The sequence below is a fragment of the Moschus berezovskii genome, chromosome 9 (genome assembly GCF_049115385.1).
Source record: "Moschus berezovskii isolate FMDL1 chromosome 9, NW_MosBer_1.0, whole genome shotgun sequence".
Classification (NCBI taxonomy): Eukaryota; Metazoa; Chordata; class Mammalia; order Artiodactyla; family Moschidae; genus Moschus; species Moschus berezovskii.
The window spans coordinates 78,211,878-78,356,056 of record NC_142468.1 but is presented as its reverse complement, the minus strand read 5'-3'; the positions used below and the strand labels follow the sequence as shown (position 1 = coordinate 78,356,056).

The 144,179-nt window shown below is 40.7% G+C and overlaps 4 protein-coding genes, 1 long non-coding RNA gene and 7 pseudogenes across 6 annotated transcripts; 7 read left to right on the top strand and 5 right to left on the bottom strand.

Moving 5' to 3' along the window:
• Positions 1–141: 141 nt before the first annotated feature.
• Positions 142–913, top strand: LOC129563375 (olfactory receptor 11H6-like; annotated as a pseudogene).
• A 13,484-nt stretch (positions 914–14,397) lies between these two features.
• LOC148776567 (olfactory receptor 4K14-like) lies at positions 14,398–15,354 on the bottom strand. The gene has a single exon (XM_088840328.1). The coding sequence runs from the start codon at positions 15,352–15,354 to the stop codon at positions 14,398–14,400; it is 957 nt and encodes a 318-aa protein (XP_088696454.1).
• Positions 15,355–23,807: 8,453 nt separating this feature from the next.
• Positions 23,808–24,782, top strand: LOC129562613 (olfactory receptor 11H12-like). Its single transcript, XM_055435931.2, has one exon. It carries the CDS (start codon positions 24,021–24,023, stop codon positions 24,780–24,782), a length of 762 nt encoding a protein of 253 aa, XP_055291906.2. The 5' UTR covers positions 23,808–24,020.
• Positions 24,783–43,880: 19,098 nt separating this feature from the next.
• LOC129563379 (olfactory receptor 11H6-like) lies at positions 43,881–44,529 on the top strand (annotated as a pseudogene).
• An 11,492-nt stretch (positions 44,530–56,021) lies between these two features.
• On the top strand, positions 56,022–57,083 carry LOC148776566 (olfactory receptor 11H6-like; annotated as a pseudogene).
• Positions 57,084–58,513: 1,430 nt separating this feature from the next.
• Positions 58,514–62,698, bottom strand: LOC148776565 (tropomodulin-2-like; annotated as a pseudogene).
• An 8,781-nt stretch (positions 62,699–71,479) lies between these two features.
• LOC148776564 (uncharacterized) lies at positions 71,480–82,377 on the top strand. 2 transcript variants are annotated; one of them, XR_016038240.1, is made up of 5 exons: positions 71,480–73,036; positions 73,481–73,565; positions 79,559–79,619; positions 81,664–81,710; positions 81,956–82,377. It is a non-coding gene; the product is annotated as an uncharacterized LOC148776564 (long non-coding RNA). The 2 variants fall into 2 exon arrangements; XR_016038239.1 differs by having other exon boundaries at positions 71,482–73,565.
• A 2,416-nt stretch (positions 82,378–84,793) lies between these two features.
• On the bottom strand, positions 84,794–94,810 carry LOC129563370 (protein 4.2-like; annotated as a pseudogene).
• Positions 94,811–97,483: 2,673 nt separating this feature from the next.
• Positions 97,484–101,075, bottom strand: LOC148776563 (uncharacterized). The gene is made up of 3 exons (XM_088840201.1): positions 98,591–101,075; positions 98,043–98,488; positions 97,484–97,781 (listed from the first exon to the last, which is right to left on the bottom strand). Exons 1-3 carry the CDS (start codon positions 100,640–100,642, stop codon positions 97,484–97,486), a joined length of 2,796 nt encoding a protein of 931 aa, XP_088696327.1. The 5' UTR covers positions 100,643–101,075.
• Positions 101,076–125,570: 24,495 nt separating this feature from the next.
• LOC148776562 (olfactory receptor 11G2-like) lies at positions 125,571–126,527 on the top strand (annotated as a pseudogene).
• LOC148776561 (GTP-binding protein 10 pseudogene) lies at positions 126,432–128,388 on the bottom strand (annotated as a pseudogene).
• A 10,089-nt stretch (positions 128,389–138,477) lies between these two features.
• On the top strand, positions 138,478–139,800 carry LOC129555062 (olfactory receptor 11H6-like). Its single transcript, XM_055424242.2, has 2 exons — positions 138,478–138,525; positions 138,829–139,800. Exons 1-2 carry the CDS (start codon positions 138,478–138,480, stop codon positions 139,798–139,800), a joined length of 1,020 nt encoding a protein of 339 aa, XP_055280217.2.
• The last annotated feature ends 4,379 nt before the right edge of the window (positions 139,801–144,179 follow it).

Genomic DNA, 144,179 nt, shown 5'->3' with positions numbered 1-144,179 from the left:
GGAAATAATCACTCTGACCCTGTGAATGAATTCATTCTCCTTGGATTCCCTTCTCACTCTTCTCTGTGATATGTGTTGACACTAAATGGAAATTTGTGCATTATCTGTGCAGTGTGGTGGGACCACCATCTCCACACCCCCATGTACATCCTTCTGGCCAATTTTTCCTTCCTGGAGATGTGGTATGTCACTTCTACTGTTCCCAATATGCTAGCCAACTTTCTGTCTGAGACCAAGACCATCTCCTTTTCTGGCTGCTTCCTCCAGTTCTACTTCTTCTTCTCCACAGGTGGTACTGAGACCTTCATATTGTCTGCCATGGCCTTTGACAGGTACTTTGCCATCTGCAGGCCCCTTCACTACCCCACTGTCATGACAGTGCAACGCTGCATCAGAATGGGAGCCTGCTGCTGGGTGTGTGGCTTTTTGTACTTCCTCTTGCCTATTCACCTAATCTCTCAGCTCCCATTTCATTGTCTCAATAAGACTGATCATTTCCTGTGTGACCCAGGACCCCTTATAAAGCTGTCCTGTGTGCCAGCCCCTGCCACTGAAATCATTTGTGCCACTTTTAACTCAGCCATCATTTTCTCTACCTTACTCTTCATTACCAGCTCCTACACCCTGGTTATCAGAGCTGTGCTTAGGGTACATCTAGCAGAAGGCCGGCATAAGGCTTTCTCTACATGTGGATCCCATCTGGCTGTGGTGTCCTTGTTTTATGGCTCCATCATGATTGTATATGTGAGCCCAACAGCAGGCAATTCAGCAGAGATTCAAAAATATGTGACTTTGTCCTATATTGTGTTAACGCTGTTATTCAACCCTTTGATCTATAGTCTCCAAAATAAGGAGATGAAGGAGGCACTGAGAAAATTATTTAAGATGGTGAGATTTAGTCAAAAACATGAAAGAAATCTCTGAGAACTGTGTTCATAATTGATATAATATATGGGAAATAAATAATTAAAAGATTGGTATTCAATTGTACTAATTAAATTAGGAAAATATGTTTTGGAGGAGGAGGAACATACTCAAGTCTAATTAGATGTCCATTAAATTACCTGTATCCATTTTTATTGTTAGAGAAAATTTTATATTAATAGTAAAACTTTTCAAATTCAAATAAAAATAATCAAAAGCAAAATGATCAGTCATCTTGCTGGCATTCAGATTGAATATTAGTTAATATTTGCTGCCAATATCACATACATACATACTGGTACATGCACTTTGTCCAATATTTTAAATTTATTACCAGTATTTGGTGAGTCAAAAGTTTTGTATGGTAAACATAAAACAACATTTAAATTTTATTTTCTATCTCAATATTTAAAATATAGCAAAATGCATTCACCTTCTTATGAAAAATTGATTTATCATAATTTTATTTCTTTACAACATCTCACCAAAATTTAGTTAAAATAATTTTACTATTTGGATCCAGGTGGTATTAATACTTTTTTCCATTGTATATTTACTTTTAAGAATTATTTTTGGAAAAAGCTCTCTTTAAAAAAAAGCCAAGCCTTTTCTTAATACATCATTTGTGTCTTCTGTAGGTTAAGGTTGGAAGATAATGACTAGTGACTCTCAGGTATATTTCCAATGACAAAATTGTTAGATTTCCTCTGCCAACTATCTCAACACTAGTACCTCATGTTCTCAACCAGAATTTTCCTTATACCATAAAGAGAACCTGGACCTGTTAGCTATCACTCCTTAATTTCCCCTCTCTCCAGTCCCTGGAAACAATTCATCTACTTTCTGTTTCTATGGATTTTTCTATTCTGGAAATTTCATATAAATGGAATCATACAATATGTGACCTTTTGTAACTGGCTTCTTTCACTAAACATAATGTTTACAAGGTTAATTTATGTTGTAGCATGTGTTCAGTTTAGTTCAGTTCAGTCGCTCAATCATGTCCAACTCTTTGAGACCCCATGGACTGCAGCACGCAAGGCCTCCTGTGCCGGGAGCCAGCAAGGGAAATCCTACCCGTGGCAAAGGTCAATTGGGGAAGAGGCCTGATGGGCAAAGGCTAATCAGGACTTGAGGAACCCCCTGGACTTACCCGAGCATCTACCCCAAAGAAAACCGGAGTCTGACTGCCTTACTATCTTACGCCTCTTACCAAGTCCTCTAATACTTACAGGGCCTTCCCCTCAACCACCTTTCTCTGAAAACATTAATTCAGAGCTGTAGTTAAAAAGTTCTCCTCGGCTTAATAGGAGTGTTCCAATCCAAGCCCCTCTGATAGCTTTCTAACTTGCCTGACAAGTTTGTCTGGGCTCTTACAACTACCAATGTGACTGTTTACAGCCTCCCAGCCATGAAAGGACAGAAAGCCTAATATTCTAAAATACAGGAATTTGTTGAAGAAGTTAAAATCATTAGAATAGTACTAAAAAAGATTTCATTGTTGAATCAATGCTTGCTGCAAAGTTTCCATATTTTCTATTGAATCCTTGGAAATATATTAATCACATATAGAGAAAATAAGTAGTAGCCTTTGATTTAACCATATCAGATCTTAAGTTAATAAATTCCTTTCTTGTAGCTCACTACACCCTTGCCTTACAGGAATGTAACCTTGTCATGTGTCTTTGGAGAATAGCGCCTGACTTTAGGAAAATCACCTTGAAAGAATATAAGCCTTTTCCTAGCTAACTAAACCTTTGTTAGGAGAGAGGGCCATAAACTGTTAGCAGGCCTCCTGGCCAGAAGATGATGTAAACCACCTAAAACTTTTGTATATCATGAGACATACCAAAATAAGCCCTGATCCTGATAAGGGTCAAGATTGCTGACCCCGCGTGATTCTGGCGTGACTCTATACCTCCCTTTCTCTATTTTTTATGTGCACAACTTAGGGTATAAAAGCAGCACTGGAAAATAAAGTTTGGTCTCACTGTAGCTTGGTCTCCCCATGTCATTTTTTCTCTCTTTCCATCCTTTTCTCTATTCTCCTTTTTCTGGTTGAGATCCTTGGAGTGCTGGGCCCTCTGCATTTACTTATCTGCCTGGGCTTCTAAGACCCACTCGAGGGGGTACCCTGGTGGGGTGCCTCCAGTGATTCGAGACGGCACCTGCGGCCTACATAAACAGAGCAAACCCCGTGCTGGGGTTTTATTGGTTTCCTGCATAAACCAAGGAATCATCAGCCCCTGTCTCTCTCTCTCCCTCTCTCTCTCTCTCTCGCTGATGCTGACGCCGTTCATCCCAAGGATACCCTGGGCCATATCGAGGCAGGTCCCCGATACTCCTGTCATCACCAACTCCCGGAGCTTGCTCAAAATCATGGTCATTGAGTCGGTAATGCCATCCAACCATCTCATCCTCTGTCGTCCCCTTCTCCTCCCACCTTCAAACTTTCCTAGTATCAGGGTCTTTGCAAATGAGTCAGTTCTTAGAATCAGATGCCCAAATTATTGGAGTTTCAGATTCAGCATCAGTCCTTTCAATGAATATTCAGAACTGATTTCCTTTAGGATGGACCTGGTTGGATCTCCTTGTAGTCCAAGGGACTCTTAAGAGTCTTCTCCAACACCACAGTTTAAAAGCATCAATTCTTCAGCCCACAGCTTTCTTTATAGTCCAACTCTCACATCCAAACATGACTACTGGAAAAGTAGTTTATTACTTTTTGTGGATGAATAAATTCCACAGTATGAATATACCATATTTTGTTTATCTAGTTAACTGTTGATGGCATTTGCTTGCGTTATTGGTCTATATGCATTATACATAGACAATTTATTTTGTGAATATATATTTTCACTTTTTTAGGGTATATCCTTGGGAGAGGAATTGCTGGGTCACATGTTATTTCTATGGGCTTCCCAGCTGACATTAGTGGTAAAGAACCCACCTGATAATGCAGCATACTCGAGACACATGAGTTCCATCCCTGGGTCAGGAAGATCCCTGGAAGAGGGCATAGCAACCAACAACCAGTGTTCTTGCCTGGAGAAGTCCATGGACAGAGGAGTTTGGTGGGCTACAGTTCATAGAGTCGCAGAGCTGGACAGGACTGTAGTGACTTAGCCCAGAACAGCACACAGTCTTGATTTTGCTGAATAGACTGTCTCATATCACATATTTTCAAGAGGAATCCATTTGATTATGTCCCTGAATCTATCATTTCTTGATCTAACTTTTAAAAATAAATCGTTGACATAATTTATGATTAAATGGGACTTCTCAGAGATACTTAAAACACTGATTTAGGATATGGAAAAAAAGAATGAAAAATAAATTGCTGATAAAAGGAAACAATAGAATAGGTAAATTGTATGGGGTAAGTGGGAAAATGTAATTAATGAAATTACTATAATGATTGTAGTAAATAATACATAATAATAAAGTTCTTTTCTTTCAGTTCAGTTCAGGTCAGTTTAGTTCAGTCGCCAAGTCGTGTCTGACTCTTTGCAACCGACCCCATGAATGACAGCACGCCAGGCCTCCCTGTCCATCACGAACTCCCGGAGTTCACTCAAACTCATGTCCATCGAGTCGGTGATGCCATACAGCCATCTCATTCTCTGTCGTCCCCTTCTCCTCCCACCCCCAATCCCTCCTAGCATCAGACTCTTTTCCAGTGAGTCAACTCATCACATGAGGTGGCCAAAGTATTGCAGTTTCAGCTTTAGCATCAGTCCTTCCAATGAACACCCAGGATTGATCTCCTTTAGAATGGACTGGTTGGATCTCCTTGCAGTCCAAGGGACTCTCAAGAGTCTTCTCCAGCACCACAGTTCAAAAGCATCAATACTTCGACGATCAGCTTTCTTCACAGTCCAACTCTCACATCCATACAAGACCATGGCAAAAACCATAGCCTTGACTAGATGGACCTTGGTTGGCAAAGTAATGTCTCTGCTTTTTAATATGCTGCCTAGGTTGGTCATAACTTTCCTTCCAAGGAGTAAGCGTCTTTTAATTTCCTGGCTTCAATCAGCATCTGCAGTAATTTTGGAGCCCCCAAAAATAAAGTCAGCCACTATTTCCACTGTTTCCCCATCTATTTCCCATGAAGTGATGGGACCAGATGCCATGATCTTCGTTTTCTGAATGTTGAGCTTCAAGCCAACCTTTTCACTCTCCTCTTTCACTTTCATCAAGAGGCTTTTGAGTTCCTCTTCACTTTCTGCCATAAGGGTGGTGTCATCTGGTATCTGAGGTTATTGATATTTCTCCCAGCAATCTTGATTCCAGCTTGTGCTTCTTCCAGCCCAGCGTTCCTCATGATGTACTCTGCATATAAGTTAAACAAGCAGGGTGACAATATACAACCTTGACGTACTCCTTTTCCTATTTGGAACCAGTCTGTTGTTCCATGTCCAGTTCTGACTGTTGCTTCCTGACCTGCATACAGGTTTCTCAAGAGGCAGTCAGGTGGTCTGGTATTCCCATCTCTTTCAGAATGTTCCACAGTTTATTGTGATCCACATAGTCAAAGGCTTTGGCATAGTCTTTTCTTTAAATACATTATAAAGAAAGAAAGTGTATAGAAAAAGGTTTAGGATGTCTAAACTATTGGTATTGTCAAAACTTTTGTTCACAATCTTTTCTTTGTTTCTGTTTCTATAGGTTGAACAATTTCCATATTGTCAAATATCACTGTGTGAACATCATTTTAGTCAATTGTCTTAACTGGCCATTTTTTTCACATTACTATACTTACAGATTTTTTTTTTTTGAATGTGGAATATATTTGTTGGTCGAGTTAAAATGTTATGATAGGGGCAATTTTGATGGTGACCAACTTGTAGCAAATAATGTGCTTATAAATGTGTGAGAGGAAGGAATTAGAGCAGCTGGTGTGTTATCCATTCACTCCTTTCACTATGAGGAAATTCCTGAGTAAAGGAAAGAAGACAGGGGAACCACCCTACATCCCTTATCAATGAGACTCCAAGTAAATCAACTAAACGTATTTTCTAGAAAAAAATAAAACAGACTTCAATCTCTTAAATTCCCTTATCAGAATGTTACTGATAAAGGACCACCTACTATAATACAAATCCAATATCCATCTAGAGGCATAGCTCTCTAGTAAATATTATGTAAGTTATACAGCTCTTAGGAATGTAAAAAAGAAATTTTCCAAGTGACCTGGACTCATCGGATTACATCTTAGTAAATAAATAATGCCACCTTGCTTATTTAACTTATATGCAGAGTGCGAACTAAGTCATTCAGTCATGTCCAACTCTTTGTGACCCCATGGACTGTAGCCCTCCAGTCTCCTCTGTCCATGAGATTTCCCAGGCAGGAATACTGGAGTGGGTTGCCATTTCCTTCTCCAGGGGATCATCAGAGTATATCACAGTAAGTGCCAGCCTGGGTGAATCACAAGCTGGATTCAAGATTGCCAGGAAAAATATCAACCACCTCAGATGTGCAGATAATACCAGTCTAATGTCATGCGACGAGTTGACTCACTGGAAAAGACTCTGATGCTGGGAGGGATTGGGGTGGGAGGAGAAAGTGACGACAGAGAATGAGATGGCTGGATGGTATCACCGACTCGATGGACAGGAGTTTGAGTGAACTCCGGGAGTTGGTGATAGACAGGGAGGCCTGGCGTGCTGTGATTCATGGGGTCGCAAAGAGTCGGACACGACTGAGCAACTGAACTGAACTGAACTGAATGTCAGGAAGTCCAGAGGAACTAAAAGGCTCTTCATGAAAGCGAAAGAGGAGAGTGAAAAAGCTGGCTTGAAACTCAGGATTCCAAACCTAAGATCATGGCATCCAGTCCCATCACTTCATAGCAAATAGAAGAGGAAATGTGGAGGCAGTGATAGATTTTATTTTCTTGGGCTCCAAAATCACTGCAGACAGTGACTGCAGCCATCAAATTAAAAGACACTTGCTCCTTGGAAGGAGAGCTATCACAAAACTAGACAGCGTATTAAAAAGCAGAAACATCATTTTGCCAACAAAGGTCAATATAGCCAAAGCTATAGTTCCAGTAGTCACGTATGGATGTGAGAGTTGGACCATAAAGAAGGCTGATCATCAAAGAATTGATGCTTTTGAATTGTGGTGCTGGAGAAGACTCTTGAGAGTCTCTTGGACATCAAGGAGATCAAACCAGTCAATCCTAAAGGAAATCAACCCTGAATATTCCTTGAAAGGACAGATGCTGAAGCTGAAGTTCCATACTTTGAACACTTGATTGAAATGACCCTGATGCAAGAGAAAGATTGGAGGCACAAGGAAAGGGGGGCAGCAGAAGATGAGATGGTTGGATGTCATCACCAACTCAATGGACCATGAATTTGAGCAAATTCTGGGAGATAGTGGAGGACAGGAGACTGGCATGCTACAGTCCATGGGGTCACCAAGAGTCAGATAGGACTTAGCAACTGGACAATGAAAAAAATTTTACTGTGAAATGGACAGTCTTATCTGCTAGTGAAACTGTTCCCAGTTCCATAGGAACACAAAAGACCAGATTTACTAGTCTATCTATATGTGGAATTTTAACAAAACAAAAAGCACAAAATTCATAGAAAAAGGGATCAGACTTGTGGTTACCATAAATAGAGTGTTAGCAAGAGAGGGATTTGGAGGTAGGTGGTCAAAAGATACAAAGTTCCAGTTAAAGATAAATAAGTACTAGGGTGAGTCTCTTGATGAGGGTGAAAGAGGAGAGTGAAAAAGTTGGCTTAAAACTCAAGATTCAATAAATGAAGATCATGGCATCTGGTTCCATCACCTCATGGCAAATAGATGGATAAACAATGGAAACAGTGACAGACTTTATTTTCTTGGGCTCCAAAATCACTGCAGATTGTGACTATAGCCATGAAATCAAAAGACGCTTGTTCCTTGGAAGAAAAGCTATGACAAACCTAGACAGCACATTAAAAAGCAGGGACATTACTTAGCCAACAAAATTCCATCTAGTCAAAGCTATGGTTTTTCCAGTAGTCATGTTTGGATGTGAGAGTTGGACCATAAAGAAAGCTGAGCACCAAAGAATTGATGCTTTTGAACCGTGGTGTTGGAGAAGACTCTTGAGAGTCCCTTGGACTGCAAGGAGATCAAATCAGTCAACGCTAAATGAAATCAGTCCTGAATATTCACTGAAGGACTGATGCTGAAGCTGAAACTCCAATCCTTTGGCCACCTGATTCGAAGAACTGACTCATTAGAAAAGACCTTTATGCTGGGAAAGATTGGAAACAGTGACAGACTATCTTCTTGGGCTTCAAAATCACTGCAGATAGTGACTGCAGCCATGATATTAAAAGATGCTTGCTTTTTGGAAGAAAAACTATGATAAATGTAGACAGAGTGTTAAAAAAACAGAGACACTGATTTGCCAACAAAAGTCTGGATAGTCAAAGCTATGTTTTTTCCAGTAGTCATGTATGGATGTAAGAGTTGGACCATAAAGAAGGCTGAGCACCAAAGAATTGATGCTTTTGAATTGTAGTGTTGGAGAAGACTCTTGAGAGTCCCTTGGACCTCAAGGAGATCAAACCAATCAATCCTAAAGGAAATCAACCCTGAATATTCCTTGGAAGGACTGATATTGAAGCTTAAGCTACAATACTTTGACCACCTGATGCAAAGAGCCAATTCATTGGAAAAGACTCTGATGCTAGGAAAGGCAGAAGGCAGGAGGAGAAGGGGACGACAGGATTAGATGGTTGGATGGCATCACTGACTCCATGGACATGAGTTTCAGCAAGCTCCAGGAATTGGTGATGGACAGGAAGCCTGGCGTGCTGCAGTCTATGGGGTCACAAGGAACTGGACGTGGCTGAGCGACTGAACAACAACAGCAAGTACTAGGGATGTAATGTAAAACATGATGACTATAGTAAACAATAGAAAGAAAAGGAAAGTGAAGTGGGTCAACAGTGTCCGACTCTGCGATCCTGTGGACTGCAGCCTACCAGGTTCCTCAGTCCATGGGATTTTCCAGGCAAGAATAGTAGAGTGGGTTGCCATTACAATGTTGTATAATATATAGGAAAACTGTTGAAAGAGTAAATCCTAAGTGTTCTTATCACAAGGAGAGATTTTCTTCCTTTTCTTTTGATTGAATCTGTTTTGATTCAATCAAATCAGATGATGATGAATGATATGATGAATGCTAATTAAACTTATTGTGATACTTATTTCATTGTATATGTAAATCAAATCATCATGCTGTACAACCTAAACTTCTGCAGTGATATATGTCAATTATTTCTCAATAGAACCAGAAAAATATTTTAATGGATTGAGGGGACTCCAACCAGACAGAAAGTTACCCTAAGAGTGCGTTAAAGGACCCAGAAATATTGGGAATTTTTTCCAAGTCTAGGATATCAAGACTAGCCTTGAAAGAAGGTTAGACCTGCCCATTGCTCTGATTTACTGGTTCATCTGTTAAAAGTATCCTCCACTGGAAGAAAAGTGAAGGTGATGAGAAATTGACTTTATACTGGGTAAGGTTGGAATGAGGTCCACAAGCCAGTTCACAGACTTACAAATGTCCTTGCAATTGGCTACAGATTTCCATGCTTTCACATTACAACCTGCTTCTCCTTTCCCTCCATATTATAACATTGGCAAACAATGGGAAAGAGGCTTGGTGGAGAAAAAGGAAAATATATATATTAGCAAGCTATATAGAAAACTATAAAACTTTACTGAGAGAAATTCAAGAAGACATAAATTAATAGAGAGATATGCCAAAATCATAGATTGTAAAAGTAATTATTATATAATTGACAATAAATCTACCCATTCAAAATAATCCCAATCAAAATTCCAGCAGTAGTTTTTGTGTGAATTGAAAAGTGGATCACAAATTTATGTGGAAATGTATTAAGCAAAGACTGCCAAAAAAAGTTGAAAGAGAAATAAATTGAGAAGATTTACCTTACCAGATATCAAGACTTATTAAATAGCTATGATAATTAGAGAATGTGGAAGTGGTCAATAGGTACAAAAGACAGATGGCACAAAATAGAGAATCCATAAAGCAATCCACACATATACTCACACTTAAAATAACAAAAATATATACACTATGAAAACAGTGTTTAAATATTTAGTAGTGCTAGGGGACTGGAATGCAAAAGTAGGAAGTCAAGAAACACCTGGAGTAACTGGCAAATTTGGCCTTGGAGCACGGAATGAAGCAGGGCAAAGGCTAATAGAGTTTTGTCAAGAGAATGCACTGGTCATAGCAAACACCCTCTTCCAACAACACAAGAGAAGACTCTACACATGGACATCACCAGATGGTCAACACCGAAATCAGATTGATTATATTCTTTGCAACCAAAGATGGAGAAGCTGTATACAGTTAGCGAAAACAAGACCAGGAGCTGACCGTGGCTCAGATCATGAACTCCTTATTGCGAAGTTCAGACTTAAATTGAAGAAAGTCGGGAAAACCACTAGACCATTCAGATATGACCTCAATCAAATCCCTTATGATTATGCAGTGGAAGTGAGAAATAGATTTAAGGGACTAGATCTGATTGACAGAGTGCCTGATGAACTCTGGACGGAGGTTCGTGACATTGTACAGGAGACAGGGACCAAGACCATCCCCATGGAAAAGAAATGCACAAGAGCGAAATGGCTGTCTGAGGAGGCCTTACAAATAGCTGTAAAAAGAAGAGAGGCGAAAAGCAAAGGAGAAAAGGAAAGATATAAGCATCTGAATGCAGAGTTCCAAAGAATAGCAAGGAGAGATAAGAAAGACTTCCTCAGTGATCAATGCAAAGAAATAGAGGAAAACAACAGAATAGGAAAAACAAGAGAGCTCTTCAAGAAAATTAGAGATTCCAAGGGAACATTTCATGCAAAGATGGGCTTGATAAAGGACAGAAATGGTATGGACCTAACAGAAGCAGAAGATATTAAGAAGAGGTGGCAGGAATACACAGAAGAACTGTACAAAAAAGATCTTCACGACCAAGATAGTCACGATAATGTGATCACTGACCTAGAGCCAGACATCTTGGAATGTGAAGTCAAGTGGGCCTTAGAAAGCATCACTAGGAACAAAGCTAGTGGAGGTGATGGAATTCCAGTTGAGCTATTTCAAGTCTTGAAAGATGATGCTGTGAAAGTGCTGCACTCAATATGCCAGCAGATTTGGAAAACTCAGCAGTGGCCACAGGACTGGAAGAGGTCAGTCTTCATTCCAATCCCAAAGAAAGGCAATGCCAAAGAATGCTCAAACTACTGCACAATTGCACTCATCTCACACGCTAGTAAAGTCATGCTCAAAATTCTCCAAGCCAGGCTTCAGCAGTATGTAAACCGTGAACTCCCAGATGTTCAAGCAGGTTTTAGAAAAGGCAGAGGCACCAGAGATCAAATTGCCAACATCCGCTGGATCATGGAGAAAGCAAGAGAGTTTCAGAAAAACATCTATTTCTGCTTCATTGACTATGCCAAAGCCTTTGACTGTGTGGATCACAATAAACTGTGGAACATTCTGAAAGAGATGGGAATCCCAGACCACCTGACCTGCCTCTTGAGAAACCTGTATGCAGGTCAGGAAGCAACAGTTAGAACTGGACATGGAACAACAGACTGGTTCCAAATAGGAAAAGGTGTACGTCAAGGTTGTATATTGTCACCTTGCTTATTTAACTTATATGCAGAGTACATCATGAGGAACGCTGGGCTGGAAGAAGCACAAGCTGGAATCAAGATTGCTGGGAGAAATATCAATAACCTCAGATATGCAGATGACACTACCCTTATGGCAGAAAGTGAAGAGGAACTCAAAAGCCTCTTGATGAAAGTGAAAGAGGAGAGTGAAAAGGTTGGCTTGAAGCTCAACATTCAGAAAACAAAGATCATGGCATCTGGTCCCATCACTTCATGGGAAATAGATGGAAAAACAGTGGAAACAGTGTCAGACTTTGTTTTTTTGGGCTCCAAAATCACTGCAGATGCTGATTGCAGCCATGAAATTAAAAGACGCTTGCTCCTTGGAAGGAAAGTTATGACCAACCTTGATAGTATATTAAAAAGCAGAGACATTACTTTGCCAACCAAGGTCTGTCTAGTCAAGGCAATGGTTTTTCCCGTGGTCATGTATGGATGTGAGAGTTGGACTGTGAAGAAAGCTGATCGCCGAAGAATCGATGCTTTTGAACTGTGGTGTTGGAGAAGACTCTTGAGAGTCCCTTATACTGCAAGGAGATCCAACCAGTCCATTCTAAAGGAGATCAATCCTGGATGTTCATTGGAAGGACTGATGCTGAAGCTGAAACTGCAATACTTTGGCCACCTCATGCGACGAGTTGACTCATTGGAAAAGACTCTGATGCTGGGAAAGGTTGGGGGCGGGAGGAGAAGGGGACGACGGAGAATGAGATGGCTGGATGGCATCACCGACTCTGTGGACATGAGTTTGAGTGTACTCCGGGAGTTGGTGATGGACAGGGAGGCCTGGCGTGCTGTGATTCATGGGGTCGCGGAGAGTCGGACACGACTGAGCGACTGAACTGAACTGAACTGAACTGAGTGCTATTGTACTCTGTGTTAATCCTAAAAGAGGGAAGGCTCACTCTCCTATGGAGAAGATGATAAAAATAAGACTAATACAGGGATAAGACTACGTACATAACAGGAATGGACTTAAAGGTTTTTATTTGCTTGTTTTTCTACCAAAATGAAAAAATCTAGGTCAAATGGATTTTCATGTTGAAAAATGAAATTTGACTTCTTTTTCTTACAGAGACGTTAAGCTCAAGATGATTGTAGATCTTAAAAGTGAAAGTTAAGATTATTAGTAAAGCTTCTAAAAAATAAAGTAGAATGTTTTCATAACTTTGAAATAAGCAAAAAAATAATTAACTCTAAAAAAATAGACACATTAAATATAAAATTCTGTTCAATAAAAAAATGAGACTAGAAAAATAAGTCACATAATTAGGAGAAAATACTAGGAATGCATATAACTCATAAAATGTGTATTTTAAATCTTTAAAGTGATAGATTCCAAGTAGAAAAATGGGCAAGACTCTTAAAAAGTCATTTTGTTTTCTTTGCAGTAAGTGGTTTTCTGTTGTACTGTGTAGTGTCATTTAATAAGTAAACAATCTTGGAAATCAAATTAATTTTTGAATCCTTAAGTGAAGAAAAATAAAGCTGTTATCTTAAGGAACTTTAACTCATGTTTCTGAGTCTAATTTTCTTACTTGCAATTTGGGACTAATTAATGCATTTAAAATAATACATATAATGGCATAGAGTAAGCATTCAAGGATGATAAGTACATTATTTTTATTCTGCCTTATTTTTTTGTATTTTGGTCCCATATTAAGAAAAATAAAAACCACATATGTGTCATATTTTTATTTTAGGGCCTATATTGTTGATTCTTACAACTAAATTTCAATTCACTCAATTTATATTTCTGCAAGAAAGAGGGAAAATTTTGTTTATAATTTGAAATTTTTAGGAATTTGTTTTTAAGGACTGAAGACTGTATTAAATATACCATGATCTACATGTTATGGGTGTTTGAATGGAAAAATTGGCCTGTATATTTACATTAAAATATATTTGTTAAATGATGATTTAGTGTACTAAATTTAGTGAACTAGTGTACTAAATTTCAAGAATAACCAAGTAAGGCATAGCCCCTGCCCTTAAGGAACTTACAATTGAGGAGTTTTACACAAACAGTTAATAATAATTTAAAGCATCAATATTAGTCCTTGCAACTAAGAGAACCAAAAAAAATCATTAGGCTTTACATTTTTTTTTCACTTTTATCGAGTTAATGGATGCCAAACACAGAATAACTTCCACTGTTATTCTAACCTCCTCTGTTATTCCTTATGTATTGTACCGCTGTTATTTCATTCTCTTTCTATTCTCTCCCATATAGCTTTTCTTTAGTATTTGGGTAAAAAGATCCGTTAAATAATAATTCAGTTGCCTCTTGACAAGAGGTTAATGAAAGGCTTGAGGGAAAGAGTGAATATTGCAGAAACATTTTCCAAATGGAGTCAGGAGAAAATTCAAGGGAAGTTTATTCAGATGCTATCTATCAGGATGGAGGTGTGACTTGGCTGAATGAATTTAAGCTTCTCATTTAAAGAGTTAAACTTTAAATGAGAGTTTAAACTATCATTTAAAGAGTTAAAGCTCAGTTAAATGCATAGGAAGACTGATTAGACAATCCCCTCACAAAGAGGGATTATTAGTGTTTGAATTTTAGATAAATATTTCATGGTGTTCTACTGGTTGACTAATAAGTTGTTGAAATTCCATGCATTATATTAACCCTATTTCTGGACTTGGAGACAGACACAACATGTAGATATAAATTGAATGCCTAGAATTTTCAACCTCTTTTATGAGGTCAATATGTTGTCAATTTGAAGTGCTTCCAGTGAGATTTTAGGCATTCATATTCCTCTTGGAATGTAGGTAGTAGCTTCTGAATCTCTTCAGAGCATTTTTTATCTCTTTATTCCTCAGGGTATAAATGGTTGGATTTAGGAGAGGTGTAATAACAGAGTAAAACACAGCAAGAAATTTGTCCACCCAGGTGATGCTGAGTGGCCACACATAGATGAAGATGCAGGGCCCAAAGAAGAGCAACACCACTGTGATGTGGGCAGTGCAGGTAGAGAGTGCCCTCGATGTACCAGCTTTAGAGCTTTGGCGAACAGTAAGAAGGATATATGTGTAGGATATCAACAAAACTATAAAGCAGGTCATGGCCAGAACCCCACTGTCAGCATTCATTAATATTCCCAAGTTATAAGAGTCTATGCAGGCAAGCTTGATTACCAGTGGTATGTCACAGAAGAAACTGTCGATTTCCCTGGGTCCACAGAAAGGCAATTGCACAATCACTGCCATTTGACTCATGGCATGCACAAAGCCAATGGTCCAGGAAGTCACCACAAGCCCAATGCACTTTTGCAGGTTCATTATGGTTGAATAGTGGAGTGGCTTGCAGATGGCCACATAGCGGTCATAGGCCATTACCACCAATAGCACCATCTCACCCCCTCCAACAAAATGCACAAAGAGGATCTGGCACATGCAGCCTCCAAAGGAAATAGTCTTGTTCTCTCTGACAAAGTCTATAATCATCTTAGGAGTGGTCACTGAGCAAAGCCACATATCAACAAAGGAAAGGTTGGCCAACAAAAAGTACATGGGGGAATGCAGATGGGAGTCAGTGATGATTAAGACCATGATGGCAATATTTCCAGATACAATGATCAAATATAGCATAAAAAATATCAGTAAGAGTAAGACTTGCTTATTCCATGACTGGCAAAGTCCCAGAAGCATGAATTCTGACACTACCGACAGATTTCTTTCATCCATTTTACTCAGCATGTCCTCTAAAATAACGTAGAGAGAAAGATAGATTGTCAGTTAGTAGGATGGAAAAGGGTACTTATTTTCTAGACTTTGGTTAAAATTTATCCACTGACATTTAAATTTCGTTGAAATTTAGCATCTACATCTGAAAGTGAAAAGTATAATTGAGAAGATAAATATTGGTAAAATACTCAGGGTAGTGTGCCCAAAAGAGAAGTAAAATGCCTAAAACTGGCTTTCCAAGATCGGATTTTTATGAATGATTGAGAGGGTTCTTTCACAATGAGGAAGTGAGAAAGGTGGACAGCAAAAAGAAAGGCTGAGCAGAGATTATTGGGCCACCTAGAATCTAGCTTCAGTCTGCTTCTCCAGTGAAAAGAATCTGGATGGATGACCAACAAAAACCATTATAAGTTAATAACTAAAATATAAGTAGTCTACTTAGGAAGATGATGGAGAACAGATAGTGAAATCCAGAATAAATGACATGGCACAAAATTACAGTTTCTCTGTGTTAAGCATAATGATTTCTTCAAGCCACAGATGAACTTAAACTAAATTTTTAGTTTATTACTCTAAAATATGGGCTTCCCAGGTGGCTCAGTAAAGAATCTACCTGCAATGCAGGAGACCCAGGTTCCATCCCTGAGTCTGGACGATCCGCTGGAGAAGGGAATGGAAAGCCACTCCGGCATTCTTGCTGCAGAATTCCATGGACAGAGAAGCCGAGCGGCTACAGTCCATGGGGTCGCACAACTAACACTTCCACTTCACTTTTCAAGTATATGTTTGAACAAGCTTTTTTAGGAGAGAAACTGTACAGAAGGCCATATAAAAACATCATGGCATGACCATTCAAATGCAAAATAAGCACATAATTTACCATTAGTTAGGATCACAATTAAATGCAATTCATTTAGTAAACTGAATCTATTAGGAAAAAAATGTCAGGGGAGTGTTATGTGAGAAAGGGATGGACCAAAGTTTCCACTTTGGTGGCAACCCATTAAATCATTCTGATTTAATGACCTCTGAACAGAGGTTTTTTTATAACTCAGGTTTATCAATAGAAAATATTTACCTTCTACTATGCCAATGGGTTCTTTGAAATATTGACATAAAATTTTTAAATGTATCTTTTCTAAAGTGAAAATAAGCTACAGACATGTGTAAGCAAAGTACGTCTTTGTTAGTACTGACTGATGTGAAGTTAAAACTTTAGAGATCACTTCTTAATAAATAATGACATTGCTTATATTCATCCTGAAGTAAATTGAGAATTCCTCTCAAGCTGGCTGGTTGAAAGGTAGTTATAGCTCTCTCTTTCCATTTTATTTATTTCCCTTGACTTCATTTTACTTTTAGGCTGTTACACCTCCTTTTTAAATTTTTTTTTATTAAAATATAATTGATTTACAACGCTGTACTAGTTTTAGGTGTACAGCCAAGTGATTCAGTTGTATACACACATGCTCACACACACATATTTTTCAGATTCTTTCTCTTATAGGTAATTACAAATATTGAATATAGTTCCCTGTCATTACTAGCTATCTAGTTATATATAATAGTGCAAACATGTTAATCCCAAGCTCCTAAGTATCCCATCCCACCCCTTTCCCTTTTTATAACCATAAATTTGTTTTCTATGTCTACGGGTCTATTTCTCTTTTGTATATAAGCTCATTTGTACGTATGTTGCATCTTCTTTTATCCTTTGAAATCTCAAGGGTGGTACCAAGGAGAGCAGGTGAGCAAAAATGAAAACCATTACCTCATCATGAGCACTTGTTTTCCCTTCCCTTATACTGAGAACTATGAAGCATAGATAAAGAATGGAAAGAAAGAAGAATTTCTTAAAGGAATTATGTAAGTCACATATTTGCTGTGAAAATGGGAACATGTGATAATAGTTTCACAACTAACAAATAAATATAACTTCCATAATATTTATTTAATTTCTAAAGAAAAATATTCTGATATTATATCCAAAAGAAGGCCTATGTCTCCTTAGAAATTTGAATAATTTGACCTTTACCTTGAACTTAAATTTCGTCAAGGTAAATCTTTCCAAAACTGGTTTTCAATAATTAGTTTTGTACCGGTTGGAATAAGAGACATGGAAGATAGATAATAACAAAAGTAGAATTTCAACTGTGTTTGAGAGAGAAATTTGCTAAAAGATGAATATGTACATTGCAAAGGAACAATTTATCAATAAGAAATCATATTTTTCATCAGTTTTGAAATTGCTAATATTTCACAAGGTTAGTAGAGATATTATTCGATCAATATCAGTCCAGCATTTGGGATAATTCATAGAATAACCGTGGACTTTTTAAAATAGTCAGATCTAGTCTGAACCCTGTTACTTATTGACCTTATGCCTTCGAGCTAAATTTATTTGTTTCCATTTCCTCATCTGTAAAAAAAAGAACACTCAATCTAATAGACTGGTAGTCAAGTCAGAAAATATACCAAAAGCAATTAAAATTTTGATAGTGCATGTTTAATAAATATTAGTTATTTCCCTTCTTCATTCATTAAAATGCAACCTAAAGCTCTACAGTTTCCAGAACTTACTGGCAAAAATCTTAGTGAATGGCCAACCACCTTCTGTAACCAAAATACATGGGATAACCTTTCTTTGTGGGCTTCCCTGGTAGCTCAGCTGGCAAAGAATCTGCCTGCAATGCAGGAGACCCCAGTTTGACCCTAAAATACCTACTGCTTATATTTTCTCTAAAGTAATAAGTAGATGCTTAGCAACCCTATAGGATGTAGATGCAAGTGAATTATCAGACTTGCTTCTTGCTTTCCACGAGCTTAACAACCTTTTTACCTTTCAATTCTGCTTTTATCCAGGAGGCATTTACGATTTTAAAAAGACTGACAAAAGGTAGTTACACATTCTTTTAAAGCACCTTTGAAATTCTGTAACTTAAGGTGGATTTTCACAAAAGGAGGTAGTGAAATTGAAAATTTTGAATTTTTCAGTAGGGATTAGTGAAAGTGAAGAATGAGGGAAAGGAGATAAACTGAGTTACTCTTTTTGAGTATTAAAATATAACAACATATTTTTCATCCTAGTCTGGATCCAATGTCCTTCCATTAATTTTTTCATGATAGTAATCCTAAAGCTGTGAGATTCTCAACATTTATAGTATTACAAAGAGAAACTTGGACTCAGAGAATTTAATAGATTGCCTGATATAAACACTGGATGAGGTACACAGGGAGATATTCCAAGTTCCTTCTTCTAACTAAATTTGCCTTCCTTTTCTCTCAAGTTACAAATTTTAATCCTGTTGATCCCATAATAAATGAGTTTTATATCACTTCTCACTGGATACATAACTTTTTTCACTTCTATCTCTATGCTAAAATTTGTCTTAGTATGCAATACTCTCTCTGGTATAAAACACTTATTTTCTTAAATGGTAAGAGCCATTTAGCCAGGATAGCTGGAAGTTGCTCATAATCAGGTAGCTGTCAAAGCCCTCTGATCTCCCAAAGCAGACTTGAGAGCATCTCTGAGACACAGCATCATGATGATATGTACATTTGTTAAAGAAACCGCAGAGATTTCAGTAGGAATAGAATACAAGGAGAAAACCCATGAATGATCTCTTTAAAGTTCAGAAGTTAAACGAGCCATACTCAGTTCCAAGCATAACAGGCATGTGTGAGACAGAAACGGATATACTTTTCAAGTTCTTCTAAAAAAGATAGTCCCAGAGAATATGAAATAACTTACCATACACAATTCTCTCTAAGACCAGATTACTTTTCACTCTTCTCTTCTGATATATGCTTGAGATAATCTCCATTGTTGGGTAGAGACAGTATCTATGAAAGAACTTCCCCTCAGCCTGACACATATTCACCACTGCAAGGAATCCCTTGAGTGAAATTTTCCTATTCTCTGTTTTGGACAGAACAAGAATCACGAGAATAATTTGCACTGGACATCTCTTGGGAACTTCTCTGTTAAGAGCAATAAATTTTGCATATTCTGAGAATCAAAAGAGGGAGACAAGAAAATTCACATATAAAGCAGCTAAGCATTAACCATAAGTGAAGTTTCAGATTATTTTTCATTTAACATATAAGTACTAGGCAGATGTCTTCTGCGATTGTAGTCTCTAACTAAATCTAAATCATTAGATACAGTTAAGGTTTTATTAATAGTTCCAGTTCCAAGAAAAATCATATCTTGACCACTATGATATATGACTACCAACAGAAAACCTTGATATGGATGGCATGCTCTGATGCATGCCTAATGTTTTCTAAATAGACAGGTAATGTTGGTCACCTGACTAATTAGTTTCAACATTATTTATGATTACTTCAGGTCCTGATAATTATGCACTGGATGTCAAGTTATTAAAATATCTTCAAAAGAACACTGATATTAGCATAAAATACATTTAATTTGATCTTTTAGGTATTTTTAATAATTTTATTGTGGTGTAATTAATATATAACAAACAGCACATACTTAAAGTGTGCAATTTGATAAAATTTGACATATGTGTTCAACAATGAACGTCATCACAATCAAGATAGTGAACATATCCATCAGTCTTTATGTTCCTTGATAATCCCTCTTTAATAGAAAAGATACACGCATCCTGATATTCATTGCACAATTATTTAAGTAGCCAAGATACAGAAACAATTTAAGTATGCATCAATATATGAATGGATAAAGAAGATGTGACATTTCTATATATAAATATAGATATATACACAATGGAATATTACTCAGTCAATGAAATAATTAAATTCTGCCATTTGCAACAACATGGATGAACTGAAATGTATTATATGTAATGAAATAAGTCATACAGAGGCAAATACTGTGTGTTGTCACTTATATGTGATCTCAAGCCATTTCTTCAATGAACTTCCTAAGAAGTCTCTCAATATAAGTTGTAACCTACACACATCTCTCTTTCCCTCTGAATTTCTTTCCCATCTGTGAATATAATGTAATATTTTCAGACACCTTGGTGTTGCCTTTTTTTACTTTGGTGCACCAGGTGTTGATTTTACAAATAATTGTGGTTGTTGTTTAGTCACTAAGTCATGTCTTACTGTAGCCTGCCAGGCTCCTCTGTCTATGGGATTTCCCAGACAACAATACTGGAGTGGGTTTCCTTCTCCAAGGGATCTTCCTGACCCAGCGATCAAATCCGTGTCGCCTGCATTAGCAGGCGAATTCTTTACTACTGAGCCACCAGGGAAGCCAATACAAATAATAAAACTCAGATAACATAAAACAAGAGTTCCATATATTCAACAAATATTTAATGTGGATAAGTAAATACAATATATTTTTATCATCTTGATTTCGTTCAAACTTGAATAATACCTCTTGTCTACGTCTTAAAGTGATCTGGGAGGAGAGAAAAGATATGTATACAAACAAGCAAACATAAAGCAGCTTATGAAAAGCATAAAAAGAAAGATACGCAAATGGTGAAATAAAAATTCAGAGGTGGAAAAGGTGCTTCCATTAGGGGAATAAGGAGAATTATTATGGGAAAATGTCATTTGAACTAGACCTTGAAGGATAGATGGGGCTTTGCAGGTACTGCTGTTTAGTCACTCAGTCGTATCCAACTCTTTGCGACCCCATGCCAGGCTTCCTTGTCCTTCACCATCTCCTTGAGTTTGCTCAAACTCATGTCCATTGAATCAGCGATGCCATCCAACCATCTTGTCCTGTGTTGTCCACTTTTCCTGACCTCAATCTTTCCCAGCCAGCATCAGGGTCTTTTCTAATGAGTTGGCTGTCCACATCAGGTGACCAAAGTATTGGAGTTTCAGCTTCAACATCAGTCCTTCTAATGAATATTCAGGTTTGCTTTCCTTTAGGATTGACTGGTTTGATCTCTGTGCAGTCCAAGGGACTCTCAACAGTCTTCTCCAACACCACAGCTCAAAAGCATCAGTTTGCAGGTATAGAGGGAAGTAATGAGAATTCCATATAGAGAAAATGGCCGCAAAGAATCAAATATGAAAAACTGAAAGCTGCCTCAGAGAATGAAATGCTGTCCAAAATTATTCTGAAAGAAAGAGTAGGAAAAGGTAAGAAAGAAAGTCACTTGAAGTCTATTTGTAGAGAACTGGGAAATTTTTGAATAAGGAAACCACTGGTGGATTTTAAGCAGGCAAATGATAAAATCAAGACTGCTTTAGGGAACCAAGGTCTGTCTAGTCAAGGCTATGGTTTTTCCAGTGGTCATGTATGGATGTGAGAGTTGGACTGTGAAGAAAGTTGATCACCGAAGAATTGATGCTTTTGAACTGTGGTGCTGGAGAAGACTCTTGAGAGTCCCTTGGACTGCAATGAGATCCAACCAGTCCATTCTAAAGGAGCTCAATCCTGGGTGTTCATTGGAAGGACTGATGCTAAAGCTGAAACTCCAATACTTTGGCCGCCTCATGCGACGAGTTGACTCACTGGAAAAGACTCTGATGCTGGGAAGGATTGGGGGCGGGAGAAGGGGATGACAGAGAATGAGATGGCTGGATGGCATCACCGACTCGATGGACATGAGTTTGAGTGAACTCCGGGAGTTGGTGATGGACAGGGAGGCCTGGCGTGCTGTGATTCATGGGGTCGAGGAGAGTTGGACACGACTGAGCGACTGAACTGAACTGAATATAACCAAGAGATAATAAAGTCTAAGTAATCTTTTTCCTCTTTAGTCTTTTAGTGTAAAGAGTTTACTTTTATGTGTTAATTGGGAAGTCACACGTTCCTCTGAAGTATTTTAGTCAATAAGCTTAAATCTTGATACTTCTCGCTCTTTTCTCTCATATCTAAAGACTTTTACCATAATGCCCTTCTAAAAGATACTTCTAAATTCTCCAGATTTTTATCATCAGTGTCCTACAGTTTCTATATATCAACATTTGCCTCATTGGGGTCTCTGCGCATCCCCTCTCTATTCTGCAAAACATGCACAATGATATTTGAAATATTCCTATCAGAACTTTGGCTGACACATTGTATCATTTTTTGCTCCACAAACTGTGTTTTCTGGAAACTTTTGGAATCCATATTTCAGGTGGGCAAGTTATTTGTAAATAATGGGGTCTCAGAGCAGTTGCTACTTCCCTTTACTGATCCCTCAGAGAATGTGCACTAGTTTAACTTTATAAAGAAGCTTTGGCTTGGAAGAGAACTTCCCTAAAGCCACAGAGGCCACGTCTCAAGAGAATCTGTGATAAAGAAAGTGAAATCTTAATTTTGTGAAGCAATAAACTCTTTATCCAGCTAGAGACAGAAGGATATGATTTATTAAAAGGGTCCTTAGAGATCTGGTCAACATCAAAACCACAGGTCTTTCTTTCGAGAATAGCAGAGTCCTGACACCATTAGTCCAATCCCCTTTTATCCCCATCTCCTTACATTGATTTCTTAATGCTTTTGATTTGGAGTGACTTTAAAAGGATTTAGATTACTAAAAGATGCACAAACTTCTATGAAGTCATTATGAAAGACTTCTCAGAACACTGGTGTGGAAAATAAGTGGAAGAAAATTACTTTTGAAAATGTTGTGTTTGTGCTGAAAATATAAGACTTCATAACTTTTAGGACTCACATCCCTGCATATTGCCACACACACACAAAAAAACATTTCAAGAAGTTCAGATACCTGGCATCATTTCCATGAGAATATAGAGTAAAAAGAAATTTGCTTACAACAAAAGAAAGCATGTGCCTTCTCTTGAATTGTGGAAACGTTTTACTTTAAACTAGCTTATAAGTAAAATCAATCCCAAAAACTTGTGAAAAATAAATACTACAAAATATAGTCCCATACCTAGCTTTTTTTTTCTCCAAAATTTTAAGTAAAAGACTAAGTGCAAACTGAAAGCCACTGATTTCTAGAGAATCACTGTAACATTACAAAGGCTAATGTCGGTGAGTAACATTATGCTCATATTTTTTATGTTGCAGAAAAGCAGAGGTAGTGCCTTTAAAATGGTTACTACCAACTTACTGTAAAATATATCCATTTATTTTTCACATTTTACTGATATGATAAGGAATATATTCAACTGAGATGTAAATTGTAAAACCTCTGCTGAGTATTTCACCATAAGATAGGTTTAGTTAAAAAAAAAAAAAAACTAGTACATTTATGGGGTTAACTTTGTGTTACATGCTGTATAGAAACTGTCACAGATCATCTCTGTCCCCAAAATAACAAGTTGACAAAATGTGTTTAAAGTTCTCTAGTTCTATCAAACTAAGGGAGAAATTCAGAAGCAGGCAAAAGTTTGTTTCTGTGCCACCAGTTACCTACTATGCCCAGAACTCAGAGTATATAGCCAAGAACAAGCAGACTATATTCTCTTCCCAACTGATGAATTTAGGGAAATATCTTCTCCTCGTTCTCAAACAAGAACACATTTGAAACTAATTCTAAATGATAAATATATGTCTGTTGACGTTGCAGGTTACCGACCCAATGAACATCTCTGAGCCAGATTCCCGCTTTGTCTTTGTAAGAGAATTTATACTCCTAGGTTTTTCTTGTGAATGGAAGATTCAGAGCCTCCTCTTCTCACTCTTCCTTACAATGTATGCTCTGACCATAACAGGGAATGGGGCCATTATTTGTGCTTGATGGTGTGACCAGCGACTCCACATCCCCATGTACATATTCCTGGGGAATTTCTCCTTTCTAGAGATCTGGTATGTCTCTTCTACAGTCCCCAAGATGTTGGTCAACTTCCTCTCAGATAAAAATACCATCTCCTTTGTTGGATGTTTCCTACAATTTTATTTCTTTTTTTCCTTGGGAATGACTGAATGCTTACTTTTGGCTGTCATGGCTTTTGATCGGTACCTTGCTATCTGCCGTCCCTTGCACTACCCTAATATCATGAATGGGCATCTCTGTACCAAACTGGTCCTTATCTGCTGGGTCTGTGGGTTTCTGTGGTTCCTGATCCCCATTGTTCTCATTTCTCAGATGTCCTTCTGCGGACCAAACATTATTGACCATGTTGTGTGTGACCCAGGGCCACTGTTTGCATTAGCATGTGTCTCTGCCCCCAAAACCCAATTGCTTTGCTACAGTCTAAGCTCAATAGTTATCTTTGGTAACTTCCTCTTCATCCTGGGGTCCTATTCTCTTGTCCTGACAGCTGTGTTGCGTATGCCTTCAGCTACTGGGAGACAGAAAGCCTTCTCCACCTGTGGGTCTCATTTGGCTGTGGTATCCCTGTTCTATGGCTCTCTCATGGTCATGTATGTGAGCCCAGGACTTGGACATTCTGCTGGGATGCAGAAAGTTGCAACTTTGTTCTATGCTATGGTGACCCCACTCTTCAATCCTTTTATCTATAGCTTCCGGAATAAGGAGATAAAAGCAGCCTTGAGGAAACTTCTCGGGAGTTTCAACATAATGTAAGACATACTAGATGATCCATCCATTGTCAGGTCAGTATAGTCTAACATGAAACAACCAGAATTATATTGTTATCTAAGCTTCAAATGTGGGTCTAGTGATATTAACTTATATCAGCCTGTGAAATAAAACATTTATGAGGCCACTTACAATCATAAAATGCTGAGATTTTATAGATAAATGATAGTGTCGGGTTCCTCCTTGGCATTTAGCCTGTATGTTAAATAAGGAATGTACACCACACTTAGGTGTTTTTGAAGAGTTAATATGACTCACCTGTGGTCAAAATTCCTATCTTCTATTTGATAATTTAGGTTAATAGTTCCAGAATCAATAAAATTGTAATTATGTCATTTTGCTTGTTTAGTTGGCTAGTTGTAAAGTAAAAAAGGAATCATTACTATATTATTTTCCAATTGTAGTTCTTATCATATTTGACTTTATTATTCTTAGTAAATAAACACTTAAAAGCAATTATCCAAAATTTCTGTAGAGAACCTATGTTCGCCTATATATACTGCTTTATCTAAAATGGATGACCAACAAGAACCCGCTGTATAGCACACGGAAACCTGCTCAACGTTATGTGGCAGCCTGAATGGGAGGGGAGTTTGGGGGAGAATAGATACGTCTGTATATATGGCTGTGTCCTTTCTCTGTCCACCTAAAACTATCACACCATTGTTAATCAGCTGTGTGTGCATGTGTGTTAATTCACTTCAGTCATGTCAGACTCTGTGACCCTATGGACTGTAGCCCGCCAGGTTCCTCTGTCCCTGGGATTCTACAGGCCAGAATACTGGAGTGGGTTGCCAGTGCCCTCCTCCAGCGGTTCTTCCCAAGCCAGGAACTAAACCCACATCTCTTTCATCTCCTGCATTGGCAGGGTGTTTCCTTACCACTAGCAATATACCCCAGTACAAATTAAAAAAAAAATTTTTTTTAATTCTGTCAAACAGTACTGGTCAATGCTAGCCTAATGCCATCCAGACATACGCTGTTTTCTTTACACATTACCTCTTTCTGAAGCCTTAAAGGGCAGGCTCTAATGCCTAAATAGCAGCATCAATCAAAGTATTCAGAAATGCAGTATTCTGAATACTAATATTTTCATCAAAGTGTCACCAAAAGATTGATCCTGTAATGGGGTTTTAGGTTAACAGAACATCTCCACCTAGAAACTGGAGAGGGAAACAGTCTTGGGGATACACTACTGAAGATCAAAGAAATGAATCTCAGTTCAAGGTTATTTGTTACTAAAACAGTGTTAAAATAACATTGAGGGACAATTTTAAAGAAAAGCATCCAGAATTCAATCCCTGCAATAAAGTTATTTTCATTTGTATTTATGCGTCATTTAATATAATGTCAAATTTGTTCCATATTATCACAAGTCTTTATAATTATTTTTAGAAACTATAATATTCCATTCAAATATATTTCATGGATTGTTTATGTAGTGAAGTAACTATTCTCCTAGAAGGAAAATTGTTCTTCCAAGTCCCTTGTAGCTGACTTGTGAAGGATATAAAAAGGAACTTTCAGAACATATATTAGAGAAAAATATATGCTACCACTAAAGCTGAAGCTGCAATACTTTGGCCACCTCATGCAACAAGTTGACTCACTGGAAAAGACTCTGATGCTGGGAAAGGTTGGGGGCGGGAGGAGAAGGGGACGACCGAGAATGAGATGGCTGGATGGCATCACCGACTCTGTGGACATGAGTTTGAGTGAACTCCGGGAGTTGGTGATGGACAGGGAAGCCTGGCGTGCTGTGATTCATGGGGTCGCGGAGAGTCGGACACGACTGAGCGACTGAACTGAACTGAACTGAACTGAACTGAAGTAATAATGACTGCTTAAGAATTAGTACTCAGGGAATCAGACTCCTGTTCCATCCACTTCCAATCTTTTTCTTGAATATTATTTCCATTATTTTATTGTAAAAAAAGTACCTTAATAAAACCTTTATAAAGATTTGCCATGGACATACATTGAAAACCTAATTTAGGACTCATTCAGTTCAGTTCAGTTCAGTTCAGTTGCTCAGTCGTGTCTGACTCTCCGCGACCCCATGAATCAGCAGGCCAGGCCTCCCTGTCCATCACCAACTCCCGGAGTTCACTCAAACTCATGTCCACAGAGTCGGTGATGCCATCCAGCCATCTCATTCTCGGTCGTCCCCTTCTCCTCCCGCCCCCAACCTTTCCCAGAATCAGAGTCTTTTCCAGTGAGTCAACTCGTTGCATGAGGTGACCAAAGTATTGCAGTTTCAGCTTTAGCATCAGTCCTTCCAATGAATACCCAGGATTGATCTCCTTTAGAATGGACTGGCTGGATCTCCTTGCAGTACAAGGGACTCTCAAGAGTCTCATTACTTAATCTCAAAAAAACTGCCCCAGAAAATCCAGGATGTAAGAATATTTTGTTTATGTAACAATTTTCCCTGTTTTATTCCTGGGAAAGAGATGATGACTCAGTTCAAAACATAGGAATTCATTTGTGAGTTTTGAAGAGGACATTCCAGGTAAGAAAACTGTTTTTGATGTGAGGAGTGCTCAAGCCCCTAAATCTTTCTTACTTATCACAACTCTGCCATATAATCTCTTGCTTGTCTAGTCCACTGAGGATGCTTTCTAACTCTATGCCTTTTTCCAGGCTATGTGACTTTTAAATTTCCTGAAATCAAGTAAGAAATGGGTTCAAGAAGAAGTAGTTGAGGCAGGAAATATTTCCACCCTACCCTGGTTAATATGTTAACCAATTAAAATCATATTAATAAGTTAATATGTTTCTGCAGCCACTGGATTTCAATGACCTCTTCTTATAACCCCAAACATAATGAATGTATTCTCATTAGCTCAATTTTATAGATTAAAAAGTAAAAAAGAAAGGTGAAATAATTTGCAAAAGCTTGCAGTCACTGTGCCAAAGTGTTTTGTAAATGTTAAAGAGCTTTACTAATGGAAGAGTTTCATAAAATTAAGTGACAACAAGGAACTCAAACCAGTCAATCCTAAAGGAAATCATTCCTGAATATGTATTGGAAACACTGATGCTGAAGCTGAAGCTCCAATACTTTGGGTACCTGATGCAGAGCCAACTCCTTGGAGAAGACCCTGGTGCTGGGAAAGATTGAAGGCAGGAGGAGAAGGGGACAACAGAGGACGAGATGGTTGGATGGCATCACATCACCAACTAATGGACATGAGTTTGAGCAAACTCTAGGAAATAGTGAAGGACAGTGCAGCCTGGCGCGCTGCAGTCCACGGGGTCACAAAGAACCGGACACAACCGAGTGAGCGACAAAGTGACGTCAGTCACATAATGTCACGTGTCATGTGCTGGTCTGAGCAGCTTCATTTATTCACTAACACATGTGAAGAACCTAAGACAGCGCTGACACAAAACAAGTGGCTCAAATGTGAACTATTGTTCTATTCAAAGCAGTCAACAAGCCCTGTCGTGGTGAATGTGCACATCTAAAACTTGTTAAACTAATAAATTCACTTTTCTTTTTTCTTGTAATATTATTTTCCCACATCCTACTTGCCCTTATTTTTCCTGGAATCTTGAACATTAATAATGCATGATTTTATAAATAAACTTTGCAAAGGAGTTAGCAGCATTGAGGGAGATTCAGAGTTTGGTCAGCTTTTTCAGTTCAGTCAGTTCAGTCGCTCAATAGTGTCCGACTCTCCGCGACCCCATGAATCACAGCACTCCAGGCCTCCCTGTCCATCACCAACTCCCGGAGTTCACTCACACTCACGTCCATCGAGTCGGTGATGCCATCCAGCCATCTCATTCTCTGTTGTCCCCTTCTCCTCCCAACCCCAATCCTTCCCACCATCAGAGTCTTTTCCAGTGAGTCAACTCATCTCATGAGGTGGCCAAAGTATTGGAGTTTCAGCTTTAGCATCAGTCCTTCCAATGAACACCCAGGATTGATCTCCTTTAGGGTTTAAAGGCTGCTAATAAATATGATGACTCAAATTAAAGGTAAAAATATATATATACTGACTTTTTCTTTTTATTTCCTCTGAGGAAACCACTAACCATCACAATTATTTTTAAACATCACCTTTCTGTGTTCTTTTGAAAGCTTAAGTACTGAGAAACAGACAAAAACAACACTATCTTCTTACTGTTATTTCTAGTGCTCTTTCTCCCTCCATCTCTCTGTCTTTTTCTGTCTTTGGGATACAGTTTGGCCTTGAAAAAATGTCAGATACAAATTATAATGTTATCCTGTGCAAAGGTTGTAAAGCAGTAAAAACCCATGAATGTACGTGGAAAAAATAAACTTTTGTTTCCCTGACCCTCAACAAACAAAATCACCTCATACAGTACTTGAAAAAAAAAATTATTGATACAAGTGGTAAAAGAAATATTTCAAGATATCCATATTCAAATTTATGAGATTCTTACTCCAAAAACACGCCCCCCCAAAAAAAAAAGTCCAAAAAGAATTTCAGTCAAGTCAAGCATGATGTGAATCAAGGGAGCCTTCTCTTTGGGACACTAAGTTACCAAAACCCAACCCTGGTTCTGATTTCATGACTTCCTCACAGAAGTATCTCAATAGCCCATATCCTCTGGGTAAGGAGATACACCATTCAGGTAGAAATCTACCATTCTGTTTCTTCTTCCTTCCTCCTCTACACTCCCAATCTAGAGTTTGAAGGTCAAGCTCTCTCCAGAAAAGCCATGGGCCCATCTTTAATCTTCCTAATATAAAGGGACTCAGCATTAAGACTAGTGAAAGGACTCAGTGGAAAGAGATGGACATGGTGAAGACAGTGGGCTGTACTTACGATAAGGAAGAACATAGACTCTCCTGGCAAACAAAGAAGCATCTCATTATTTCAGACATCAGGAGGTATGACACGAAAGCAGTGAGAACTGAAACCCCCAAACCAGATTGGAAAAGAGAAATCGTGAAACAGAAAAGGCTATTAAGAGGAAAAGAGAAAGAAAACCTTGTAAGTTGGAGAAGTTAAGAGGTCAACAAAGCACTCTACTCTTCGCCCTGACACTTCCCACCTTCAGTTGAAAAGGGTGTCACACTTATGGATGAGAGGAAGGAAAGATCACAGAGGAAATGAAGATGAGAAAGAGGGACTTCCCTGGTGGTCCAGTGGTGAAGAATCCACCTTCCAAGGCAGGGGATGCAGGTTCGATCCCTGGTCAGGGAACTAAGATCCCATATGCCACGGGGCAGCTAAGCTCATGCTCTGCAACTACTGAGTCTGCACGCTCTAGAGCCCGGGTGCCACAGCAAGAGAGAAGCCTGCACACCACAACTAGCACACGCACCATAACAAAGATCCAATGAGGCCCCCCAAAATAGAAGGGACGAGAAAAAGGCCTTCCTGAGAACTGTCAACCCTTTCTCCCCTGATCTTCATTTCCTCTGTTCAAAGGTTAAAAATTGTTCCAGTGCCAGGTAAGCTTTGTGGACAGTGTGGAAGAGTAAGTAGTGAAAACAAACAAGGGTGAAAGCAAAAATGGAGAATCTCTCCTACATAGAGACCCTGGACCTCTCCAGGGGAGGCCCGAAGCCTCAAGATAGGCAGGGGCTGGGCAGAGCTCAAGGGGAACATTTGAGTTAAAACTTGCCACATTTAACTGGCCAAATGAGGAACCATCATTTGTGGACAATCTAAGTGATGCCAACAAGGCTAATTCCCTAAGGACAAAGGGCATTCCACAGTCCAGAACTCTTCTGTATTCCTTGGATCCCTATTTCAAGGTCATTGTGTGTTCCTAGTCTGAGATCTATTCCAGGCTCTGAAATCTCGTAGGTACTAGAAAAGAGAGGGAAGTCCAAGAAAAAAAGGGCATGCAACTTGACATATAGAGGACTATAGGGGTGAGCTCAAGAAACAGTCTTTCTAGAATGCAAGGAATAGCCATGGAGACAGAAGGACTCAGCATGGAGTATGTTGAGTGACACAATGAGGCTGGTGGTTTTGCAAGGTCAAGTTACCTGGACAAATATCCCCAGGCCCTTCTCCTCATGCTTCCTCTGAACTTTTCATTGAAGTCTGAGACACATACAACTGTGTTGCTTGAGGAAAGGCAGTTTAGTGCTTCCAGACTCAGCCTTTTTGTGATCACCCAAGCATGTTGTCTTCATGGGGAACTGAAGGGAAGGTGTTTCTTTCAATACAAAATCCTCCTTGGCCCAAAGTCACGAATTACTGAAAAAGCTAAATCCCTCTTAGGAGGGTGTCTTCACTGTGGTAACTGACATCTGGTCTCTCAGGGCACCAGTCTGGTCGCCTGTCTCTTTTTATCTTTCTTGGACTGGGATGAGCGACGTGCGATTACCACTTATTTCTACTGCTTCCAGCTTTGCATACTTGACCTTGGGAAGAACCAAATTCAAACTGTAGAGGACAGGGATTTCCTGAGCTATTGCTCCCTGAAACACCTCCGACTTCATGCCAATGGCTTGCAGTCACTTCCTTCCAGGCTCCTGAGTGCTCTACCCCAGCTTCAGAGGCTCACTCTATCAAAGAATAAATGGCCCAGAAGGCTCCCAGTGGGCCAGTTCAGCTCAGCCTGAGGGTGCTAGATCTGTCCCACAATAAGCTCTGGGGTCCCCTCCTTTCTCCCTCAACTCCAGGAGCTCTGGCTGAGTGGTAACAATCATTCCAATTTACCCAACAAGAACCTGGAGGGACTGAGGTGGCTGAAGAGACCCTAAACCTGAGGTGGAACTAAACTGAGGTACTGAACCCAGGCTGACTCTCCTCCCTTCTTGCCCTCACCTCACTCAACCTCCTGAGTGGATCTTAGGCAGCTCCAGGGTTCCCAGAAGCTGAGCCATCTGCAACTGGATTCTCCTGAGATGTTGGAGACCTATTTTCCTTGGCATCATAGCACTGCTCAGCTTGGAGGACTGGGCAGAAGTTTGCAGTGAGTTTATAGAGACCCCTTCCTGTTCCTGGAGAATCTCACATCGCTGCATCCAGATGACACCATCCACCCTGCGTCACCTCACTCTGAGAGGCTGCAGCCCCTTCATCTTCTCTAGCCATTCATCTAGGGATTCCTCCCACAGCTTCTGCTCCTGGAGCACTTGCACTTCTGGTCTGATCTGCGATGCCCAGGCTGCAAGTGTTGGAGCTGGGAGACCTGGATGTGCTATGCCCCAAGTTCAGTGAAGCTGGAGATGCTACTTGAGGAGCTGCCTCTAAAGTTACAGGTGCTGGCACTGAGCAACCTGAACCTCAGAAATACTCCGTCTCCCACTTCAGAGGCTTGGGCCTCTCTTAGAGGCTGCTGCTTAGCTCCATTCTACTGCCTACCTAGGACAACTTGACCTCCTAAAAAAGTTAAAATAGGCAAATATGGACAACATCTTAAAAATATGCAAATATAGGATCAATTCCCCAAAAATTTTTAAAGAAAGAAAAATTTAAAAGATTATCAGAAAATTGCATGATGTTATAAGTGTTCCCAACGAGGAAGATAGTTTAAGTACATTGATTAAAATGGAATATCATGAGCCCATTAAAAATCATGCTTGAAGGATATGTACTTTTATGGGGAAAGACTTGTAACATAATATTAACATATATGCACTACTCTATACAAAGATAACTAATAAAGATCTACTATATAGCACAGGGGGGCCTCTCCGATGGTTCAGCAGTAAACAATCTGCCTGAAATTTTCTGCAGGATAAACAGGAGATGTGGGTTTGATCCCTGGGTCAGGAAGATCCCCTGGAGGAGGGCATGGCAACCCACTCCAGTCTCCTTGCCTGGAAAATCCCATGGACAAAGGAGCCTGGTGGGTTACAGTCTATGGGGCCTCAGAATTGGACACGACTGAAACAGCTGAGCACAGCACAGCATATAGCACAGGGAACTCTACTCGATATTCTGCATTAACCTATATGAGAGAAGAATCTAAAAAATAGTGGACACATGTATATATATAACTGATTCATGTTGCTGTACACCTGAAACCAACATTCTACTCTAATTTAAAAATGTTTTAAAAATTTACCAATTGCATGTACTATAATCCAATTTTGAAAAAGTTGCATATTTACCTAACATAGGAAATGTGTAGAAGAGAGAAGATTGGACTTCCCAGGTAGCTCAGTTGGTAAAGAATCCCCCTGCAATGCTGGAGACCCAGGTTCAATCCCTGAGTCAGAAAGATCCCCTGGAGAAGGAAATATCAACCCACTCCAGTATTCTTGGGTGGAAAATCCCATGGAGGGAAGAGCCTGCTGGGCTACAGTCCATGGGGTCACAAGAGTCAGACACAATTTAGTGAGTAAACCACCACAAGAAGAGAGAAGATTAGAAATGTAAATTTGAAATGGACCCAGAAATGGAATTGTGAATAATTTAAACTTCTTATATATTTCTGTTTTATTCATTTTTTCTTAAAATAAGTAGGTATTAATGAAATTAAAAGACACTTACTCCTTGGAAGGAAAGTCATGACCAACCTAGATAGCATATTAAAAAGCAGAGACATTACTTTGCCAACAAAGGTCCGTCTAGTCAAGGCTATGGTTTTTCCAGTGGTCATGTATGGATGTGAGAGTTGGACTGTGAAGAAAGCTGAATGCCGAAGAATTGATGCTTTTGAACTGTTGTGTTGGAGAAGACTCTTGAGAGTCCCTTGGACTGAAAGGAGATCCAACGAGTCCATTGGAAGGACTGATGCTAAAGCTGAAACTCCAATACTTTGGCCACCCCATGCGAGGAGCTGACTCACTGGAAAAGACTCTAATGCTAGGAGGGATTGGGGGCAGGAGGAGAAGGGGACGACAGAGAAAATAGATGGCTGGATGGCATCACCGACTCGATGGACATGAGTTTGAGTGAACTCTGGGAGTTGGTGATGGACAGGGAGGCCTGGCGTGCTGTGATTCATGGGGTCGCAAAGAACTGGACATGACTGAGTGACTGAACTGAACTGAACTTCCTAATAATAAAAATAAAATAAAATCTCTTTCAAAAGTGAAACCATTTAATACAGACTAAATTAAGTAATCTATACTTTATGGTGACACAATAGGAGTTTTAGAGAAAGCATGAATGCTGAAATCTAGGTAAATGGAGGAAACCGTGAAAAGCCATTACAAACAACCTATTTCAAAGACCATTTGTCATATAAAGGAGCCAAAGATGGCTTCCACATATTGGCCCATAGGTTATTTACTTCTTCACAGGAAACTGTATTTTACTAGCTCGAAGACTCACACAGGACAAAATTGTTACTCATCCAGCAGTTTCATTCGTGGTCCAGATATGCCAGTTTTTAGCCATTTAGAGCCTGCCTACTTGGCACATTCCAGAAAACTGTGCCCAATACCTGCTGGCTACAGGTAAATGTTCCAAATTACTGCCTTTCAGAAATCTTTGGCACAGAGTCCTCACCCTCACCAGGCTGACATCACTTAGACAAGTAAGCCTTCTCTCTGTTCTCCCTCTTTCTCCTAGAAGTTCCTTAGCTCTCCTGCCCTTGTTAGTGGCCCCCAAGTCTATAAGCCTCTGGAAGGTCTCTTGCTCTGAGGGATTTCCTGAAAGCTAATCTTGAGAGTCCCTTGGACTGTAAGGACATTCAACCAGTCCATTCTAAAGGAGATCAGTCCTAGGTGTTCATTGGAAGGACTGATGCTAAAGCTGAAACTCCAATACTTTGGCCAACTCATGTGAAGACTTGACTCACTGGAAAAGACTCTGATGCTGGGAGGGATTGGGGGCAGGAGGAGAAGGGGACAACAGAGAATGAGATGGCTGGGTGGCACCACAGACTCGATGGACATGAGTTTGAGTGAACTCCGGGAGTTGGTGATGGACAGGGAGGCCTGGCATTGCAAAGAGTCGGACACGTCTGAGCGACTGAACTGAACTGAACTGAATCTGTAAAAGCAGTGTCATCAGACAAAATTATGTGTACTACTGCCACCTTGAGGCCATATCTTTTTCCTTGTCCAGCCCTGAAGTCCCTTGAGCACCCTACTCCCAACTTGCAGAACTAACTTTATCCAAACCAAGGAGCCACTCAATTTTCGCTCAAAGAGTGAAAGAGTTCCACACACATTTTTTCAGTGTGTGTGTGAAAAATTGGCATTGTAAAAAGATAATGCCAGTTTTTTCAATTAATAGGATTAGACTATTTGTAGTCCCAGTATATAACTCCAGGACTTTGCTGGCCAAGCTGCAGTCCAGAATTCCCTTTTTGTCCCTGTTGTCTGCTGTCAACTAATGACCATTAGAATATACCATTCATTTTCATCAATGTTAATGTGAAAAGCCCAAGTTCTCATTAATCTTAACATTTCACATGATTTCTTTTTTCTTTTTTTGATACATCTTAAATGCATATAACCAAATTTCAGTAGTAAGAGAAATTTGCTTCTGATGCTTGCTGCTAAGTCACTTCAGTCATGTCTGACTCTGTGCGACCCCATAGACAGCAGCCCACCAGGCTCCGCCGTCCCTGGGATTCTCCAGGCAAGAGCACTGGAGTGGGTTGCCATTTCCTTCTCCAGTGCATGAAAGTGAAAAGTGAAAGTAAGTCTCTCAGTCGTTTCCGACTCTTAACGACCCCATGGTCTGCAGCCCACCAGGCTCCTCCGTCCATGGGACTTTCCAGGCAAGAGCACTGGAGTGGGTTGCCATTGCCTTCTCCGCTTCTGATGCTTAAACCTGCTCTAACCACTTTCTCAGCCTTTATCTGGTGAAATCCATGATAGAAAGCAATCTTCTGAAACGGCTTATTCATCACTGGCTAAGAATCCTTTTCAAAGTTATTCGCCACATTTAGTTACAATGTGTCTCTCTATGTGCTGTGCTTAGTCGCTCAGTCATGTCCGACTCTTTCTGACCCCATGGCCTGCAGCCCACCAGGCTCCTCTGTCCATGGGATTCTTCAGGAAAAAATACTGGAGTGGGTTGCCATGCCCTCCTCCAGGGGATCTTCCCAACCCAGGGATCTAACCCAGGTCTTCCACATTGCAGGTGGATTCTTTATCAGCTGAGCCACCAGGGAAGACTGAGAATACTGGAGTGGGTAGCCTATCCTTTCTCCAGGGGATCTTCCCAACCTAGGAATGAAACCAGGGTCTCCTGCATTGCAGGTGGATTCTTTACTAGCTGAGCTACCAGGTAAGCCTGTATCTCCCTGTAACTTCTATTAAAAACTATTATTTTAAATTCTGTATTGGGGGGATTAAATGAGACAAATGCAATTGCTCTGTTAAACAATCATCCTCCTTTTGTTCTGAGGTTCTTTTGTTCTTTTTACTTCAATTTAAAATTCTAAATACTTCCAGTGTTATTTCTTTTAGATACTTGTAAGCCCCTTTCCAAATTCACTGATCTTTGCCCATGTTCTTCTTAAACTGTGAGATACAGGACTTATGAAGGGTTCTATCTCTGATATCTACAGATAGAATCAAACAGGATTAAATCTTTGCCTTCATTTAAATATCTAGTCACATTAGTAATTATGGCAATCATAATGCTGATTTATTTTTTAAGTTGTGCTTGTATTAGTTTTTAAAGACTGAGGGCTAGAAATAGCTATAACATGGACTGCAGCTTTAAAAGTCCTGTGCTAATCATAGTTCTTTTGAAGTATTTTTGAAAACAATACATCTTTAATATTTATTTAATTAAACATTTAGTAGTGAAAACTGGATGAAAATAAAGAAATGAACAAACTGAAAAATCTTTCTTTACTTTTTTTGCTTTCCTTCAGTTCAGTTCAGTTCAGTCGCTCAGTCGTGTCCGACTCTTTGCAATCCTATGAAGCACAGCACGCCAGGCCTCCCTGTCCATCACCAACTCCCAGAGTTCACTCAAACTCATGTCCATCAAGTCGGTGATGCCATCCAGCCATCTCATTCTCTGTCATCCCCTTCTCCTCCTGCCCCCAATCCCTCCCAGCATCACAGTCTTTTCCAGTGAGTCAACTCGTCGCATGAGGTGGCCAAAGTATTGGAGCTTCAGCTTTAGTATCAGTCCTTCCAATGAACACCCAGGACTGATCTCCTTTAGAATGGACTGGTTGGATCTCCTTGCAGCACAAGGGACTCTCAAGAGTCTTCTCCAACACCATAGTTCAAAAGCATCAATTCTTCGGCGATCAGCTTTCTTCACAGTCCAACTCTCACATCCATACATGACCACTAGAAAAACCATAGCCTTGACTAGATGGACCTTGGTTGGCAAAGTAATGTCTCTGCTTTTTAATATGCTATCTAGGTTGGTCATAACTTTCTTTCCAAGGAATAAGCGTCTTTTAATTTCCTGGCTGCAATCAGCATCTGCAGTGATTTTGGAGCCCAAAAAAACAAAATCTGCCACTGTTTCCACTGTTTCCCCATCTATTTCCCATGAAGTGATGGAACCAGATGCCATGATCTTAGTTTTCTGAATGTTGAGCTTTCCTTATTTTCTGTCAAAGGCTGTGGACTTTCTCTTTTCCTAAATGATCCTGCCCTGGGACTTCCCTGGTGGTCCAGTGGTTGAGACTTTGCCTTTCCACGCAGGGGTTGTGGGCTCAATCCCTGATCTTGGAGCTAAGATCCCACATTCCTTGCAGCCAAAAAATATTAACAACAGCAAAAGCAATATTGTAACAAATCCAATTAAACTTTAAAAATGGTAGACACCAAAAAAAAAAAAAAAAAGTCTTTAAAATCAGAATGATCCTACTCATCTGCCAACCTCTCTTTCTGTACCCTGATGCCATGTGTTCTTTTGACCAAGCACTTCCTTTTGAAATTTCAATATTTTCTTTTCCATATGCTATTTAATCTCAGAGAGGAAAGTTGTTTAGATCACATCCAAACTTAAAGACATTCCTTAACCCTAATAATCTTGCAAATTATTTGTCACATTTTTCTTTAAAAAAAAAAAATTTGTCAAACACCAGTTGCCTCCCTCTGTCATCATGCACTTATTCATTTGGACAGTTCATACACTAGTTTTCACTGGTGCTATTCTGACTCTGAAGTCTCAAAGGTTAGTTTTAACCTCTTACTTGATTAACAGAGATATTTTCCAGTTCTTCTCCAAGTTTATATTACTTGTATTTTGCATTTCATATCACATTACATTATTAATTCTTTTGTCCTTCTTGAAAACCTCTTTACTATCGACTTATATGACTAGGAAAATATAATATTTAAGAAAATAAATTAGTGACTTTGCACATTTGCATCACAATGTCATGACACACTCCCAAGTTCCCTAGTTCATTTGAATTTCAACATTCAAAGAACAGTTGTAAAGTCAGTCTTTGTTGAGAAAGAAAAGATTTTTATAAATTATTTTGCCATAATTTCAGACATTGGAGTTTTTACTTTGATTTAAATGTTTATGTTTCTCTGGCTGAAGTGAGATTGAAAGGACAAATTCACAAAACAAATGGAGCTACAGTTTATAGTCAAGAATGAATGGATCAGTTGTTACAAATCCAGAAATCTCAACATCACCGTAGTAAATGTGGGGCTGGTACATACATAGAATTGTGGAAAGAAAGGAACAAATAGATAAAGGCTTTGAAGGTTTTGTTTTTAATTCTTTGCAACAACTAACCTGTCTGCATATCTTTTGGCTTCATAGGAGTCTTTGCTCTTAGATTTTCTTTCCTAAACCCAGTATCATCTCTAACGTGGGAAAACAAAGCTGCATTACTGTAATAATGCATGCAGAGGCTTCTGGTTATATTTAATATTCTCATCCAAGGCTTAAGGCCAAATTATTTTTCACTGTAGACCCAGGCTTCATCATCCTTCCCTTTTCCTCTAGAGGTTGGACCAAATTAGACCTCACTTGAAATACTTTCTGAGGTCTGGCCAAAACTTTCTCATTGTTATCCCCAGATGAGGCCACAGGGAGTTCAATAATCCAGGATGGTCAGAGACAATCTTGGCATATTATTAAAAACTGTGTGGGGAACAGGAGCTCATGGTTAAGAGCTGACTACATACACAGAGTGCCCTGGATCACCTTCCCTCCAAGGTGGGCTGCCCGGAACATATCAGCCATAATTCAGAATGTGTTTGTTAACATATTCTTCTTTAGAGGCAGGAATGGAATTGGTTCTTCCCAAACCAGAAAGACCACAGCGCCCTTTACAACTGCATATAACCACCTTTTCAAGTTGCTTAAGCAATATGGTCACTGTATGTGCTTCAAATAATTGCGATGTTTGATGATGTTACCTCCAGTACTCATCCCCTTTTAGAAGCCATCAGATATTCGGATGCCGGCCCCACTGTCTGGCTTGGCTGCACATTTTCTTCCGCTGAAATGAGAGAACCAGGAGACTGAGACGGACAGCATATTCCGGGAGAGAGAAACCTAAACCTGAACTCTGCTCTCCGCCAGAGTCTGTAATTCTCACACGGGATCTTCAGGTAATAGACAGCTCAAATTTCTTTGTGATGCCTTTTTCACTTTCCTCTAACCCTATGTTGTAGTTTCTCCACATGGAAATGTAAATTAGAATAGCTTCCTCATTATGGAAACTGGTTAGATTCTCAATTATGTAACATTGCCTCTGGTATTAGAACTGGTCTGATTAAATGCTAGATTTTATGAGTTTCATCTATAAAATATAGGTAAACATATTTAAACAAAATAATATCTTTCTTAAATGAATATGTTATCTATATCACAAAACCACATGGGCCAAGAATAAACTGTGAATGACAACTTTATTTTATATCTTATTACATATTCAAGTCAGATATACCAGATTTCCTGACCCTGAGTATGATACAGAAGAAAAATCAGGGAGTAAGAGCAGTTTCCTATTAAAGTAACTTGAACAGCCACATTTTCTTTAGGCCGCTCTTTTGATTTTAGGCAGGAGAAATCAAAAACAGTTCACTTACCTATTTAAAAATAAGAAAAAAATTTTAAAAATCATTCATTTAAACTATGGACAATTAGACACAGAAACAGATTGAGAGAATAGATAAAGAAAACTGTCTGCGCGCGTGCACACACACCCTTAGAGCACGATTTTCACTTCGCAACAAGAAGAAAACATCCAGAGCACAAAGCAGAGCAGATAAAAGGAACATGAAGACAGTGTGATTGATGGAGTGAGGTAGCTTTGAGAGGATTGTCCTGAGTGGGCTCCTCCCATGGATCTCCTGCTTATGAAGATTGAGGTTTTTCCCCATACAAAAGGTGTTGCTTTGCTTTTGTGTTTTTAACAAACTGGAGAAACCAGTCTTTACATTTTTTTAAACAGTTTCCCTGTCTAAAGGAATGGTTTTCCTGTTTAGTTACTATTAGGGCAAGACATTGACTGAAATGACAAATGTTGAATGAGCATCCCTAATATGCCTTGCCTTGTGGGCTATAGTCTATGGGGTTGCAAACAATCGGACACGACTGAGAGACTAAACAACAAAAAATATGTCTTGAACACTGTCCTAGATTCTGGGAATACATCAGTGAGCAAAATGATGTCCTCTTACATTCAAGCGATTGAGATAGAAAATACATGCTAAGTATTATAATACAATGCCAGATAGTGATATGTGTTTTGTAGAAAACCAAAGCAGAACTGGGAAACAGAATAGTAAAGATGGGCTAAATCAAGGAAGGTTTTCCGGGTGGTAAAGAATCTGCCAAGGCAGGAGATGCAAGAGACACTGTTTGATCCCTGGGTCAGGAATATCCCCTGAAGTAGGACATGGCAACCCACTCCAGTATTCTTGCCTGGAAGATTCCACAGACAGAGGAGCCTGGTGGGCTACAATCCATGGTGTCACAAAGAATCAGATGTGATTGAGCCTTCACACACGTAAATTTAAGAAAGGCCTCTCTGAGTCTCTGATTTTTCCAGATACCTGAACAAAGGAACAAGTTAAAGCATATGAATATTGCAAAGAGGAATAAAGGACATTCCAGACCTTGATACTGGCCACACGTGGCATGGGCAAGTATCAGTGTGTCTGGAGTGGGGTCAGCAGAGGGAAAGGTGCTAAGAAATGAGGGTCTGGAGTTAGGTCTCGTTGGCCTTACAGATTGTGGGAAGAGCTTAAGACTCTCTTGTAAGTATGTTTGAAAGATTGAGAGCAAGTAGTTGACGTGATCAGATTTTTTCAAAACTATATTTTGAACAGGAGGCCTAGAGGACTTGTTGATGGTTTGGATGTGGAATATTGAGAAGGGTGGTAAGGATGTGGCCAAAGTCTGTGACCTGAGCAACTGAATAAATGGAGGTGATATGGCAAAGAACTAAGGATCAGCCAGTTTGTGGTGAGAAAAATCAAGTTTTGTCATGAGCTTCTTGTTTTGGTTACCTTCAATAGCAAATGGAGTAAGAAATTGGGTAGATAAATCCAGGTTGCAGAAGAGACTTCACAGACTTCACAGTTAGGTAGAGAAAATATGGCTTCATTTTACATGAGTAGTTTTTATGTCAAAGGGCTATCTGTCACATCACTTACAGAGAGAGCATAATTACAAAAGGAAAAATACCAAGGACTAGGTCCTAAAAAAACATTTATAGGTCAAGGCAACCAGAAGGAACTCTAACATAGAAGTCTCGAATAAAAGAAATAGAGAATAATGAGAATGAATAGTCCATGAACAGTTCTCCAATTAATGTAATTCAAAACTCAAAAGTGCTTTAATGACATATACCACTGTAGTTATTTCTGTTCTATGTGGCAAAATATATATTGAGAGTACCATCGGGTACTTTCCCAGCATATGATAAATTTCAACTGCAACTGAAGCTTGTTTCCTCTACTTAAGATTCAGTTCAATTCAGTTCAGTCGCTCAGTAGTGTCCGACTCTTTGCGACCCCATGAGTCATGGCACACCAGGCCTCCCTGTCCATTACCAACTCCTGGAGTTCACTCAAACTCATGTCCATCGAGTCGGTGATGCCATCCACCATCTCATTCTCGGTTGTCCCCTTCTCCTCCCGCCCCCAACCTTTCCCAGCATCAGAGTCTTTTCCAGTGAGTCAACTCGTCGCATGAGGTGGCCAAAGTATTGCAGTTTCAGCTTCAGCATCAGTCCTTCCAATGAACACCCAGGACTGATCTCCTTTAGAATGGACTGGTTGGATCTCCTTGTAGTCCAAGGGACTCTCAAGAGTCTTCTCCAACACCACAGTTCAAAAGCATCAATTCTTCGGCGATCAGCTTTCTTCACAGTCCAACTCTCACATCCATACATGACCACTAGAAAAACCATAGCCTTGACTAGACGGACCTTGGTTGGCAAAGGAATGTCTCTGCTTTTTAATATGCTATCTAGGTTGGTCAAAACTTTCCTTCCAAGGGGTAAGCGTCTTTTAATTTCCTGGCTGCAATCAGCATCCACAGTGATTTTGGAGCCCCAAAAAATAAAGTCTGCCACTGTTTACACTGTTACCCCTTCTATTTCCCATTAAGTGATGGGACTAGATGACATGATCTTAGTTTTCTGAATGTTGAGCTTCAAGCCAACTTTTCCACTCTCTTCTTTCACTTTCATCGAGAGGCTTTTTAGGTCCCCTTCACTTTCTGCCATAAGGGTGGTGTCATCTGCATATCTGAGGTTATTGATATTTCTCCCGGCAATCTTGATTCCAGTTTTTGCTTCTTCCAGTCCGGCGTTCCTCATGATGTACTCTGCATATAAGTTAAATAAGCAGGGTGACAATATACAACCTTATCATACTCCTTTTCCTATTTGGAACCAGTCTGTTGTTCCATGTCCAGTTCTAACTGTTGCTTCCTGACCTTAAATTTCAGTTAAAAGAGAATTATATTAGTTTGCAGTGTGACCCTCCTTCATGCATACCAATTTCATTTTTAAATGTTTATTTTGGCTGAAAATACGTGAAGCTTACTCTTCTTCTGCAAATTTTTTTATTACAGAGAGGACCAAGTTAAAAGTAAAGAGTATTTTGAGAATTGTGCATATATCACTAAACCCTGAGAGAAATTAACAATGCAAACTGTGGAATTTTTTTCATGGAGATTTTTTAAAATCAGAGAGAATGCAGATACCACAGTTGGGCTTGCTGTAAGCATTTTCCTTACTTCTATATCCAAAATTTCCAATAGTACAGAAACTCGATCTAAAGTATACATATTATTATTAAATTTACAGTAATAAACTCTTAATTTACAACTATGAATTCTTACAATGTTTTCTTCCATTTACATACATCATGAACTATTATTATTATTTAAAACTCCATGTTTGTGCATGCTAAGTCACTTCAGTCACGTCCGACTCTTTGTGACCCTATAGACTATAACCCGCCAGGCTTTTCTTTCCATGGGAATTCTCCAGGCAAGAATACTGGAGTGGGTTGCCATGCCATCTTCCAGGGGATCTTCTTGACATATTACATCTCCTGCATTGGCAGCCGGGTTCTTTACCACTAGAACCACCTGACTCAATGGACATGACTTTGAGCAAACTTAGAGATAGTGAAGGACAGGGAAGCCTGGCATGCTGCAGTACACGGGGTCACAAAGAGTTGTACACGACTTAGCAACTGAACAACAATGAAAACTCCATGTGTCCTTATATAGGTTTGGCCCAGATGGTTGTTTCTGAACCAGGTTGAAAGCCTCTGAATGGCAAGGACTATCTATTTCGGTTTATGTAGTGCTGAGGACATTACACAGAGGCAGATGTTCAATGGACCATGATGGGCATGGTAATCATGAAGATAAAGCTATAATAAGCAAACGACCTCCAAATTCCCTGTTTCTTCCCAGTATCACACAGGGGCAAAGAATGCTGGAAATCTTTAAGCAATCTAAAATGATGCTGCTTATTGAATTGTAAAGAAGTTCAGATAACATCTTAATGAGAAAACTTATGTAAAATCATTTGTATCGTCATAATGCCTTGTTGTTACAGTTTTCTGGAGAAAAAAAAAAAATGAAAAACCCAGAAGGAAATAATCACTCTGACCCTGTGAGTGAATTCATTCTTCTTGGATTCCCTTGTACCTGGGAGGTTCAGATCTTCCTCTTCTCACTCTTCTCGGTGATCTATGCATTGACACTAACTGGAAATTTGTGCATTATCTGTGCAGTGTGGTGGGACCACCATCTCCACACCCCCATGTACATCCTCCTGGCCAATTTTTCCATCCTGGAGATGTGGTATGTCACTTCTACTGTCCCCAATATGCTAGCCAACTTTCTCTCTGAGACCAAGACCATCTCCTTCTCTGGCTGCTTCCTCCAATTCTACTTCTTCTTCTCCATGGGCACCACTGAGACCTTCATATTGTCTGCCATGGCCTTTGACAGGTATCTTGCCATCTGCAGGCCCCTTCACTACCCCACTGTCATGACAGTGCAACGCTGCATCAGAACGGGAGCCTGCTGCTGGATGTGTGGCTTTTCCTGTTTTCTCCTCCCAGTTTATCTCATCTCCCAGCTTCCTTTTTGTGGTCCCAATACTATCGATCACTTCCTATGTGACCCAGGACCCCTTATGAAGTTGTCTTGCATGCCAACTCCTGGCACTGAGATTATCTGTGCCACCTTTAACTCAGTCCTAATTTTTTCCACTTTCCTGTTCATTATCAGCTCCTACACCCTGGTGATCAGAGCTGTGCTTAGGGTCCCCTCAGCAGAAGGCCGGCATAAGGCTTTCTCTACCTGTGGTTCCCATCTGGCTGTGGTGTCCCTGTTCTATGGCTCCATCATGGTGATGTATGTGAGCCCAACGGCAAGTATTCCAGCAGGGATTCAGAAATTTGTGACCTTATTTTATTCTGTGATGACTCCACTTTTCAATCCCCTGATCTACAGCCTCCGGAATAAGGAAATGAAGGAGGCCCTGAGAAAACTGTTTAGGAATGTGATATTTGGTCAAATAAAGCCTCTCAAGAACTAGAATCTATATATATGTAGGACATATAGGAATATAAACATATCAGAGGTGAATGGTTTTAATAAATTTGAGAGAAAAGTGTTTCCTATATTCCCCAGAATATTTTAGGTTGCATTTCAGTGAAGCAAATAACAAATAAGATGGCACCAGAATTTAAATAAATCATTTGTACTAGGCTGTATTGTATTAGTGTTCCTGTGTGTACCGTATGGAAACTGGAAAATGCCAGACATTCTCTTGTATTTTTCCAGGAAAAAAGCATATATAACCCAGATGTCAACTGCTCAGTTTCTAAGTCAACTTCTGAATTTGCAAATTTATGTTTAAACAACAGTTGGAACCAGACATGGAACAACAGAATGGTTCCAAATTGGAAAAGGAGTATGTCAAGGCATATATTGTCACCCTGTTTATTAAACTTATATGCAGAGTACATCATGCAAAATGCCAGGCTAGATGAATCACAAGCCGAAATCAAGATTGCCAGGAGAAATATCAATAACCTCAGATATGCAGATGACACCACCCTTAAGCAGAAAGTGAAGAACTAAAGAGCCTCTTGATGAAAGATGAGAGTGAAAAAGCTGGCTTAAAACCCAACTTTCAAAAAACTAGGATCATGGCATCCGGTCCTATCACTTCATGGCAAATAGATGGGGAGACCATGGAAACAGTGACAGACTTTATTTTCTTGGGCTCCAAAATCACTGTGGATGGTGACTGCAACCAGGAAATCAAAAGACTCTTGCTCCTTGGAAGAAAAGCTATGACAAACCTAGACAGCACATTAAAAAGCAGGGACATTACTTTGCCAACAAAGTTCCATCTAGTCAAAGCTATGGTTTTTCCAGTGGTCATATATGGATGTGAGTGTTGGACCATAAAGAACGCTGAGGACCAAAAACTGATGGTTTTGAATTGTGGTGTTGGAGAAGACTCTTGAGAGTCTCTTGGACTACAAGGAGATCAAACCAGTCGATCCTAAAGGACATCAGTCCTGAATATTCATTGGAAGGACTGATTCTGAAGCTGAAACTCCAATCCTTTGGCCACCTGATGCGAAGAACTGACTCATTGGAAAAGACCCCAATGCTGGGAAAGATTGAAGGCAGGAGAAGAAGGGAATGACAGAGGATGGTATGACTGGATGGCATTACTAATTCAATGGACATGAGTTTGAGTAAACTCTGGGAGTTGGTGATGAGCAGGGAAGCCTGGCATGCTGCAGTCCATGGGGTTGCCAAGAGTCAGACATGACTGACTGACTGAACTGAACTGAACCCAGATGTCAACTGCTCAGTTTCTATCTTTTGCAAATTTAAGTAGATTTGTCTCTGACCCCTAACTGTATAGTGATTAGATGTCTAGAGTCCCCATCACTATTTCCCTACGCACACGCACCATACAACCACTATTTTCCTAGATACACACTACGCAAGAGGTTCATGTGTGCTTCTCTCTTCTCACTCCTAGTCTGCCTGTTATCTTGTTTTGATCACATCAATCTGAGTGTGAGACTCATCCCCATCAACATTTTATCCAAAATCAAACTCATTTAAGCTTTTTTGGGGTTAATAAGCCTGACTACAGGATGGAGTTAAGAAGTAAGAGGAAGGATCTTCGTGCTAACTCACAGTCAAGTTCCCATATTATACCTGCTGCTATCTCTGTCTCTTCCTTCCTCATCCTCTCCCCATCACCCACAAGAGTGACCAGAACATCTTTCCTTTCATATTCAGAATAATTTTGTCTATATGTAGGCTCTTTGGAGTTTGAGCTTCTTCCCCATATAAGCTTGTCAAAAGACTTTTTCTTCGCAAAGTCAATTATTGAACACCATCTGGTGAAAATAACTTTCTCCAACTCCTTAGTTTTGAGATTGTTTTAAAATCATATAACTTGATATATTACATCTTTATTTTAGTACCCCTGGGAGCACTCAATACAAAATCATAAATGTACTTAAACAGAATACAAGTGAGACCTGGAAACAAGATTCCCTGGAAAAAATTAATAAGGCCACAATAATTCATATTTTAAGTACTTTAAGATTTTTTAAAGTGCTTTTCCCCTGTGTATATAAGAATGAAGATTAATCATGCAGCAAGGACAGTGTGTGAAAGTTGAGGACAGAAATAAGATAGTTTAGCCAATGTCTGAAATGAGGTACATTGCTGCTGCTGCTGCTGCTGCTAAGTCACTTCAGTCGTGTCCGACTCTGTGTGACCCCATAGACGGAAGCCCACCAGGCTCCCCCATCCCTGGGATTCTCCAGGCAAGAACACTGGAGTGGGCTGCCATTTCCTTCTCCAATGTGTGAAAGTGAAAAGTGAAAGTGAAGTCGCTCAGTCGTGTCCGACCCTTAGCGACCCCACGGACTGCGACCTACCAGGCTCCTCCATCCATGGGATTTTCCAGGCAAGAGTACTGGAGTGGCTTACTCTGCAGTTAATTTTCAAAATGGCCTGGAATTGTCACATTGTATCTTAGTAAATAAATTTCATTCTTAGTGACACAATCTTATCTACTAGTAAAATTGTAGCCAGTTCCATAGAAGCACAAAAAGACCAGATTCACTAATATATCTTCATTTTAGCTATGCAAGGGAGGTAAAATCAGGATCTAAGTGAGGTGATAATATGACTTAGTTTAAAGTTTGGGTGCAGGGCCTCAGGTTAGTCTCTGAAGCCCTTTGCATAAATTATAAAATCACAAAGCAGCAGCCCCTTAGCTACAAGTCTTGACCAGAGGTGTTTTTAGGCACCCCTTCCTCAGGGGATCTCCCACACATATCAGGGTGCACACTTCTACTCCCTGGGCACAGGCTGAGTGACAACCCCCACTCCCGCTCTCAGACAAGCTCCCTTATGCCAGGAACAACCTGAAAAGCCTTACAGTACCCCTTAGTAGTGGAGAGAAGAAGTAAGCCACATGAAGCCTTCCCCACCTTCTCTCATTAAAAGTACTGGAAAAAGGGAAGGCAAGGGTTTAACCCTCCAATTCTCCCAAAAGAAAGAGGAAGAAGATAGGGATTAAAACATAGCACATCATACTCATCAATTAGCTCTTGAATTAAAACTCAGAAATTTACTCTCATCCCAAAACTTATTTTTCTGCCTATTTTTCTTTATCAAACACTAAAAAATATTTGATGTGAATTTTCATAAAAATAATTTCAAAAATGATTAAAATCAGAAAAAATTCTTTTAAAATGGTGGCCTCCTGCCAAGTAAATATACAAAAGATAATAATCAAGAGGAAAATACAATAAAAGAAAATGTCTTTCATAATATCAAAAAAATGCAGTACAACTCTAAATAAATACATCAAAAATCAGTAAAGTGTATAAAAAGAAAACTGCAAATACTTGGCTCTAAACAGGGAAAAAATGAATAGGTAGAGATAGCTACCATTTTTCTGGACGTAACAAGTAAATGTTGTAAATCTGTTGTTTTATTCCACATAATTTTATTAGTTTAATGAAAATAAAATAATGATAGTAGCATCAAAATCATACATATCCAAATGTTCAGTAATTGGAGAACAAGTGAATTATAATACAGTTAAATTATAGGATATCATATAGATATGTTATGTTAACAATATAAAGCTAAATTTAAATTTTTATTCCAAAATAGAGTGGACTTACATAATTGTTTCCAAACATATTTTGTAATTAAGAAATTAAAAGAAGGAATTTTATAGAAAATTTTATAGTTGCATTCTTTTAACAAAATTATAGGAGATTGCACTCATCCCACACACTGGTAAAGTCATGCTCAAAATTCTCCAAGCCAGGCTTCAGCAATATGTGAACCGTGAACTTCCAGATGTTCAACCTGGTTTTAGAAAAGGCAGAGGAACCAGAGATCAAATTGCCAACATCTGATGGATCATGGAGAAAGCAAGAGAGTTCCAGTAAAACATCTAAATCTGCTTCATTGACTATGCCAAAGCCTTTGACTGTGTGGATCACAATAAACTGTGGGAACATTCTGAAAGAGATGGGAATACCGGACCACCTGACCTGCTCCTTGAGAAACCTGTATGCAGGTCAGGAAGCAACAGTTAGAACTGCACATGGAACAACAGACTGGTTCCAAATAGGAAAAGGAGTGCGTCAAGGTTGTATATTGTCACCCTGCTTATTCAACTTATATGCAGAGTACATCATGAGGAACCCTGGGCTGGAAGAAGCCCAGGCTGGAATCAAGATTGCCGGGAGAAATATCAATAACCTCAGATATGCATAAGACACCACCCTCATGGCAGAAAGTGAAGAAGAACTAAAAAGCCTCTTGATGAATGTGAAAGAGGAGAGTGAAAAGGTTGGCTTGAAGCTCAACATTCAGAAAACAAAGATCATGGCATCTGGTCCCATCACTTCATGGGAAATAGATGGGGAAACAGTGGAAACAGTGTCAGACTTTATTTTTGGGGGCTCCAAAATCACTGCAAATGCTGATTGCAGCCATGAAATTAAAAGACGCTTATTCCTTGGAAGGAACGTTATGACCAATCTAGATAGCATATTAAAAAGCAGAGACATTACTTTGCCAACAAAGGTCCGTCTAGCCACTCCAGTACTCTTGCCTAGAAAATCCCATGGATAGAGGAGCCTGGTAGGCTGCAGTCCGTGGGGTCGCTAAGGGTCGGACACGACTGAGCGACTTCACTTTCACACATTGGAGAAGGAAATGGCAGCCCACTCCAGTGTTCTTGCCTGGAGAATCCCAGGGATGGGGGAGCCTGGTGGGCTTCCGTCTATGGGGTCACACAGAGTCGGACACGACTGAAGTGACTTAGCAGCAGCAGCAGCAGTCAAGGCTATGGTTTTTCCTGTGGTCATGTATGGATGTGAGAGTTGGACTGTGAAGAAAGCCGATCGCCGAAGAATTGATGCTTTTAAACTGTGGTGCTGAAGAAGACTCTTGAGAGTCCCTTGGACTGCAAGGAGATCCAACCAGTCCATTCTAAAGGAGATCAGTCCTGGGTGTTCATTGGAAGGACTGATGCTAAAACTGAAACTCCAATACTTTGGCCACCTCATGAGACGAGTTGACTCACTGGAAAAGAGTCTGATGCTAGGAAGGATTGGGGGTGGGAGGAGAAGGGGACGACAGAGAATGAGATGGCTGGATGGCATCACCGACTCGATGGACATGAGTTTGAGTGAACTCCGGGAGTTGGTGATGGACAGGGAGGCCTGGCATGCTGTGATTCATGGGGTCACAAAGAGTCGGACACGACTGAGCATCTGAACTGAACTGAACTGAACTGATAGGAGATTTTGTTCTGCTTCCTGAAGTGTTTTACAAATTTATTATGATAAGCTTGCTGTTAATTTTTCTTACCAAAATCTTTTTAAAGTTAATTCAAAAGTCTCAAGTTAACAATGTTAAAGAAGGCTTATTCTTTATGTCTAAATTGACAACATCCATTGGATCATAGAAAAAGCAAGAGAATTCCAGAACAATGTCTACATCTGCTTAATTGACTACTCTAAAGCCTTTCACTGTGTGGATCACAGCAAACTTTGGAAAATTCTTCAAGAGATGGGAATACCAGACCACCTTACCTGCCTCCTGAGAAACCTGTATGCAGGTCAAGAAGCAACAGTTAGAACCAAACATGGAACAAAGGACTGGTTCAAAATTGGGAAAGGAGTATGTCAAGGCTGTATATTGTCACCCTGCTTATTTAATTTATATGCAGAGTACATAATATGAAATATTGGGCTGGATGAAGCATAAGCTGAAATCGAGATTGCCGGGAGAAATATCAATAACCTCAGATATGCAGATGACACCACTCTTCTAGCAGAAAGCGAAGAGGAACTAAAAAGCCTCTTGATGAAAGTAAAAGAGAAGAGTGAAAAGACTGGCTTGAAGCTCAACATTCAAAAATCTAAGATCATGGCATCCAGTCCCATCACTTCATGGCAAATATATAAGGAAACAATGGAAACAGTGACAGACTTTATTTTCTTGGGCTCCAAAATCAATGCAGATGGTAACTGTAGCCATGAAATCAAAAGACACTCGTTCCTTGGAAGAAAAGCTATGACAAACCTAGACAACATATTAGAAAGCAGAGACATTACTTTGCCAACAAAGGCCTATCTAGTCAAAGCTACGTTTTTTTTCCAGCAGTCATGTATGGATGTGAAAGTTGGACTATAAAGAAAGCTGATCACCGAAGAATTGATGCTTTTGAACTGTGTTGTTGGAGAAGACTCTTGAGAGTCCCTTGGACTGCAAGGAGATCCAACCAGTCCATCCTAAAGAAAATCAGTCCTGAATATTCATTGGAAGGACTGGTGTTGAAGCTGAAGCTCCAGTACTTTGGCCACCTGGTGTGAAGAGTCAACTCATTGGAAAAGACCCTGATGCTGGGAAAGATTGAAGGCAGGAGGAAAAGGGACGACAGAGGATGAGATGGTTGAATGGCATCACTGACTCGGTGGATATGAGTTTAAGCAAGCTCCAGGAGTTTGTGATGAACAGGAAAGCCTGGCATGCTGCAGTCCAAGAAGTCCCAAAGAGTCAGGCATGACTGAGGGACTGAACTGAACTGAATTCTTCCCTCAGAATGAAATGGGGGAAATCTTGCTTGTGGAACTGAAGCTGAGCCAACAAACTAAGACTTTGATCCAGAGTTAATACATTGCTGGCTGAAGCAGCCACTGATAAACCTTTAGCAGCAAAAGCTGGAAAGAATTTCGATGATAGACTCTATCTCCAAAACTAAAACTGGTTCAAAACCAGTATACTGAATGCATACTTGATACTTCAAGAACAAAATAAAGCCTACGTAAAACACACAAATACACAACTTGTTAAGTCTTGTATTTCCTATAAATGTTCTTAGAAATTTTACTTGCTACCTAGAGCTCACTTAAGACACAATTGCTGCAGGCATAGTCTTGGGGACGTCAACAGTGTCCTCTTAATAGCATCAGTGTTATAGACTCATCACATAAGTACCCCAACTATGACCAAAATTTCCTCCTGGTTTTGTGCTCTTTCCTCAAACCAGTTCTCTTTTCTGTCATCTACAGTTTCTCTTCTGCATCTCAGTTCCTCAAGCTTTCTCATACGAAGTCTTCCTGGAGAATATCTGAAACTGTCAATAAATTACATATGCACCAATAAATAAATTGTTAAGACCATTATAGTATGTGCGCATGCATGCTAAGTTGCTTCAGTCATGTCTGACTCTTTGTGACCCTATGGACTATAGCCTGCCAAGTTCCTCTGTCCATGGGGATTCTCCAGGCAAGAATACTGGAACGGATGTCCATGTCCTCTTCCAGGGGACCTTCCCCACCAAGGGATCAAACACAAATCTGTTACGTCTCCTGCTTTGGCAGGCAGGTTCTTTACCACTAGCATCACTTGGGAAGTTCCCAGTAGGTATACGTGATAGAATATTTTACCAGTATTCAGTTCAGTTCAGTTGCTCTGCTTTATATTTTCATATTTGACTATCTTTCTTAGTTTTATTTTCTAAATTAGTCACATAATTTTCTGACATAGTGTAAATGTCTAGTAACAAGTCAAAAAGCAAATACCTACAGTGGTATGAAACTTAATTAAAATTTTTACATGCAAAAGGTGTCAGTGATATTATTTCTGGGATGAGAGTGCACTAGAAGAGGTATTTTCAGAGAGATTTAGTCCCGTGAGTCTCAGGCTTTTGAAGCTGTCTTCCTGAGACAATATTCTCAGAGTTGTATCAGCCCTATGTATAGGGAAGTGGCACGATTTGTGTATTTCAACAAGCTTTGCTTCGTTAATAGTTGTGTCTAGCTTTTCGCATATTCTTCCAGGCCTCTCTATCTATATCCAGGAATTCTTCCTAATTTTCCTCTTGAATTTCAAGCCATACCACAATGTGCCTGAGATTGTCTTTAACAGATTCAGCACAAATAAATATTATTGATTCTGAAACTACTAACAACAGTTTATAGGATCAATGCGAGTTAATAATTATAAACTGTTTAGAACAACATTTCATTTGGCTTTAAAGAAAAAGGAGAAAAAAGTGTTAAGAATCATAAGTGATTTATAAAGAAAAAATATAGAAAATATCAACAGAATTGAGAGACTTTGTGCTGACATTGGAATAAACATTTCCTAATTCATTCAAAAGGCTGCTGCTGCTGTTGCTAAGTCCCTTCAGTTGTGTCCGACTCCTAGCCACCCCATGGATTGCAGCCTACCAGGCTCCTCCATCCATGGGATTTTCCAGGCAAGAGTACTGGAGTCGGCTGCCATTACCTTCTCTTATTCGAAAGGCTAGTCCTATCCAAATACCAAAGCCAGGAAAAGATTTGACAAGATAAGAAAACTACAGACCAATATCCTCATGAATCTAGACACAAAATTCTCAACAAATACTAGAAAACTGAATTCAGTAGCATATTAAAAGGCTTATACACATGACTAAGCAGAATTTATCCCATGAATTCAAGGAGAGTTCAACTTACGAAAATTAATTAATATACTACATTAGCAGATGCAAGATGTGCTTCCTTAGCAACTTTCAAGTATGTAATATAGTTTAACTATAGCCACCATGCTGTACAGTTGAATTTATTCACGTTATAGCTGGAAGTTTGCACCCTTTGACCAACCTCCCCCCATTTCCTTCATTCCCCAGTTCCCAGCAATCACCATTCTCTCACTTTGGCCAAGAAGTTCATTGAATTTTTCCATAACACCTTACAGAAAAAACTGAAAAAAAAATTTTGGCCTCAAATACTTCTATGAGTTTGAGTTGTCAACTCTTTTTACTCTAAAAAAATGCAACTTAAATATCTCTAACAAGCTACACAAGAACAGATATCTGATGGACAAGAAGAATGGTTTCTTCTTCTTCAAAGTTGGTATCAGGAACCCACTGGTAAAGTTTCCTATTGTAGCTATTATGACAATTCCAATTATTACTTAATTATTCCCCAGGAAACTTCAACTATACATGAATACTAGGGAATAAAAATAAATAAATAAAATCGATTTCCACATCTTCACTATTCTTTGGAGAATACTAGGACTTGGCGTTTGATTATATATAAGTGAAAATTCAAAATTGTCTCCGCTTTTAAACAAATCTAATAGATCATTAAGAGAGAAAACCCCAAATCCCCAAAGATTATGTTGCAGGGAAGTATGCATATATATTTCCATCATCTATGCTTTTGTCTTAACCACAAACATGTGCCTTGAAACTCAAGAAAAAATATCTCACAGGGTTCACCCTTTGCAACCCTTAAAAGATTACAGACTGGATCATCCAGTTTCTTGGAAGTCCCTCACATGCCTTTTGCTCCATGGAGTAATATTTAATCTTCCATCCCTGAACTCTTCTCAGCATTCAGCCAAAAAGTGAGTGGAAACCATATCACGTGAGCCACATGTGCTCCATCGTTTTCAAAAATAATTTAATAGGAAGCATTTTCTTCTTTGAGAAAACTAAATTTTTCATGAGGGCAAAATGCTAACCCCCCCAAAAAAAACCTAAATAATATATGTTCCTTCTTGTTTACTTAAATCCTAGAATCTTAAGCTCTAAGTTTCACTTCTTTCTTTCTCTAAAGGGTGAATAAGAGATATAAGCAAAGAGGCTTAAGATTTCAAATGAAGATGCAGTTGTTGTTGTTCATATTAACTCATAAATTGTTGGAGAAGAATTTATTTGGATGATTTCTGTTGTTTGGTAGTAGAGGAAATACAGCAAGTATTTCATCTCAGAGATTTATTCTTTTCCAAGCTCATATATTGTTTCTCACTTCCATTAGATTAATGAGCCCTGGTTTAACATGTATTAATTCTTTTTGAAGTAACAATTTTTCACATGTATGAGTCTTTGCTGTACATACAAGATTTATTCTAAATCTGTCATTGTACAATTACTGTCCCCAGGAAATATTCCAAAACAAAAAGGTAAGTATCAGTAATGATTTAAAATGAATCCTTTTTCAATGACTTTTCTGTACGTAAAATAAATTAACAGAGGTGGCTGATACTAGGATCCTGAGTAAAAAGGATTTAGAAATTTCTTAAAGACAGAGAGATAATCCATTCAAATACATAAATATCTTTCAAACAAGTTATTAGAAGATGTGTTTCCTAAGAAGCCTTGTGTAAATAGTGAGTTCTTTCTTTAAAAGTATTAACAGACTATTTTAGATAGCACCGTCACATATTTAGCTGGCTTAATTTACTACATCCAGATTTATACAATCCAAAGGGCATTGAGGATCTATAAATAGTCCTTTCAGTTTAGGTGCCATCTCAGTCATCAAATAAGAGTCAGTCTTCTATGTGGTCTGACTTAGGAATCCAGATATTACCTTCTTACACAGAAATATATCAAAGGCCTCCCTGGCTCAAAGTCTTGGATTCCCACCTCGAAAAAGAATCCTTGATTTATTAAATATTCTTTGTAAAATGCAAAAATATTTCCAATAGTGGAAAACAAATCAAAATTTTGCAAAAAATATATTAAAAGTTTATAGTAATCTCTTGATTATAAGCTCTAGAAGCTCAAGATCTGTCATGTCTGCAGCTGTTCCTCCAGCACTTAAAAGCCTACCTGACACAATGAACATGTTAATAGATATTTTTGAGGCTGAGTGCGACAAGTTGACTCACTGGAAAAGACTCTGATGCTAGGAGGGATTGGGGGTGGGAGGAGATGGGGACGACAGAGAATGAGATGGCTGGATGGCATCACCGACTCGATGGACATGAGTTTGAGTGAACTCCGTGAGTTGGTGATGGACAGGGAGGCCTGGCGTGCTGTGATTCATGGGGTCGCAAAGAGTCAGACACGACTGAGCGACTGAACTGAACTGAACTGAATATTCTATTACAATGGAATATTACTGATACAATAATATATGTGGTATATATATGTGTGTGTGTGTGTATACTACATCTTCTTTATCCATTCATCTGTTGATGAACACTTGACTTGCTTCCATATCTGCCATTTGCAACAATGTGAATGGACCTAGAGAACATTCTGCTTAGTGAAATCAGTCAAAGAAATACAAACACTGTGTGATATCACTTATATATAGAATCTAAGTTGACCATGGATACCAAACACAGGCACATTAGAAAAACGTCATATGCATAGACATGTAATATCATTACTATAGGTAAACAGATGAAAGAACACACTAACATAGGTAATTTATCAGAATTACATACATTCCTAGTATCTAGTTAAGTTTAGAAAAGTAAAAATGTTTCCCTGTTTCGTGTTTTCCCTCTTCTCTTACTGTGAATTTTTAAAGTAATATATGTTCAGTGCTGAGCCATGAAAGCCACAGTTTTGTTGCTAAAATTTTGTTTGCAATTTTATGAAATGCAAGGTAAAGAAATTTTTTTTTTTTCAGGAAGAATCAGCGCACTCCATTAAAGCACAAACCACTGTCATCTCCAGGTCTTCCAGACTAATGAATGTGTCCAGCAGAGAAACCACCCACTCTGTTACCCACTTTATCCTCCTGGGCTTTCCCTCAAGCCCAGAAATGCAGCTCCTCTACTTCGGGCTCTTCTCAGCAGCCTATATCCTGACCCTGATGGGAAACACAGCCATTGTCAGTGCTGTGCAGTGGGATCAGCGCCTTCACACCCCCATGTACATCTTCTTGGGGAACTTCTCTTTCCTGGAAATATGTTATGTCACCACAACCGTCCCTAATATGTTGGCCAACTTCTTGTCCTCAAGCAAGTCCATCTCCTTTGTGAGTTGTTTTGCACAGTTCTACTTGTTCTTCTCTTTTGGGTGTGACGAGGGCTTCTACCTTTGCATCATGGCCTTTGACAGGTATCTTGCCATCTGCCGCCCTCTGCATTACCCACGCATCATGACTAAAGAGCTCTACACTGGCCTCGTCATCTTGGGTGGTCTGGGGGGTTTATTCTCTTCGCAACCCCAGTTGTTCTCGTTTCACGGTTGCCCTTTTGCAACCCAAATATCACCGACCACTTTATATGTGATCCTGTCCCATTGATGATGCTGTCTTGTTCTGAAGACACCACCACACAACTCATTTACTCTACTTTTAATGTTATTTTCATGATCGGCACATTTCTCTTCATCCTTTGCTCCTATGCACTGGTGATTCTGAATGTGGTAAGGATGCCCTCAGCAGCCAGCAAACGCAAGGCTTTTTCCACTTGTGCTTCTCATCTGGCTGTGGTAATTCTGTTTTTTGGCTCTGTTATGGTGATTAATGTTAGTCCTGGATCAGGACACCCAGTGAAAATGCAAAAATTCATTACCTTATTTTATTCTGTGATAACACCTTTATGCAATCCTCTAATATATAGCCTCAGGAACAAGAAGATGAAGGCTGCCCTAATGAAAGTCTTGGGATTGGACATGTTAATAAAATACAAATGAGAGCTACATTTTATCTCTCAGATGTAACTCACCTTAATAAGTCATGTGTAAAATAGATGGCTAGTGAGAACACACTGTATAGTGTGGGAAGTTCAGCTCAGTGTTCTGTGTTGATCTAGATGGGAAGGATGGAGGGTGAGATGGGAGAGAGTTCCAAGAAGGAGGGAACACATGTACATGTGGCTGATTTACTTCATTATACAGCAGAAACTAATACAACATTGTAAGCAGCTGTAGTCCAATTAAAAAACAAAAACAAATAAACAGTAAGCCTACAAAAATGACGTGATGTATTTGTCTCCAAATTCATTGTTTTATTAAGCTACTGTACTGAGGGCCAATTATCACCTTACTACCACTCACCACAAAATGCAGTAGTCTTATTTAAGAAAAAATATGTTTTAACAAGTGAATTCAACTTTGAAGTTGTGTGCTCACTCAGTTGTGTCTAACTCTTTGTGACTTCGTGAACTGTAGCCCACCAGCCTCCTCTGTTCATGGAATTTTTCAGGCAAGAATATTAGAGTGGGTTGTCATTTCCTCCTGACCCAGGGATTCAACCCATGTCTCTGGTGTCTCCTGCATTTGGCAGGTGGATTCTTTACTACTCCACCACCTGGGAAGCCCCCAAAGTTACTATCAAGTAAGTGCGATTTGTTATATCTAAACCTATCAGTCCCTTTATACATAATTTGGTTTCTAAAAAGAAGATAAAAGTCTACTTTGCATTACTACGCTGAAGCAACTAATAATACACATGTAATAGAGATCATAGGTTGACTTGGGGATTAATACTGTAAGCTGGTGATTTTCCACTGAGATATATTGACTGATAGAAAAGATCTGAGTTCGAAGGAGTTCCTCTTGCCAGAGTGTAGCATTTGTCTTCACTTCAAGGAAACAGACAAATAACTTTAGTTAGACATTAATGATTTTTAATGCAATGGCAAATGGGATTATTTTCTTAATTTCTCTTTCAGATACTTCACTCTTAGTATATAGAAATGCCACGATCTTTACCTGTGACTTACTGAATTCCTTTGTTAGTTCTAACAGATTTTTGGTGAAGTCTTTAGGGTTGTTTTCTTATAGCATCATGTCATCTGCAAATAGTGACAGTTTCCTTCTTTCTTTCTGATTTGGGTGACTATTTTTTTCCTTGCTCAGTCACTCTGGCTAGGATGTCCTGTGCTATATTGAATTAGTGGTGAGAGTGGTATCCTTGTTTTATTTCTCATCAGAGAGGAAAATCTTTCAGCTTTTCACTGTTGAGTATGATGTTAGCTTTGGGTTTGGCATATATGGGTTATTATGTTGAGGTGTGCTTCCTCTATATCACTTGGTTGAGAATTTTTACCATAAATGGATATTGAATTCTGTCAAATGTTTTTAATGAGCCTGTTGAGACTATCAACTGCTGCTAAGTCACTTCAGTCATGTCCGACTCTGTGCGACCCCATAGACGGCAGCCTACCTGGCGCCCCTGTCCCTGGGATTCTCCAGGCAAGAACACTGGAGTGGGTTGCCATTTCCTTCTCCAATGTGTGAAAGTGAAAAGTGAAAGTGAAGTCGCTCAGTCATGTCCGACTCATAGCGATCCCATGGACTGCAGCCTACCAGGCTCCTCCATCCGTGGGATTTTCTAGGCAAGAGTACTGGAGTGGCTTGCCATTGCCTTCTCCATGAGACTATCAACAGATGAATGTAAAAAGAAGCTATGTTGTATATACACAATGGAATTTACTCAGCCATAAAAAAGAATGAAATTCTGTCATTTATAGCAAAATGGATGGACCAAAAGAATATCATGCTTAATGAAATAAGTTAGAGAAAAACAAATGCAACATGCCATCAATTATAGGTGAAACTGAAAAATAATACAGAAGTATATAGCAAAACAGAAACAGATTCACAGATCCAGTGGGTAACAGTGAAGAAAGGGAAGGGGAAAGGTCAAGTTTGTGATATGGGATTAAGAGTATGTATAAAATAGATAAGCAAAAAGGATGTACTGTATATATAGTACAGGAAATTAGAGCCATTAGCTGGTAATAACTTTAATAAAGTACAATCTGTAAAAATTGTAACATGAAACTAATATAATATTATAAATAAAATTCAATTTTATTTATAATATTAAATATTTTTGAATCTTAGTGACTCAAAAAACTGAATCACTAGGCTAACTCATGAAACTAATATTAAAAATAAATTATACTTTAATTTAAAAAGTAAGAATTGTATAAAAAGAGATGTTCCATATGATATGTCATCAAGGAACTGCAAATTAAAAGAACTATGAGATACCACTACACACCTATTCAGTTCAGTTCAGTTCAGTTGCTCAGTCGTGTCCGACTCTTTGTGACCCCATGAATCACAGCACGCCAGGCCTCCCTATTCATCATCAACTCCCGGAAATCACTCAAACTCAAGTCCATCGAGTCGGTGATGCCATCCAGCCATCTCATTCTCTGTTGTCCCCGTCTCCTCCTACCCCCAATCCCTCCCAGCATCAGACTCTTTCCCAGTGAGTCAACTCGTCGCATGAGGTGGCCAAAGTATTGGAGTTTCAGCTTTAGCATCAGTCCTTCCAATGAACACCCAGGATTGATCTCCTTTAGAATGGACTGGTTGGATCTCCTTGCAGTCCAAGGGACTCTCAAGAGTCTTCTCCAGCACCACAGTTCAAAAGCATCAATTCTTCGGCGATCAGCTTTCTTCACAGTCCAACTCTCACATCCATACATGACCACACCTATTAGAATGTCCAAAATTTGGAACACTGACAACACCAAATGCTGACAAGAATGTGGAACAACAAGAACTCTAATTCATTGCAAGTATGAATGAAACATGGTCCAGCCACTTTGGAAAGAATTGGCAGCTTGTTGCAAAACTAAACACGCTCTTACCATACAACCCAGCAAGTGTGCTCCTTAGTAATTACACAAAAGAGCTGAAACATATGCCCACAAAAACCTGCACACAGATGTTTTTAGCATTTTTATTCAAAAGTGACAAAGTTTGAAAGCAACCAAAATGGACACGATTGAAGCGACTTAGCAGCAGGAGCAGCAGTAGCAGCAAAATACAAAGAGTTACCTCAAAGGTAGGTGCAATTGATACTCTCAAAAGGAAGGTACACACACAGTTTGTTACAACGTATTTGGAGGGATCAGGGAAGGATAATAGCAGGGTGGTAAAAACCAAATCTCATTTCAAAAGATGATAAATTACTGCTGTAAGACAGTTACTAAACGACACAGGATATGCGCTGAGCATCTTCTCTCCCCTCTTCTAGATTACAGAAGGGAACATAAAAGATTTCAGAGCCACATACATTATCCCAGAAAAGACAGGGTGAAAGGGAAGGCTCCAAGTGTCTTGAGCAGTACCGCTTAAAGAGACCTGACCCGTAATCAAGCCTGTGATGCTTCCAGAGCTATTCTTACCTAAATAGAGTATCTGGGAAAGCTGGCTCCACTGCAGGTGTGCCATTTCATTCTAATTGTTTCTCGGTCCTAGTTTCTACCCAGCAGCCAAATTCAGAAACCCAGTCAGGATCTAATTTTCTTCAGGAATTCTTAGTTATTATAATTAATGGCTCCTGAATCCTGAAAGAATGTTCAGGGAGGTTTTTTCGCTTGTTTATTTTTGTTTTGTTTTGCCATTGCACTGAAATAATTTGTCTTACTTGGCAATGGATAAGCTCAGAATTATTCTGGTACACTAAGGTTACGTGGTTATAGTACTCTCGGAGTTTTACTGTCTGGGGCCAGATACCTACAAAATTAAGCATAATAGAAGACAGTGAGTTCACCAGAGATGTCACTGAGCCTCTTTCCACGCCAGCAGTTTTTAGACGATAACACAGAGAAGGGTAGAAGCGAAAGGAAAGAGAAAAATGCAAGAACACTTGAAGAATAATAGAAAAATGTAGTTTCTAACCTTGGAGTTGAAAAAGTGTTGAAACTTCTGAGGAAAACAAAAACTTTCTCAGAAAGGCTGACTTTCCCATGACTTGGAGAGATGGGTGTGTGTGTGCGCGCGCAGGCGCGCATGTGTTAGTCGCTCAGTCACGTCCAACTCTTTGCAACCCCATGGACTGTAGCCCACCTAGCTCCTTTTTTTTTTTTTAACCATTAAAAAACATAGCTCTATTAGGTCATTTCATATGTAACTCACCAAAGTATCAGACATAATCATACTTAAACCCAAGTACAAAAGCACAGTTGGGAGTCAAACATAAGTGAACTGGAAATTTCCATGTCACTGTGTCCACTTTCTGGTGTAGATTAACAACAGAGGGTGATTACGCATAAGTAAGTAAAGCAGAAGTAAATACACAAAGGAAAGCAAACAAAAATCAAAGGCTGCTTGGGAAAAAAAATTTCTCTTGAAAGAATGCTACGATTAAAACACTGTAAAGATGATGTGGATTCCTATGACCATGTAATAATATACTTCTGATGAAGGGCTCACACCAAAGGCCAGTGGAATGGTTATCTGTGAGATGTTATATCTGAAGTGGAGAAATGAATGGTTATCCTGCTCTTGTAATTACTAACAGCACATATTATGCCTGCATTACCCAGGTCATTATTCTTTGTGATGGCAGCTGCCACTCTTGTTCGTGGTCCTTGCTTGGTAAACTGATATCCAAACTTGAGGATCCTGGAATTCTCTTCCAGCATCTGGGCAATTTCCATCTCCACAGCTGTTCCCAACTGCTGTCTCTGGTTGTCGATCTTGATCTCGATCAAGGTGTCATTTTCCTTTAGTGCCTCTACCAGGGCCAGGATCCCAGCACCAGTGATGAAATTGGATTCTATGTTTAGACTTTTCAAGGTCTTGTTTACTTTTAGCATATCTGCAAAGGCAATTGCCACAGGGTCATTGCTGCGGCTTGCGGCCAGACTGAACTTTTTCACGTGAGTGTTGGTCTCCAGAGCCTTTGCAAATTCATTCACGGTTGGGATTGGAATGTTCTTAATATTGTTGAGGTTGACTTCTTGCAAGTTGGGATCATTGGCTTTCATCTGCTATAGACTTACTTCCACATTTGTGGGATTGGGTGGTTCCTCAAATACTGGCTTGACCTTTTCACCTTTGACCACATTTCTCACAGGCCCTTTGCCACCTTTTGTGTTGGTTGTTTCTTCATCAAACTTGGGATTGTTGAGCAAATTGTGTACTCCAAGAACAGCTGCAAGTTCATAGAGTTCAGTGTCGGAGGCGCTGGCCAAAGCTTCTTCCAGTTCTGGGTCCAGGGTCACCTTTTCTTCTTTATGAGTTTCCACTGGCTTTTCTTTGGGGATAAAGACTCTCCCTTTCTTTTCTCCAGTGAAGGGCACAAAGTCTTCCCTGTCTTTCTGTTCCAAAGCCTCCTTCTCCAGGTACATAAGGAGATGCTCGCGGTCAAACGGGCCTGTGGCTGCTTTCTGTGTCTGGTCTTTCTGGCGAAATCCAGCTGGCAGCAGTGCACTCTCGGGATCTATGTCATCAAGAACATTTTCCAACTGTTTCAGTTCCTCTTCTGAGAGTTTGCCAAGAAGCTCATCTTCATCAATGTTCTTGTATTTCTCCAGCTCTTTTTGAAAAGGGAGTGCCATGGTTTCTTATATGCCTTTCTCATGGGCCATGAACATTTAACTGGGCCAGCTTCCTGAGACTTCAGAATACCGTGCGTGCGCCCATCCTGGAGCGGGCGGTGCGGGCCGTCAGTGCGTCTGCCCAGAAGAGCGGGGCCGGCGAGCAGGGCGGCGCCATGGCCCCTGCGAGCACGGCGATCAACAGGCGGCTCCCGGCCGGGCGCGGCGCCGGGACCTAGCTGCTTGAGTGTCCAAGGGATTCTCCAGGCAAGAATACTGGAGTGGATTGCCATTCTCTTCTCCAGAGGATCATCCTAACCCAGGTATTGAACCCTGGTTTCCTGCATTGCAGACAGATTTTTTTACCATTTGAGCTACAGGGAAGTCCTGGAGAGATATGGCTTCATGGAAGAACAGATTCTGCGCTACAGCTCATTTTAGACTAAAAGAAAAAGAATATCAGACGGATTTGGAAATATACAAGCTATTGTAATACCAAGACATTCATATTAAAGCAGCTAGATAGCCATTAAAATGGCAAAATTAACAGATTTTTTTATGCAAACAGATCAATGAGTAGGACATGAAAAGGTTTTGAAACGCAGGATGAAATCCCAGATGCTCCAGGGGTACTCCAAAGTATAACCTTGGAATGTCCTTGAGTTAGCACTGAAAGCAGAGTAGAACTGATGGGTGGGTGGTAGAGGGAAACAAGTTACTCGAGGTAAAACTAATCTGGATAATATTTGCTCTAAATATCTCCCAGCATGTGTTTGAGCGGTATGGGCGGAGCGAGCATGCTCTTAAAAGCCTGTGGCTTCAGTTGATTTGGATAAGAAATGATGAGGCTTATCCTGCCACCTTGTGACTCTGGGCCAATGTGCAGACAGCTTGGAGAAAAGAGGCCAGTGCTGAAGGGATCAGAGTGCCGAACGGAAGAACACATCCTTTTCTCTCCTCCCTACAGAAAGCACTTTGGCCAAGATTGTACATCAATATCAGCCTCGGATGACAACATAATTACTTCATTAGATAAAAATGAATCAGTCTGAAATTCTGCCCTTGAGTAGATTTTTGCCCCTAGGACTGTGGTCTGATCAGGGTGGCTGGCTAGACTGTGAAATCCTTGAGGGCAAAGATTAATTAATCTTGTCTCTCAGGAGCTAACATTAAGTGTTTCTTTATTAAATCGAGCTGTTGATCAAGTATAGTGCTTTCAGTTCAGTTCAGTTCAGTCGCTCAGTCGTGTCCGACTCTTTGTGACCCCATGAATCACAGCACGTCAGGCCTCCCTGTCCATCACCAAATCCCGGAGTTCACTCAAACTCATGTCCATAGTGCTTTAGGTGACATTATTTAAGAAATCAGCTAAAAAAAAAAATGATGTTATAATGTTGACCAGAGCAAAGAGGGAAAACATTACAGTTAAACATTAGCTAGAAGCCATACTCAGATTAGGTATAATTTTCACTAGGGCTATCCTAATCTCTTGAAAGATAAAACACCTAGCTGAATTATGGCAAAATCTATTCTCTTCATGTCTGTAAGTTTCTGTTTTATCACTTGAAAAGAATAATGTCTCCCTCACATTTTGCATGTAAAATCTGCTGGCACAGTGCCTGGCCTGGGATAGACTTGTGAGGAGGGCCCGGGAACCTGAAGGTTATGTTAAACTCCAGGTGATTCTTATACACGTTGAAGTGTGAAGGCTATGGACCGTTCCAGTAGCATCAATTCCTCTGCTGAATGACCTGTAGATGGAAGAGAAGATGAAATTTTAATACCTCAGTACTGGGAGAGAAAAATGGACCAGCAGTTTACTCTAGTGGGTGATTAGGAAGGTATTTGGGATTTATTACAGTGAATTTTAACTGTCACTTGAAGAAGCACAAATGAGGCAAGGGGCACTTCACAAGCCTTGAAATAACTGGTGACATCCAGTATGGAGCTGGTTTTTAAATCCAGAACTTGTCTGGAGATGTCAGTTCAGTTCAGTTCACTCGCTCAGTCGTGTCCAACTATTTGCAACCCCATGACTGCAGTATGCCAGGCCTCCCTGTCCATCACCAACTCCCGGAGTTTAATCAGACTCATGCCCATTGAGTCTGTGATGCCATTCAGCCATCTTATCCTCTGTCACCCCCTTCTCCTCCTGCCCCCAATCCCTCCCAGCATCAGGGTCTTTTCAAATGAGTCAACTCTTCCCATCAGGTGGCCAAAGGATTGCAGTTTCAGCTTCAGCATCAGTCCTTCCAATGAATATTCAGGACTGATTTCCTTTAGGATGGACTGGTTGGACTTCCTTGCAGTCCAAGGGACTCTCAAGAGTCTTCTCCAACAACACAGTTCAAAAGCATCAATTCTTTGTCACTCAGCTTTCTTTATAGTCCAACTCACATCCATACATGAATACTGAAAAAACCATAGCCTTGACTAGACAGACCTTGGTTGGCAAAGTAATGTCTCTGCTTTTTAATATGCTATCTACGTTGGTCATAGCTTTTCTTCCAAGAAGCAAGCGTCTTTTAATTTCATGGCTGCAGTTACCATCTGCAGTGATTTTGGAGCCCCCAAAAATAAAGTCTGTCACTGTTTCCATTGTTTCCCCATTTATTTGCCTTGAAGTGATGGGACTAGATGTCATGATCTTAGTTTTCTGAATGTTGAGTTTTAAGCCAACTTTTTCACTCTCCTCTTTCACTTTCATCAAGTCTTTATTAGTTCTTCTTCATTTTCTGCCATAAGGGTGGTGTCATCTGGATATCTTAGGTTATTGATATTTCTCCTTGCAATCTTGATTCCAGCTGTGCTTCTTCCAGCCCAGTGTTTCTCATGATGTACTCTGCGTATAAGTTAAGTAAGCAGGGTGACAATATACAGCTTTGATATACTCCTTTCCTTATTTGGAAACTGTAACTAATTTATAATGTTACCAAGAAATAGGAGTGCAGATTTCACAGAACTCTTATCATTATTGGATACTGTACTTTTAAAAATATTTACTCATTATTCTGGAAAAAAAGGGTACCAAGCTGTTTTATTTCTTTTGATTACTAGGTAAGTGGAACGTATATCTCTCAGTTAAGTTTCTTGATAGGAGCTGGATATCAGATTTAGATTTAGAGTAGTTTCTAATTTCTCACCTTTTCAGGTTTGCTGAGTTATACAACTCCAGAAGCCACCGTTTAAAAAGAAATCAGATCATATGAATAGTGTCATATGAACAGTTGCAGAGTGTAATGGTCTATTTTACAGTTGCCCTTCAGTATCTCTGCGAGACTGATTCCAGGACCCCCTGCAAATACCAGAGTCTTCAGATGCTCAAGTCCCTTATGTAATATGGTGTAGTATTTGCCTATAACCTAGACTTCAAATCTTACCTAGATTACCTATGGACTTTTCTGGTGGCTCAGTGGTAAAGAATCTGCCTGCAGTGCTGGAGATGCATGTGCAATCCCTGGGTTGGGAAGATCCCCTGGAGAAGGCAATGGCAACCCACTCCAGTATTTTTGCCTGGGAAATCCCATGGACAAAGGATCTGCTGGGCTATATCCCATGGGGTTGCGAAAGAGTTGGATACAACTTAGTGACTGAACAATAACAGATTACTTAATAATACCTAATACAATGGAACTTCTGTGTAAATAGTTGCTGGTGCAAGGCAAATGCAAGCTTTGTGAAATTTTTCTTTTTTGAATATTTTCAATCCATGGTTGGTTGAATCCACAGGTTCCACATCTCAGGAACCTGAAGACCAACCGACAGAAGGTTTACTGTACTTACATCTTTTCAGGTTATAACAGGGTTATTCTTCTTTATAGAAACAATGGCAAATACCTAAAACCATGCATTTATGCTTTCATTTTAGAGTCTTGGCCTTTTCCTTATCCTCCATTACTTCAGTTGCAGTTAAGATTGATGGAGTTCATTTAGGGCAAGCTAGTCATTTGTCTGGTCCTATTTTCATACTAAAGTGGAACCCGAAAAACTACAGTAAAAAGACACATAACATAGAAGTAATCGTTCAGGTAAGTTAGTAATTTTGAACTTGATATGTAAATGCTTAGTAGCCACATTGAACTTTGATTTTTTTTTCTTAGTCAGTTGATTAAGATGAAACTAAGTAAAAAATTTTGAATACACTGGATTTAATATCTTCTGAACATATCCACTCAGGAGCAATTCTGCTGTTAGACTGAAAACTGGGCAGAGAACATGAGTGTGCAACTACCAGCTACAGTTCCCTCTCTTTTAATCCCAGGGAATCATTCTTGTGCTTTCTTCCAACTTTGACCAGAATTTCCCCGATATATCTAAAGAGAATAAGTCAGAAAACATGTATTTATGTGTCCACACCTTTGACTGCTGTACTCACGGGTAGGATGTGGAAGGAGGGGATGCTCTCCTTAATGTCTTTCACATTAGAAGTTGGCTTATTTTAAAATGACTTGAAGATATAAGTACACAGAGTAAAAAAAATTATTTTTACTATTTTGAAAGCCTAGGATAGAGAATTTTCAAGGCATCAAAGAGATCTTTTTGGGGAGGAGTGGGCATTGATAGGGTGTGCAGTGACTGCCTGCCTATCCCTTTTGTGATTCAGCTTGTGGGGCATTTAATTCAGCAGACCTGCCAGAGTAGAAAGTGATCATCATTACCAAAATAGAGCAGTTTTATCAATACACTGAAACGCGTTAGGTGATAGACTGTGCTGAAACATTAGTTTCTTGAAAAAAAACCTGTCAATCTCTACCACACTATGGTTTGATGACAGTTTGAAGCTGATCTTTTAATGTTAAGTCTTAGTTTGAAGATTGCCAAGTAATCCTTCAGAAAACACATGTAATTAGTCTCATCTTTTTTATATGTGTGTCTCAGAGAAGGATTTTGAGCAGGAAGGAGCTATTTACTGAGCTTCTTTTTCTAAGACACTTAGGATTTTTTTTATTTTTACTAAATCCATGTAGCAATGTTCCATGATGTAAGTTTTATCCCCAGTTCATAGATGAGGAAACAGGAGAAGGCACTTTGCAGTGCCACCCATCTGCTTAGAAGGAAGAAGAAACTCATGGGTAGGATGTGGAAGGAGGGCATGCTCTCCTTAATGTCTTTCATATTAGAAGTTGGCTTATTTTAAAATGACTTGAAGATATAAGTACACATAGAATAAATTGTTCCCTATCTTTACAGTCACAGGGAAGAAGTGAGAGCAACCACAGGAGACCTGCTCCTTGTAGGAAGGTAGAACTCCCAAATCTTTGGATTGCTTGTTTTATAAGGAAGAAACCATAGTTCACTTTCCTCAAAACATTCCTGCCTGCTTAGTTGAATCCTTAGTAAAAATGTGAAATAACATATATTTTTATATGTTTCATATTTCTTACATTTTTGAGATGTAATTTATATTTAAAACCCATCTGTTTAAGAGTACAGTTTGGTGCGTTTTGACTTGCACATCCTTGAAACCATTCCTACAATCAATACCATCTGTCTCCCTCGAAAGTCTTCTTATGTCCTTTCGCAACTGCTTTCCTTCTACCCCCATTTAAGGCAACCACTGATCTGTTTTCTGTCTATATGAATATAATTCTAAGAAATTAGTCTACTGAATACTAAAATAGGGAACCTAGTCCCCTTATTCATCAATGAGAAAATTCTGTCCTTTTACATATAGATTTACATATAGATTTACATATAGTTTACATATAGATAAGTTTATGTATAAGTTTATATAGTTGACATATAGATATTTGTATTTACAAATATAGTTTACATATAGATAAGTCTGAGAGAAAACTTCATGGGAGAAGACACTGATTTATTTTATTTTATCTATGCATGTATTTATTGAATATCTGTTCATTTCCAGGCAACCTAGTACCAACTAGACCTTTCAATCAGTTCTCAGTGTGCTTCCTGAAGTAGTAGCATCAACATCACCTGGAAACGCATTAGAAGTCCCATCTCAAACCTATGAATCAGACACTCTGGAAATGGAAGCTAATCCTATCTTTTGACAATCCTTCCAGGTGATTCTGATGTGCACTAAAGTTTGAAAACCAGAATGTAAGATTATTGTGCCTGCTTTGCCAATTTAAAGAGTAAACTCTAGAAATCTCTCTCAAAGAGAATCCCTGCATTAAAATAAGAACTTAAAAAAAAGAAACTCAAGAATATGTAATTCAGAGTAAGAACATTTGAGAAATAAAAGTTTGATAAACACCAGTGCAAGTTCTTTTTGCTAGTTTAAAGCTTTTCACAATAGGGAATTTTTTAAATAAATGCAAGAGATAATACTATAATGAATTCCCAACTTTAATGAATCACCCAACTTTAAAGATTATCAACTCATGAACAGTCTTGTTTCATGTATACCCCATCTACTTCTTCGTGTACCACAATGTTATTTCATCTGTGTAAATATTAATATGCTAGTATGTATCACTAAAAGATAACTATTTTTAAAAAGTAATGATAATACCATATCACACCTGAAAAATTAACACTTATACCTTAATTTCAAACTATTTAGCTAATGTTCCAGTTTTCCCATTTTGTCATTTATATTGCATTTGTTTGGTTCAAATCAGAATTCAGACAAGGCTCAAATATTGCATTTAGCTGATTTGTCTTTTCAGTTTCTTAATCTGTAGGTTACCTTTCCATCCTCCTTCCTTTTTCCCCCTTGCAATTTGTTTACTTTGGAAACTGGACCTTTTATCCTCTAGTGTTTCTGTATTCTGGACTTTTGCCGTTTGTATCCATGTGGTATTATGTAGTATGATTCTCCGTCCCCTCTAGTTTCTATAACTGGTAGTTATATTTAAGGTTTGATCATATTTGAGTCTGTTTTTTGGCAGGAATACTTCCTTTGGTGTTTTATGCTTTTATCAGGAGTCTATAATATCTGGTTGTCTCTCTTTTAACAATATCAAAATTGATCACTGTATGTAGATATTGTTGACCCTACACAGTGGTGTGCTGGTAAATGTTTAACTACTAACTTGGGGCATGTTTGAAGGGAGGAAGTTGATTTATCCCAATTTCCATAGTATAAATATTCCTCCTGTAGCTGGTTTTAAGCTACCAACACATTAGCTGGTCTGCAATGTTCCTAAACATGTAGCAATTGGCCCTTGTCAGACAAGTCAGTGCCAGCACAGTGCTGGCTTATCCTCCATTCATTATGAAGTACCCAACCAGCTTTTCACTGCGGGAATTCTAGCACCTACTGAGAGTCTGAGACTAACACATTATTTCATTGGAGTTATAAAATGGTGATATTCAAATTGCCACTCTTACTTGTATGAGTATTAATTAGAAGATTCCCATAAAGAAAAAATTTGCCTCACCTATTTGATCCCCAGATACAGAGTTCATATGGGAAAGGCAGGATAGTCTTCATTCATCCTCCACCTTCCCTTTTCTAAACCTGCTTTCAGAATAATGAGTTCTCTACCATCTGCCAAAGGTCACCAAATGAGTCTTTTAGTATCATTATGAAGTCATAGTTTAAAAAACGTGGTTGGTATGTTTCACTCCATTGCATTTATTTATTTATTTATTTTTGATGCTCAGTCATCCCATCTTTGGCTGGTAGGAGCCTCTTTAAGTTGGCCACTAAGTCCTCTGATACAATCCTAATAGTCCTTGTTACATTTTCTTGCTTTCTGGTACAAAGATGTTCCAAGCCCTCATGCATTTCTTACTCAAAAATTAAAATAAATAAATAAATTTAAAAAAAAAAGAATTGGAATCAGCTATTTCTCTAAAGACCATTGGTTTCTGGTAGTGGGGAATTTTATTTTGAGACCAAATCTGTGCACTAGCCCAGCTAGCTCATTACTGTTTTTATGTCTTTTCAATAAACAAAGGGAAATACAGATTTTTTTTAAGACAACTTTGTGATATACACTGATATTTTCAATTCAAATATAGAATTACAAAGTTTAAAAGAAGTTTTATTTGAAGTGCTCATATGTTCACCTGCAACTACCACAACATTGTTAATCAGCTATACCCCAGTACAAAATAAAAAGTTTAAAGTGAAAAAAAAATAAAGTACGAAGATAACTCTGGGGAAAAAATCAAGTTCTTATAGGAAGACTCAAAAGTAAATGAAAAAAGGTGTCACTTATTCTGAGATAATGGACGAGAATCATTGGAAACTTAATCCTGGACCGTTGCACATATTTGCACGTGAGGGCTGCTTTCCTATCGTGCTTATTACTAGGATTCTGCTGGAAGAAGTAGGAGTGCTCACCACATATTTTCAGCTCGAGAGGATATTCATCTCAGATTTGATCCCCTGGCATCATTTATTCTCTTTACTGACCATTGTACTGTGGTGAGTAAATTCAACTTAGTAGTATATATGTTTTTACTAGACTTGGTAGGTCTAATGTCATAAATAATATACTCATGTGATGAGAAAGCAGAACCTTATCAAATTAAAAGTTTAGTTGTTTGTCTAGAAGAATACAATGGCTTTAAATTGATTTGAATTAAAAGAAGAGGAGACACGGACATGTAGTACCTGTTCTGGAACCTGGTTCTAAGTAATGACATAAAACAAGGATCACTAAGGGAATTATAGGAACTGTGCTAAATTAGGATATTTCAAAAATATTTCTTCCCACATAAATAATACATGCTTAATACAGAAAAATTGGAAAATTTAGAAATAAAGTATAATGAACCCCACATCATTCTTTTATCACACTAACCATTAGGACCATTGTATTTCTCCTTAGAATACTATTTGTTTATTTTTCTCTTATTTACATTTGGATATAAGTTTTTCCTATAAAATGAATATACTTTTCATTCTCTTTTTCCATTTGATTTCTTCTACTGAGGAATTTGTTTTGATAATTTTCTTACATCAGATTTCTTTTATAAATGATGCTTATTGGCTGTATTATATTGTCAGAGATATACCTTAATTTATTTGACCACTTCCCTATTGTTGAGCATTTGTTTCCAATCTTTCCCTCTACTGTAAACATATTGCTTGTTTCTGCATTTAATAGTTTTTTTGGAAATTTCTAGAAATGAATTGTTGGATCAAAGAATGGACACATTATTCTACATGCTTCATTTATTTATTATATAATTTATATAATTACACAGGTTTTAAAATTATTTATTGTATTTGTTGTTTTTGGTCTCTTCTCCCTCACAAAAAGATAAGTCCCATGAGGGCAAGAATGTCTTTTTGGTATGCCTAACACAAATAGACCCTCAAATAAGTATTTCTTGAATGAATAATTTTTTTTGTTGTTTTTTTAGTTTTTAATACACTGTCAAACTGTCTTTCAGAGAATCTTTGGCAATTTACAGTCTAGTTTCCTCAGATCTCCCTCTCCTGGGTATTAACATAAAATGCACTACAATGTTGAGAAGAAAATTTAAGCCCCTTTCATTTCACCTTCCAAAGATAGCTTAATATCCTCTTATATCCTCACAGACTTAATGTGCATTACTTATTATTTTAATATACTTTTATTTCCTGTGTGATTGAACATTAAAAAATACGCCTAATGGGCATTTGCATCTCATTTTTACAAATCATTTATTATTTTTTCTTTTTTTGGTGATTTTTAATAGTCACCTAGATCAGGCTTTGAAAACTTTGGAGTACTTATGCTGCTGCTGCTGCTGCTAAGTCACTTCAGTCGTGTCCGACTCTGTGTGACCCCATAGACGGCAGCCTACCAGGCTCCCCTGTCCCTGGGATTCTCCAGGCAAGAACACTGGAGTGGGTTGCCATTTCCTTCTCCAATGTGTGAAAGTGAAAAGTGAAAGTGAAGTCGCTCAGTCGTGTCCGACTCATAGCGATCCCATGGACTGCAGCCTACCAGCCTCCTCCATCCATGGGATTTTCTAGGCAAGAGTACTGGAGTACTTATGAATCACCTGGAAATGTGAATAAGAGGCTGATTCTGATTAGTAGAGCTGAAATGGGGCCTGAGACTCTGCATTCCTAAGAGGCTCAAGGTGATTCCAGAGATGACCTGGGGCCCGTCCTTGGAGAACAAGAACCTAGACTACATGTCTCTTTACTATGAATTCATCTTCAAGTGAGTGATTTCCTGGTGGAGAAAGCATAAGGAAATGCAGTCTCTGTTCATTCAGCTTGTAGTGTACTGCATACTGGGTTTTTTCTTTTTCCACTTTTATACTTTTTAAAAGAACTTTTTATTTTATATTGGTGTGTAGTTGATTAACGGTGTTGTGATAGTTTCAAGTGTACAGCAGAGTGATTGAGTTATACATTTACATGTATCTATTCTTTTTCAAATTCTTTTTCCATATAGGTTGTTACATAATATTGAGCAGAGTTCCCTGTGCTATACAGTAGGTCTTTGTTGATTATCCACTTTAAATATAGCAGTATGTACATGTCCATCCCAAACTACCTACCTATCCCTTCTCCCCTTCTGCCCTCCCCCTGTAACTGTAAGTTTGTAACACTCTTTTAAGACTTTAAATAAAACAGCACAAAGTATGCTTAACCTAGTACACTGAAAGTGGACTATTTTAATTTGATTTTATGTAACTGTATGAGATTATTTAGTTTCAATGTTGGTCCAGGTATCCAAATCTTAAAAGTCAAATGCTGTGGCAACTTATAATTATCTTCTTTGCTGCATCAGATTTTCAATTCTCTTTGACTGTATATTTTTCTTAGATAGTCATTTCTCCTAATGATGTCATTTCCATTTGTGTTAAAGGGGCTGTTTATAAAAACTGAAGATGTAGCCATATGTCTGTTCCATGTTAATCTCTCTTTGTCTGCAGGCCTGGGTCATATCTGTGATGATTGCGCTGATGCAGCTCATTGTTCGCATTATTTTTCGGTATCGAGCATATGCAGAGCATAACGGTTAGTCACCATGGGTTCCTTTTATTCTTAGAAGACCTTACTTTTATGCATCCCATAATCTCCTGACTAAACAAATACCAGTGCAGACTGTCTTTGCCTGAACTCTGTGAGGTGCATCCTTCAAACTATCGTGTTCACTTCAAACCCCCTTTTCCGTACCATTTTCTCCAACCATTCCAGGTCATAATGAACTTTTGTGTCTCTGAATGCCAAGAGTCCTTCCTAAGGATTAATTCTGTACTTAACCAGCCAATCACCTTGTTTTCATCACCACTTCAAATGTATATATTTTCTCCTCAATCAGACTCAAGTTCCTCAATATAGGAGTCCTTGTTTAGTACTTCTTTTCTGTTTTCTACAGCACCCAGCTCTGAGTTTGTGTATTACAGACAATAAACATTGACACTTGTTGAAGTAAATGTTCCTTATTCCTTCCTGGCTTGGATGAAATCCCAGGAACTGATTGTGGGGAAGGGGAGGACTGTAGTAAAGATTCAACCATAAGATGGTTAACTGCATAGGTAGTATTCATATCCTACTGAATGTTTTCCTGCTTATATATATATTTTTAAATTCGGTGAAAAAGTTCAAAAAGCATTATTGCACAAAATGTAAATAAATAAATATCTGAGGGAGGCCTCAGCCTCATGTGGGACTACCAGTATTTTTGTACAGTTATTTAAAATTCACAACGTATTTTTACTTACATTATCTTAATCTTACAACAATCCTGTGAGGTAGGTATTATTGTTTCCCATTTAAAGACTAGAAAACTGAGGATTGCAGAGTTAATGTAGGTTATCTAGTGTCTTACAACTAATAAGAGTCTGACTCCAGGTCAGTTCTTTTCTGTAAACAACACTTCTCAATCTGACTACACCTTAGAATGCCCTGGGGAACTTTTAAAATCGCAGTGTCTACACAGTACTTTCAGTGCTTACACAGAATGTCTGCGGGTAGGACCTAAGCATCAGTATTTTTTAAAGCTCCTCAGATGATCCCAGCGTGTGGTAGGGCTGAGAAGCATGGCTCTGTCCAGAGCAGTATTTCTCAGTCCTGCTGCCTAGAATCCCCTGGGTTGCTGCCTCAAGTCCCCTCTTTCCCAGGCCAACTAAATCAGAATCTCTGGAGGGTGAGACTTGGGCATGAGTCTTTTCTAAAAGTTCCCCCAGGTTATTCTAATGAATGGTCCAAGTAGAGAATCATTCCTTAAAATGTAGAGCATAGCTGCCTCTCAGGCTAAAGAATGCTATATTTAAAATAAATAAACAATGATGATGGATGGATACGTGGATCCGTCCCCTGAGGAGTACCAGGCGAGAGAGGAACTATATATATATATATAGTTTTAAAAAATTCATTGGAGTACATTTGATTTATACTGTTGTGTTTCAGGTACACAGCACAGTGATTCAGGTAAACGCATGCATGTGTCCATTCTCTCTCAGGCTCTCTCCTCATGGAGGTCATCACAGAACATTGAGCAGAGTTCCCTGTGCTGTACAGTTGTTGCTGTTCAGTCACTCACTCCTGTCCACTCTCTGTGACCCTGTGGATTGTCACACGCCAGACTTCCCTCTCCATCACCAGCTCCTGGAGCTTGCTCAAACTCATGTCCATTGAGTTGGTGAAGCCATCCAACCGTCTCATCCTCTGTGGTCCCCTTCTCCTCCTGCCTTCAATCTTTCCCAGTATCAGGGTCTTTTCCAGTGAGTTGGCTCTTCACATCAGGTGGCCAGTATTGGGGCTTCATCTTCAGCATTAGTCCTTCCGATGAATATTCAGGACTGATTTCCTTCAGGATTGACTGGCTTGAACTCCTTGCTGTCCAAGGGCCTCTCAGGAGTCTTCTCCAGGACCACAGTTTGAAGGCATCAGTTCTTCAGCGTTCAGCGTTTGTTATTGTCCAGCTCTCACATCTGTACATGACTACTGGAAAAACTATAGCTTTGACTACAGACATTGGTTGGCAAAGTAATGTCTCTGTTTTTTAATATGCTGTCTAGTTTGGTCATGGAGAAGGAAATGGCAACCCACTCCAGCGTTCTTGCCTGGAGAATCTATGGGGTCGCACAGAGTCGGACACTTAGCGGCAGCAGCAGCAGCAGCAGGTTGGTCATAGCTTTTCTTCCAAGGAAAAAGCGTCTTTTAATTTCATGGCTGCGGTCACCATTCACAGTGATTTTAGAGTCCAAGAAAATAAAGTCTTGTCACTGTTTCCGTTGTTTCCCCACCTATTTGCCATGAAGTGATGGGATCGGGGGTCATGATCTTAGTTGAGTTTTAAGCTAACTGTTTCACTCTCCTCTTTCACCTTCATCAAGAGGCTCTTTAGTTCTTTGCTTTCTGCCGTAAGTTTGGTGTCATCTGCATATCTGAGATTATTGATATTTCTCCCTGCAATCTCGATTCTAACTTGTGCTTCTTCCAGCTCGGCATTTTGCATGATGTACTTTGCATAGAAGTTAGATAAGCAGGGTGACAATAGACAACCTTCATGTACTGTTCTCCCAATTTGGAACCAAAACTGCTGTACAGTAGATCCTTGTTGATGATCTGTCTTATACATAGTGTGTTGGAATAGGAAATGGCAACCCAGTCTGGTATTCTTGCCTCGAAAATTCCAGATGGATGGAAGAACCTGGTGGGCTATAGTCTGTGGGGTCACAAAGAGTCAGACATGGCTGAGCACACACGCATGCACACATTTAGCTTGTTTCCATGTCTTAGCTATTGTAAATAGTGTTGCAGTGCACCCAGAACACTGGGTGACCTTTGACTTACTTTGATATAACTTTTGGAAGTTTCTACATTCGGATACTAAGTCTCATGGAAACCAAAGACTTGATCATTTTTTGAGCACAGAATATTTATGTGTGTGTGTGTGTGTATGTGTGTGTGTGTCTTGCAACTACACCATTGCTTTGAACTTCTCTGTAATTCTAAGTGAAATGGCTTACCAGAATTCCTGCCAACTTCTGATTTAAAGTCAAGTCATCCATATTACAAATGATTTGCTGTAGATGTAGTAGATAGCCATTGGAAGTCTTCTAGAAAGTATTTTAAAGAACCTGAACTTTGAATGTGTTTACTAGAGTTTTCAAATTTATTCTGTTTAGGACTGCCGGGATTTATAAATTTGACGTCATTTTCCTTTCATGTCTTGAGCAAACTAAATCTCTCCTACTATTCTGTGTTGTTGCTGACCCTGTATACAGGGCTGGGTAAGTCATTTAGGAAACCTGAAAGTTGTGGAGAATTCTGCCCAAGAATGTACTGAGAATTTTCACATTAGCCATTTAGGCTCTGAGGAGCACGATGCCTGGCACGTGGCTTCTCCATTTCCTGGGGCGTGATCTGGGGGATACAGATGTCCTAACTTAAAGCACATTCAGTCAACACCATGCTAACTCAAGGGTGCCGAGAGGACCGTGAGAATTAGTATTTGGGTAGAAACTTAATAGAAGACAGGAGTTCCGTTTAAATGTCGTCTCCTCAGAGCAGCCTTTGATCATATGAAAGTTTTGTCCTCTAGTTCACCACACTTTATTTCTGTCATTACTTTGTCAGAATTTGTGATTATCTTCTGTGTATGTCTTCTCTCCCCTCATTAGAATATCGACTGATGTCTTATCTATCCTGTTCCTCTCTATGTGCAGCAGTAAGCACAATGCCTATTATGGAGTTGAATGACTCTTTACTACCATGTGACTCCTAAACACTCAGCTCAAAAGAGAGAGAAGCCGAGATAAGCAGTGAGTTCAGGCATCTGAGCTCTTCTCATATTAATTATTACACTCAATACGGACAAAAATCACTTGTCATTTATGGAAACGGAAAGTCCTGTGAGTCTCTTTTTAAAACTTTTTACAAATGTTCTTTACTAAGAGTCATTTAGGAGTTAATATATCTTTAGTCTATATTTTATACGTTTAGTCCATCTTTGGACTTTTATTTCCTCATTAGTTACTCTCACCAGAGAACATAAAGTAGTTAAATAAAATATGACCCTTTACAATTTTGTATAACAAGCTATGGCAGATTCCCTTTTGGAGGTCGGTTTCCTTGTTAGAAGATGGGTTGAGGCTGTTTCAGACACTTGTTTTCCACTAGGACCAAAGCAAGTGATTTGTTTCCTGACTGTAAAGGGAAACATTAGAAGAGGAGAAGTTGTTTCATTTTTAAAGGTTAAAACTTAAACTAAGATGTATCTAATGGAGTATATATAATATATATCTGAGAAAATTACCTGTGACTTTTTAAAGTTGAACTCTACTCTTACCAGCAAATGATAGTATTGCATTTTGAGAAGGGAAATCCGACTGTCTCTTAATCACTCCTGACAATATAGTAGTTCCAGAAGCCTGCACATTGAGAAGGAGCAGTAAATAATCACAGGGAGTAGAGAAAAGTCATTCTGGCATTGCAGCTGAAAATTTAAAGAAGTGAGTTAAGCTCAGTTCAGTTCAGTTCAGTCGCTCAGTCGTGTCCGACTCTCCGCGAACCCATGAATCACAGCACGCCAGGCCTCCCTGTCCATCACCAACTCCCGGAGTTCACTCAAACTCATGTCCGCAGAGTCGGTGATGCCATCCAGCCATCTCATTCTCTGTCGTCCCCTTCTCCTCCCGCCCCCAACCTTTCCCAGCATCAGAGTCTTTTCCAGTGAGTCAACTCGTCGCATGAGGTGGCCAAAGTATTGCAGTTTCAGCTTTAGCATCAGTACTTCCAATGAACACCCAGGATTGATCTCCTTTAGCATGGACTGGTTGGATCTCCTTGCAGTCCAAGGGACTCTCAAGAGTCTTCTCCAACACCACAGTTCAAAAGCATTAATTCTTCAGCGATCAGCTTTCTTCACAGAAGGGTTAAAGAGTATTGTAGTGAGTACCTGTACTTCCGTCTAGATTCACCTGTTGTTCACTTTTTTTCCTGTATTGGTTTATTTCTCTGTAATTAGATGTGCCTTTTTAAAAACTGAAATAGATGTGCTGTTTTTATCCCTGAAGCATTTGTAAGTTGCAGACATAAGTGACATTTTCCCCTGAATATTTCAGCATGTATTTCCTAAGAACAAACAGTTTTAGTATTACATTTCAGAAATTTACATTGAATATGTGTTTGTGTGTGTTAGTCGCTTAGTCATGTTCTGCTCTTTGCAACCCCATGGACTGTAGCCTGCCAGGCGCCTCTGTCCATGGAATTCTCCAGGCAAGAATACTGGAGTGGTTTGCCATTCCCTGATGATAAAGGGAATATCCCAAATTGTCTCTAAAACGTCTTCTATAGCATTTTTGTTTGTTTGTTTAATTCAGGGTTCTGTCAAGGGGTCATACTGCATTTGGTTGTCTTCTCTTTGGCATCTTGAAACTAAAGCAGTCCCTGTCCTTTTTTAGCTTTTTTTGTTATTGACATTTAAAAATTTTGTAAATTTTCTTGACATTTTTAAAGAATCCAAGTCAGTTGCATTGTAAAATATCCAGTAATCTGGATTCGTGTGGTTGTTTTCTCATAATTATATTTGGGTTAAACATTTTTGGCAAGAATATCACTTAGTTGAGTGTTTCATGCTTTTCATTGCATCATATCGGAAAGGCACATGGTATTAGTTTGTCCTCTTTTTGGTGGTACAGCACTAACTTGATTGCTTGATTAAAGTGGTGCCTCCTTTAATGGCATTCAGGGATGAACCCTGCCTATATCGGTTATTAAACTTATGGTTTCAGATCCTAAAATTTTTAACTGAATTAATAATATCCCATCCTACTGGCCAAGGGAGTTCCCCCCACCCTCAACTTCTTAGTAAAACAGGGTATGTATGTGTTCCATAAATACCAGTTGAATTGGTTATTTATTGGTTGCCCAGAATAAGGAACTGATGCATTTCTGGGAATTATTTCCTCACTCGTTGCATTCTTAGTTGTATCCTGCAGACCACCTAGTTGAGCTTTGTTCCTTCTTGGTTAATGGTTATTTTTTCTTTCTCCCTTTAGTGTGGATGATTTGGCTCTGAGAATTTACCCACCTGTGTGCCCTTTGACTGTGTGAAACAATGTAAGTACTAGCTTTGAGGGAATAGCTGCAGACCTAATTGGTAGAATTTCAGGAATCACTGGTATTTTCTTAAACTGTGGGGAATATGTTTATTTGTTACACTTGGATGCAAGTACAATAGTAATGTCACAATGTGTTTGTGCCTGATAAATAGTTGTTGAATTTGAATTCTGATAGCAATGAGCTCTGATAGTACTCTCTCTTCCATAACCACTTGGGTAATCGTTTAGAAAAAAACCCAAAGACCTTAGAGGGGCTTCCTAGGTGGTGAAGAACGCACCTGCCAATGTGGGAGACGTAAGAGACATGGTTTGATCCCTGGGTCAGCAGGATCCTTTGGAAGAGGGCATGGCAACCCACTCAAGGATTCTTGCCTGGAGAATCCCATGGATGGAGAAGCCTGGTGGGCCACAGTCTATAGGTTCGCAAAGAGTCAGACACAGCTGAAGTGACTTAGTATGCACGCACCCAAAGACCTTAGATAACCATGCCTTGAGAGAAATTAGTACAGTGCTTTAGGATTCTTTCACCGTGAAGTTACAAGTTTCTCATTTCCAGTATTGGCCAAAATAGGTGAATAGTCTAATAGAGAATACTCTAATTTAAAATATTAGAATATGTTTAATATCTAATTCTATATCTATTCTCTATTCTAATATCGACATATTATGTGATTTAACCGTGAGTGGTCATGAAGGGTTAAGCTCTTTATAAAAATCTGATTTTATTGTTTTCTTTGAACTCCTAGGTCCTGTGCTAGAGTTCTGTTCTCTTATTTTTTATAAACTTTAAGTTATTATGTCTCATAGGAAAGAAAAATAAATTGTGGATAGCTTATATTTTACCATCAGATGTATCAGTTCTAATAATATTTGGTAAATTTGTGGAAATTATTAATAGAGTCATCAAATGTATCTTCACAATGTGGAAACACCTTGGAGTAGAATTAGGATCCTTTTGGACATTAACTTTTTTTCCACATTCACTTTTTAAAAATTGACTTCTGAAGAAATAAACATGCTCAGTAATACGCCATGTCAGTTACCTAAAAGCAGTTTTAAGGAATGCGTGGTATGTTGGTAGGATGCATACATCCTCATGTTACCTTGTTATTGGTATTCTTAAAATTTTAAGTTTTTTAAAAAATCCCAGTTGTTTCTGCTGTATATATCCTGAACTATCAGCAGTTAGGACAAATTTAGGTTATATTTTTCCTTTTTTTGTTTTCTTTAAAAAAATTTTAAATATAAAAAAGCTTATAAAGATACTATGGCAGCAGTATTAATAAGATTTTGCTAAATAGAAAAGAGTCCATGATCTGGCCACCTAATCAACATTTTTATTTTTGACTGTTTCCTCCAAGGGTTTTTTTTTTTATGACTTATTGAGTATTAAAATATTGTAATATTTTAACTCTCCTCCTTCCTTTTTTCTCACTTTCACTTTTAAAAAATTGACTTCTTGTCCCACCTCTGCTGATAGTTCAGGATATGTATAGCAGAAACAACTGTTTTTGTTTTTTTTAACTTACAGAATTTTAAGAATACCAGTGACAAAATAACGTGAGGATGTATGAATGCTACCAATGTGCATTCCTTAAAATTGTTTCTAGGGTAACTGACATGGTGAAATGCTAAAGATGTTTATTTCTTCAGTCCGTTTTTAAAAAGTGAATGTGAAAAAAAAGGGGAAGAGAGCTAAAGTATTAAATATTTTAATATTCAAGTAAAATATTTTTAGCTCTACTCCCCCCCCCCCCCCCCGCTTTTTCCTCCTTTCCTTTTATTTCCCCTAAGTATCTGTTTTGTTTGGCTGTGCTGAGTTTTAGCTATTCCCCGAGGTATCTTTGGTCTTTGTTGTGGCATGCAGGATCTTTTAGTTGTGGCCTGGGGGGTCTACTTCCCTGACCAGGGGTTGAACCCAGGCCCCCTGCACTGGGAGCTCAGAGACCCAGCCACTGGACCTCCAGGGAAGTCCCCTATCCTTTCCTTTTTGTGATAGGGCTCAGAGTGAGTAACTTCTCTTGTTTTCTTTTTTTTTCTAGTCTGCAAAACTTGTATCCATTTTAAAGAAGGCACTCGAAATAACAAAGTGAGTATGAAGATTTATCCTGAAATAGCTTTTTGAGAATAAGCCTGAACAGCCATTCTCAACTCCCAAACCCCCATCTCGAAGCGTCGAGAGTGAATGTGGTATTTTCTCTCAGCTTTGCTTATGGAGCAGCTGAGACCCTTGCCCTCTTTTACTGTAGTTTTCCCTGTGTCCCCTTTTGAGGATAGGTCTTTCGCTTGACAGTGTAATAAATTTAACTTCTCCTTTCCCCATTGCATTTGCAGATTAAGTCATGTGACCCCACAGCCAGAAGATAATTGGATTCCTTTACTCATTAATGCTGTTGATGATTGCATGAACAGAATCAAAGAACTCACTGAGAATGAAGTTGAATCATGAATTTTAATCATGGTTCATTTGAACTCTCTTCTCTTTCTGTTACAGCCAAGCTCTGATGTCTGCTTTGAGAATAGAGCTAGGATGCTTTCTGGATTAGAAGGGAGTATCTGTACTTACTAAGAGACACAATTACCAAAGTTTGGTGATTAGGCCAAACTGGCAATTATTTATAAACCATATGAGTATATTTTTCTGTGCTAGATACAAAAGACAATTACATGAGTTTTTGTGATTGAGTTGCCTCTCAGAGATCCCTGGGGAAGCTGCAGTATTCCCTATTCAATAAAATGTGTCATTGTCAAAGGTATATTTTAGCATGTTGCTGAATATTATTCTTACCAGCAAGTTCTTTTGAATGTTCTTCCAGTTTGTTCCATTACTGTATTGTTATTGAAGGGCTTCCCCAATGGCTCAGCAGTAAAGAATCTGCCTGCAATGCAGGAGACACAGGAGACAAGGTTCACTCCCTGGGTTGGGAAGATCTACTGGAGAAGGAAATGGCAGCCCACTCCAGTATTCATGCCTGAAAAATTCCATGGACAGAAGAGCCTCACAGTTGAGCACACAAGAGAGAGTTCTGTTGGTGTTGAGCTTGTGAAAATTATTAAGTGTGTTAGTCGCTCAGTCATGTCTGACTCTTTGTGACCCTGTAGACTGTAGCCTGCCAGGCTCCTCTGTCTTAGCGATTTTCTAGGCAAGAATACTGGAGTGATTTGCCATTTCCTTTTCCAGGGGATCTTCCCAACCCAGAGATCAAACCCGAGTCTCCTACGTCTCCTGCATTGGCAGGCAGTTTCTTTACTGCTAGTGCCACCTGCGAAGCTGGAAAATCAATAAAGTGAAACCTTATTTAAAATGGAGTCGAGAGGCCAGAAGGAGGAGCTCTCACACAGTATTACTCTAGGTAAATAACAGGAAGGATTGTCGGTTATAGACAGGACTGGTGTACATTTTATCTCCTTCAGGAAACTGACCCTAGCTACTAAGCTAATGAGAACCCCTCATCACCCTGAACTCTCGCTTTCCTCCATGAAATTTTGTTCCAAACAACTGCTCCCAACTTCCTCCCTTTGCTTCCTTCCTTTGTGGAACTTGGCTGTGGTTTTTACTGTCGCTGGCTTGACCCTAATTGCAGTTGTTTGTTGTTCCCGAATAAACCCGTTTTGCTGGTAAAATAACTGGCTGTTTCATATTTTAGGTCAACAAGCTCAGTTGTTAGGTGTGTTCACTGTATTGAACAGACTTATTTTCCTTATACATATTTATATTGTTCTCTGTTTTGTATTGCCTGTCCCCAAATGTAAGTACAAAATTTTTATAAATCAAAAAATTTTGAATGTATAAGATTATAGAGTTTATGTAGTATTAAGGGCCTCTTCAGTTAATCCTTTTGCAAAACCATCACCGGTTAATTATATTTTTGCATCAGTCTGGAAGATCATGTATTGGAAAGCAAGGTAAACCTGGAAAGTAACATCTTAGAAAGCAGGGTATACAGTGCTATACCTGACAAGGCCTCATGCCTGTCCTACAGGTCTCCGCACTTCTTCTGGGCGTCCTTTGTCTTGTGTAGATGTTCTTCATCACATCAGCCCATCTGACATCCCCATGGTCTCTCTAGGTGCACTCAGCAACAGTCGCTGTCCTGTGTTTTATTCCCACCACCCCTTCTTTTTTGTAATGTTCACTAATTTGTTATATTTTTTAGATTCCACATGTAAGTGATATCATACAGTGTTTATCTTTCTCTGTCTGACTTATTTCACTTAGCATAGTAGCCTGCAAGACCAGCATCCGTTCTTTTGAGAGAATACTGTGTACTTGAGGCTGAAATTCTTTGAGTCAGGAGTTTTACTTTACTTTAATAAAGTGCCATTCTGTACTTGTTCACAAGTATTCCAAGGAAAAGGAACTAAAACTGAGAGTATCAAAGCAAAAAAATGGAAACAATGAAACAAATGTTAACTTTGTACAAAAGGAGTCCAGTTTTTTTTATAGGTCCTATTTTCTTTATACTTAATAACTGCATATTTCTCTACTGGACCAAATTCATGTTTTTAACATGACACTTAATTGTGGAATATTTACGTTTTTATAATATTCAACTCTAATAAGGACTTATCCATAGCTAAATACTGAAGATCATTCTCCACTCAGGTCTTATGCTGTGTATTTTATAACTTTCTTTAGTCATCTTTGGATCTTTAAGGATAATGGTCAGGGATGGCATTGACCAGTATAATCAGGATTGTCTAAAAATCATATTTTTATTTAATATTGTCCCATTTCATCAGAAATACAAGAGTGCTTTAAATGTTAGGTTATTTTCCTTACCTATAAATTAATGTATGTATTGATGAATTAGTAAATGGTTATGAAAAACCCTGAACTCAAAAAAAATCTTAATTATCTGAATACCTTTATAAAGGCTTTTTAAAAAAATTCCTCGAGCCCAATAGTTTCTATTTTAAGACAACTAGTCTTCATAGATGCCTTGAGCTGGGGTGACAGAAATGAGTGTTTTTTCTGTTGATTTCTGAGACTATAAGTTTTTTTGAGGCGGGGAATCTGGTTTTGTTCTTGGTCCTTTCCTGCTTAACCTGAGCAGAGAATCATTTGTCTGATAAGCAAAGTTTCTCTTCCCAGCATGCTTGGTTTTAGATTGTAGATTGAGGAGGTGGTTGGGGAACGTGATGCGGGAGCTGGAAGTTTAAGCTGGAGGCTCAGGGGCTACCACCGTGACAGTTCGGAAGTTGGTTAGGTTCTGGAACATGTTGCAGTCCATTTCCACAGTGAGCCTCTGGTGCCCCACCTTCATTGGCATGAACTCGAGTTGGGTGCTCAAAGTGTTTCTGGGCTGCACCGAATTCACTCTGAAATAGAAGAAAAGAAACGTCCTAGTTCTGTCTCAGGGCCATTCCTTTGCTGGTCCCAGTGAATCTGATGCTTACCTGCTTACAGACCCTGAAGAAATAAACATGTAAGTACCCAGCTGTTAAAACAGAGGAGGTTGGAAGGGGGTGGAAGGCAGGAGCCTCCATGGTGAGCAGCTGTATGGTTGAGAAGAGAAACATCCTATTCCAAGGGCTTCCAGGTTGCATCTGTTGTGTCATCACCTGTGACTTCAGTCTGGTCCCATTCTTGGTAATAGTAGGCTTGTGAAAACTATGGGTTTAGAATCCTCGTTGCTAACTGCAGCGGGTGTAGTGGGCATACTGAGATGTCAGGATGCTGGCAGCTGCTGTTTGGAGGCCTATCAGCAGCTTTCTTGTCTACCTGTGGACCTTCATATGGTGACCGAGCACATAGTGCAGATTTCTTTTGAGAAGCTTTATCTTACAATCTATCTGGGAGACCACAGAAGTCTGGTTAAATGCTGGCAGTCCTTCCGTCAACTTATGGCCAAGAGTGACTGACTGAGTTTCTTGAGGCTGAGGTGGTGGCTCAACAACCACACAACCTGTCAGGGACCTCGGGGTTGTAGGAATAGGCGTCGTGAACTCTCAACTGTATGTGTGTGTTTAGTGGAGGATGCTGTGGACCTGACGAGAGAAGGAGCAATGATTAACAGAGATACTTGCAACATCTAAAGCCAACAAGGTGCTAATAACCTAGATTATACAGGGTTTGTGTGTATGAATATATGTGTGTATATATATACCCACAGATCAACAAGGAAAAAAGGAACGGCAAAAAAAGTGGGCAAAGTTAAGGAACTATACAGAGGAGGAAATGGAAAAGGCTAATAAACATGAAGAGGTGCAAATTAAAACAATGATGAGATGTTATTTTATTCCTGTTAGACTGGATTAAAAGAGAAAACTGCGTATTGCCAAGAATGGAGGAATGGTAAGAATATAGAAGCTGTCAAGTACTGCTGGAGGGAACTGCAGCTATTCTACAAACCAATCTGGTAGCATGTGGTCAAACCAGGTCTTATCCCATGTCTCAGCAACTCCATTCCTGTGTATTTACCCCCCGACACACAAAGTTTCAAGCAGGTGTATAAGGGAATGTGTGTACTTGCGGTGTCTGAGAGTTGGAGGCACTGTGGAGTGGTGTGGTGGGAAGCAGGGGTATACGTGACGGAGTAATTTGTAACAGAAGCAATGGACGACCTGTGGGTGAGTGAAAAACTGTTCTGAGTGAAATGAATTAGACCTGACATTTATATAGTTTAAAAATACAGGCTCGAGAAGCAACAGTACACATTGTACACGTACTAAGACAAGGATCTGAGAGAATGGGAGTAGGGAATAGGAGTAAAGGGATGTGGAAATGAAATTCTGTGCTGTGTTCTCACTGGTAGAGTGCAGCTCCTGCCTGTGATGTTCCCTAACCCCCTCACCTGCGTTCATCAGGAATCCCCAGGCCCTCTCTGCATGACCAGGGCCTCAGCCAGCATCAGGTGCCCAAGGGGCACAGAGCCCCCCTCTCTCCTGTACCCAGTAAACATTGGTGGCCCCAGGGTGAGAGAGGCCCTGATCTTTTAGTTCAACTCTGGCAGGTATTTGCTCTGTCCTCATGCACATAGCAAACAGAGTGTCATCAGTCCTGGGTTCCTGCCATTCTTTACTATTTGAGCCACCAGGGAAGCCCAGGTTCTCGCCTTCCTGACAGGGTGAGACACTTCTGTGGGAGGAGAAGCTTGTGGTCTCTTACCTGTAGCTCTTCTCTGTGAATGAGCCCCCTTCCGAAGATGGAGACCACACAGTCTTCCAAGGGAACATCGAGGGGCTTATGGATGCTGACCAAGGCCATCAGGGGCTGATGTTGCTCTGCTGTCTCTGGCATCTATGGGGGATCCCAAGAGCACAGAGCTGTAGTCACGCCTTCCCCTCCTGGCTACCGTCCTGAACCCTTTCTTGGTTATTCTCCTATCTCTACCATCCTCACCTAAACTCAACTGCTGACTTCCCTCCCCTCTACGTGGTCTTCTGAATGTACTCTCAGCCTTGATCCATCACTGACAACACTGATGGTGCCTTTCCTTCACTTGGAAACCTTGGAAGGTTTCGCATTGTCTTCAGAATTCAGCTTTGATTGGCCTTCAGAGCCTGTCAAAATCTAACCCCAATCTATCCCGGGCTCATCTGTCCTACCCGACTCCACCCTAGCCTCTGTGGACAGTTTCCCAGCCCCAGCACAGCCCTCAGGCTCCCTTCCTTTGGGCCTCTTTACTCAGTCTTCCATCTGCAATGGCCTTCTCCCTCCTCTGCACTGAAAGCTCACCTATTGTTCAAAGCCTGACACAAATGCCACCTTCTCCATGAGGTTTTCCCAAACCCCCAGCCGGAAATAGGCCTCTTTACTTCACTTGTGCCAGAGTGACTTTGCTCCTCTGAAAGCTGTTACATAGAAGACCACATGTGGTGGCACCCTTGCCCAACTGTAACCCCCTCCAGGGCAGAGACCAAGTCACATTCATTTTGGTCCGAGTACACATGTGGAAAGAGGACTGGACTAAGAGCCCTAAGCCTCTAAGACAGGCCATTTTTAAGATTTGTAGGCATGATGCTTTCCTCATCTGAATAACGGTAAGAGTTCACCTCCCAGGGCTGTTGTATTCAAAGAAGTAAAACGTGAAAATACACTGGTATTGTATAAAGTGCTAAATGACCGTAGGCTATTATCTTTGTAAGTTTGGAGGCAGCCACTGAGAAGACTCCGATTTTAGAAACCTTTACTTAAAGTGGAAAGATTCAAATCTTAGTATCATCTATAAGAAATCATCTCTTTCAAGAGAAGGAGCTCTCAACCCAGCATTTCCTGATAGTTTCTTCAGCACGGTCACCTGCTCTGAAGCTTGAGGGGCTCTGTTCTTTCTGAAGAGCAGCAAACACAGCGATTTGGGGAAGGACCGGTGCCTACCTCGATGGCAAGGTGTGCTCTGCAAATGGTGATGTCTTGCTGGGCGAAGCAGGTAAGGCTGGAGTGCGTTGCCATGGCAGTGAGTCTGAGGAAGCTATTCTCTGGCAGGCTTTGTTCAAAATTGGAGTTGAACAGGGATGTAGAGATTTTCTTAGCTGAAACACGTAACAGGGGGAGTCAGGGACCAGGAGTGCCCCAGAGACAAGCAGTGGTTTCACACATGACTCCCAGGAATCAGGGCCTCACTGACGCCAGAAAGATGCCTTCTTCCTCACAGCAATTTCAGAAGGAACTCGCTCAAGAACCCACCCAAAAGGACTTGGCTGGCGGTCCAGTGGTTAGGACTCCGTGGTCCCAAGGCAGGGGGTCCAGGTTCAACCCCCAGTCAGGAAACAACAATTCCCACATTCCACCACCAAGAGCCCGCATGCCGCAACTAAGACCAGGGGCAGCCAAAATAAAACAACGAGCAACCCATCCAAGACCAGCATCAGCACCATGGGCACAACACTCCTGGCAGACCACCTCCACAGGGCTCTGGAAAGGGCCCTGTGGACGACAAGTGGAGCCTCAGTCCCCTTGTCTAGTAGTGACACCTACCTGGCGGGGTGGCTTCTGGTTCATGAGGCAGTTGTTAAGTGCTGGCCTCAGACCTGCCACCCAGTCATGGCTGGATATACGCTTGCTTGGTCCCCTCCCCTTCTCTGCTTCTGTTCTTTCCCGTTTGCAGAGAAAAGGAAGCCAGCTTCCCTCCTCGCCACTGCCTCCAGGGCGCGGCCCCGCTCTGTGCGCAGATCCTGTCCTCTGCTTTTTAGATCAGTGCTCCATCCCAACCCCACCGCTGCTTAGCTGTGTGACTGTGGGCACTTTATTTAACTTTCTGTGTCTTGGTCTCCTCATCTGTAAAGTGGGATGATAATGGTTCCTGCCTCATAAGGTCATTATGAGGATAAATGAGATAATGCATACAGAACACTTAACATCGTGTTTGCCGAAAATAAGTGCTCAATAAATGTGAGCTATAATTATTCTAGTTGTGTCTCATTTCCTCAGAGGTTGCACCATCGATTATAACCCATCTCTCCTGAGGCTTTGTCTTTTTCTCTCTATTAATTCTTCTTCAGCATATAAGCAGGTTCTGCTCTCTGTCATCTTAAAAGAAAGAACACCTTCCCTCTCCCGAGTGTCCCCGTCTGCCACCCAGCCTCTCTTCTTTTTCCATCCGTTCTTCCAGAAAAGACTGCGTACCTTGTCTCACCTCCTCAGCTCTCGGTCAGTTTAAGCCCCAGGATCCTACTGCTTCTCCACCGACCTCCCTGTCAGTAGAGGCTTCCCCGCCTTGACCTCTCCCAGCCCCTCCGCTGGCCGTGCTGGGCTCCCCCTCCTCCTCTCTGACTTAGTCTCCCACTCTAGGTCTCCCTGTCTGCTGCCTGCACGCTGGTGCTGCCTGGGTTTCCTCCTCACCCTCTCATTTTCTCAGCCCTTCCCCACTCGCCCCTGCCCCCATCCAGGACTTTATCCAAAATACCAGGTTTAGGTTTCCAGCTGCCTACTGTCCATCACAGCTCAGATGTCTTCTGGGATTTCAAACCCAACACGCAACAAACAGAACGCGTCATCTTTCTCCCCAAACCTGTTCTTTCCCATTGGCCCTACTTTAGAGGCTCATCCAAACTGGAAGCACCTTCTAGCCGCATACCCAAGTTCAATCTAGCCCACTTCTATAATATGACTTCATTTGAAAAGTTTTGCTAGTTTACTTTGTCCTTCGATTTTTTCAAAACCTTCCAACTTTAATCTGTGGTTGTTGGATACACATTAGATACACATTAGAATCATATGGGAAGCTTTAAAAATTCCCAATGCCAAGCCACACCCCAAGTCAATTAAAACAGACTCCGACCGAGAAACCTAAGAATCAGTATATTTAAAATTCTCCAGGTGATTCAACATACAGACAAGGCTGAGATACATGACTCTAATATGACCCCTTCCATTCCATTCTACCAAAAGTTCTTTTTCAAAAATGAATTTCTAATCCCATTGACTCCTCTGGTTAAAACCTTTTACCAGCTCCGCATTGCCCAGAGAATAAAACCCAACTCTTGAGCAGCATCTACAAGCCACTTCAAGATCTGGCCCAGTCTGGCTCTCACGCAACTCCCCCACTCCACTCCTCCCACTCTTGGAAAGGGAACAGGGTGGAAAGACTGGAGGCAGGGGGACCAGTCAGGAGGGAGCTGCAATCATGTAAACAAGCTCTATTCCACTGATTCTCTTGCCTGCACATTGGAGTCACCCAGGGACTTCACAATATTTTTGATGTTTGGGTCAAATTGTGGAGTTTCTGACTTAATTGGTCTGGGGTGCAAGGTGAGCATCAAACTTCCCCCAGTTGGTTCTTACATGCAGCAAAGTTGGAGAACTTTTCCATGAGAACTAGAGCAGAACTAGCTGCTCTAGTCCAGAGAATTTCAACCCTAGAATAACACAGGGAGCTCTGAAAAAAGTCCAGTGCCTGGATCCGGCTCCAGATCAATTACATAAGATTCTCAAGGAGGAGGAAGAACCTGGGCATATGTCCCTTCTGCCTGGAAAGCCCATGACTCACTTCTCTGTCTGACACTGCCTTACTCATCCTTCAAGACCCAGGGCAGCCTGATTTACCTGGGGGCAGCCTGCTCCTGCCTGGGAGAGATGCTAATCCACCATTGTACGGTGCTTACTTCGTCAAACACTTCTTACCCTGCTCCACAGTCTGTTGACTCAGACGACTACAATCAGAATTGTGGGTTTTGTTTTTCCTGTGGGAAGCTCAGTAAATATGTAGTGAATGAGACAGAGAGCGAGCGAGCCCTTCAGGAACTAGAAACCATGTCTTCAAATCTGCAGGGGTTGCTGGATGGCTGCTGCCATACAGGTGGGAGCTGGGTGTGTAGAGTGTTGGGAAGGGGCCCCAGAGCGTTACCTGAGTTGGCACTGAGTGTAAGGACAGACTTCTTCCTCCAGAGCTTGGCAGCAAGGACGCCATTGTAGTACACTGCCTGCAGCCCAACTGCCAGCTACACTTCCTTCTCCTGGTCCCTGGGCTTTAACAAGTTCACAGAGAACTCTACATTCTTTCCCAGGGCTAGGGAACTCGGTGCTTTCAAAAAGAGATGTAGAGGATCATCAGTCTCACAACAAGGAGGATAGATGGCACCATCTTTCTTGTGTTTCATTACGTATTTCTGGACTTCCTCCAGCACCACTTTTTCTTGAGAAGATCCTGAAGAATGGAATAAACAAAGCAGGCCTCTTACCCAGCACGTATAGACTCTTCTAATAAAAGCTCAGGATTAAGGTTCATTGACCCACTACTGCTCAAATTGCCCAAGGCCACAAGAGCCTTGCAAACCTCTTGCGCCACGTGTAGTTAAAAGAAAGGTTTGTGTTAGACAAACTCACCACAGATACAGTGTGTCTCTTCCAAGTCACTCAGGGGTCAAGTTCTTCAAGGACTGTGAATTTGCCCCTTGAACGGTGGGAAAGCTAGTTTTTGCCCAAGTTGCAGGAACTTGTATTTTCCTAAGTGAGGGAGTTTGGACTTATTCCAAGGGAAATGGAGGCCATGGAATATTCTGGAGCAGGAATATTCTGTCACATAAACATATCTGTGTCCTGGGAAGCTCACTCTGGAAACTGTAAGTTAGAGATGGAATAATGATGGGGAAACTGGAGGCAGGGGTCCAGTTAGGAGGCTACTATAATCCTCTAGAAAAGAGATGATGAGGCCCTGAGTGACCTGCAGGCAATGGGGAAGGAGATGAGGAGATGGGGGTGAGGGTGCCATTGGGCGGCTCAAGAACAGTGCAGGCCTTCTTGTTTGGACAAATGGGAGGCCAGGGCCGCGGGGCACTCTAATAACTAATGTGGAGGGGAATCCACAGGGAGGGTGGGGAGTGTTGGAATACCGCAGGAGACAGAGAATATTTCCTGGCAGCTGGGCTTGGTTTTTCTTTTGTCTTTGGCCATGCCACATGTGACATATGGGATCTTAGCTTCCCAACCAGGGATTAACCCCCTGCAGTAGAAGTGCAGAGTCTTAACCACTGGACCACCAGGGAAGTCACCTGGGCTTGGTATTAAGTATTCTGTTCTATAGCAGTAGTTCTCAGCTGGGGACAATTTTGCCCCCAGGGGACATTTGGAAATGTCAGGAGACATTTCTGGTTGTCACAACTGGTGGTGCTGGTTGAGGAGGGGCTGGCATCTAGAGGAGAGAGACCAGGAAGGCTTCTGAATGTCCCAGGTCGCACAGCCTCCCAGAGAGCAAAGATATCTGGTCCAAAATGTGAGTAAAGTCAAACAAGGTTGAGCAGTCCTGTTTTATGTGATGGGGAGCGGACAGCACGTCTCCCTGACCTGCATGTGTCTGGCCCATTCCTTTCCCTCTGTTGCTGTTTGGGGCCCTCTTCCACCTGGTGCGTGCATACTAAATTGCTTCAGTCGTCTCCAACCCTTTGCAATCCCACAGACTGCATCCGTTCAGTCTGTCCAAGGGATTTTTCTGGGCAAGAAAACGAGTGGGTTGCCATTTCCTACTCCAGGGGATCTTCCCGACCCAGGGATCGAACTGGCATCTCCTGCATTGGTGGGCAGATTCTTTACCTCTGAGCCACCTGAGAGGACCCCCACTGCCTGGTACCTTCAGGATACTTGTAGTTCTGTGTGATGTCCTCACGGCGGTCACCGTCCACATTCTCGGTGCTATTATTGCCAAAATCCTTAGGGTTGCAGTCAGTCAACTCCAGGGTCCCGTCCTCACGGCACCTCCAGACCACACATGAGGCATTTATGGAGGCAAAAATGTCTGCTGCTGCAGGCTCAGCTGCACTATCCCCTCCTTGACCGCTCTGACTGGGACCAGATCACAGGCCTCCAGGACTGAGGGAGAGAAACGTCAGTGAGTGAGAGGAACCACAGCCAGACCTTGGCTTCGGTCAGAGCAGCCAAACCTCTGTCCCCATCCTAACGCCCTGTTGCCCCTCTGCTGGAATCAAGGTCAGAGGTGGGCACTAGGCAGGGTTTCTGAGGGCACAGAGGAGGTGAGGCTCACTTGTAGTGACAAAGCTTTTTGGTCATGGTCTATGGCAGGCGCCCTCTCAGAAGCTGGACGAGACCTCAGAGTTACAGAGGACATGGGAGCTCCTAAGCCAGCTTGAGCGCAGACATGACAGGAGCAGGCTGCCTTTGTTGAGCACTTCCTGCGTGCCTGGCTCTGTGACTGTTCTGTTCCTGGGGGGCCTTGGGCCGGCATCCCACTGCTCACCATCAGTCCTGCCACCCCTTCTGTTTTAGGGGCTGCAGACCCACTATGGAACACCTGCTGCCCCTGCTTCCTCTCCAAGGGACTCCCTGTACTCTTGCAGCGCTGTGTAACCCAGGGGTCCTAGGCCCACCCCAGGCTTTACCTTCACCTCCTTTAAGAGCACTTGGGTATAGAATCTGCCATCCGTCATAACCCTCAGGCAGAGCAGGCCGGGCCATCCAGCACTCCGTGGAAGTCTGGAAGATCCTGAAGCAAAGGGAACAATACAAGTTGGGGGGGGGGGGGAGTCCGGAAGCAGCCCTGGAGATGACAGAGCTGATACTGAGCGGCTGGGAGGACACTGCGGACGAGTGGTTCCAACACTCCCAGGAAGGGGCGTGCATCTCACATTCACCCTGACCTTCGGAATCCTGCCTTCCAGAATCCGGAAGGCCTATTCAAAGCAGGGCTGCTTGGGGCGGGGAGTTCCCGTGGATGAGAGCCTGCGGGTTTGGAGCCCTTTCAGGTCTGGGACGTCAGGCATCCCCTTTGGGCTTCTCACCAGGCTCTGCCTCTGTTGCCTTCTCCATTCCGCCGCCTCTCCTCGTTGTAGTACTCGTCTACCAGCAGGCCCCCGCCGGTGCCCTGGGCGGAGGTGAAGGCGGTCACGACACGGGCAGGGATTCCCAGGCCTCGCAGCACTGCGGGCAAGCGGGCAGAGGGTCAGGGCACCAGAGAGGCCTGGGACGCGGGGGATGGGGTCTATGGCTAGCGTTCTCAGTGTCTCCTCTGGACACCGGGCACTTTCATGGTCCTAAATGCCAGGTGACATTGTGGAAAGAAGGGGCACGGGAGCTGACACCCGCCCGACCTAGGCTACGTGCAGGCCAAGTAATGAGAAACAGACAAGATACACAGCAGGTGGAGTGGACAGCGGGGGGCTTCAACAGAGCGCTGGGACTGGCTTTTCCGGGGCAGAGGCAGGCAGGAGCTTTGGGGAGTTTGGGAGCAGAGCTCGCCAGATGGGCCCAGCTTTGCTGAATCTGGGAAAAGGAGCAGAAGTTGGTTGGGAGGAGTGGCTGGGGAAAAGCCGTCTTGGCCAGATGGCGCATGGGAAGCAGGCACAGGTGTGGTGGAGGTGGGGGATGCTGCGGAGTGGAGGCAGTGGCTGCTTTTGGAGATGTCACGGGGCAGGGGGGACCGGGCAATGCAAGAAGCAAGGCAGACACTCTGTGCGGTAGCCAAGGTGACTTGCCTGGGTGTGGCAGGCAAGTCTGCTCTGTACCTGTGCAAGCAGCAGCTGCCAACACCCAGGCCTGACCCTCGTACATGGGCCTCCCATGACCAGTGACCCTCTGTCGCAGGATGGGCGCACTGTCCCGGCGCTTGTTCAGCAAGGCCCTTTCCTCCATAGTCTGGATCTTCGCAGTGAGCAGGACGAACTTCTCCTTAAGAACGTGCAGCTGTTTGGGGAAATGTGTGGATGTTTATGGGGGTGAGTAGGGAGGGCTCCGGCTTCTCAGGTGGCGCTAATGGTAAAGATCCCGCCTGCCAATGCAGGAGTTGAAAGAAACATGTGTTCAATCCCCGGGTGGGGAAGATCCCCTTGAGGAGGGCATGGAAACCCACTCCAGTATTGCCTGGAGAATCCCACGGACAGAGGAGCTTGGTGGGCTATAGGGTCGCAAAGAACCGGACACAACTGAAGTGACTTAGTACGCCCGTAGCAAGGGCTCATCAAAGTTCTCCAGGCATGGTGAACAGATCACCTGTATGGAAATCACCTGGAACTTGTTAAACCTGCATGTTCCTGGGCTCCACCCTCACCCACTGGGATGGTGTCTGGGAAACATTTGTAACAAGTCCTTCAGAAGCAGGGGTTCGTGAGCCATGAAAATGAAAGTGTTAGTCGCTCAGTCGTGTCCGATTCTTGTGACCCCATGGACTGTAGCCCCCCAGGCTCCTTTGTCCATGGGATTCTGCAGGCAAGAATACTGGAGTGGGTTGTCATTCCCTTCTCCAGGGGATCTTCCTGACCCAGGGGTTGAAACCTGGATCGAACCCAGGTCTCCCGCATTGCAGGCAGATTCTTTACTCTGTGAGCCCCCAGGGAAGCCCATAGTGGCAAATGAAACTCAGGACACGAGAGCAGCAGGAGGGCTGCCCCTCGCTGGAGGCTTTCACTGTTCCTTGGTCTGCCTGGCCCTGATTCTTCGAGTGTTTGCACCTGGGGCCTTGAGGCCCACGTTTCCTCCTCCTCGCAGGCTAGCGCTGTCCCTCACCACCTCCTCAGAGGAGAGGGTTGAGCCACATGAGGAAAGAGAGAACACATTACTCCTGTGAGAGAACTTTTGAAGGACAATAGGAAAGGACCAGGCCACCTTCATGGGAATAATTTAGAAATGAAAACAAGTTCCTTTGACTGCCTTATCCCCAAACCACAGGTAAGATGGAACTGACCCCCTTCTTCCCAGGGACCTAAGCTACCTGCCAGGGCTGGGGGTGAGGAGGCAGGGAGAGGGAGGTCTCAAGGAAACCCAGGTCAGTTTTAGTCCTCGCTGGCTTGTGACCTGAGGGAGGACCCCTTCCTGTCATTTCTCTCCCCGCTGGATGCTACTGTCTGCCCCTCCTCACTCAGACCCTCCTCCAGGGACTGTCCCCTGCACTCTGGGAGGAGGGGACCATTCGTGAGTAAAAAACTTCTGGGGCCCTAGACGGGGGCAGCTCTGGCAGAGGACTGGAGACGGTAGCTTGCTGTCTGCAGTACCACATCAGGCCCACTGTTGATGGGACCTGCAGCCTCTATGGCTGGTGGGAGTTTTGGGGTTGGTGTGAATGCCCTAGGCCTCACTTATTCAGAAGCATCTGGCCCACCTAACTTTTGGACAGAACTGTGTGGGGCACCCAGCACCATTAGTGTTCCTACTGTGGGCCAGATCACCTGGGGGCATCTCAGTGCAGCATGGCTGCTGCAGTAGGAAGGGCAAGCCGCCCTCCCAGCATCTGGGCACATATCTGGTTCTAACTTGAATCCAAATGCCTGGGGTCTACCTGAGCCGAATCCAGGTGGTAGAGTGATGGCAGGGGACACTGCCATCCTTATGGTTAGAGGTTAGAGGTCGGGGTGTTACCACTTCCCATCGCTGCACTCAGGAGCCACCTGAGTGTAGAAAAGCTACAGTTACAAATCCCATCACCATAGAGGAGAAATTTGTGTGAAGGGACAAGTACCAGTGTCCAGTACCAGGCACTGTGGTATCCTCTCCAAAACCAGTAGTAGCAGATACATACCTGGGGAAAATATCTGAGTTGTACACAAAGGCTGGCTGCATGTTGATGGTGGTGGTCTCAGACAGGGGATCTGGCAAACCTGAATCCATTATGCTTCTTCTGGGTAGCTGGACTGCAGAAGAGGTTAGCTTTTTATCTTGTGCTAGGGCTAATGGGTTTCCCAGTGGAATAGACTTGTTAGGCTTCTTCCTATTGTTGGCCCCAGATGTGGGCTAAAGGGTGAGTTCTGAGTCCAAGTTTCTGGGTTTCAAGCTTCACTTGAAATGTGGGTACCTCTGATGACCAACTCCACAGGTAAATAAGTCGAGGCTTGGGTCCAGGCATTGCTGCCACTGGGTGCTGTGTTCTCACAACCAAGAACAGCCACGTGATATGGGTAGTGGTTCTCCTTGGAGTCAGAGGTAGACTGGAAAATAACAGTCTGAGGAGCAGGTGTGGTTTCTATAGCATCTGTGTCAAAGACTGGTTTGGCATCTGTCGCGATGCCATCTGCTGGAGCATAGATAACTGCCAAAGCCATAGGTGGGGGCTGGGGAAAACAGGAGCTGAAGCCATAGATGTGGGGTTGGGGAAAACAGGAGCTGAACCATAGATGTGGGGCTGGGGAAAAAGGAACTGAAGCCACAGATGTGAGGTTGGGGAAAACAGGAGCTGAAGCCATGGATGGGGGGTTGGGGGAAACAGGGGCTGAAGCTATAGTTGGGGGGCTGGGGGAGGCAGGACCCAAAGTCATAATTTGAGAACTGAGGGAAACAGCCAAAGTCCTAGATGGGGGGGGGGATGTGAGGGAAGACAGGACACAAAGCCATAGATGGGGGGGGGGGTGAGGGAAGACAGGACACAAAGCCATAGATGGGGGGTTGAGGGAAGACAGGACACAAAGCCATAGATGGGGGGGTGGGACAGGGGAGACAGTGGCCGGACCCAAGAGGGAGGGATGGGGAAGACATAGGCTGGAGTTCTAGATAGTGGGCCTGGGGAAACCAGGACCCAAGGCCGCAGGTGGGGGCCCGGGAAAGACGGCAGCCGGAGCCCCAGACGAGGGCCCGGGGAACACGGCAGCCGGAGCCCCAGACGAGGGCCCGGGGAACACGGCAGCCGGAGCCCCAGACGAGGGCCCGGGGAAGACGGCAGCCGGAGCCCCAGGTGGGGGCCCGGGGAAGACGGCAGCCGGAGCCCCAGATGAGGGCCCGGGGAAGACGACAGCCGGAGCCCCAGATGAGGGCCCGGGGAAGACGGCAGCCGGAGCCCCAGCGCGGCTGGAGACCATGGGCACAAATGAGAGTGTCGTGCGTGGTCTCTGTGCAGTGTGTGTCTGCTGCACCCCAATCCCTGGGGGAGACCGAAAAATCATAGCTTTAGAAGGGGGCGTAGTGTCCATGGCTGTGATGCCCGGATCTGAAGAAGACGGGGAGGTCACACTTCCAGATGCCGGGACTGTGGTGGGAAAAGGGACGGCAGTAGCAGGGATGGGCTGCACAGTTAGAACAGAGAAGGCAGCCGGAGTCCCTGATGAGGGCCCGGGGAAGACGGCAGCCGGAGCCCCAGATGGGGGCCCGGGGAAGACGGCAGCCGGAGCCCCAGATGAGGGCCCGGGGAAGACGGCAGCCGGAGCCGCAGGTGGGGGCCCGGGGAAGACGGCAGCCGGTGCCCCAGGTGGGGGCCCGGGGAAGACGGCAGCCGGAGCCCCAGATGGGGGCCCGGGGAAGACGGCAGCCGGAGCCGCAGGTGGGGGCCCGGGGAAGACGGCAGCCGGTGCCCCAGGTGGGGGCCCGGGGAAGACGGCAGCCGGAGCCCCAGATGATGGCCCGGGGAACACGGCAGCCGGAGCCCCAGACGGGGGCCCGGGGAAGACGGCAGCCGGAGCCCCAGATGAGGGCCCGGGGAAGACGGCAGCCGGAGCCCCAGCGCGGCTGGAGACCATGGGCACAAATGAGAGTGTCGTGCCTGGTGCAGTGTGTGTCTGCTGCACCCCAATCCCTGGGGGAGACCGAAAAATCATAGCTTTAGAAGGGGGTGTAGTGTCCATGGCTGTGATGCCTGGATCTGAAGAAGACGGGGAGGTCACACTTCCAGATGCCGGGACTGTGGTGGGAAAAGGGACGGCAGTAGCAGGGATGGGCTGCACAGTTAGAACAGAGAAGGCAGCCGGAGTCCCTGATGAGGGCCCGGGGAAGATGGCAGCCGGAGCCCCAGATGAGGGCCCGGGGAAGACGGCAGCCGGTGCCGCAGGTGGGGGCCCGGGGAAGACGGCAGCCGGAGCCCCAGATGATGGCCCGGGGAACACGGCAGCCGGAGCCCCAGATGGGGGCCCGGGGAAGACGGCAGCCGGAGCCCCAGATGATGGCCCGGGGAAGACGACAGCCGGAGCCCCAGATGAGGGCCCGGGGAAGACGGCAGCCGGAGCCCCAGGTGGGGGCCCGGGGAAGACGGCAGCCGGAGCCCCAGATGAGGGCCCGGGGAAGACGACAGCCGGAGCCCCAGATGAGGGCCCGGGGAAGACGGCAGCCGGAGCCCCAGCGCGGCTGGAGACCATGGGCATAAATGAGAGTGTCGTGCCTGGTGCAGTGTGTGTCTGCTGCACCCCAATCCCTGGGGGAGACCGAAAAATCATAGCTTTAGAAGGGGGTGTAGTGTCCATGGCTGTGATGCCCGGATCTGAAGAAGACGGGGAGGTCACACTTCCAGATGCCGGGACTGTGGTGGGAAAAGGGACGGCAGTAGCAGGGATGGGCTGCACAGTCAGAACAGCGGGGGCGATGGGAGGGTTTGGAAGAGGGGTGAGTAAGGATAAGGGAGGGGGAGGATCTACACACATGGGTGTTGGGGATTCAGTTCTGTAGGAGGGTGGTGGTAAGGAGAGGGTTGGGGTGCTCAGTGGTTTGGAGAGGTCAGAAGTAAAAGGGGGTGCTGCTCTGACTGAACACCGAGTGCCTTCATCCTTCTTAAGGTTCATTCCCACAATGGGATTGCAAACTGGAGGAAGACGAGCACGTGCAGCAATAGCAGCGTGAGAGTACACGGGGGCTGTGTATCTTGCCCCCTGATCCAGACAAGTCGTCAGGCAAGGTGGACGGCCAGCCAGATTGAGGAATCTGGAGTTCCGGTCGGCCAAGTTGCTGGTAGCAGGAGGGACCGCCAAAGTGTGACTGACCGGAATCAGGGAGCCTGTCGTCCCTGGGGCAGGCGGAGGGACACTGTGGCGTCGCATGGCCTTCCTTGCATCTTTCAGGATTTTGTTCCGCTGACGCTGCATGCTTTGTTTCAGGGTGCCCCAGGTTTTGGCGAGAGTCATGCCTGGAAGCTTCGGAGGAGGGGGAAGGTTGCTGCGACCCCACGGCAGAGGCAGCGGTGGTGGCAGTGGTGGCAGCAGTGGCGGCAGTGGCAGAAAAAGCGGCACGGGTGTCTTCCGCTTGACGGGGTGCCTACTGCTGGCAGATCCCAGGGGCGAAGAGCTTCTCCGTGGGGTGTCTGAAGGTTGTTTATGCTGCAGCACCTTCCCGGAAATCAGTGACTCTGGGGAGCTGGGTCGGTGGTCTTCTCCCAGCACCTCTACTGGCCTCTCGGGCAGCAGGTTGCAGCACGGACCTGGGGCAGACAGCACCGTGGCCAGGGGCCCAGGTTGCAAGGGAGGCTGGCCGTCTCCACCAGTGCTGGCTGAGCAGATGGCGGGGCTTCCGGAGGAATTCAGCCGAGACCCCTGGGCTTTCTCACGGAAGCTGCCTTCTGGGTGCACCGGAAGGAGGTTTGGAGGCTCAGGACTGCACTGCAGGGATGTGAGGACCCCGCTGGTCTCCTGGGGCCTGGGTGTCGCTGTCACATCCCCACTGTGGTACAGACCATCGTCCTGTCCTTCGGCCTCTGCGTGGCCTTCCTCCTTTGTCATGCCTTCCCTGGGCTCTTCTTGGCCCATCACCTCTCTCTCCTTTGCGCAAGGAAGTGGGAGGTGACTGGTTGGTACCAGCTTCCCAGGCTTGACCACCTGAGCAGGTAGCTCAGGTAGTGAACTCAGGAGCGTAGTTGCCCATACAGTATTGATTGCACACCAAAACGCCAGAGAATAGAGTGTGAAACTGGGAGAGTGCCTCCCTAGCTTCTGACTCCTCTCGTGGTCAAGCATGCACTGGAGGGGGGAGTCCTCAGCCTGGCCTTTGTGATGAGTCCATGGTATACGTGTCACAGAGAAACTGTGCTGCGCGCGCGTGGGTGTGGCAAATTACAGGGCAAAGGGCAGGGCCCCAGCGCATGACCCCTCCCAGGCTCTCTAGCAGCTGAGACTTCCCACTGTGGGCGGCAGGTGTTTGGCACCAGAGGGGCCACCATGCAAAGACTGGTAAGGACTGTGGGGGCCTCCTCCTCCAGAGCTCATCCTGTCTAGCACCTCCTCATGCAGCCCCCTTGGTGCCTGCATTTGTATCGGTCAGCCCTTCCCTGCCTGTGTCTCAGAGGCCTGTGCAAAGCTGAGTGCAAGAGCCACCCATCCTGTCGGGGGGTGGTCCAGCACCTATGGGGACCTCCCCAGCTTCTCTGCGAGACCTGGAACCAGGAGCACCTTCTCCACTGCTGCTCCTCTGCCATCATCACCAGCCGGCAGGGAATGCAGAGCCCTCACCTGGCCGGATGCTGCCCCCCACAACCTCCCTTCCTGGCAGGTAAGGCTCTTCACGTCTTTTTAGAAATTTGGTACAACAGTTCAACTTTAGACTGGTCTTCAGGGTGTGCAGAGAGTGATGGCTTAGCCAGGATTTGAACCAAGCCTTCTCTGGGCTGTGTGCCTCCTGGTCATACATGCTTCATGTATGACTGTTCTTTTCTTGTACTCCTGATGACAATCAGCCCCAAGTGTCATACCGATAATGAGCCTATATCCTACCCTGTAGAGGTTTTCTTTTGCTCAGTTCATGAGTTGATCACCTACCGCACTGGGTTCTGATCTCAGAAGATGCAGGTGAGGGACCACCAGTTGTCAGCAGAGCACCAGCGGAGGTTTTCCCTTTGGTCTAGTTTGAAGAATCCAGATGTGTAAAGATTATAGTCTAGATAAAGCGTGGGCTTTCCTGAAAGAAATTTACCAGTGAATTATTCTGTATGGATTAGAAGCCAATTTCTATGGATGGCCTTCCTGGAGTATGTTCAGTGTGGCAACTCATTCACGTCTAGAAAGCAAACACATAATTTATTGCAGCTTCATAGCGGAGCACTGTGTCAGTTTAGAATAGTACAATTTGGTCACTGTGAGCATGTCAGCTTGGTCCACTCTTTACTACTATATATAATTCTAGAGATTCTTATGCCCAGGAGAGAAGACGCACTCTTGTGTGTCTAGGACAAGGGAAACATGTTATTATTCACAAGGTAGAAGCTTCAAAAGAATGGGAAAGAACTGAAAAATCCTAGTCTAACATGGCTTTATTGAGTTTAAATCTTGTTTCTTTGGCTTACTTCATTGGAGTGTTTTCCTTCTCCTGGGCTGACATGTGGTTACACATTAGGCATGTGACATGTAGAGGTTTCAGAACCCAGAATTGTATTGATCAGTGAAACTTGATTTATATATTTTCATTTAAAATATATTTAAAATAACACTGGATATAATTCATATATTATAAATTAGTTTTGCCCTCTGCTCTTGAGATTCTTTTTCTAGTATGTCAGAGTAAATTTGGACTTCCATCCCCAATAAGACTTGAGATTGGAGGACACAAAAGGTTTTTCTCAGACCTAAATTATGTCTGAAAAAAGCGAGAAATGTCATAAGCCCTATGTGACCTCTCTAGGACCAGAAATGATTTACAGCCGTGGCATTTAACCATAATTCCTTGATCTCGTTTGAGAAGAGTTCAGTAAGGAACAACCTCTTGATTTTTGTTTCTTCCCTGTTTCCTTGTCTTGCTTACCAACAATCCATTGTAATCCATGAATTAATATGACATCAGGCTGAGTGGTCTCTGGAGCTCATTCGAGTAACTTTTTTCCCTAAAATAACTTTAATTTCCTTGTTTTTCAGTTCCTCTTGTCTCCTTGCCCTTTACTAAAACCAGAATTCACCAAAAGCTGACTGGCTTTGTGCAGACCCTTCTTAGGACAATCTTTCCTTAATTATTTTACTCATCACTCTGTTTCATTTTTTGCCTTCTAGAAATATGTTGAAAGCTTTCTGTAGTTGATGACTTCCACAACCTCTTGGCTTTTATTGGCTTGTTAATTTTGGTATTTTTACACTGTTATTTAAATATGGTTTCAGAAAGAAGAGAAAGTAAATATGTGTTCTAGTCTGCATCTTGAGCTGAAAATCCCTGTCAGTTCTAGCATCCAGCATTTCCATGCGGGGGGGGGGGGGAGGTGGGGGGGAAACCTTGGCATTAATAGGTGTAACACTCAAGATTTCAGCTTTTCTTGGGCAATCACTAAGGACTTAGTATGTGGTAATTTCTAATGCTTCTGCTGCTGCTAAGTTGCGTCAGTTGTGTACTGACTCTGTGCGACCCCATAGTTGGCAGCCCACCAGGCTCCTCCGTCCCTAGGATTCTCCAGGCAAGAATACTGGAGTGGGTTGCCATTTCCTTCTCCAGTGCATGAAAGTGAAAAGTGAAAGTGAAGTCGCTCAGTCGCGTCCGACTCCTCGTGACCCCATGGACTGTAGCCTACCAGGCTCCTCTGTCCATGGGATTTCCCAGGCAAGAGTACTGGAGTGGGTTGCCATTGGGTTGCCATTGCCTTCTCCAAATTTCTAATGGGAAAGTAATAATAACTATTTCATGGATTATTTGAGAATTACATTAGATAATGAAGATGCAAATGCTTTCTAAAGTTTAAAAGTCCATACAAATGTTTTTGGTTATTGATTTGTTGCTACTTCAGTTTTACTTGACAGTGATTTATGACCTTGCTTATGTGAGAAGATGCCTTCTGATTTGTTGTTTTGAAAGTTAGATTATATTTTTCAACAGCTCAATGAAAATAGCACCATTTCTGAAGGTTAAGGGTGAAACCGTGAATGTCTCTTGACACCTGTCACTTTACAATATTTTCAGCAGCTAATTCACTCATGGATTCCTCCTCCCAGTTTTGTTGTGGACCTACTACCAGCCCGATGATTTCCATCAGGTGTTGGAAAACATTTTCTGGAGTTTTACATATGTATCTTAGACTCGGTGGGCCGCATACAGTTTCTGTAGCTTCTCCTCCTCCTCTTTCTTCAGCAGCCTTTCAAAATGTGAGGTTCAGTATTAGCTCAGCAGTCATAAAAGAACAGGCTGAGCTCACAGTGATTTGTGAGCAATTATTTGCCAGTCCCTGCTCTACATTGTCACTGAATAAGAGGTGCGTTTTTGAGTAAATCATGTCTTTGAGTCAACTCTTGGTCTTCCGGAGCTTGTCCTTACTCTCTTGCAGTTTCTAATCAACAGGGCATTCAGAGAGATCCTGTTAAAACGTAAATCGGGTCGTATTGCTCAGATCTCTTCAGTGACTTAAAAAGCAAAGTCCTCAGAGTGCCTCCACAGGCCTAGAAATCTGGGCCTCTGTTTCTTCCTGACTTGTTCCTTCTCCTCTCTGCTTTGCTCACTCTATTTCCCACGCGCTGACACCCTTTCTGTCCTTGAATACTCTAGGCACATTCTTGCCTCCTCCTCTTGCCATCTGACTGTTCCTTCTGCTGGGAATATTCATTCCCCAGATATGCACCTTGCTCCCTTCCACAACCACCTTAAATTCCTTGATACATTTTATCTTCCCCATAAAGCCTTCATTTATTACTTAATTTCAAGTGGCAGGTGCCTTCTATCAGCCATCTCCATCTCCCTACCATGCTTTCTATTTTTTCCCTAGCACTTACCTGATATACTAGTTATTCTATGCATCTATGTAATTTTTATTTACATATTTATACTTATATTTTTTTATATTTGCTTGTTTATTTTTGTCTGCCCCCTCAATTGGAGAGAGGGTATATTCATCTGTGTTGATCACTGCTGTGTCATCACCCTACAAAACATACTGAAGAATGGTGCCTGAAATTTGATAAGGGATTAAGAAATTGGCCACATCACTAAATAGGTACACAAATTAATGAACAAATCTCCAGGGCTTCTGGATTGAGGGCTAATGAAAAGAGGAAGGAAAATGGTTGGGACAGGGTACTACAAGAAGTAGAATTTGGAATACTCTGATAGCTATCCTAATAGATAAGGTCTTGTTAATTTAGATAGTTTTTTTTTTTTTATTTGACAATATTATATTGGTTGGTTTTGCCATACATTGACATGAATCTGCCCCGGGTGTAGAGAGCTGGCAACTAGGGACACACAGCATCAAGATTTTTATAATATATTGTGTAGAGTTCTTTTTAAGTGTGCACAGATATCACTGAAAATCTATGCATGTGTGCATGCCTCTATTACTTTATTTAGTGCTTTACAAGAGCCCCTCAAGGGCAGGGTTATAGTAAGTATCAGTATCTTTCCTTTATGATGAGGCTGAATTTGTTCAAAATTATATCATAATTTATTTGTGTCTGTGAAACTAGACTTAGTTTTTGAGTAGACCCTCCCTAGAAATCTATGACATTAATAAAACCAACAAACATGTGTTCAGCTTCCAGTGATACACATACTACCGACTCAATTATGGGCCATCCATTTTAATGAAGGCAAGAAGTGATTTAACAAATACAGAGCAAAGAGAGTATTAAGTTTTGTCCTCTGTTAATATTAGTAATGGATAAAGAGGGCTCTAACACCTTCAAGATAGCTTGAGACCATCATCTCTGTGTCATGGCAGAGGGATGTTCAGCCAGGATATTGTTCTCTGTCACTCAGAAAAATACCCATAATGGATAATTATACCTACTGAGTCGGATATGGGATATCTGGGTGATTAGGAGTCCTTGAGCATGATTCTTTCAGATGCCTTAACTACAAGATGAAGCTAGCAGCTTTGGACACTTTCAGCAGTGAAGAGTTTGGATGTTCATTTTTGTGCTGAATGAAATGAGCTTATTTCTTCTTGGAAAGCCTCCCACATACCATTTCTAACCTCTGTTTTCTGTTTGGAAAGACTTTTAGAAATTAAAGATCAAGATCAAGATCTTTCTTGGGTGGAAGAACTCAAGACCCCAGCATGGATGGTATGGTCCCAATCACATTTGTAAAAAGCAAAAGGAACCATCATCTCTGAATCTACAAGTAATTGAGAACAGGCTTCTTCTAAGGATGGGGGATATTTTTGTTTATGGGGAGAGGGTCAGGTCAGAGGGAGAATGACAGTGACTAAAACACCATTCAGTTCAGTTCAGTCGCTCAGTCGTGTCCGACTCTTTGCTACCCCATGAATCACACCATTACACACCCTTATATTTTTAATCTTTATAAGAGAAAATAAAACAAATCTTACTCAAAAAAAAAAAATCAAGATAAAAATAAATCGCAACTTAACTGATACATGGAATATTTTTCTGACTTAAAAGACCATGCAGAATTAAATATGACCAAGTTCAAATCTGAGCTACTAGGGCTTCTCTGGTAGCTCAGATGGTAAAGAATCTGCTTTCTATGCAGGAGACCTGGTTTCAATCCCTGGGTTGGGAAGATCCCCTGGAGAAGGAAGTGGCAACCCATTCCGATATTCTTGCCAGGAAAATCCCATGGACAGAGGAACCTGGCAGGCTACAGTCCATAGGGTCACCAAGTCAGACAGGACTGAACCGACTTAGCACTAGCACAGTTCAAATGTTAATTTCATTTTCATGTGTATAATGGAGTGAAATCTTCAAGGTGCCAGAAAACAAGAATTCACCCTACCTACTTGAAACTGCAGCACAGCACACACTCTTCAGTTACCAGTTCTGTTCATTCCACAGAATTTTCATAAAACATAGTGTTCTATATACCTGGGCTGTATCTCACTTATTTTTAAGAATTTCCAGATAACTCTTCATACATAGTGTTACAATTCCAATCTTGCCAAGTCCTGCACCAGTTACATAGAACACAGCACATTTATTCCTCTGGGTTGTTCAGATCCCAGTGAAAGAAGCATGGAGTGGGTCAAAGAGATCAGGAATCTTGTCCCAGATTTACCATAAAACAATTGTGTTCTCAGGAAAATTGTAGTTATTCTAGACCCCTTTCCTTTTCTTTATTTCCACAGAGTTGCACTAGGTGACACCAAATAACATCCCACTCTTTGCAGTGATAGCTTCGATTTTATTGGTATTCTAAACAAATGAAGACAATGACAGGTGAAGCTGTGCACCATCTCTGTAACCATGTTTTTAGAGTTGCCCCTATTTTAAAAATGAAAAGATGGCTGAGCACAGAAGTAGATGTTTTGACCAGAGGCTCCAAAGTAAATGCAACTAAACCACAAGTTTTCTTCTTTCCCGAAGCTCACTTAACGGAAACATAGGCTGCTGGATATTAAGCTGTAAAGCATATTATCAGTGTATTTTAAAAGAAGCTATTCTTCTAGAATTTCTAATTAGTAGCGGCAACCCACTCCAGTGTTCTTGCCTGGAGAATCCCAGGGACGGGGGACCCTGGTGGGCTTCCGTCTATGGGGTCACACAGAGTCGGACACGACTGAAGTGAAGCAGCAGCAGCAGCAGCAGCAGCAGGAAGTTTTGAAATTCTTAAAAGATCATCTGATCTTGTGAGATTTACAGATCCATTTTCCAGTCAAGCAAGTTGAATTAGAGCATCTGAACTTCTGGATGCATCTCAGAACTAAAATTCTGAACCTCTTGAGTTTTTCTTCATGCTGTCAGAAAGTCATGCTAGATAATCCTTTTAATAGGGAGTATGGATGGACTTGTATATTTTCATATAAGAAAGCACTGTGGTGAGTCAGGATGGAAGTGGAAGTGAAGTCCTCAGTCTCAGAGGGGTATTGAGCTCCTGGTGAAACAGTGTCATCATTTCTTCAAAAGAGAAAAGCAGTTATCTGAAGTTATTAACACCAAATAACTATTGATACATTTATTTGTGATCCATGTATTTACTGTACCAACTAGCGTGTTCTCTTTGGGAAGTAAACAGCTGTTTGAGACACGGATTGTTTATTTTTGTTTGTTTTCCCACAAAGACCTGACCTTCTGATCAGGAACATCTATATTTTACTAACTTCTGGAACCACCAGCTAACACAGTGTCTAAAATGTAGCCAATGAATAGGAAATCAATGAACACATTTTTAAAGTATGGGCCAGGGCATGGGCAAATATAAATTTTTTGTTTTCAGTCATAACGTAATTGAAACATGTAAATGATACAGACAACAAGTGCTACAATATTTCAAAGAAGGCATAGAACAGATAACCTGTAAGGATCTATTGTATAGCACAGGGAGCTATGCTCAATATTTTATAATAACTTATTAATGGAAAAGAATCTGATAAAGGATGTATATTTAATCACTGAACTGTATACCTGAAACAAACATGGCATTGTAAATCAACTAGACTTCAATTTAAAAAACAGACGACAGCAAAAGACACCAAGAAGTCATAGACATTCTTATGATATTTCCATAAAGAAGCCAAATGAAGAAGAGAGAGATAGCTTTTGAATTAACCAGAGGAGGAGTCACAGAGAACCTAGGCTTGGACTGGAACTTGAGTTTACATTAAGATTGCAGTGCAGGTACAGATGTAGGTGATCACATACTCTCACTATACTGAGACTCGCTGAAGTTATGAGTCTTGTTCAAGATCCTAAAGCAAGTACATTGTGGAGTCAAAATTTTAAGTGACACCTAATACACTAAACTCCAACCAGTCCCTCCTAAAGGCAATCAGTCTTGGTGCTCATTGGAAGGACTGATGTTGAAGCTGAAACTCCAATATTTTGGCCACTTGATGCAAAGAGCTGACTCATTTGAAAAGCCCCTGATGTTGGGGAAGATTGAAGGCAGGAGGAGAAGGGGATGACAGAGGATGAGATGGTTAGATGGCATCACCAACTCAATGGATATGAGTTTGGGTAAACTCCGGGAGTTGATGATGGACAGGGAGGCCTGATGTGTTACGGTTCATGGGGTCACAAAGAGTCGGACACGACTGAGTGACTGAACTGAACTAAACTGAATACACACACACACACACACACACACGACTGAGTGACTGAACTGAACTGAATACACACACACACACATGACTGAGTGACTGAACTGAACTAAACTGTACACACACACACACACACAGACACACAGACACACACACACACACACACCCCCCAAGCCCTTTCTGTGATACTGTGTTGTCATTGAAACAGTTTTGTTTCTTTTTGGTAGATTATAGTAGAAATTGGTTCTAGTATTTCCTGCAGTAATTACTAGTTCTGTTTATCCCCTCTAGAGTTGATCTTCAAAGTTTCCATTAGAATGGTTTTGCCAAAATGAAACATACAAATATTCATGATGCCTATATCCAAGTATTTCTTCTGCTGCTCCCTGCTTCTCTTCTAGGAGTATATGAACAATTCACTCTCTTGAATTATGCTTTTCCCTTCTCGAAGAATTCTCTCCTCCCTATTGGGCACCTGGAAAACCTGCTTCATTTCTGAGTCAAAACTCAGTTTACATATTATCTCTTTTGGGCTGTCTTCTCTTTAGTGTTGTGATCACTTTCCTTTTTGCTTCCATTACACTTTTGCATACCTGATTGTTGCACTTGTTTACACAAAGTTGGATTTTATACATATCTCGGGCTTCTTCTGGGCAACATTCCTTGGGGCCGGGACTACCTTTTCTTCATCTGTTGATGCAGCCTTAGCATGTTACTTGGCATGCAGTAGTTAATATAAAAATGAGATTTGAACAAATTTGAAAAGGTAGGTACATATGATTTATTATGACTTTCCAGACATTACAGGAAAAAACATTACTGTTGGTGCTGAATGTTCACTTCTACTGTAGTGAATGGTGGTGGTACTTGACTCCACTTATAATGTTTTACCCACTATTTTATGTATTTGTACCTGATATCTCTTCTTTATTTCCATCTATATATTTTTTGCTTATCCAAGTAAAGCAGGAATGAGGGTAGGGCTAGGCTACACTTGGCTGGAATAGTAAAGACATTGTGTGATTTTTGGTGAGAAAATCTTGACACATAAGAGGTCTACATCTTTCCTTTGAGGCATATGGAGACTCTGCCTCTAAAGAGTTTTATTAGCAACTAATCAAGATGTTTTTGCACAAGACTCCTGATTAGGTATTAGTAATACTAAGAGTGAATCAGAACTAAAGAAGTTTCTGATTTGTTTTACATTGTAAGTGTAGGTTATTATTTTTTAATGCTGGGGGTGGTGGTGGTGGGGAGTGAGGGAATGGTCTTTTTCCCATCTTGATGTTTCAATCCTGTCAAGAGAGATCTTAGGGTAATTTCAGCCCTGCTTCTTTGCTTACTCCACCCCAGGGTGATCAAGTGACTTATATAGGAAGCTTGAAAAGAATTAAGTGGGCATGTTTGTCTTAACTAACTCTGTTCTCTCCCTTGAGAGTGAGAGTTGGTATCTTCTGTTTCTGTCATCCTGTGTATTACTAGTTCAGTTATGGACTAGTAATTTCTGGGGTTCAGTTACGGGATCATTTCATTCAAACTGGAGTCGAAGCCAGGGTTAGATCAGTACCAGGAATATTTGGACCTCCATCTTCGCTCTTTCATCTTGTTTCTTAATTAACTCCATTCAGTTCAGTTCAGTCACTCAGTCGTGTCCGACTCTTTGCGACCCCATGAATCACAGCACGCCAGGCCTCCCTGTCCATCACCAACTCCCAGAGTTCACTCAAACTCATGTCCATCGAGTCGGTGATGCCATCCAGCCATCTCATTCTCTGTCGTCCCCGTCTCCTCCCACCCCCAATCCTTCCTAGCCTCAGACTCTTTTCCAGTGAGTCAACTCGTCGCATGAGGTGGCCAAAGAATTGGAGTTTCAGCTTTAGCATCAGTCCTTCCAATGAACACCCAGGATTGATCTCCACCTAGATGTCATTAAGGTGTTGTATCTGTTGTACTTGCACAAATGCATCATTTGGTGTGTTACCTGGAAACACTGAGAAATAAAAAGAAAGGAGCAGACTTTTTGGAGAGGAAAATGTCCACATGGGAATGTTTCGGTGCTTCCATGCAAGGTAGTCTTGTGCCTTGGTCTTTAATGTGTGGTGGGATGTTGGGACCTTTGGCTATTTGAAAATACTTAGGCTTATGCAGTTAACTGCAGAAGTCGAGAAAAGGTTTAATGTGTGCTGTGTTAATTTCCAGTACCTGCTGTAACAAATCAGCATAAACTTGGAGGCTTAACATGATAAAAATGTACCATCCCACAGTTCTAGAGGTCAAAAGTCTGATTTCAAGGTGTCAGTAGGGCTGCACTCCCTAACGGCGTCTCCTGGTCTCTTGAGACGAGGTGCACTCCTTGTCTCTCTGAGCTTCCGTGGTTAGCAGCTTCCTTGGCTTGAGGCCCCATCACTCAGTCTCTGTTTTCACTCCCGGTGTATGTCTGTATTTTTCTTTCATCTGGTCCAAACTGCCCTCTGCCCTTCTTGTTTAATAAGAACAATTGTCATCATATTAAGAACCCATCTGATTAATACAGGATGGGAATCCCATCTCAAGATCCTTAATGAAACTTGCAAAGACCTTTTTTCCAGGTGAGGTAACAGTAGAATTAGAACATGAATATATCCTTTCGGGGGTCATCATCAACCCACTACACCAACAATAAGACTCTGCAGTTGGCTGCAGTTTATTGCACGAGAGAGTGGCTGTTTCTGTCAAGCCACTTAAGTAAAGGTCTGGCATAAAGAAAAGGGGCCCTAGGGAATTGCAGGTGGCTGAGCGAATGCCTGGAGCAGAATGAATAGGGCACCTGGAGGGTCTTTAGTATACAGAGAACTTTACCCGGCTCTTAACTTTGGGGTGGGCAGAAGTTTACAGGGCAGGAAATACTCAGGCAGCTGCTCACCTTGGCTTACTCTTCAGGTAGTTTTTTCCCAAGCAGGCTTGACTGAGACAAAGACGTAGTTGTAAGGAAAGTATATTTTACAGAACTTGTCAGCATTGACACATATGGTTACCATAGGCTCAAGTTAATCCCTTTACATGTGGATCCAAGCTGACATGGAATTTGTCAGTTACCGTGGAAAAAGAACTGTTCTCTAAAAGGCAGGCTTCTTTGGTCTATGCAGTTTCATAGCCAGAGGCAGTGAAAATGGCTATCGTGCCATAGGACCATAGAATCTACACATCATAACTGGAGGTAAAATGTTACTGGATAGAACCCATAATCAGGTCAGTACTGCAGGGTGAACAAGATCATCAGAGAGGAAGGATAGCTCAAGAGTCTATGCGTGATAGGTGCTCAGGGCTGTGCATTGCACACGGCAAATTCATAGCGACCAATCAACCTTAGGCCAGAAAAGTCCTCCTGGTTCTAAGTTTGCAGGTCAGGAATTTCAGATAAATGGCACAGACTGATGGACATCCCAGTGAGGCTAAAATCAAAGAGACTTTATCTTTCTTTCCAATGCCATTGAGTTTCTGCTATGTTCTTTGATAATTTCTGTACTGGATTCTGGGAATGAAAATGTGCCCAGTTTCATTATTCTCGGAGTGGGGACTGGCTTGCTTTTGAGATTTTTTAAATTGTGGGCATAATAAACTGATAGAACAGCCAAGATCCTGAGAGACCAGGCCAATGTCAGTGACAGAAATCCAAGCTGTAGATATGGAAGGATCCCTCAGGCCACTGAGACACTGAAAGCCCTACCACTGAGAATGAATTAAAACAGACATTTGGGAGGATTATTTCTGGACATTTAAGGACTTCAGATTTTTTACCTAGCATAACAAGGAAACTTGATTTAAGGAAAAAAGTGAGGTCTTCAACTTTGTTTTTCTTTCTCAAGATTGCTTTGGTTATTGAAGGTTCTGTGTGGTTACATATACATTTTAGACTAATTTCTTCTATTTCTGAAAGAATAGGGGATTTTGATAGGTATTGCATTAAAATGTAGATAGCTTTGTGTAATATGGACATGTTAACATATTAAGTCTTCCAATTCGTAAACATGGGATATCGTTCCATTTATGTCTTCCTTAATTTCTTTCAATAACATTTTGTAGTTTTCAGTGTGCAAGTCTTTCATGTCTTTAGTTAAGTTTTTCCATATTTTATTATTTTTGATACTCTTGTAAATGAAATTGTTCTCCTGATTTCTTTTTTAGATTGTTAATTGTTAGTGTACAGAAGTACAAGTAATATGTGTATTCTGGTTTTGTATTCTGCAAATGAACTGCTAAGTTTATTAGTTTTACTAGATATTTTTGTGAAATCTTTAGCATTTTCTGCATGTTTTTTCAGTATGTTCACTTTCAGCCGAAGTGTATCCTTAATTCTAGCTGACATTTTCACTTCCATCTTAGGTTTTCATCTTTTAAAAAATTATTTTCCCATTAATTTTTTAATTTGTATAATCATATTTATATTTTGGCTGCTCTGCGTCTTCATTGCTGGGCACGCTTTTCTCTCGTTGTGGCACAGAAGTTACTCTGTCCGCAGTGCGTGGGCTTGTTGTGGAGCACGAGCTCGAGGGCGTGTGGGCTTCAGTCGTTGTGCTGTGTGGGCTCAGTTGTTGTGGCTCAGGGGCTTAGCTGCTTCGTGGCATGTGGGATCTTCCCAGACAGGAATCAAACCCAGGTCCCCTGCACTGGCAGGCAGAGTCTTTCCCACCGAGCCACCAGAGAAGCCCCTTAGCCTCTCACCTTCATTCTCAGTGTATTCAGGCTGAGTTGGGGATCTCTCTTGCTCCTCTTCCCTGTACCTGACCATGCCTAGAATAGGAGGTGCCTCTACGAACCTGTGTTGATTTATTTTAAATGACATAAGTGCATGGATATGTTCATTTCCCTCTGGAAAAGGGGGTTCCATTCCATAAGATTCGAACATCAAGTCTTTAAACTTCACTGAACCCATAGATTAATAAATAGTTGCATAATTATCCTCCTCTCGGAGAGTCAGACACGACTGAGCCACTGAACTGAACTGATACCACTCTAAGATAATCATATCGAAGTATGGTTATTAATTAATTGCAAAGAAATCATAGGCAAAGAGAGAGAAATTGATTCTCAAAAGAAATTCTTCCACCAAAGTAAAGACTAAAGGTCAAAAAGTCAAGTTAATGTGGTATTTGTGACTATTCTAAGTGATACAGAACTCTGACAAGAAATATTGCAGTGCTGATTGCTAGTATCATCTTTTCACTCTCCATTACAGTTGTTTATATTATTCTCATGAGGTTTGACTTCAGTTACCAAGATTTTTATAATCGTCAAATTATAAAAACAAAAACCAAAATATCTTGAAATGCCAATACAAAGAAAAATGAGTCAGAACATGAAAAATGTTTTAGACAAGTTGACAACGTATATTCTTTGCTCATTTCTTTTTGAGACAAGTTCCATCTTATTCACACCCACATGTACAATACACTGAATAAAATACAACCAGTCACCCTATGGTGATGAAAAACAAAAGACAGGATGGTTCTAGAAATTTCTTCTGTTTATTCCTAGTATCTCATTGTATCTGGCAAAATAAGCATGTTGAAATGTTCTCCGAATTTTTGTGTTTTATAATAATTTGCTTATTTATCTTAATGTAAATATTAAAAATCTTGAAATATTTTAACAGTTGGCATAAGATTTCCCCCACCTATTTTCTCTAATGTTCCCTTTGCCTCCTATAATGATCTTTTAGGATAGCCTGCATATACCACTCACATACTCCCCAGACTCTACAGCCCCATACATGTGCAAAAATAGCTTCTAGGGATGGATTCGAATACATTGGATTGAATTAGGAAGGCTACAGAATACATAGTTTTTCATCTCAATATTTCAAAAATACCTTTGGAAATTTTGCACTCAAGTTTGAGTGCAAATTTCATCGACTTCCAAGTGCATTTCAGGTATACTTAGGTATGTCCAATAAAATGGTGGGCTCTATTACTGGGGGACTATTTAAATGAGCAAGCGAAACGATATCAGCAAAAGGATATATTATAACCAAAAGGCAGATATCATGGGTCAATCAAGCAATCCCAGAAACATATCCACACATATAGGACAGTTAACTTACAAAGCCAGTTTAGAAGAGAAAGGATAATCTTCTTGACAAATGGTGCTGAAAACATAGTACCTGGGTAATATCCATAGATATCCATATGCAAGACTATGAGTTTTGATCCCTACCTCACACCATATAAAGAATTAACTAAAAATAGATCAAAACATAAATCTGTTAAACTTGGACAAAATCTGTTTGACCTTGGTTAAGCAAAGTTTCCTAGAGATGACACCAAAAACAAGATCCATAAAAAAAAAAAAAAAAGTGATAAATTAAGTTTCATCTTTGAAAGACATTATTAATCAAAGAAAAGCTGCAGATTGGAAGAAAACATTTTCAAATTATAAATTTGAAAAAACTTATATCTGTAACACAAATAGAACTCAAAACTCAGTGACTAGAAAATTTAAAACAAAATGAGCAAAAATATTTAAAAAGAGATCTTGCCAAGAAGATGTATGGGTGTCAAACAAGTACATGAAGTTGCTCAATGTAATCAGTTATTAGCTAAAAGAAAAAGCCACAGGACATAGCACTGCACACCTGGTATACGTGCAGTGGCGTGCACACCTGGTATGGCTAAAATTAGAGTCAAGCACACTGAGTACTGGGGAGGCAGTGTAAACATTGGGAGTGTTACACCCTGCTTGTTGCTGCCGTTGTTGTTCAGTCACTAAGTCATGTCCAACTCTTTGTAAACCCATGGACTGTAGCACGACAGGCTACTGTGTCCTCCGCTGTCTCCTGAAATTTGCTCAAATTCATGTCCGTTGAGCCAGTGATGCTGTCTAACCATCTCACTCTCTGCCTCCTTCTCCTTTTGCCCTTAGTCTTTCCCAGCATCACTGGGGGTGGTCTTGATCCCTGTCTCCTGTACAATGCTGCAAACCTCTGTCCATAGTTCTTCAGGCACTCTATCAGATCTAATCCCTTGACTCTGTTTGTCACTTCTACTGTATAATCATAAGGGATTTGATTTAGGTCATCCCTGAATGGTCTGGTGCTTATTTTCTTCAATTTGAGTCTGATTGTGGCAATAAGGAGTCCACGGTCTGAGCGACAGTTGGCTCCCGGTCTTGTTTGTGCTGACGGTATAGAACTTTTCCATCTTTGGCTGCAAAGAATATAATCAATCTGATTTCAGTATTGACCAGCTGGTAATGTCCATGTATAGAGTCCGGAGATGTCAGGTGAGCAGCAAACTAGAAGGGCCATTACTAGGTGACAGTCTCACCAATGGATTCAGGAAGGCTTTTTCAGCTTTGAGCTCAACACAGAAAGTGAAACACATTTGGGGATTGAATTATTTACCGTGCTTGTCCCTGCTGCTCCTGAGAGGCAACCTCCAGGGACAATATTGGGCCAGAAAGCAATGCAAAATAAAAGGAAGAGAGAGTTTCTGGACTCTACTCCATTTTTAAAAAATTATATTTATTTATTTAGCTTTGGCTATGCTGGGTCTTCGTTGCTGCATAGACTTTTGTCTAGTTGCCGCAAGCAGGGACTACGCTCTAGTGCGGGCTTCTCACTGTAGTGGCCTCTCTTGTTGTGGCTCCCACCTTCAAGAGCACAGGCTGAATAGTTGTGGCACATGGACTGAGTTGCTCCAAAGCAGATGAGATCTTCCTGAATCAGGGATCAAACCCATGTCACTGGCAGGTGGATTCCTTACCACTGAGCCACCAGGGAAACCCTCTATCCATTTTTGTATAACAGCTAAAGAGGATCTTCTGTGAAGACCAACCTGTATCAATGCTGCACTAGGAATCCAAAATCTTGGATACCTATGACTATTTAGAAAGTTTAAGTATATGTGAGAGCCCTTTGACTATCCTGATTCACTGTTCACTTTGTTGTAAATGTTGCTAACAAGAGACCATGAATGTTATTATTTTATCTATAAACATTTTTAATTAAAAATAATTTTGTTGTTTTTAATTAAAAATAATTTTATTCACTTTTAATCCCATTATAAATGTTTCTTTTTTAATTAGTTTTTACTGGAGTATAGTTGATATACAATATTGTGTTAGCTTTTGTAAAGTGGATCTGTGATACATAGACATATATCCACTTATAGAAAAAGAAGTATAAACAATAACACGACATTCTTTTATAAATTCACATACAGTTTGCTTGGCCTTCCAAGAGAATACTGGAAATATTTTCTTGAAAGTCATGCCAGAGCCATTTTAGCTACTCTTTGTTTCCTATTATTTTTCAGATAACATGACAAAATTTAGTGAGTTTGGATTGAATCAGAGGATTAGCAACTGAACAACAACAACAAATTAAGATTTTAAATTCCCTGTACCTAAAGAGGAAAACTGAAATTGCATTACCAGATGAAATGCACAACAAGGCAGAAACAGAATGACTTCAGTATTGAGGGCATGAGGAGAAGGGGACGACAGAGGATGAGATAGTTGGAGGGCATCATCAACTCAATGAATATGAGTTTGAGAAAATTCCAGGAGATAATGAAGGACAGGAAAGCCTGGCATGATACAGTCCGTGGTCGCAAACAGTCAAACACAACTGAGTGACTGAACAACAAAAACTTCAAAATGATAAACTTAAAACAAGTGAGCAAACTGGTTCTCAAATAAAAAGGAGTCTGTTCTTTAATAGGATTTGAAGGAAAGATAATATCCTCAGACATGGGATCATGTTTCATTCCATAGGAAGGAGACCGGATGCCAGAAATGGAAGGTTTTCAGTGTCATCCAAGTCCACTCAGAGGCCCCTAGTCCAGGGTTCAGCATCCCGATCTGTTTTGGTTACTGTCATTGTTCAGTCACTAACTCAGGTCTGACTTTTTGTGACCCCATGGACTGTAGCAAACCAGAGTCCTCTGTCCTCCACTCTCTCCCAGAGCTTGCTCAAATTCATGTCCATTGAATTGGTGATGCTCTCTAACCATCTCTCATCCTCTGCTGCCCCCTTCTCCTTCTGCCTTCAATCTTTCCTAGCATCAGGGTCTTTTCCAAATGAGCTGGCTCTTGGTATCAGGTGGTCAAAACATCAGAGCTTCAGCTTCAGTATCAGTCCTTCCAATGAATATTTAGGGTTGATTTCCTTTAGGATTGACTGGTTTGATCTCCCTGCAGTCCAAGGGACTCTCAAGTCTTCTCCAGTACCACAATTCAAAAGCTTCAGTTATTTGGCACTCGGCCTTCTTTACGGTCCATCTCTCACATCTGTACATAACTACATGATACATTACTGATCCTATGTATATAATAGAAAACCTAGGCTTCTCAGGTGGCTCAGTGGTAAAGAATCTACCTGCCAACACAGGAGACGCAGGAGATGTGTGTTCAATCCCTAGGTCAGGAAGATCCTTTGAAGTAGGAAATGGCAACCCGCTCCTGTATTCTTGCCTGGAAAATTCCATAGACAGAAGAGCCTGGTGGGCTACAGTCCATGGGGTCACAAAGAATTGGACATGATTAAGTAACTGAGCATGCACACACAAATGAGAACTTCTATACAGCTCAAGGAACTCTACTCGGTGCTTTCTGGTGACCTAAACAGGAAGGAAATCCTGTTAAGAGGGGATATTTGTACATGTAGAGTTGATTCACTTTGTTGTACAGTAGAAACTAACACAACATTGCAAAGCAACTATACTCCAATAAAAATTTTTCATAAAAGAAAAACAAAATTAAAAAAAAAAAGACAAAAATAAAACATCTGGCACAGAAGATTAATTCAACCACTGTCCTGGATATGATCCTAAAGTAACCTTTCATTTGGCTCCTCCTCCGCCCTGGCACAGTGTGGGAGCAGTTCTGCCTCCCCAGGAGCCTGGTGGGATGTATGCATATAATGTCATCTAATCTAGGACAAGGGCACCAGGAATATATAACGGGAAAAAGATAGTCTCTTCAATGAAAGGAAAAGGAAAGTTAAGTCGCACAGTCGTGTTCGACTCTTTGCGACCCCATGGACTGCAGCCTCCCAGGCTCCTCCATCCATGGGATTTTCCAGGCAAGAGTATTCTTCGATGAATGGGGTTGAAAAACTGAATACCCACATGCAAAAAACTGAACTGGATTCTTTTATTATTCCATGTATAAAAATCAACTTGAAATGGATTTATATATATCAATTCAGATCAGTTCAGTTGCACAGTCATGTCCAATTCTTTGAGACCCCATGGACTGCAGCACGCCAGGCCTCCTTGTCCATCACCAACTCCTGATGATGCCATCCAACCATCCCATCCTCTGTCATCTCCTTCTCCTCCTGCCTTCAATCTTTCCCAGCACCAGGGTCTTTTCAAATAAGTCAGCTCTTCGCATTAGGTGGCCAAAGTATTGAAGTTTCAGCTTCAACATCAGTCCTTCCAATGAACATTCAGGACTGATTTCCTTTAGGATGGACTGGTTGGATCTCCTTGCAGTCCAAGGGACTCTCAAGAGTCTCCTCCAATACCATAGTTCAAAAGCATCAATTTTTCGGAGCTCAGCTTTCTTTATGGTCCAACTCTCACATCCATACATGACTACTGGAAAAATCAAAGCCTTAACTAGATGGACCTTTGTTGACAAAGTAGTGTCTCTGCTTTTTAATATGCTGTCTAGGCTGGTCACATATATATATACACATATGACCTGATATTCCTGAAACTGTAAAACATAGAAGATGACATGGGAAATAAGTTCCTTGGCATTGGTCTGCCAGTGCTGTACAAAGCAGCAAAAGCAAAAATAAACAAGTGGGACTACATCTAAAATAAAAGCTTCTGTACTGTGATGAAAAATTAACAAAATGAAAAGGCAGCCTATGTGATAGAAGAAAATATTTGCCAACCATATACCTGATAATATCTAAAATATAAAAGGAACTCATGTGACTCAAGAAAAAAAGTAACAAATTTTAAATAGATATTTATAGATGTATTTCCAAGAAAGGTATAAAAATGGTCAACTGATACATAAAGAGGTGCTCGACATCACTAATAATCAGGGAAAACACAAACCAAAACCAAGAAATATCATCTCACACCTATTAGAACAGCTATCATCAAAAAGACAAAAGATAACAAGTGTTTGGAAGGATGTGGAGAAAAAAGAATCCCTGTGCACTATTAGTGGAATGCAAAGTGGTACAGCCACTATGGAAAACAGTGTGGAGGTTCCTCAAAAAATTAAAAATACAGCTATCATATGATCCAGCAGCCCCACTTCTGAGTATATATTCAAAGAAAATGAAATCATTATCTCCAAGAGATATCTGAACCTCCACGTTCATTGCAGCAATTTTGACAATAGCCAAGAATGGAAACATCTAATTGTCCATCTACATACCAAGGGATAAAGAAGATATGATATATATATATATGGTAGAATATCATTCAGCCATGAGAAAGAAAGAAGTCTAGCCATTTGTAGCATCACAGATGGACCTTGAGGGTATTGTGCTTTGTGAAGTAAGTCAAAGACAAATACTGCATTATATCACTTCCATTTAAAATCTTAAAAAGTTAAACTCAAGAATCTAATGTACATCATAGTGATTATTGTCAACAATTTGAATTATATACTTAAATTTGCTGATAGAGAAGATCTTCAATGTTCTGGCCACCAAAGAAAAACAGTAATTATGTGAGTGGATGGAGGTGTTAGCTAATGTTATGGAGGTAATCATTTTGCAGTTTATAAGTGTATCAAATTAATACACTGTATATTAAAAAGCAGAGACATTACTTTGCCAACAAAGGTCCATCTAGTTAAGGCTATGGTTTTTCCAGTGGTCACGTATGGATGTGAGAGTTGGACTATAAAGAAATCTGAGCACCGAAAAATTGATGCTTTTGAACTGTGGTGTTGGAGAAGACTCTTCAGAGTCCCTTGGACTGCAAGGACATCCAACCAGTCCATCCTAAAGGAGATTAGCCCTGGGTATTCTTTGGAAGGACTGATGCTAAAGCTGAAACTCCAATACTTTGGCCACCTCATGCGAAGGGCTGACTCATTTGAAAAGACCCTGATGCTGGGAAAGATTAAGGGCAGGAGGAGAAGCGACAACAGAGGATGAGATGGTTGGATGGCATCACTGACTCGATGGACATGGGTTTGGGTGGACTTCGGGAGTTGGTGATGGACAGGGAGGCCTGGTGTGCTGCAGTTCATGGGGTCGCAAGGAGTTGGACACGGCTGAGTGACTGAACTGACTGACACCTTAAACTCATACATTGTAATATGTCAATTATATCTCAATAAATCTGAAAAAGAATTTAAAGAGTACGTGCATGCTAAGTTGTTTTGGTAGTGTCCAACTCTTTGCAACCCTATGGACTGTAGCCTGCCAGGTTCCTCTATCCATGGGATTCTCTAGGCAAGAAAACAGGAGTGGGTTGCCATGCCCTCATCCAGGGGGGTCTTCCCTGGAGGGAACCCACATTCATGGGATTGAACCCACGTCTCTTATGTCTCCTTCATTGGCAGGTGGGTTCTTTACCATTATCACCACCTGGGAAGCCCTTAAAGAGTACAGTGAAGTACAGAAGTGCATAAAGATGAAATAGAGACAATAGAACTGGGTGCTAGAAAGTGGTCATCTCTCCAGTTTATGCTACTCCAGCACACTGCCCTCACTGCTCTTCCTCTGACATGCTAAATGTACTCCTATTCTTCTTCCTGGCATTAGCTGTTTCTTCTGTCTGAAAACTCTCTCAATCTCCTCTTGGATTTTTCCCACATTTTTTTCAAGCTTCTGCTCAAATGTTAAGTTCTCTGATAGGCTTTCTTTTAAACCATATTTAAAATTACAAGTCCTACCCCGCAGGGGTTAATAGTCAACCCACCTGTTGCTCTGGCTAAGCCATGAGAAACTCACCATGGGAAAAGAATAAAAGCTAAATATAGCAATACAGCATAACCCAAATAAAAGTACATTGGGTTGATTAGTTGGGGTCGTCATACCCCGCTAAGCTAAGGAAAAACATAGTGTGGAACTTGGAACGCTGGGTCAGCGCAAGTTCAGAACACTGCTTGTGCACACACTAAGATGTTTTCCTAAGGTATATGCGGGTCTATGACCTCCAGCTAGGTGATAATCCTTGTACAAGAAAATAACAAAGATAGCTTAAAGTAATCAATAAACGGGAAACGTGACTGGGGACACAGGAGAATGACATCGTTGTAACACAACAGATACTTTCTGCTTGCCAAGACACTAAATAAAAGTGATGAGGCCCCAAAGTGCCCCCCAGTCCCATCTTTAAAACTTTAATTCTGTCTCTAGTTTCTTTTTCCCAAACTGCGCGTGGACCACTTTTAATCCCTACCTGTTGTGCTTGCCTCAGCACTACTCCATTTATAATCCGTCCCACTTCCATGTTTCATTTTTCTTGAATGAAAAGAAAAAGTTAATATTTCAGTTATTCACTTACTGATTTTGTTTAGTTTCTGTTGCTCCCCAACCTCAATTGAATTGTTCTAGGTAGGCAGGAAATTTTTTTTCTGTTTTTAAAAACAGGCTGTATCCTTACTGCCTGTTCAGCACTTAATAAACAATTGCTTACTTGAATAACCCTATACCAGTCTTAGCCCTGAAAATGCAACTTTGCAATGACTATTATAAAATAACAGCTGAAATGTCTCTAAACAAAAAATTTGAGAATATTAGTGAGGAAAATTTGTTTTTCTCTTTCTTCAAAAGAGAAAGAGAGTCAAATGGTACATCTTTTTATTGTAACTATTACAGCAAACACTGCTATTATTTAATTATTCCCCAGGAAACTTTTGCAAAACCTGATTAGTGGAAGCTCAAGAGAAGATAAGAACTTACTCCGCAAGTGCGCTATTCCTCAAGGAACAGCAGGACTTGGATTTCATTGTAAATAAAGACAATTCAAAACCCATCTTATCTGCTGAACAAATACTTTCAAAATATCAGGGCATGGCTCCCAAATCTCAAAAGGCCATGATGCAAGGAAATGAATTTAGACAACACCTTCATCTGGGCTTTCATCTAAATATGACCCTTGAGGCTGGGGAGGAAAAACTCTTTTAAAATTCACTCTTTGCTTCTCATGACAGGTTACAAACTGGATCGGCCATCTCATCAGAAGTCCCTCACATGCTATGGGAATATTTTATTTCCCCTCTCTGACTTTTCTTCTTGGCACACATCCAAGGAGTGAGTTAAAGTTTTGCATGCCCTATTTCAAATGCTGAGATTTTTGCATACATGGATTTGCTGACAAGTGTTTACTTCTTGTTCTAAATGTAAATATCTGACTACAATAAAATTCAGACAGAGAATTTTAAAATATCAACTTTCTATTATTTTCCTGAGCTTTGGGAAATACACCTAATTTTCTGATTCCTTTAAAATACTAATGGGTATTGTTTACAGAGAGACTTGGGGATTTTATTTTTAAAATGTATAACGGTAAATTACTGGAAGTGGATTTATTACCAATATTATAATGAATTTTGTTTTTTGTTCAGTAGAAATAATATGACAAATCTCTGATTCCACTCTGATATCACAGCTCTCCAACCCACATATTGCCCTCAAGCTCACTAATTTTGTGTATCTTCCTTAAGTGATAAAACACCATTCAGCATCTGTATGCTTCCTGTTTCTTGCATTTGTAGGATATCCTTTGGATTGTGACTTTATACAGTTAGTATTCCCAAGAAATACTGTAACAGGAGACCCAAACAGGGTGAGTATTGACATTGATTTGACTTGCCACTGTTAGGGTGCCATTGCACTGCAGGCTCAGTCACTCAGTCATCTCTGAGTCTTTGCAATACAATAGACTGTAGCCCACCAGGCTCCTCTGTCCTTGGGATTTTCCAGGTGAGAATACTGGAGTGGGTTGGCATTTCCTCCTGCTAGAGATCTTCTCAACCCAGGGATTGAACACACATCTCTTGTGTCTCCTGCATTGCAGACAGATTCCTTACTGCTGAGCCATCGGGGAAGTCCTTGTCAGTAAAAATGAGGAATTTCAATATCATCAAACAGGGTTTCAAGGTATCAAGACACACATTGCAATATAAAAGACAAAAATTAAATGAGTTTTAAAAATTCAGTCAAATGAGTTATGAAGCTACCACTATGATGTGTGTTAGCTGAGCTTTTTCTTCAATAAAAGCAGCAGAATAATTTGTGGACATCTAAGGGTAATTTTGAAGCTTATTCATATGAATTGCCTCTTAATGTTATGATTTTTCTCTTTTTCCTGCGTATTTTTATTCACTGTATGTGTGTAAGTACAATTTATATGTTCTTAAGTGAAAGGCCCTCTCATTTATAGTGACAAGCCAAGATTCACTAGCTCCATAGCTTGAGTTTCTAGACAAGATGACATTTTATTCTCTCTCAGCTACTGTACAAAAGCTTCAATTGAGAAAAATCATACAATTATTCATGATAAAAATCTTAAATAATCTTCTTTTACAAATCTTGCTTCACAATTGCAATAGATCAAAGAAGACTGTCTTTGATGACAAAATACACACACACACACAGAAGCACTTGTGTGCCCCCTGATATAATGTGATTGCTATGAGAAACAAACAGATTGGCTACCAGCTTGCATTCAGACCTGATAAAATCTATAAAGCCCCATGAGCAATGAGAATACATAAATAGCTGTGCTTTCACTTTAGGTTCCAAATATGATAGCCAACAGTAGGCTTCTAAGAAAGCAAGACATGAAGCTTTGATTCGATAATTACAAACTAGGGGAAGAGGGGAGCAAGAATGGTTAAGAAAGATATTCCATGTCTCAAGATTGTCTCAATAGAAGATGCCTAGAATGAGTATAAAAATGTTTCAGAGGTTATGCATAAAAAAGAGAAAACGAGACCAAACATAGAAAGCAGCTATGAAAATAATGGAAATGCCATGCACACAAATCAAAATCTTTTCTCTATGTCACAACTATTTTGCAGCAAAATGGGCCAAGTCTAGTCACATTCAACAGGGCAGTCACTCCGAGTAGTTGCTCTCCTTAAGGTCCATCAGTCACTCTGAGTCGTTGCTCTCCTTAAGGTCCGTTGCCCCAAGTGGCATATCTAGTTCTCAAGTTCACTAGAGAGTATATCAAAATTTTCAGTATTCAGGTGCCAAAGGTTAGGGCTCTTCTCGTGCTGTGGAGCTGAATCCAACAGGCCGGACAGAGAAAACACATTTCTTATACGCCAAACGTGTTTAGTACAGTCATATAATATACCACCTGTGCTGGTACCAGAGAGGCCCTTTTCATCATTACTTAACAATATCATAAACAAGCACAAAAAGAAATATTCCCTGTATTCTTTGTTATCTCAGTGAGATAGAACCTTCTGAAATTTCATTTGCTATTATTATCAATATCACTAATTACAAAAAATTAGTTTTACATAATATTTTAGAAATTCCACATATGCTGGTTTGTGTGTACTATTCTTTTTTATGGTAAAACACACAGAAAGTTAAGTGACTTACTCTGAATTACAAATTTTACACTTAAGTGTTATCCAATATCCCAATCTAGTTTAATGATTGTGCCAAACCATGTTCTTATTTATATGATTATTTGCATCCTATCAAAATGAAGGGCTTCCCTGGTGGCTCAGTGGTAAAGAATCCACCTGCCAATGGAGGAAGAACCCCTGGAAAAGGAAATGACAACCCATTCCGGTATTCTTGTCTGGGAAATCCCATGGACAGAGGAGCCTGGTGGGCTACAGTCCATGAGGTAGCAAAAAAGTCAGACATGACTACATGATTAAACAACATCATCAAATGAAATCATACTCTTGGGCAATAGGTTATGATGATCACCATTTGGGTGCTTTAAAATAAAACTCATTGTTTATTACTTAATCTACCCAAACTGGTAACGAAACTAGGATTTTTCAGGAAGAATCAGTATACTGTGTTAAAGTTAAGTAACTTCTGTCATCCCATGTCTTCCAGACCAATGAATATGTCCAGCAGAGAAACCACCCACTTTGTTATCCACTTAATCCTCCTGGGCTGGGCTTTCCCTCAAGCCCAGAAATGCAGCTCCTCTACTTCGGGCTCTTTTCAGTAGCCTATATCCCGACCCTGATGTGGAACACAGATGTGCGGTGGGATCAGCACCTTCACACGCCCATGTACATCTTCTTGGGGAATTTCTCTTTCCTGGAAATATGTTATGTCACCACAACCGTCCCTAATATGTTGGCCAACTTTCTATCCTCAAGCAAGTCCATCTCCTTCGTGAGCTGTTTTGCACAGTCCTACTTGTTCTCTTTTGGGTGTGACGAGGGCTTCTACCTTTGCATCATGGCCTTTGACAGGTATCTTGCCATCTGCCATCCTCTGCATTACCCACGCATCATGACTAAAGAGCTCTACACTGCCATCATCATCTTTGGGTGATCCTGTGGGTTCATTCTCTTCCTAACCCCTGTTGTTCTCATTTCACAGTTGCCCTTTTGCAACCCAAATATCATCGACCACTTTATGTGTGATCCTGTCCCATTGATGATGCTGTCCTGTTCTGAAGACAGCACCACACAACTCATTTACTCTACTTTCAATGCTGTTTTCATGACTCGCACCTTTCTTCCTCCTTTGCTTCTATGTGCTGGTGATTCTGGCTGTGGTAAGGATGCCCTCAGAAGCCAGCAAACGCAAGGCTTTCTCCACTGGTGCTTCTCACCTGGCTGTGGTAATTCTGTTTTTTTGCTCTGTTATGGTGATATATGTTAGTCCTGGATCAGGACACCCAGTGAAAGTGCAAAAAATTGTGACCTTATTTTATTCTGTAATAACACCCCTCTGCAATCCTCTAATTTATAGCCTCAGGAACAGTGAGATGAAGGCTGCTCTAAGGAAAGTCTTTTGGGCTGAAATATCTGTTCTTAAAACATAAATCAGAAGTCATAGTGAACTAAGTTGCAACACAAGCTATCTGAATAAGACACGAACAGGATGGTTTTCTAGAAAATTTAATAATAATTTTGGTTAAGGAACTATTACAATAAAGCCTACTATTATCATAAAAGTCACCCACTACATGATGGATTAGTCTTTTTTTTTTTTTTTTGCTGATTATCAGTGATCTTTATTATCAGTGAATATGTTCAAAATCAGGAGTTTGAGGTTGTTCAAAAAAAAAAAAAAAGAACTATTACAAATTTAGGAGAACCAGGTAATGACAAACTCAAAAACAAACAAATAAAACCTAGTTGCTCATAAGGAACCCTGTTTTATAATCTTAAAAATTATCTCACTAGAGCCACTCCAGTACTCTTGCCTAGAAAATCCCATGGATAGAGGAGCCTGGTAGGCTGCAGTCCATGGGGTCGCTAAGGGTCGGACACGACTGAGCGACTTCACTTTCACTTTCACACATTGGAGAAGGAAATGGCAACCCACTCCAGTGTTCTTGCCTGGAGAATCCCAGGGCCGGGTGGGTTTCCGTCTATGGGGTCACACAGAGTCGGATACGACTGAAGTGATTCAGCAGCAGCAGCAGAGACATACAGATAGAATACTATAGGATGTTATTACACGTGGATGGCCATAACATTATAAACTGTCATTTTTAACCCTTGGTTATTTTTTTATCTGTTGACAAACTTAACTACAAAACATCTTTAAAAATATGGTTCTTGAATGATGGTATATACAGCAGGTTAGTAACAACCAACATTCTAAAAAATGTCAAAGAGCTTTCAAATGAACACAATTTCAGTATCACTTTTCATATATTTAAGTTACATCCATTCTAGGACTAGAAACAGCATTCTTTGATGGTGGCTCACTATAAGATATTGTATTGGAAATATGTAGATTAAGCAACTGCTTCTTATGATATGCATCATTTTCCTGGTTGGCGTGTTCATCCAGAGATTTCCTTACACAGTTCTTTAGTTCATCGATTCCTTCTCCAGTAACTGCAGAGATGGGGATGATGTGTTGGAATTCCACAGTCCTCTCTGGAATCATGTGTTTTTCAAATAAATGCAAAAATTCTTTAGGATTCTGGAGTTGGTTCATTAGTACATGGAACTTATCCTGTGCATCTGGCAAGTCCATTTTATTTACTGCTAAGAGTGCAGATTTTGTCTGAAGTTCCTCTTTGTACAACTCTAACTCTTTTGAAAGCAGTATTATGGTTTCAAAAGCAGTTCTGTAATGAGTTTGGGAAGAAAGCTGAAATCCAGAAATATCAACAACAAAAAGCAGTTGTTTAGTTCTTTCTATATGCTTGAGGAATTTGTGGCCCATTCCTTTGTTCATATGTGCTCCTTCTATTAAACCAGGAAGATCAGCTACTGATATCTGTTTGAAATCACTATATATAATTTTTCCAAGTTCAGGCTTTATTGTTGTAAAAGCATAATCTGCAATTGCAGGTTTTGCATAAGAAATCTTACTTAGCAAAGAGGATTTTCCAGCATTTGGGAATCTATAACGTTACCACTGTCATCAGTTACTGAAACACCCACAGGGACAGGAATTTCACAGTCTTTCCCTTTGGAGCCTTTCAGTGCACTAACTCGACTGTTTGCTCCTTCTCCAGCCACAAACCGTTTCTGAGGATATTTATCCTTAAGTTGTTTTAAAGTCATTTTGTTATGGGCTACAATCCAGACGTCACCACCTTTTCCACCTTCTCCACCTAAACGAGGGTAGCCCATTCCACCACTTCCTCCCTTGGTGAAGAGTCTCAGGTTATCAATGAAGTTTCCATACTTTCTGAACAGCATGCAACTGCAGCGCACCATGCCTGCAAAGCGGATTAGTCATTTTTAAGAAATAAAATTGTCTTAAGAAAATTGAACTTGTCATCATAACCAAGCTTCTAAAAGGAAGTATAAATCTGCTTTGTGTTTCAGAATTGAAGCAACATATAAGGATTCAAGAGGATTCATAAACTTGTTTTGGTATTTACACTGCAACATCTTCTCCACTGGTAGTCACAGAATGTAAGGATTACCGTATGAAAAAAGTACAGCTGTACAGGTGTGATCTTTTTACTCTCTTCCAAAGAATAATTCCTGTTTCTACTCTAAGGATCGTAAAGAAACAAACAGCCTTAGATGCATATTAAGTAGTAAGTCAGAAAGTACTCAAAATAAGAATTAGGAACTTAGTGGCTCGTGTTTATTCAATAAAGTTAAGATATATGCTAAATGTAAAGGGCATTAGTCAGGACTTCTCTCTTTGCTGCAAATCCAGTGTCAATTGACATGCTGTAGGACCATATTTTATTTCGGTATTTTTGCCATGTGACATATTAAGTATTATCTAAAATGTGTCTAAAGATCTTTTTAAAATATATAGTTACAAATGTTGGTTTGTTTATGCATTTTATTTTCACCACTAGCACGTATTTTTTAAAGATGATTCTAAGAATATAACAGAGAAATAAAGTGTAATTTAGGGAGCCACATTTATAGCCTTCAGAAAATCATCTATTCCACAAAGTGAAGTACAACTGTAATTGGACTTCCTTTAAGAAAGACCCAAGAATCTGAGGTTGTCTGGACAAGGACGGTCAGAACTTCTGGGGGTTCTATAGCAAGTTTTTTCTGTCCTATTTCACAAAGTGGACTGAATGGGTGAACAATTGCCTGGACAAATTATCTACCTAAGTAAAAATGCTTAATTAAGAACATCATCCAAAATATCTTTAACATAAGATGCTGTTTCCCTGATTATTTTAACTATTATTTCCTTCTGGGTGCTTATGGTTTGCTCACCCTACAGTCATCTAGCTTTCTTAAAGCAGATAGGGAAAAGAGATGAGAATGTGTAGTGAATAAAATGTACTGTTGCTTCCAAAGGTGTGTGGTTTCTGCATTTGTAACCGATTTTGCGATAATAATTAACTAGGCTTTTTGCATCTCACACTTTACGTATCAGAAACACCTCGTAATTCAGGCTGCTGACACTTAAAATGGAATGAAATTAATTAATTAATTAAAACGAAATAAAATTCAAGTTTTTTAGTAACTTTTGCTTAATTCAGGACTTTATGAATTAAGGATATAGTGAAATCTAAACTTCAAATTTGTCTAGTTTATTTTAGGAGATTATTTACAAGGATACAAGCAAAGTCTATCTACTCAATAAACAATCTCTTGTTTTACCACTTCCCTCAGATACTTCCCTCAATCTCACCATCTGGACCAGTCTCACCATTTGGACATTCATTCCAAATCATAAAATAAATTCTTACCTCCTCTCATACAGAGGTCAGCCTTGCAGGCTACTTCCTTTATTTCAATTACATGTCCTACTATTTCTAAGAATTTATCAGTGCTGATCCTGAGCTAAACCACTTATGTAAACTATCTCCAAATTTACCAACATGCTTTTCTAGGAATAATCCATGTGAAGTTAATAGGAAAGGAGAAAAACTGTCTGCTCAGCTTTTTTAAGTGCCATTCTTAAATAAAGCAAGTAAAGGGTTACACCAAAGTAAGCAAATTCATGAAGTCTTCAAAACATTGTAAGTATTATAAATCTCCAAAAATCATGTACTGAAATGGAATTTTATCCAATTTTGACAAAATGACTTTATTTTCTCCCAAATCACCTGATGGAACTGTTATCACACTGAGTAATTTGAGAACAGTCACTTCATTTATTATATACATATAATATGCATTTATTTTATACATATAACAACCTTCTGGAGCAAGTTATTACCAACACTATGTTAAAAAATTAGAAAATTAACAGTTTTAGTGAGGTTCAGGAATTTCCCAAATATCACACTAGTAAATGGTAATGGAGCCAGATGTTTATTGTAGCAGATACTTTTGGTAAGCTTCTTTTTCAGCTACAGTTGTACTGAATAGTTCTACATGAATTTTAACTCATACTGGGAGAAATATCAATAACCTCAGATATGCACATGACACTACCCTTATGGCAGAAAGTGAAGAGGAACTCAAAAGCCTCTTGATGAAAGTGAAAGAGGAGAGTGAAAAGGTTGGCTTGAAGCTCAACATTCAGAAAATAAAGATCGTGGCATCTGGTCCCATCACTTCATGGGAAATAGATGGGAAAACGGTGGAAACAGTGTCAGACTTTATTTTTGGGGGCTCCAAAATCACTGTAGATGCTGACTGCAGCCATGAAATTAAAAGACGCTTACTCCTTGGAAGGAAAGTTATGACCAACCTAGATAGCATATTACAAAGCAGAGACATTCCTTTGCCAACAAAGGTCCGTCTAGTCAAGGCTATGGTTTTTCCCATGGTCATGTATGGATGTGAGAATTGGACTGTGAAGAAAGCTGATCGCCGAAGAATTGATGTTTTTGAACTGTGGTGTTGGAGAAGACTCTTGAGAGTCCCTTGTACTGCAAGGAGATCCAACCAGTCCATTCTAAAGGAGATCAATCCTGGGTGTTCATTGGAAGGACTGATGCTAAAGTTGAAACTGCAATACTTTGGCCACCTCATGCGATGAGTTGACTCACCGGAAAAGACCCTGATGCTGGGAAAGGTTGGGGGCGGGAGGAAGGAGAAGGGGACGACAGAGAATGAGATGGCTGGATGGCATCACCGACTCTGTGGACATGAGTTTGAGTGAACTCCGGGAGTTGGTGATGGACAGAGAGGCCTGGTGTGCTGTGATTCATGGGGTCGCAAAGAGTCGGACACGACTGAGCGACTGAACTGAACTGAATTGAACTGAACAGTGTCCCACTTCAAAACCACCACATATCTTTCAAATTTCTGCCTCAGAGTGTCTCAGAAGTCACTAGAGCCAGCCACTTGATGGCAAGTTGATTACACTAACCCCTTCCTTTATGGAGAAGGGGTTTATCCTTCTGAAATTTATCCTTTCTGAAATTGCTACAAGTACTGGAGACTGGTTGTGTTTCCCTGTTGATAATTGCACACATTTTCTGTTCACAAAAACAGACATCTTTCAATTCTACATCATGTATGTTATCAATATGTAATCTCAAGATGTGAATATATTCCTAAGCATAAAACCAAAGTATAAACCATTAAGAGAAAGAGTGCATATGTGACTACATAAAAAATAGCTTTGGTTCAAAAAATTGCTATGCACATGTATTGAATAGGTAAAACATCAAAAATGGAAAATATAAATATGTTATAAGAAATTATTTTAAATCAAGAAAAATGAACACATGATTAGAAAAATGTTATATATATAAATGAAAAGGAAAAAAAGGCAAAATGATCAAAAACACTTCTTAGACTCAACCTAATTACTAATTAAATAAATACACATTAAAATAATGACACATTACTTTAAAATATTCATAATGGTAATTTTTAGACAGAATTATATTAAGCTGTATGTGTGTGTGTGTTTCAAATGTGAGGAAAATGAGCATTCTCACTATCTGCTGGTTAGACTAAGTTAGGGCAACACTTTTAGAAAGCAATCTAGCAATATGGCAAAGAAAAGTCTTAAAATTATATATACATTTTGATCAGCTAATACACTTATACTAATTCACTGTAAGAGAACATCATCACAGAATAGTTTGTAATAGAAAAAACTTGCAAAGCAATCTAAATGTCCAACAAGAGAGAACTACTTATATTACGCTGTAACCATAAAATGATTATGTTCCTCAGTTCAGTTCAGTCACTCAGTGGTGTCCGACTCTTTGCGATCCCATACATCACAGCACGCCAGGCCTCCCTGTCCATCATCAACTCCCGGAGTTTACCTAAACTCATGTCCATCAACTGATTAAATCAATCAGCATTTGGGAAGAAACCAAGAGGAGAAAAAGAAAATCACAAAACAGTGCTCTAAAGACAATATGAAGTGGGTGGAACAGTGGAGGGAGTGAGGAAAGATATGGGTGTAACGCATTTTTTACATAATTGGAGTCTCTCCGAGCCAGTGCCAGGTGCCTGCTTTCAAGCCTATTAAAATTCTATTTCTGCCCAACTTCTTCTGAGTCAGGGATTCCACCTCTTGTCTGAGATTAGCAGTCATATCAAAGTTGCATGGGAGACTCTCAAAAGACCAGAAAATTCTCAGAATTAGTTAAATTCGCTTTCATTTGAAAATTCATTATTTAATGTACAGGACATGTTTGGCGAGAACAAATGAAGCAGAATGGTGAAATTAAGCACTACCTATATCATCTCCAACAGTTTGGATATCATCGATCTAAAGTCAAGTATAAAGTGACAAGTATATGTATTTGGCCACTTCTCACTTCTGCCCAAATTCACAAGGAACACAGCAACACTAAGAGTCCTAATGTATGGCCTGGGGAAGGCTGTGCCAAGAGAGGGACCTGGTATCCTGGGCCATACTGCCCAAAGCTGAACCTGGTTCAACACAGTCCTTGGGGCTTAGCTGCCTACCTTCCACAATATCCTGCCTGGAACAAAAAGAGTGCCTGGGAAGGTCCAATTTGCCCAGAACCAGGATGGCTTTCTTTCTTGAGGCAATTGACCTATCTGAGAGGATTGGTTTCTGAGGTGTTTCTGGAGTTAAAAAGGGAAAGAACTGATTTGGAAGGTTACATGCTAATGAAATACTGACAATATACATTATCAGTAACAAAATGTTTGAAAAAGTTAGACAGTCATCATCAAAGCAACAAAGAATGAAAAGAAGTTTTTATAAGCAAGTCACTGAGGGAGGAGTTTAAAGATGAGTCTCCAAACACAATGTGAGAGTATAAGTGATTCTATGACTTGCAGATACATCACTGGTGCTTCCAATGGAAAATCCTTCTAAGTCATTACTAGAAGAAGCAACAGGAAGCAGGGCTACAGTAAAAGGACCTGGTCACTATTAACTCAGAATTATCTTTCCCCCAGGTTGCTTTCTGCTGGAACTAGTGAACATCAAACAGAGTGAGTGGGCTACTTCCAATATTGCTGCCTTTGTCAGCTTGGATTAGAGACTTTCTGCCTGGTTTTGGACACCTGGTATCTCTGTGCTAAAATAACTAAAGCTTGGAGAAGAAAGATGGAGTCTAGCACAAGAAATAGAGAGTCGAACAGAAGTAACATCTGAATCTGGTCTGACCCCTACCTTGCTGGGAGGCACTGCAAGCTCATACTCAGTTGTGTTCAACTCTTTGCGACCCTATGGATTATAGCCTGCTAGGCTCCTCTGTCCATGGGAGTTTTCAGGCAGGAACAGTATTACCGAGAATTCAAATGCACCTCATTGTCAAGACTACTCTGTGTCCGCTTACACAGCAAAGAATAAAAAAGAATTAAAGTTCTGTCCTTGAATGGGATTTTTGCTGGAACTTTTGCCAAAGTAGCTCATTACCTTGAAAGCTGCTTATGGGCAATAACTATTTTAAACAAATCTTTGTTCACAATAGCAATCATTTTTCAGACAAATTTGTTGTATCAAGATAAAATAAGATGTTAAGCCATAAACCAGATTCTGAACAGCCTTCTCAAATATAGTGTTTGAAGTAAAACTACTTAAGGAAGCCAAGAAGCCAAAATAACAAGATTAATAGAATTTTCCCAGAGGGATAGAAAGACATAACAATGACCAGGAAAGAATAACAGGTAGAAGCCATGGGAAGATTAGATATAACTTTTCACTCCAGTCTCCCTCTTTGTAGAAAAGATAAACCAAGTTGAGTTAGAGCCAAATATAAACTCTTACCCTCTGTGGGCTTCTGTTCAATCATTTTAAAAGGATAAGACAGTATTCCAAAGAGTTTAATGAGATTTACAAGTATTTGATAGGACTTCCCACATGGCTCAGTGGTAAAGAATCTGCCTGCAATGCAGGAGACCCAGGTTCAATCCCTGGGTTGGGAAGATAACCTGGAGGAGGAAAGGACAACCCACTCCAGTATTCTTGCCTGGGGAATTCCATGGATAGAGGAACCCAGCCAGGTACAGTCCATGGGGTCACAAAGAGTCGGACATGACTTATAACTGAGCATGCACACATATATAATAGATAACACATATGAAATCTGCTGGCATAGTAATCAGCAAATAGCAGGTACTATCACCTAAACACAATAAAAACCGGGTAGAGTGTTTATATCCATTGAGACAGGAGAAGATAATTGGAAAACATAAGAAGACATAAAATCCTTGTGGTTGAGGGTATGATAGGAGGCTCTGAACAAGTGAGACCCTAGGTTTTCTTATTCTCATGAGGATTGAAAGCCACTGGGCAATTTCACTGGGAATCAGTTCCTGCCACCAAAAGTCTACTCAGGGAATGCAGACCAACTTTTAACACTGCTGTACAGACTGATAAAGATAGGCAGGGAGGTTACCTTTTTAGTGGGTCATAGGGAAGATACTTGGGGTTCCTCAGTGGCTCAGTGGTAAAGAATCTGCCTGCCAATGCAGGAGATGCAAGATACAAGTTCGATCCCTGGGTCAGAAAGATTCCCTGGAAGAGGATATAGCAACCCACTCCAGTATTCTTGCTGGGAAAATCCCACAGACGGAGGAGACTGGTGGGCTATAGTGCACAGGATCATAAAGAGTCAGACACAACTGAGCAACTGAGCATGCTCCCACAGGAAGATACTCAGGATCTGGGAATTTGTTAAAGTGAACTTTCAATGTCATTTGAAGAAACACATATGCTAACAGGGGAGCTCTGGGAGCCTTAAAGCAACTGGTGATATCCAATATGGAGCTGGTTTTAAATCCAGAGCCTGTCTGTGGGTGTCAGGTGAGCAGCAAATTAGCGGGGCCATTATTAGGTGACAGTCTCACCAATGGATTCAGGAAGGCCTTTTCAGCTTTGAGCACAACACTGAAAGTAAAACACACTTGGGGATTGAACGATGCACTCTGATTGTCCCTGCTGCTCCTGAGGGATGGCCTCTAGGGACAGTATGTGGCCAGAAAGGTATACATAGTAAAACGGAGAGTTTCTTGGCATTTTATTCTTTTTTTGCAGTTAAAGAGAATCCTTTGTGAAGCTCAAAGTGTGGCAGAGTGTCACCAGGACCCCCAAATTCTTCATCTAGGATCTTTAAGAGGGCACAATGGTAGCCCCTCAACTGCCTGCTGCAATGTCCACTGTGTGTATTATTGCTACAGAAAGAGGGCTGTGAACGGTCCTTTGGATTTTTATTTATAAATATATTTCATATGATAAACAAGGTAATATATCAACTGATATATAACTTTTTACAAAATCTTCATTCTTCCTGGTAGAATCACATCTGTCCAGCATACAACTGTTCAAAAATCCCATCAGGAAATTTTGAGCTGACACTTCTCTGTTTGGCATTATTTTTCAGGTAAAGAAATGATAGAAGCTAATGAGCTTCATATCACTTCAAAGGAGATAAAACTTTTGTAAGTAATCGATATTTATTTTCATTAAGTGTAATTAAGACTGAAGAATTCCTGTATTTGCAGTGAAAGGAAAAATCAACATATAGTCTCAGGTAGAGTCCACAGTGACCCAAGGCAGGGAGAGAAGGACCCTGGGTGAATTGAACTTAGAACAGTGAGGCAGGAACAGAGGAGTTTTTAGACGAGATCGGGCGCGTTCAGGGTGGTATGGCCGTAGACCAGAGGAGTTTTTAATCAGGAAAGGAAGGAAGACATTCATGAGAGTACCAAGTTGTATTACAGATAAAAATTTGAAAGAAATCTGTTGTTTCTTTCTCTTTCTTTCTGATGACATTTTCCTTTTTCTTACTTCGAATTCTGATTAACGTCTGCTCATTCAAGAGCCTATGTTAAAACATCAAAGACTCCTCCTCAAATACTCTTATCCTTACCTTAATTTTGAGGTGGGTTTACACTGATTCTGACCGTGAGTGAAGGGGGATTTCCCATTAAAATATAACACCCCTGCAACGCACCTTCATTCCACTATTTTTCTTTCTTTATCAAGTTTCTTTGCCCTGTTTACACACAGTCTTACCCACCATAGTCAGTTCAACTCTATTTACCCACCATAGCCAGTTCAACTGTATAAGTAAAATTATGGTCACAGTAAAAAGTGTGATGGCTCTTACTACACATATTTTAGCTAAATATCCAATATTGAAAATTTAGCTTGTCTACTTCTGATTTAAAGCATCATATCATCCCTTCCAATCACTGAATTTCCAGTCAAAGTTTTCTCCAATGAGCCCATCACCTGGGATGTATAGCTTATAGTTCATTTCAACTCATCCATCTGTTGGTCTTTCTGAATGAACACAAAACTCTTTTTATACTTGATCTCCCTTTGGCATTTGATGGAAGCTGCTAGTTTGGAAGATACCCGCCTCACCATCTTAGTGATGTATCTGATGTATCCTATAGAGAGAGACAGTGAGAAATATGTAAATAATCTTTTCCTATAGTATATAGCCTCAATCACTAACACAGCTTTCCTGAGGCTAGTCCTCCACATGCACAAGTGGAAATTTGATATAGGCAAGTGGCAGATGAACAAATTGAATAAAACACAATAAGGAAACACAGCTAATACATACATAGCTGACATCTGTGTAGGGGAAAAAGTTGGATTTTAGAATCAACGTGCTCAGAGTGACAATAAAATTCAGCGCTACATTTAGAAATGTGAAGGTGTTTTATCTTAAGGCTCTAGAACTGGAAAGCAGAGGGAGGAGAATTTATTGAGATAATGAATGTTAAGTGATGGTCACAATAAATGCTTCCTACATAACAGCGGGTGCTGTTTGCTCACTACCTTAGACGTCAAATTTTTTTTAAAAAAAATGTTCAGAAATTGGTTCAAGTCAGAGGGCTTCCCTGATAGCTCAGTTGGTAAAGAATCCGCCTGCAATGCAGGAGAGACCCCAGTTCGATTCCTGGGTCTGTAAGATCCACTGGGGAAGGGATAGGCTACCCACTCCAGTATTCTTGCGCTTTCCTTGTGGCTCAGCTGGTAAAGAATCCGACTGCAATGCCAGAAACCTGGGTTCAATCCCTGGGTTGGGAAGATCCCCTGGAAAAGGGAAAGGCTACCCGTTCCAGTATTCTGGCCTGGAGAATTCCATGGATGTATAGTCCATGGCGTCACAAAGAGTTGGACAGGACTGAGTGACTTTCACTTTCATAAAAGTGCCAAAAATTAGGACGCAGGGCAGGTCAAAGATGGTGATTTCCAGCTTTAGTTAGTAGCCGTGCTAAAACTCTTCTTTATCATAAATCAGAATTTGGGTCAAGGAGGAAAAGCTGTAGTACATGCACAATATACTTTTGCAGCCATCTAAGCAAAGAGAGAAGTTTTCTCCATCTGCCTCTTGCTGTTTTTCTATTTGAAAGCCAGGATCTCCTAATTAAAGAGAAGCCAACGAAGGTCCTTTTTTCTCTGTATCAGTTTAGCTGTTGGCTCAGCAAGTAGAAGTTAAATACCAGCTCTAAGAAACTAATAGGTACTGTCTAAAATGGAATTTGTGGCAATGTCTTCAGCACCCTGCTTCCATTAACAGAGCCATCCAGGACAGATATCCTGAGAAAATGTTAACTGACAACATAGTAAGGTACTCTTTTTGTACTGACCTAATTCAACTTCATAGTAATTTATTATTTTTTTACAACATGACAAGCTTTAATATTTTTTCATTCATCTTTTACCTCTTATTCATATAAAATGATTCTCTTTGTCTTATTGAAGACAAGCCTTGAATTCCACTTTTCTGCTATGAATATTGCCAGGCCATTTTTTTTTAATTGAAATAAAATAGACTTGCAATATTATATTAGTTTTAGGTGTACAGGATCATGATTCAGTATTTTCATACACTACAAAATGATCACCACAATAACTCTAGTTACCATGTGTTACCATATTAATTTGAACTTTGATTTTTCTTAGAATTTTCCAAAATTCTAAATAAAATTTTCTTTGCAACGAGGAGAAAAGAAATTACATGGATGTATGAGGGTGTATCTTATGGAACTTTACATCAAGGAAGAATTAAGGTAAATGCAAACATAGAAAACAATCTGGACTCCATGTTATATGATGTCAGTGAAATTTGTACTCTGAAAAAAATGGAGACTGTTACAGTGGGCGCTGTGGGAGCATATAGTAACATATTGGCTGGGGTTCTCAGAACTCTGCTCTCACTGGACGAAGCTAGATCATTGGGAAATGAGTTAAAATCAGAACCATATGGAGCCCTTTCACGAAAGTGCATTAAAGGAATAAACAGAAGTCAGAAAATTAAAAAATGACTTTTCAAGAGAAAGAAATGGCTAATCTAATGATCATTCCCTTCATAGATCAGAAGAATGCACCTCTCAGAAGCCAGTAATATCTCTGGGTCTGTGAGTGAGTTCATTCTCCTGGGCTTCCCCTGCCGCACGGAGATCCAGATCCTCCTCTCTGTCATATTCTCCCTCATCTACCTCCTGACCCTCCTTGGGAACGCAGCCATCATCTGTGCTGTGTGGTCAAGCCGGAAGCTCCATACACCCATGTACATCCTCCTGGCTAACTTCTCCTTCCTGGAGATCTGCTATGTCAGTTCCGATGTGCCCAAAATGTTGGCCAACATCATCTCCCAGACCAAGAGCATCTCCTATGCTGGCTGCCTGCTCCAGTTCTACTTCTTCTTCTCCATGTGTGCAGCTGAGGGTTACTTTCTATCTGCGATGTCCTTTGATCGGTTCCTTGCCATCTGTCGACCTCTGCATTACCCCACCATCATGACCTATCAACTCTGTGCCCGATTAGTGGTTTTCTGCTGGGCAGGTGGCTTTTTATCAATACTGATGCCTGCAGTTCTTATGTCCCGGGTGCCTTTCTGTGGCCCTAATGTCATTGACCATTTTTTCTGTGACCTGGGACCATTGTTGGCACTGTCCTGTGCCCCCGTTCCAAAAACTACTCTAACTTGTGCCACTGTAAGCTCGCTTATCATTTTCATCACTTTCCTCTACATTCTTGGGTCCTATACCTTAGTTTTGCGAGCTGTACTTCGGGTCCCAGCTGGCTCAGGCAGGAACAAAGCTTTTTCTACATGTGCCTCCCATTTCTTGGTGGTTTCCTTGTTCTATGGCTCAGTTATGGTGATGTACGTGAGTCCAGGCTCCAGGAGCCATCCTGGGACACAGAAATTTGTGACCCTGTTTTACTGCATGGCAACCCCACTCTTTAATCCTCTGATCTACAGCCTCCGGAACAAAGATATGAAAGATGCACTGAGGAAAGTCCTCTGTGCCTCAGAATTTTCTAAAAATACAGAGAAATGATATACATTTTTACATTATTATTCTCTCAAGATTTCAGAATTTCTCTCATTTAAAAAAATTCTTTTCTGGGCATGTCTGAGTATTTGACTTCTTAATCTCATGAAAGTATGATTCATTACACACACCAAAAAACTCTCATCCTATCTCAAAATAAAATACCCACAGTTCCAAAGGTCTATTGCAGCAAAGTTTCATGGAGTTTTTATTCACCAATGTATTAATATAAATTGATGTTTTAAAGATTTTTTTTGTAGTCCTAAAACTAATATAATCAAGTTGGTATATATAAAAGTAAGGCTCATACTTCCAACTTGTGTCTTGGATTTTATCCTAATACAGTTTTATGCACTTTAAATTTATCAACTATTTTGCTTTTCCAATTATAAGGTTGTCTATAATTGAGAAATAGCACCAACTTACTATGCTCACGAAAAAAGCCAATCACTTAATTTATAAGATCAAGGACTCAATATCTGTCACTGAAACAGTAGTGTTTTTCACTTGTGTTTTCCTTACTACCTAAAACTGATGAGCTACACACAGTATGTAGCAAATTAAAATAGGAATTTATATGGTTTCTTCTTAAGGAATATTCTTGGTCCAACTTTGAAGAGAGTACAAAGGCAAGCACACATTTACATGTGCCAAATCATTAAGTATTATTACTCAAAACTGCGTTTCTGCACCTTCCAAGCTTTAAGTAGAGGAACATTTACTGTTAACAGAAAATAAGCATGAGAAACCAGAAAACAGACTCTGCCAATTAAATATAAGCTACTTCAAGGCAGTCAGCACTTGATATAAATTTTTCGGCTTGACCTGATCATCCGCCTGTACTCTGAATTGTTCATAAATTGTTTAAATTTATGATTTAAACAATTGTTCCCAATTGTTTAAATTGGGATTTAAAATAGGAAAACCAGTGAAATAAGAGGACAGTTATTCCTTCTAAGCAAAGAAACTGTATTCTGAAAAATGACAATTCACTTACTTGTTTAACCTCGACAACTTTTGGGCTCCTTAATTAGACCTCAGTTTTCTCTATGTATACATACACTGTCAAGTACAACAGCCATAACCCACATGTGGCTATTGACCACTTGAAATGTAACTAATCCTAATGAAGAATGTAATAATTGTAAAATCACACACCAATTTTGAAGACTTAGTATAATAAAAGAATGTAAATGTTTCATTAACAATGTTTAAATTGATTATAAATTTAAATGATACTCTTTGGGATAAACTGAGTTAAAATATATTATCAAAATTAATTTCGCCTATTTCTTTCAATCATTGTTTATGTGGCTAATAAATATTAAAAACTACATGTGTGTTGTTTGTGGTTCACCTTGTGTCTCAGCACTGGTTCAGACAGATCTCAAAGAATCTAACAGCTTAAAATGCCATTCATGTTGATTATGTTGCCATTTCATTATGTTGATACTTCTTAGGTTTTTACCTCTACTTGCAACTTCAACTCATACTTCTGGACTTGCATATAAAATTGTCTACTTATAAATCTCCACTTGGATCTTTATTCATCCATTTTTAAGTGTATATTTCTATATTTTATTTAGTGAAACTAGTCATGGTCTTGACAGTATGAGAAATTCTGTTTAATGTATGTAATTCTTATATAGGTTGGTCTTATTCTGTCATGACACAACAAAGCAGATTCCTCTGGTATATATAAATACGTACATAAATCTTTACATTTTAATTCCAGGTTTTCCCATGGAAGCAGTCACCTTCACTGAAAATTCGGATACTGCTAATTAAATCTAACTTTTGTGTATGTGCCATGCTCAGTCACTTCAGTTGTGTCCGAGTCTTTATGGCCCCATGGACCGTAACCTGCCAGGCTTCTCTGTACATGGGCTTTTCTCAGCATGAATACTGAAGTTGGTTGTCATGTCCTACTGCAGGGAATCTTCCCAAATCAGGGACTGAACCCGCGTTTCTTGTGTCTTCTGCGTTGCAGGCAGATTCTTTACTGCTGAGCCAGCAGAAAAACCCAACTTTTGTGTAAGAGAACAGTTTAAATATGAGACGTATAATGTAAAAATCATGGGCAAGATTTCTACTTATTAAATAGGGCAGTGGACAGAAATTGTTCCCTCTTTTTTTGAGATAAGTTGTCAAGCTTGTCAATTCTACCTTCTTCTTAATAACAGGAAAGATTATTTATGTTACAAGAATATATTTTCCTGCATTCTCAAAGTACTCCACTCACTCATCCTCTCCCAAGGTGATGTCTTTACTCTTATTTGTATTTGCGAGAAAATCACGAAAGAGAAAGAATATCAGGAACCTAAACAGATATTAAAACCTGAGAATGCTCAATTTCCTTACATAAAATGGCATCGTATTTGCATGTAACCTAAGCACACCCTGTGTACTTTAAGCCATCTCTGCTGCTGCTGCTAAGTCACTTCAGTCGTGTCCGACTCTGTGTGACCCCATAGTCGGAAGCCCACCAGGCTCCCCTGTCCCTGGGATTCTCCAGGCAAGAACACTGGAGTGGGTTGCCATTTCCTTCTCCAATGCATCTCTAGGTTATTTATAATACCTAATACAATGTAAACGTTATGTAAGTAGTTATAAACACAATGTATATGTCATGAAAATAGTTGCTTGTGCACAACAAATTCAAGTTTTTCTTTTTGGAAATTTCTGGCATTTTTTTTTTTTAGTATTTTTGATCCTTAGTTCCTTGAATCCACAGATTCAGAAACTACAAATACAGAGGGCTGACTGTATTTATATATTCCCTGGATTAATATGGTTAAATTAGAGGTGCCTTTTGAAAAACAACACTCACAGAAAATTAGAACTAGATTCCTTGTTGATTGTTAAGATTTTTTTCAGAACTTTCTCACCAAAATGAAAAACATTTATATTTTATATTAAAATCTCTTTAATAATCAGACATATTTAAGTCATATATTATATTCTACTGGTCTACACTTATTCTTGGTAAACACCACACTATTTCATTTTGTGAGATCCAAAAAGGGGACATATGTATACATATAGCTGATGCACTTTCCTATACAGCAGAAACTAACACAACATTGTAACAAAATTATACTTCAATTTCAAAAAAGTAAATGTTAAGACTTTAAATTCAAGCTATAGCTCAGTGGAGCCATTGACAAATAGTATTCAGTTCAGTTCAGTTCGGTTCAGTCGCTCAGTCGTGTCCGACTCTTTGCGACCCCATGAATCACAGCACACCAGGCCTCCCTGTCCATCACCAACTCCCGGAGTTCACTCAAACTCATGTCCATCGAGTCGGTGACAAATAAGTATGACTAGAGCTAATCTAAAAGATTAAAACTTTAGGATTAGACATCTAACTTGAAATGCATCTTCATGCAAAAATATCCAGCAGGAGTTTTCTGATGTTTGATTAAGTTTGAAATCAAAGTTAGTGCTGAAGCTATTCCATAACAAAATTTTAGCCTAAGGTTTCCTCATGAAGTGCAATATTGTAAATTAAGTTCTTATTTTAGAAAACAAGAAATTAGTAGAAAATACCTCTGAGGGACTCAGAGAAATTTGTAGAGAACTACATGAAAATAAGTGCACAGCAAAGACAGAAATATAGATCAATGGAACAAAATAGAAAGCCCAGAGATAAATCCACACACCTACGGACACCTTTTCTTTGACAAAGGAGGCAAGAATATCCAAAGGAGAAAAGACAATCTCTTTACCAAGTGCTGCTGGGAAAACTGGTCAACCACTTATATAAGAATGAAACTAGAACACTTTCTAATACCATACACAAAAATAAACTCAAAATGGATTTAAAGATCCAAATGTAAGACCAGAAACCATAAAACTCTAGAGGAAAACATAGGCAAACACTCTCTACATAAATCATAGCAGGATCCTCAATGATCCACCTCCCAGAGTAATGGAAATAAAAGCAAAAATAAACAAATAGGACCTAATTAGACTTAAAAGCTTTTGCACAATGAAAGAAGCTATAAGCAAGGTGAAAAGACAGCCTTCAGAATGGGAGAAAATAATAGCAAACGAAGCAACAGACAAAGAATTAATCTCAAAAATATACAAGCAACTCCCACAGCTCAATTCCAGAAAAATAAGAGACCCAATCAAAAAGTGGGCCAAAGAACGAAACAGACATTTCTCCAAAGAAGACATACAGATGGCTAACAAACACATGAAAAGATGCTCACCATCACTCATTATCAGAGAAATGTAAATCAAAACCACCATGAGGTACCATCTCATGCCGGTCAGAATGGCTGCTATCAAAAAGTCTACAAACAACAAATGCTGGAGAGGGTGCAGAGAAAAAGGAACCCTCTTACACCGTTGGTGGGAATGCAAACTCGTACAGCCAC

What these genes read in the sequence shown, in the direction of transcription:
- LOC148776567 (XM_088840328.1), bottom strand. Translation starts at nt 15,354, where the DNA reads ATGCTGAGTAAAATGGATGAAAGAAATCTGTCGGTAGTGTCAGAATTC.
- LOC129562613 (XM_055435931.2), top strand. Translation starts at nt 24,021, where the DNA reads ATGTACATATTCCTGGGGAATTTCTCCTTTCTAGAGATCTGGTATGTC.
- LOC148776563 (XM_088840201.1), bottom strand. Translation starts at nt 100,642, where the DNA reads ATGCTTGACCACGAGAGGAGTCAGAAGCTAGGGAGGCACTCTCCCAGT. An exon ending in CAGTCCCGGCATCTGGAAGT is followed by an intron (nt 98,489 to 98,590) that starts GTGACCTCCCCG and finishes ATTGGGGTGCAG; the next exon opens with CAGACACACACTGCACCAGG. An exon ending in CCGGCTGCCGTCTTCCCCGG is followed by an intron (nt 97,782 to 98,042) that starts GCCCTCATCAGG and finishes CATGGTCTCCAG; the next exon opens with CCGCGCTGGGGCTCCGGCTG.
- LOC129555062 (XM_055424242.2), top strand. Translation starts at nt 138,478, where the DNA reads ATGTATGAGGGTGTATCTTATGGAACTTTACATCAAGGAAGAATTAAG. An exon ending in TACATCAAGGAAGAATTAAG is followed by an intron (nt 138,526 to 138,828) that starts GTAAATGCAAAC and finishes TTCCCTTCATAG; the next exon opens with ATCAGAAGAATGCACCTCTC.